We start from the raw sequence: 142363 nt of genomic DNA on the forward strand, positions 1-142363 counted from the left end.
TAGGCCATTTGCACGATGGCGTCATTTTACTACTACGACCAGAATCCTTTTCGTTTTTCGTTTCATATTTAAATTTCGTTATCCCAGTGAGGTTTGAATGACAAAAGCCCTAATTAGCACAAGAAAGCGAAACCCTGAAGGATTCTGGTCGTAGTAGTAAAATGATGTCATAGTGCAAATGGCCTACTTATGAGCTCTTGTTCCATTTTTAACGAGAAAAATCTCCTTTATAGTCTCAACAAATCAATTTTTTTCGTAAAAACGAAGCTGCTGAAAGTACCAATTAAGGCTATGATCACACTATCCCGGACAGCTCTTGCGCCGGGCACGAAAATCATACGAGCTATAGCTTCTGTTCACACATAAGAAATGGTGATTTCGGCGCGATTTCTTAAGCTGTGCTGCGCCTCGCCGATCTCGAAAGTAAAACCTCTCAGATCAGATAGGTTCTGTACCCTCTTTTGGTGCAGTGTGAACAAGTATTCGGACCATAGCGGGAGTAAATAAGTAGGGGCGAGGACGGAATCTACTGACAAGGAAGTAAATCTGATTCAGGATCGGAGTGAGGGTCTAGGATTTAATTCGCCAAACCCTCTCGGCCAATTGCTCCGGCACGATGTTAGATGTACGTGTGTAAACGACTTAAGCTTGTTCCAGCTTTGTGCCATTGCCGTTCATACTATATCGAATCGGCGTTTCGTGTTGGCACGAAAAGCTACCCTGTAACGTGTGAACATAGCCTAAAGGCGAGAACTGTTAATTGGCGCGAAACCCACGCACCTCCGTGGGTTTTGGATTGCACGTATTATTTCCTCACGTGTGGAAAAACATCGTTGGAACCCCTGATTGGCTAGAACTTATTTGCGTCTGAAAGTTTACGCCACAGCTTTTCAGCGAGTTTATATCTCAGTATACGTATATATAATAAAAAAAATAGTTATTAAATTTTGTAATTAAATATGCTGTATTTAAATGACTGGAGGTAAAAAGTGTATGAAGCGGAATCATTCAAAGCAGCTAGGTTTGAGTCAATGAGTCAAACAAAAAGTACTCGAAAATCCGAAATAAAACTAGTAGTCGTCGAAAGGTTGAGAGAAATTTCACTCGAATTTAAAGCTATGCATGCACATCTGGATCGAAATTGGACCGTTTTAAATGAAGGTAGGAGCCCCAAGCTTGCCCAAGGTAAGACTTGCTGCAAACTTGCATTTTTGCGTAAATATGGCTTCACTTCATGTTTAAACTTTGCATTAACCCTGCAGTAGTCCTGATGTCACTAAATTTTGCCAAAATGTATCTGTGTTAAAAAGGACTACAAAAAAATTAATAAGGATAATACGCAGCTCAGTATGATTTTAACTTGAGTTCAATTGAAAACCGAAGATGACGATGATGCCAACTATTAACAGTGTATTAAAGCAGATCACCTTTGAGTTGTTCATCTAGAAAAAGCTTCTGCGTGGAAAATAATTAAATTGAAAAAAGTCGAGCCTGATTGTGTCTGGCTGAGACTGGAAAAGGCTAGAAATAGCTATTCATTAAAACCTTGCCTGAGAGGAACTCCTCTTAATTTCTCAGTAATGCGAGCACAGTACTAAAGAAATTCTTTTTAATGCAAAGTAACCGCAGTACCAAGGTGCATTACATGATGATTGTGATTCATGTGAAGTTCTTCAGGGCCCAGTATTCCTGGTACCGTTGTAAAATACTTCGGTCCTAGGCAAGTAAACACACAGAAGGAGTCTCTTTTCGGGTTTAAATTAACAAAAAAGAAGAATCGTTCGTTTGTTTTGTAGGAGAAAAAAAATGCTTTTCCCTTGTTTTAGGGCCTTTGGAATTCAGTTGTTGAGTTCCTTTATTTATGAAGCCATTTTGTTGAAGAAATAATAAAGACGTTAGTAATGTTTTACCAATGCTTATTCAGTTGTGAAAAGACGGTGAGTCGTAACAACTATCTGAAATCATGTATTTTCTAATATACATCCTTTTATTTTAAAAGCCTACCAACAAACCGAAAGTAGGCTGGCAGTAAAATTAACTGACACAGAGCCAAACGAGTACGTGTTTAAAGAGAATTTTGGAAATTTGTTACTGGGAACGAGGGACTTCTTCGATGATCAAACGAGACACAACACCCCAGCCTGTCACACCAGAGGCAAATCCCCAACCAGGGCAGTTACCACTGTTGATTCCAACGCGAATTTTTCCTTTGTGAATGTTGTTACAGTAACCCTCTAATGAGCCGGGAAGGTGATAATCATAGCCGTGTCGCCTCAACCAAAGCACGGTTTCAATGGACAGAGGTCCGCTGCATTCAGCGCCATTAAAGGTGATGAACCATCGCTTGCAGCAGTTGCTGCAGTACACTTGAAAGTTACCTTGATATAGAACGCGTAGAGCCGTATCACTTTTGTGTTTTATAAACAGGCAGTCCTGCAAAATACCAAGTAACTGTTTTTAGGGGACACTATATTCAGTCCAGTATACGTATGCCTGGTACAGATTTTGGATCCAATGGACTAAAGGTTATCAAATAGGTGATCAATAAAGACATTGAAAAACGCAGGAACCAATCTTTTTCCATGATGCAACACAATCGTACAGTACCCACTGTGCAATTAGCGGACATAAGAGAGTTCTGAAATTTCTCATTCTGTCGAGTACCTGAATGTTTTGGCTACGGCGATATTAAATAACATTTGACCAAGGGAAAAAATTTTCACTTATTAAGCACTTGTTGTAGCTTTGAAACAAAGAAACTCCAGACTTTGTACCATTTTTCCAGACTTTACCCTCTTTTTTCCAGACTTTTTCCAGGTCCAGAAAATTTTTTGCAAATTTCAAGACTTTTTCAGAGAATTGGCCACTACTTCAACTACCACCACCACCACCACCGATCCCAGTGCCAAAAGCAATAGTAATATCAATAATAAATAATATTTTGAATAAGATCAGAACGATTTATTCGAGATTCCAGAAGCGTGGATGTCCACGATCAGACAGCATAACTTGAAGCGTTGTGATGAATTGTTGCCAGGTTATGATTGTTATTACAAAATAGCTTTTCTTACTTACCATCATTAGACCAAATTGCCCGCCCTGCTTCTTAGTCACACACTACTTCCAGTTCCTTTGATCAACAGCAACAAAACTTTGTACGGCTTCCCCTTTTGTCCCTTGGGGACCTGCCACGCCCTTCTCGCCTTTGGCACCATCTCGACCGTCGCGGCCTGGTAACCCGTTATGTCCATTTACACCATTGCGACCGGGAAGACCGGGTGATCCTCGCATGCAGATGTTGGAGGTCTGTATTGTGTCAAGATAACGAATAAGAAGGTTAACTAGCCAGCCACGTACTTTACCAATCCACACACCATTGGGCCTCTCCCGCACTTAAAGATTTAACCCGAAGACAGGAAAAGAGACATCTTTGAATTATTCTTTTTTATCGACTGTAATTAGGCAAATGACCACAAATTTAGCGAAAGCTGAATAATCGATGATACAAAACAGAAGAATCTCAGCCACCCTAATGTATGTTTGCTTGAAGACGTCAGCAGAAGTGCTACACTCGCGATGATTTCGCTAGTATAATGTTATGCTTAGAATCACCGCGTTAAACTTCCAGTTAATGATAGCGGGGCTCCCGAGCGCGCGTGGGACAGAGCCCCATACTCATGGAATATGGTCAGCCTCTTTTCGTTTGGTTGTCACGTGATTGACCGAGCGTACGTACGTACGTACGCGTCTACAGATTGTACGGGTGGGGTAGGGGAGACTATCAAAAGGAAGGGAGGGGTGTCTCAGGCTTGTCTTGGCAAGTTCAAATCTTTAATATAGGACATTAACAATATGGTCAATTGACAGCTGTCAAAACAGGATAGCCACTGACCAGTATCCCATGACCATATCGCAGGCTCATGTGTCAACTCATCGAGGTGACGTGATTTATTTGGAAGCTGTCCGCTGACCAGTTAATTGTTTTACTAGATCGCGAACAACGTTCAATCTCATACTTTTACTAGTTTGGGAGAACAGGAAAACTGATAATGCACACATATTGGACATCAATGTTTCGATCAATTGACAGCTGTCAAAACAGGGTACCCGCTGACCAGTATCACTTGACCGTATCGCGGGCTCATGTGTCGACCCATCGAGGTCAAGTATTTTTTTGAAGTTATCCGCTGACAAGTAAACAGGTTTTCAAGTGATCGCAGGCTCAAGTTCAATTTTTTTCTAAATTCATATGAAATATGTTGTGTTTATGTGCTGCACAATTAAAATTTTGATTGCAAACTGACCTCGGACGCGAAAATTCAGCCAGCTGTTACAGGCAGGGAAGACAGTTGCTTTTGACTTTTCTCACCATGGTCATGCGTTGGTCACGCTCTACGTCCAATTTTTATGCTCTGATTGGTCAAAATTTGACAGGTGAGTTCATGCAGAAAATTTATGCAGCATCTTGAATCTTGTTCACTTTGACAGCTGAGGCTGACAGAGTTTTGTGTCAACTTGTGATGTTTTTAACTCTCTTTATCCACTGGATGTACAAAATGAAATTCAGCTGCTATCAGAAGTCTTCTGTTATTCATGGCTAGTTTGTTTTTATTGGGTTTTTGGTTGAGAAATACGTCGCTTGTCAAAGTCGGAAATCCGATTTCGGATGGCATCGTTTTCGTTTTCAACTTGCTTGATGCGTAAGAGGGTTGCAAAGTCTGAAGCGATACTGACTTTACTTGATACCGTTCAGGAGCTGCATTTCAATTGGTAAGCCAGAGAAATTATTGTATTTGATGTTTGTTTTTTGTATCTATTTTAATGAAGTCGAGCGTAGTTTATGCAGGTATTTAGTTTATGCACGTTTGCAAGATTTGAGCGGTCTGACCGAGTATCAGGTTTGATATAATCTAACAGAACTTTAAAAAGCCTTTAGATAGTTTCTCACCGCAAATAGAAACAAAACGTTCCAAAGAATATTTAGTTATAATTCTGGCCGGAAAAGAAAGCTTTGAGCGATTTCCCTACCTCGAGTTCGTCTTTGAAAAAAGCAAACACCGGGAAGCCGGCTTAAAACATAAACTTAAGCTTGAAGCTTGAAGACTCAGGATATTTAGGGACACTTTATTAATACTTGTCTTCCTGAATAAAAATTGTTGTCTCTGTATATGTTTCACCGAATTATATTTCTTTTATTGATTGTTAGTAGTCTCTCTTGTAATTTTAATTGCTGTGCCGATTGTTTTCAGTCGTTCAGTGAACATCGTTTGCAGGAGTACTCAAAATGCCGCGCGTTAGACCATTAAATAAAAAATAAACATAATATTCTAGTACGAACGGATATGACGAGATTAACAACTGCGAGGCCATTGTTACTTACTGATCACTTTACCTTAACCTCAGACGACGCATTTTTGGCATTATGAACCGCAGCATAGTCTGATGGCGCTAAGTAAAAAATTAAAATCAGAATCGTGGAGATGGCTTCTTTGACTTCTTTCATGACGAGGGCCCGAATGACTTGTGGGGTAAATGAATTTCTTACGGGATGTTCACGCCGGCAGGATAATCGATCTTTTGACTTGATTGCAGTAGGATGTAAAATTTAAGATAAGCTTTAGAAGGATGGTGAGCTGTGTGCGGGATATTTCTTGTTGTCAAAGACACAAAGACGGATACTGGTCGTACGCCACGTCAACCGACTTAGAGGAACACGATGTCTGATAGAGGAACTTCTCATTGTAAATTGAAAGTTTGCTCAGTTGAGAATACGCTACTTCCTTGTCTTGACACAAAGGCAAAGCAAGAAAATCATGAATTGACGTCCAACTCAGTGTTGTTGCTGAAAAATTCACAAAATTTCTATTAAAGAACTTATTTCCTAACAGAGATCGTCGATAATCGTGAAAAAAATTATCAGGTTAGTGGAAATACCTTGGTGAATCAAGTCCCTCAGAAAGCTGGAATTTTAAATAAGTTCAAAATACTACGCGTCTTGAATGCATGCATATTTTTTTTCAATAACCATGTCAACGGGTCCGGTTGACATTAAAATTTCTAGTTTGCTCGTATATAATTTCCTTTTTTTGTGTGTTATTTGCCCGTAAAAATAATTGGCTGCTAATTACGTTTTTAAGAGCTACCCATTTTCCGAATTCCAAAGTCACTCTAACTTTTGATCTTTGTCATGATCAAAGGTGTGGGGAAACCTTGCAAAAAGAGTTCTGAGGTTTCGCTACACCTTATCTTTAATCGAAGACTAAATCGTGTTGTAGAACTCGACGTTTGTAATACCATTTAAGTCGTCAAGAATATTAACCAACAACAATAAAAAAATAGCAACATGAACATTTGAATTTAATTTTTACGGATATGAATGACTTCTGCGAAACGAATGAATTTTACTTCGAAAGATTTAAATGTACTAAAAATGGGTCATCCTTTTCGCGAATGCTCTTTATTTTAAAACTACTCATACCAGTACGGCTTACAGAAACCATAAGATAAAATTTTAAGTCTCAAAAGCTATCGCTGGATGTAAAACTGGGGTCTTTGTCAAAGAACTTCCGTGTATTACATTTCCAATATTCATATGATACATTCAGTGTACAAGAAAGAAACGTGATTGTGGTGTTATTAATTTTATTAATTTCAGCGACCTTCTTATATTATGAACATGGGTCAAAATTATGGGAAGAAACCTGAAGATTGAATGACACCGCAGCATAAAAAGGACATCACAACAAATTTATGACTCAAGAGTACTCGGTGCAGGAAATCTTCATTTTGCCATTACTTCCGTGTTCTTTGTAGAGCCTATCAAATATAACATAAATTCCTGCTTTCTATTCCTTTTGCTCGACTTATTTGAATTCCGATAAATAAATCTTCTTGTATACTTACCACAGCGGAGAGTTCAATAGCACAGACAGTTCCTCTGGCTTTTCTTCGATTGTAAAATGAATCATTGAACCGTCGCGACTTCAGGTCGACGCTGTGGCCTGACGAGAGAGGATAAAGTAATACTTTCGTGTTTTAATTCCATGACGTCTTTTAGAAAAACTCGTGAAGTCTTGCTTGATTGATACCTTAACGATCTTTTATTGGAAGAAAAATTTGTGCTACCGGCTATCACTCCAGTTTCTCTAAGAAAAGCCAAATTTCTTCGAGGGAAACTTGAGGGTATGATCGGAGTTCAGGTTATCAGCTATTTGTTGCCAGACTTTTCCCCTTTCCGTTGTTCTTGCTATAAAACGATATAGGTGGTTATGTTATGAGAACTTCACATGCTAAGGCGAGATTTTGATCTTCAGACCACTAAAACGCTGAACTGAAAATGAACAAAATAAAATCATAAAAGTTAATAAACGAACCATGACGACTTGTTCAAGATCTCAATTTTCTCCGACATGTTCAAGTTTATTACAAGCCTAGATTTTTGTTTTCAATAATTTTTATTTTTCTCGTCTCTTAAATTTTTAAAATACTATCCTAAAGCGATAACGTTGTCCCTTTAAAAATAAGCAGTTATAGTATTACATTTGTGTCGAAAGACTCTGCCCTTTCATTCTCAGTTAAGTTGCCACCAAAGCACTGAACCCAAAAGGCTTGATAGCAAAAAATAAGAGTCAATCTTGAGAGAACGCCACACTAAAAACACTTAAATGTGTCTCTTGAAGTAAAATGGATCGAAAATCCTGTACGAAAAGCAATTTCTGCACCGAAAACAAGAAAACCAACTCACCGTTTAACGAGGCGGCCAAACTTCTAGTTTTCACCGTCGCCACTTCAGGTCGATTCTATGGCATTATCCTAATTATTCCGAGAATTGAACTTTTCAGTTCCGGTTGACGTCCTCCTCGGCCGCGTCCAGAGTATCTTAAGGTCCCTATTTCCTTGGAATACAACATGGAGAGCTGTATCGTCTTTAAGTTTAGTAAATTGGCAATCCTGAAAACACAGCATTAAATTATTGTTAGCAAGTAGAGCCACAAAGAACACCATGAAATGTGATTCACATTGTTATTCAAATCGTAATGTTTGGTTACTAGCAATGTTATGACTTAGTTCAGAGAGTTAATCACAGTCTTAGAGCCACCGATATAACGCAAAGAGCGATGTGTATATTGATTTTGGCACACATATAACCGGCCAAAAATGTCACTGAAAGTAAATGACTGAGGAATCCCTTGAGTCATCTGCCCTATGATTATTTCCGTACCTCATACACCAAATCATTCATAGATTTCTAATGCCACATTTATATCGTGCGCCACGTACCCGAGAAAGCCTTACCCAACTCTCGGCTAGCCAACTGACTTCACTTCATTGTGAAAAAAATTTAGCCGACAACAGTTTATGGCGATCAAGCATGTTGTCTAATAGAGGGCGGGGGGGGGGGGGAGGGGGAGTGTAGAAGGGAACTCCAGGTGTAACCCTCGATCAGGCGGTCCTTCTTACCTTGCAGGCCCCTTTGCCTGTGTGACGAAGAAGAAAAAGAAGAAGAAGAAGAATGAGGAGGAGGAGAAGGAGGAAGCTAGGAGAAGGAAGTGCAGTGCAATCCCTGGCTACGCTTTACCCCACAGTAAGGCTTAACCTTTAAAGACAGGTCCTGAAAAATATCCACTCCAGGGTGTGGACCCCCTGTCCTACCTGATCTGTACTCCACCCAGGAGGGCCACCTTTCCTGGTTCCTATTAGTTCCTAGTGACTGGGGGATATGGGCCTCACCCCCAGAGACTATCAGGACTCGTATCCAGGGTTGCTATCCCCGGTACCATTCGATCTTGTCTCCCCCCAGAAGGGCTTCTCTCCTGATCCCCTTACCCCTAGAGTCTAAGCGCGTCCCTGCCACCAGAATTTTGCCCATTACTTTTGTGTGTTTTCTGTGTATATCTGGCATGCAGAACCTTTATGCGTAACCACCGCCAATTGGAAAGTTTATTAATTTTAGATCCTGAAAACACAGCATCATATTGTCAGCGATCAGAACTACCGTATACAGCGTAAGTGAAATGTGACTTATATTGTTATTTAAATCGTGATGTATGTCCAGTTGCAATTTTACGACTGTGTTGAGAGTGTAGATAACGGTCCCAGAATAGACACTTATCGGATGAGGTGTTTGGTGTTACCCAGAATAAGTAAGGTAGAGGTATGTGTTTCGACCGAAGCTGATATCCTTTGCCGAGTTTTAGTAAGTATGATTAATTTACCATATTCTCAAGAATACGCGAATTACAATATGTTTTATTACTAATAAAAGTACAAATAACTAAAGTTTACAAGAAAGAAGCTGGGACTGGTATACAATCGTTAAACATGTCTAAAGTTACAAAAATGTAAGCATTATAAGACCTGTAATGACCTGCAAGTTCCAACGCTAAAACCTTTCGATAAGAAAACGTTCAGTCCTCCTAAATTCGAAAAGATTTTGAGAATTCGAGTTTATTCCTGATGTCACAAAAACTTCATCCAACAATTGTTTGTTTGAAGACCGAAGTCATATAATTACAACTGTTTTATTGTGCATTATTTTGAAGAAAATAACGACAAACACACCATCACACGCAACACAGTTTGAGGTTGCTCTTGGAAGTCATGCTCTGCCCGCGCAACCTACAGATTTTATCAACGTCCACCCCACGGGTCCCTTTTGTCATGCCCGACTCCCCGTGGCTGATCAAAAGGATCGCGGCCTCTCGAAACCACATTGGTCAGATATCTGCTAGCAGATACAGATAATTAAATGACTAATCTGTAAGTTGCTCTGATTTCCAAAATTAACTGTAGGCTCTTAGCCAATGAGATAGTGAGTACAATGCAAAGCAATCACCGATATCACGCAGGGAGCGTTGTGTGTATTCATTTACAGACACACGTGTAACTGGCTAAAAAAATGCCACTAAAAGAAAAAGAAGAGTCTGTAGAGTCCTTCACTTATATCGGAATTGCAAGCTGCAGGAAATTTCTCTCCCTGCCTCATTCACCCGCCATCATTTTAAGGGGCTGTCTATATGGAGGGAGGAAGATCCTAGCAGCAGGAAAATCCTACAAGGCGGATCGTCCTAGCCCCACATGTTTTCTGTATTTAGTTTACATGCAAAGGGTTGTGCTTGTTCCTAGCGCTAGGATCTTCCTAGCACTATGAAGATCCTTACACCACGTTAAATGCTTTTGCTAAGAAGGTACTAGGACTAGGGATAAACCAGACAAAAATGGCGGCGGGCCGTTCAGTGGATAGCTATGGCAAGAAAGCGCACAATTTCTTTTGGCGTTACTAGTTGTAAAGAACTGTCTGCCATCTGCAGCTGGTGAAAAGTAGTTATTAACGCTGCCTAGTAAAGAAAGCAAAAGGGCCCTAAATGACATGTTTGTTATTATCGCCCGCCAATTCTTTCTCTACTTTTTATTCACGCGGACTAAAATTTCTGCATGTAAACCCAACGCAAAGTTATTCCGCCTTCTGGGATCTTCCTCCCTCCATATAAACAGCTGTTGAGTATTCTAAGGCCCCATTCATATGGTCTAGAGTACTCAAAACACCTCTTTCTCAGAGTGGCTCTCGGCCAGCCAAGAGACTTCACTTTATCGTTGAACAATTCAACCGACAGTTTCACTCATATGACGATCGTGATCTTGTCTTGTGGGGAGGGGAAAGGGAAGGTGAGGGTAATATACCCGGGGTCGGCAGCATATTAATTTTTTTCAAACCACCATTTTGTTCGGGTTACCTGAGACATCTGACGGTAAGCTGTGTGCTACGTAAAGCCAAGGTTATGGTTTAAAAACTGAATTTTGTATTAGACGAGTTTAGTTCAAGTTTCTGATACCCACAACTAGTGATTTTATGAAGGAGCGAAACTTAGATATAAGGTGTAACACGACTGCGTTCGGAGTTATGAAAGATTCAAGTAGGGTAAATTTTGAATTTCCTACTATGTCCGTTACAAATTAAGTTTAAAACAAACAGCCAACTAAGTCACTGAGTAAAGAAGTGAAGTCTTATTTCAAAGACCCTATTAAGACGAATTAGACCGTTCATATTCCCCCTATTTTTTCGTGAGATCGTCGAGATATAGCGCGTCTCACCGTTAATGGCGGCCATCTTGATTTTCCAATATACCGAGGGGGCGGGCGGCGGGCGGCGGGGATTATGGCTCTAGGGGGCCCCGTCCCGCCTCCGCCTCCGCCTCCTAAGTAGTTTTGAAACTCATGCAAGATGGCAGCTCGTAACGCAAAGCGCTCGATCTCGACAATCTTGCGGAAAAATAAAGGACTGTGAACAGTCTAAAGACGAACTAAAGACAAGGATATCTGGACAAATATGGACTAGGACATTTGACAAAAGTTTGCGAATTGCTATAATTAGGTCCAGTACAACCGACTCTGAATAAAGAATTGTCTCCCGCTCACCTGAATAAAGCCAACATCACGGCCGTCAGCCTTTTTCCACGCGCACTGCTTTCAGTTCCTTTCTTCATCAGCGATCTTTCCCGCTTGTCCTTTTATACCACGTGGTCCATGTGGAGCTGCCACTTCTTTTTCACCCTTAGCACCGCCTCGACCATCCTCGCCGGGTAATCCATTATGCCCATTTCGTTCCGAAATACCAGGTGATCCTTGCGCGCACATACTGGGGTCAGGTCTGTGCAAAAAATATATATTTGGTTAGATCAAACACAAGCAAAACAGCCTACAAATTAATAATATCTATAAATAAATAAATAAACAAATACGAACAAGAAGATGCGGAACGGCTGGGATGACGGCACTAAGACCACTGTGGTATGTAAAATCCACGCGTGGAATAAAGAAATAAATCTTTCTTGTTTCGGAAGACTCAGTTTAAGCTCGGTGAGTCGTTAATTAATAAACCTTGTGGAAATCTTCCAAGTCTTGATCACCTTTCAAATGTAATAATTTATCGTATTTCACTTCATCCTACGTTGGCTGGGGCGACTGTGCTGGCGCTTCGGATGTAAACGATCAGACAAAACAGCAGCACCAACTTTATTAAAGCCACACCGCCGATTGTTCCAATCATTTTGTTGTTGGTTTCGGATACTTGCAGACCAACCGATAAGAGTTCAAAATGAAACCTTCGTTTAACCGTGTCTGGTGAGCTAAACTCAAGAAACATCCATGACGTTACCTTTTTAACCCTCGAGAATGACAAAAATATAATGACCCTTCAAAGCAAAATATTTTTCCTTACAAGGAAATATCCATGAAAAATAATTTGGGATCGCAAAAAACTTGTCAGGGTCAGGCTGAGACCGTACACGCTGAGGTATCTTTTTACAACACCCCGCAGTACTTAAGATACAACTTGATAAAGAGTAAATGCCTCCACCTGGCCCAGTTAAAGCTACAATACGAACGAGGTGTCGAATGCTCTTAAGAAAATAATCAGAAAGGCGGACGCTCTGGCAAGCCTCAACCCCGCTTTTAGCAGTCTGACTTTACAGGTTTATTTAGAAAACGGAAAAGACCCATTGGAGACCCTCAAATAGATCTCGCTTTAGCCCAGAATCGAACTTACAAGGTAAGCAAGCAAAAGGGGCACCGTGCTGCGAAACAGACATCGTTGGCTGCAAAGACTCGCTGCACTTAGTAAAGAGAAAAAAGTAAAAATAAAAAAAAAGTGAGCATGTAGTTTGATTATAAATATTTTAATGAAAGAGTTAAACAAAGGCTCTCAGTTGCGTGTCGATTAAATTTATGCCTAACATTTTTTTTATCAATTTTCAACGCCCAACATGACTCTACAAGCACTTAGCTATTGTAGAATGTTGTTGAGATGGGATGGATTCGTTACTGCTGGGAGCCAGGAACTTCTTCGATAATCAAACGAGACACTGACATCCATCCCGTGTTACCATCAGAGTTTCCATAACCGGGACAGTTTCCAATGTTGATGCCAACGCGGATATTCCCTTTTCTGATGTTTTCACAGTAGCCCTCTATTGCTCCAGGTCTATAGTCCTCTGTGTTTCTATTTTTGATCCACAGAGCTGCGTCAATAGGCAGAGGTCCGCTACACTCGGCGCCGTTGAAAGTGATGAACCATCGCTTGCAGCAGCTACCGCAATTTTCCAGATGGATATTTCCTTGGAATACAACATGAAGAGTTGTATTGTCTTTAATTTTAGTAAACTGGCAATCCTGAAAACACAGCATTATATATTGTTAGCGACCACTGCCACACAGAACACCGTGAAATATGATTCACGTTATTGTTCAAATTCTAACGTCTGTTCTGTTGCAATTTTGTGACTATGTTCAGAGAGTTAATTAAGGTCTTAGAGCCACCGATATAACGCAAAGAGCGATGCGTATTTTTACTTTGGCAAAACATATAACCGCCCCCAAAAAATTTCACTGAAAGTAAACGACTGATGATTGCCTTAAGTCCTCTGCTCTACGATTTTTTCCTTAGCTCATACACCACATCATTTCTAAATTTTCAAATGGTACATTTATATCGGTCGGGAACCCGAGACAGCCCTACCGAACTCTCGGCTAGCCAAATGACTTCAGGTCATGGTAGTTTATCATTACTGCATACCGATATAACGAAAAGAGCGACGCGTATATTTATCTTGGCACACATATAACAGGCAAGAAAAATTACCCTGAAAGTTAGTGAAAGAAGAATCCTGTTGAGTCGTCTGCTCTACGATTCCTTCCTTACTTATCAACACTGCCGTATTCTAAGGCCACATTTATATGGTCTCGGAAACCCCAGCCACCCCTACCTCAGATTGACCCGCGGCTATGCAACTGAATTCACCTCATCGTTAAAAAATTCAGCCGACTGCAGCTTATATGACAGTCGCAATCTTGGCTAGTGGGGGAAGGGATCAGGGAGCTTGAGGGAGGGGGTACGTGGAGAAGGCAAGACGAGGCAACCTGAGGTGTAACCTGCGATCAGGCGGCCTTTCTTCCTTTCTTCCTTCTGCACTCCCCGCAAACAACTCCTGGTCCCAGGTGTCTCGAGGTGGGGTTGTCTAGTCTCAGCAAAAGGCGCAACTATTTTTTCTCACTAAACATTTTGTTCACGCTACCTAGACTACCTAGGACAACTCGCGGTCAGCTGTGTGCTCCCTATAGCAAAGTTCATGGCTTACAAAAAGGGATTTTCTATCAGATGAGTTCATTTTAGGTATCTGAGGCCCACAACTAGTGATCGAATGAACAACCGAAATTCCAATAACATTAGATTGTAAGAGGTTGCGTTCGAAGTTATGAAGGGTAAACTTTGAATTTCCCTTTATTTTCGCGTTAAGGTTAGTTGAAAAAGAGTCAAACGCAACATTATGAACTAACTAAAGAAAGTTTTATTTAAAAAAAAGACTCTATTTAATCGAGTAAAAGAATAAGAATAACCAAGGAAAGGAAACTAAGGGCTGGAACATTTGAGAAGTGTTTCTAAATCTCTCTTAGGTTGAAGAATCATGGCCTTATCTATCAAATGTGACTCCCTCGCCTCAATTTTTATTGCCCTCAATTTTTTATCGACTCTAAAAAAGAAATTTTGTAATTTTTCTCCCATGCAGTCACCTTAGAGGGTGCGAATGGGGTTAACAGTTAACTGATATATGGCCAAAAAACAGTAGTTAACTGATAATTGGCCAAAAAATTAGTAGCTAACTGATAAATGAAAAGTTAACAGTTAAGTGATATTATGTTAATGTTAATGAAAGCAACAAAGTTTTGCAAACAGAAATGCTATTTTCTGACAATTTTCGGTCCCGCTGATGACCAGGTGGCACATTAACTGATATTACTATGTGCGAAAGGCACAGCCACCAGGGCAGTACCTGACAAACAGAAAGCGTAAGTCAAAGAGCTGGTTATACACAACTCGACGAATAATTCGTCTTCTGATATTAACAAGATTTCCGGGTTCGGAAAAGGAAAATACTGTTTTTACGGGCCCAAAAGATCGTCAAGTTAAATATTACCCAAATAAAAAAGCTGTAACTCTTAACCTTGGTTCTGGCTAAAAAGAATTTTCTGAGGGTTCAAAGAAATCAGCAGTCTTTATTCCAAGTACATGGAATTTGTACTTACGAGAAATCTTTTTTGTAACTGATGTTGGAGTTCTAACTATTGAGACCCTTTTAATAGAAAGAAAAGCTCGTGTTAAAACCGGTCTTGCCGAAACGCATGTTTCGGCAGTTTCATTTCTTATAACCCTTGGATACCTTTATGAGGCTTTTGAAATACGCGAATAAGGTACGTCTGCGAAAAAGGTAACATTACGGAAGAGGATGTCGACAAAATCTGTATCGATGTAAAAAATCTTCTGCCAACGCAGGTGGAAAACCTACATGCGGTTTCTCACTTCAACACAAAACATTTAGTGCTTTGAACTACGCCCAAGACCTTAGAACCACAGTAAAGGAATCGCTTAAAAGAACTACGAGTTCGAAGAAGGCTACACTCACGAAATTAAAGTCGAATTGTCCCGTGTCAAATACTTTCATGCCTTTGTCAGCACTCTCAACTATGTCTCTCCCATTGGTGCAAACAGTGATTGAATTCACCAATCGAATTCCAAAAATAATGGTCCATTTTTGTCATTTAAGACTATATATTGGCATTGATCAGTAATGTTTCTCGTCGTCTGTTGCAATGGATTGCAAGGATTAAATGAATGGATTGAAACTTAGGCCAAAAACAAGATACAGGACATACAGCAACCATATAAGTACAAGCCTGAAAGTGCCGAGGAAGGTGAATTTGAAGTAGTTTACAGCAGGACATGCATGATCATGTCGGGAAGATCAGCACGAGATCATGACTGGTGCGTCTGGATCTACGAGGCTGGTGTCATATTGATGGTTATACGACTTATATTTTCAGTTACTAATAAATTGTACTAGTGGCAGAGTTCATGTAAATTTATTCCTTGATTTTATTAGGGCCTACCCCCAAAAGTGATAGACTTGCTGAAAGAGGGAAAATTCGGTTATGACGGAATAATATTCCCTGTAGGAAAGTGAAAGTTAATAGCCAACCAAAATTAGTAGTTAACTGAGAATTGGCCAAAAAATAGTAGTTGACTGATATTTGGCCGAAAAAATAGTAGTGAACTGAGATTTGGGTACTCCCATTAGCACCCTCACCTTAATAAGGCCAATATCTTTGTTTTCTTGCTTTTTCCACGCACATTGTTTCCAGTTTCTTTGTTCAGCAGCGACCTTTCCAACTGGTCCCGCTTCTCCTTTAATACCACGTGGTCCAGGTGGACCAGGCACACCCTTCTCACCCGCTTCTCCTTTAAAACTACGTGGCCCAGGTGGCCCTGCCACACCCTTCTCACCCGCTTCTCCTTTAACAGCACGTGGTCCAGGTGGCCCTGCCACACCCTTCTCACCCGCTTCTCCTTTAAAACCACGTGGTCCAGATTGACCTGGCAAGCCTTTCTCACCCTTTGCACCATCTCGACCGTCACGGCCTGGTAACCCATTATGTCCATTCACACCATTTCGTCCGGGAAGTCCAGTTGCTCTTTGCGCGCACAAACTGGGATTCTGTGAAATAGATAATTTGTAAGACCAAACGAAAGCAAAACACAGCCTAGATATTGCGTGGCACTCGAAATATGAGGGTGTGTTAAATAAAAAAGTATGGTTATCTAATCTAAAATAACTGATTGACGCACATATATTGAATAAAAATCACGCAACTCCTTCTAGTTTGGATGTTCATTGCGCCTTTTCCAGGATGGCCCTTTAAGGAATTGTATATAAAATGCCCAGCCAGCAGTGAAAAAAAAGTGTCGCAAAAGTTGTTTTTAGATTAAAAAAAAAAAAAAGTTAGGGGAAACAAGTCGCATCCATCAATAACAAGGGACCGCGGAGCAAGGTGAAAAGTGGGAGGGCTGACAATTGAATATAATTTTTTCATATTCAAAATCGAAAAAAGGAATAAAATCATAGTATTTGATTTGCAAAAAGCAGTGGCGGGGGCCCAAAAAGTGGTGGGGCCGCGGCCCTACCAACCCCTCCCCCTCCGCGGTCCCTGATAACCAAGAAAACAAATTAAAAGTTTAAAAGTTTAAGTCAGTGGTTGACCTTGTTTTAAAGGATGCGGAAAAAGAGTCACAATCCGAAATGGAAAAAGTCTCGCTTTTTCCTAAGTTAGGTAAAAATAAAATAATGAATAAATGAATAAAACGAAATTTAAGAAGATACTGAAGGTCAACGATGACACCACTCAGACCACATACGCAAAATCCACGCCCTAAGTAAACAAAGAAAGTCTTCCTCGTTAATTAATAAATAAAGTGGAAATCTTCCAAGAATTCGTAGGTGGTTGCCCTTTTATCGTATTAAGCATTTTTTAATAAATATGTCAGGAAGCTTCCGTTGTCCGCGATGCGTCGTGGAGAGTACTGTGAGAAGTAAGAAGGAACACTGTGATGACATAACTTAAAGCCATGTTATAGCTGGTAATCGAAAGTTTTTTCCCCAGAAGAAACAAAGATTGTCTTAATCATATTTCAAATGTAATAATTTATCGTATTTTAATCCTACCTTGGCTGGGGCGACTGTGCTGACGCTTCGGATGTAAAAGAAGAGACAAAACAGCAACACCAACTTCATTACAGCCACTCCGCCGGTTGTTCCAAACATTTTGGTCTTGGTTTCAGGCAAATGAAGACCAACGGAAGAGCTCAAATGAAACAACCGTTTAATCGTGTCTGTTGAGCGTGAATGGCAAACAACTCTCGAAACATCGATGACTCCACCTTTTTAATCCCCTCGAGAATGACAAGAATGGAATGATTCTACAAAGCAAAATGTTTTTCCTTATAGGGAAATGTTCATGAGAGTAATTTGAGACCGCAATAACATTTCACAGGCAGGCTGAAGCCATAGGCATTGAGGTACCTATTCACTATGCCCCTCAGTGAAGTGCAAATGCCTCCACCTGGCCCAGTAAAGCTCTTATACCAACAAGTGGACGAATGACTGTTTTAGTCAGTTATCAACCTCGTCCGATCCCCTTGGGTCCCTTTTGTCATACCCGAATCCCCGTCGAAGACCAAAAGGATGGCGGCCTCTATAAACGAGATTGGTCAGTTATTAGTTATCTGATACCAGATAAAGATAAATTACTAATCCGTATGTTGCAACTGAGAGTTGCTCTCATTTCCAAAACTGTAGGGAAAAATAAATAGGGGACTGTGAACAGTCTAGACAAGAATATTTGAACAACTATGGACCAGGACATTTAAGAAACGTTTTGGAATTGCTATAATTAGGTCCAGTACAACCGACTCTGAATAAAGAATAGTCCCCCGGGAGGGGGGTACTCCCTTATATAAGCCATATAGGTATGTGCCGCCCCGTCGGGTAGGAGTTTTGCGCCGTTTTGGTCTGAAAACGGGTATACAATTTGCCCATATTAGTCTGGAATCGGGTATTGTTTTCGAGGGAACTACGGAGTGTATGAACGTATTTATCCTTTCAATTCCAAATGAGTAAGCAGGAAAGAGAAATATGCGAATTCCAAATGGGTTTGAATAATTTTTGTTTGCGCTCTAACGGCTAAGTAATGATAACATAATTTCTCCCATTATGGCTCTTGTTTCTGCCTAAAGGCCAGGTCTGAAAACGAGGTACGGAATTTTGAGGTCTAGTCTGAAAACGGGCGTGGAAAATTACATTTTTTGGTGTGAAATCGGGTAAGGATTTGAGGAACTGCGCAGCACACCCCCACCAAGAATTCCCAGGAGTACCCCCCTCCCCAGGGAATTGTCTCCTGCTCACCTTAATAAGGCCACCAAAACGACCGTCAGTCTTTTTCGACGCGCACTGCTTCCAGTTCCTTTCTTCAGCAGCGACCTTTCCCGCTTGTAGTTATACCACGTGGTCCAGATGGAGCTGCCACGCCTTTTTTAACCTTAGTACCGTCTCGACCATCCCGGCGGGGTATCCATTATGCCCATTTCGTCCCGGAATACCAGGTGATCCTTGGGCGCACATACTGAGGTTCTGAGCAAAAAATATATATTTGGTTAGATCAAACACAAGCAAAACAGCCTACAAATTAATAATATCTACTAGTAATAGTTGACACTACAGCTGCCCCCGTTCTGTATATTGTCGGTCAATAGTATTCTTGCTGGTTGTGTAGCTCTTTGAAATGTACCGATTCTAAAGGAAGATTTTCACACATATTCCATACAATAGGTGAGATAAATACAGGAAACGCAAGGTTCCATGCACAGTTTCAGGTCAATTTACATAGCTTTGATCAAAACATTCTCAGTTTCGAGAGTGTCTTCGAGAGTAGTTTATTCTAAACCATAAGAAAAGATTTATTTAGAAGTTGAATTTTTCGCTATTTCTCTTTCACTTTTTACATTCAGTTCATATTATTTGCCGGAAAGAGAGCCTTAGAAATTAAAAAATTCACACCCAGTCGCGCATTCTAGTCTTATTTTAAGCTTCATAGCGGAAGGACGTCTGTGAGCGGGGAATAAGTCAGCACAGAGTTTGATTGTCGGCGAATTTCTTTAATCGTCCATCTTTCTGCTAGTGAGAAGCTAGCCGTTGTTCACTCGTCTTGCTTGTTTGGGGCTAAGTCTTATTCCGGTCAAAGAGAGAGAAAGAGTGTCTGGCAAGGTTTTCAATGAAAGATTTGTGAACTCGTGTCTGGCAAACTCTCCAAGTGTTTATATATACACAGTTATACGCACCTTGTAACTTCTTCTGCGCTTAACGAGTGTTGTTAACACTTTGTCCATAACTTTCACTGAAACAACTGCTCCACAGAATGTCACTGATAACACGTAACGCAAAAGTGTGTCGAAGTATGACTGCACAATAAATGTCACAAAATCTACCTAAGCGGTCCCTTGGGGATGTTCTGTCTTTACATCATCCTAACTACAGTCGAACCCCGCTATTTCGAAGTCCCAAGAGAAATGAAAAAAAGTTCGAAATAGCGGGGCTTCGAAATAACCGGGGAAGCGTAAAGAGGAAGGGTAAATCCGAGGGCATTCGATCTTCCTTCGAAATAGCGGGGACTTCGAATTAACCGAGTTCGAAATAGCGAGGTTCGACTGTATTTCGTACTTGCGGGCGCAAACAATAGAAACGTCATCATTACCTGCCGATTCCTCGCGGCCCCTGTTTAAGCAAATCGAGATTTTTTCTATATTGACTGTATGATTGTATATTTCAACTGTAAGTGCTTTCCTTAATATACGCGCGAGTTACTAAAGTGCCTCCTCGGGATTTCAACTTCTGGGCGAAATCCCTGCGGGGGCAATAAATAATGAATAAACAAATACAGAACGAGAAGAAGAACGAGAAAAAACGGAACAGCTGCGATGATACCACTAAGACTCCTGTGGTATGTAAAATCCAGGCGCGGAACAAACAAATAAATCTTCCTTGTTTGAAAAGACTAAAACCTTGTGGAAATCTCCCAAGTCTTAATCACATTTCAAATGTAATAATTTATCGTATTTTACTTTCTACCTTAGCTGGGGCGACTGTGCTGGCGTTTCGGATGTAAACGAAGAGACGAAACAGAAAAACAGCAGTACCAACTTCATTTAAGCCACACCGCCGATTATTGTTGGTTTCTGATACTTGCAGACCAACCGGTAAGCGCTCAAAATGAAACCTTCGTTTAACCGTGTGTGGTGAGTGTGAAAGATAAGCTCAAGAAACATCAATGACTTTACTTTTTTAACCCTCGAGAATGACAAGAATAGAATGACTCTTCAAAGCAAAATATTTTTACTTACAAGGAAATATCCATGAAAAATAATTTGGGATCGCAAAAAACTTGTTTGGGTCAGGCTGAGACCGTACACGCTGAGGTATCTTTTTACAACACCCCGCAGTACTTAAAAGTAACACTTGAAGAAGAGTAAATGCCCGCTCCACCTTGCCCTGTTATAGCTAAAATACCAACGGGGTGTCAAATGCTTTTCGGAAAATAATAGGATCAATGTAAGCTTCCGGGAAACAGTCCACCTACCCCTCCCCAGCATTTTGCCCTAAGTGAGAAGTAAGTGATAATGTTGGCTTAGGGGAGGGGTAGGTGGGCAGTGTCCGAGAAACCTAAATTGATCTTAATAATCAGAAAGGCGGACGCTCTGGCAAGACTCAACCAAGACTCAACCCCGCTTTTAAGAGTCTAACTTTGGAGGCGTATTTATAGAAAACGGTAAGGACCTATTTGGGACCTTGAAGTAGATCTCGTTTTAGCCCAGGATAAGGTCTTGTTCTTGGTTTCGGACACTTGCAGACCAACAGGTAAGCGGTCAAAATTGAACCACCGCTTAACAGTGTCTGGTGAGCGTGAAAGCTAAACTCAAGAAACATTAATAACTCTACCTTTTTAACCCTCGAGAATGACAAGAATAGAATGACTCTTCACAGCAAAATATTTTTCTAAGGAAATATCCATGAAAAATATCCGGCACCGCAAAAAAACTTGTCAGTGTCAGACTGACACCGTACACACGTTGAGATAACTTTTTACAAAGCCCCGCAATACTTAAGGCACCACTTAATAAAGAGTAAATGCCCGCTCTACCTGGCCCAGTTAAAGCTACAATGCGCACGGGGTGTCCGATACTTTTTTGGAACCAATCAGGAAGGCGGACGCTCTGGCAAGAATGAACCCCGCTTTTTGCAGTCTGAATTTGGACGTTTATTTACAAAATAACTAAAAGGACCTATTGGGGACTTTAATAGCTCTCGGGCAAGCTCAGGACCGAACTTTCGTAGCGCAGCGCGCAACCACTCTGAAGGGGTAACGTGCTGCAAAACAGGCATCGTATGCTGAAAAGACTTGATGCACTTAGTAAAAAGAAAAAAGAAAAAAAAAATCAGCATGCAATTTGATGATGAATATTTTAATGCAAGTGTTAAACAGAGGCTTTCAGTTGCATGATGATTAAATTTATGCCTAAAATATTTCTTTTGTCCATTTTTGACACCTAACATGACTCTACAAGCACTCAGCTATTGGAGAATGTTGTTGAGATGCGATGGATAGTCACTACTGGGAGCGAGAAACTTCTTCGATAATCAAACGAGACACTGACATCCATCCCGTGTTACCATTGGAGTTTCCATAAGCGGGACAGTTTCCAATGTTGATGCCAACGCGGATATTCCCTTTTCTAATGTTGTCACAGTAGCCCTCTATTGCTCCATGTCTGAAGTCATCTGTGTTTCCATTTCTGATCCATAGAGCTGCGTCAATAGGCAGAGGTCCGCTACACTCGGCGCCGTTGAAAGTGATAAACCATCGCTTGCAGCAGCTCCCGCAACCTCCCAGATGGATATTTCCTTGGAATACAACACGAAGAGTTGTATTGTCTTTAATTTTAGTAAACTGGCAATCCTGAAAACGTAGCATTATATTGTTAGCGATCAGTGCCAGACAGAACACCGTGAACCACGTTATTATTCAAGTCGTAATGTATGTTCTGTTGAAAGAGCGGTAATTACGGTCTTAGAGCCACCGATATAAGGCAAAGAAAGATGTGTATATTTATTTTGTCACACTTATAACCGGCCAAAAAAATTACACTGAAAGTGAGAGGCAGTAGAATTCCTTGAGTCGTCTGCCCTACGATGAGCACTGCGGTTGTCTAAGGCCACATTTATATGGTCTATCCGTGATACCCAAGACACCCCTACCTCAGATTGCCTCTCGGATTGATTCACTTCCCTGGAACTTTTGAGAAGCGCTTCTATAGCTATTAATAATTACGTATAAACTGCATCCCATGCACTCACCTTAATAAGGCCAATAGCTGTGCCGTCACTGTTTTTCCACGCGCACTGCTTCCAGTTTCTTTGTTCAGCAGCGACCTTTCTAACTCGTCCCGCTTCTCCTTTGAAACCACGTGGTCCACGGGGACCTGCCTTGCCTTTCTCACCTTTGGCACCATCTCGACCGTTGCGGCCTGGTAACCCATTATGCCCATTTACCCCATTTCGTCCGGGAAGTCCAGGCGATCCTTGTGCACACAAACTGGGATTCTGTGAAATAAATGATTTGTAAGACCAAACGAAAGTAAAACATCCTAGTTGCTAAGCCACAGTCGAAACATAAGGTCGTGAGAAAAAATTATTGCACGGTTACCTAATCTAAAATTATTAACGACTATTGAATAAAACTCGCGTAATTTCCTGTAGTTCTATATTATTCCTTGCGTCTCGACAAAAAAACGTGAAACGTTGCGTGAATGCTTTCACAACATGAGACAAAGCTTCTATTAAGTTTCTTTTGCTGTTCAAAGCTGATTTTAATTTGATGGTTCGTTTATTTATTTATGGTTGAGGAAAGTATCGCGCGAACGGAATTCATAGATGGCTGCGTTTTTGAAAATTCATGTAGGCACAGGCTTTTACAACAAAGTGCGCTTCTGATGACCTAATTTACTGCCTTCCAGGTGAGCTCATTGTTTATTGTTTTTTTTTGTCTTTGTTTTTAATCTCGGGCGTAATTATTTCCTGTCGCCTAATACGATGCACGTTTTCAAGATTTGAGACGAGCGATGAATGGCCTGTTATCAGGTTAAAAATACACATGGGTAAGCTTACTAAACATTTTTTCTGTCTGCTAATGAAAAGAAAAAAAACCTAGTGAATACTCAATTGTCGTCTCAGCTGTGAAAAGAAAGCTTGAAGCGAAAGTCTTGCTTCGAGGTACTTTTATCTAGTATTCGCCATTCCGAACGAACGAAGCCCGCTGAAAAGAACGCATACACAAGAAAAACGTTACGAAGGAATTTTTAGACAAGGTTTAGACACACTTCTCGCCTTTCTTGAATAAAACTGAAGTGTTGTTGTCGTACATATTCTATTGATTTGGTATTCGTGTTTTCAATCATTACTTGCATTGCCAGTCAAGAATTTTTCAGTGTGTTACTTCCCCCCCCCCCCCCCCCCATATTTCGTACCCTGAATACCGCTTGAAAGAAGTTTGATGCGTCTGTTTACAGTTTTTTCTTGGCCAAAAAAGCTCGTCTAATAATTGAGTTCTCGTTTCTTCTACCGACAGACTCGTCGCTTTCAGAGCCCTAGTTTGCCTTTAACTTTTGAAAAAAGTTGTTGCAACCTTTAAAGGTCACATTCCTCAGTGAGTACACTACACAGCACCTGAACAGGTACTGCACTATTTGTGTTTAAAGAATTACAGTTATTAGAAGTGAAAAAGGTTAAATACGATAATTACTTGCTGTCCTAGGTCTGTTCCCCCTCCCCCCGCCCCCCCAAAAACAGTACCTTATAGCAAAATCTTCTATCAGATGTTGGAGTGTATAATTACAAGGAACTGTTCCCCAGGGTCCGATAAGAAGACATAAGCTTAATATAATAAGTTTACGGCGAACACAAAAGTCGGGCCGATCTTCCTTTCAGGTCTTTCCTTTAGACAGAAATATTAACCTTAGAAATCGTAACCTGTAAATTGGCTGCTACCGAAGGTAACATTACATTCACGGACTGACCTATAACTTCGCAAAGGGGAAAAATTATTTTCCAAGCCTTAACCACTGTGATCGAACGTGATGCACATTGATTTCTTTGACATACACTTTTACCTTGATGGGAAAGTTTTTCCTTAATCACCAAGCCCCTTCCTCAAAAGGTTCTTAGGGCAACGTAGGGATTATAGGATTTCTTTTGAGTGGCTGAGAGTTATATTAAGTTGATTGCTTTTATTTTAAGTATATAAACGGAGGCTTCTCTTTTATCCCTGGCTTAATCTATATATTATAAATGAGCAACGGCGAGCGAACGGTAGCAAGCAAACATGCCTGTTCAAATCTGTACCGTTATTTCCAATGAGGTGCCAGCTTTAAGGCAGTGGTTAAACTTGTTTCAAAATGTACATGATAATAATAATGATGATGATGATGATAATGACGACGACGATGATGGTTAAACTCTGTGGAGATCTTCCAAGCATGTATAAGTGGTTGCCCTCCTCTCGTACCAAGAATTTTTTTATTAAGTATGTCATCAAGGGGTCCAGCAACCTTCAGTTGTAACTGGTGGAGAATATTGTGATAACTACGAAGGAACACGTTAATGACCTGAAATCAAAGCTATCGTAAGTGCCGGTTATCGAAAGTCTCCAAGAGGAAATTAACATTGTCTAAAGGACATTTTAATGGAATAAATCTTTCGTTTTTTATCCGTACCTTAGCTGGAGCTACTTTGCTGGCGCTTCGAATGCAACAGAAGAGACAGGACAGCAACACCAACTTTATTAAAGCCACACCGCCGATTGTTCCAAACATTTCGTTCTTGGTTTAAGACACTTGTCGACCAACGTAAGCGCTCAAGAAGAAACCAATGTTTAACCGTGTCTGGTGAGCGTGAAAGCCAAACTCTAGAAACATCAATGACTTTACCTTTTTAACCCCCCGAGAATGACAAGAATAGAATGACTCTTCAAAGCAAAATATTTTTCCTTAGAAGGAAAAGTCCATGAAAATAATTTGGGACCGCAAAAAAATCACAGACGATGAGGTATCTTTTTACAAAGCCCCGCGGTACTTAAGCTATCACTTGATGAAGTGTAAATCCCTCCACCTGGCCCAAACGCTCCGGTACGACAAAACCGTCGAATGCGCTTTTTGGCAAGAGAACATAGGCTTATATGTCACTCTATTGTTTGGTAAATAACGAGAAGAGCGAACGCTCTGGTAAGACTGAACCCAGCTTTCAGCAGTCTTATTTTGGAGGTTTATTTACAAAATAGAAACTTATATACAATCTGTTCCATTCGTATCATAACATTAGTTATACACACAATAAATATACATGAGCAAAATTCATTGCTAGGCTTCTCTGTTCACTGGTTAGCCGGCCAAATAGAAACCCAATGCAAAGAAGTGCTAAGAGATTTTAAAAATGTTTTCATCATTGGTCAGAGGTTGCGGCGAGACTGGCTTGTCTCGAATTGCATTATGGGATAGTTTTAAAGGATGAAATTTGACCTAGTTTCCTTCGCTCACTCTTTACGCTCACTCTTTGTGTTCAAGTCCCGAAAAAGCACCTGTTCTCTAGGACTTGCAACTTTTGCTTACTACCGCGAAAGGTCTTTTTCGCACAATAAGGGTGGTTTCTCCACAGGCTACCTTTCTCTCAATGGTTACCCTGAATAATTTTAAAGCTGCCGACGACGCGAATACTACACGGATTCGTATTCCTTCTGCCAGTCCTTATATTTATCCTTGAGCTGTCGTGCGGACGGCTTGGTGTGTTTCAACGCTGCTTCTACATCTTCTGTGCTCACGGGCTCAATTTCTAGTCTGGGCAGGGGAGTCGCTCGTCCGTCCTCGTCCACTTAAATAAACGGGATAAAATTATTTTTAAAAACATTTTATCAACAGCCAAACCCTTTTCTCAAAGTAACATTATCCACCCGTAATTGCTGTTCCAACAATGCAAAACTACACAAAGAAAAAAAAATTAACCAAAAAAAAAAAAAGAATTCAGACTGAAAAACAAAACAACTAAGAGAGGATCCTCTCTCGCAAACAATTTTATGCCCACCTGCTTGGTGACTTTCCAACAGATCAAATATTTTTCTCACTTTTCTCATGGCCGCTTCTTTACAAAGAAGTCTTATGTCTGACCCAGAGTATCCATCGGTGCGCTAAAAATAAGAGAGGTATTTGGAATTACGTTTATGGCAAAGGTTACATTCAGGTTCTAATTTTCTAAAATTAGAAAATGAGCTGATAAAAAATGCTCAAAATCGTTCTTATGGATGAACCTGGCATTACACTTCTTATTTTGTTTAGAAATAATGAATGTTCTGGTGACTTGGTGCAAATTGACATTCATAAATTGATTCTGAATTTCTCTAATAAGCAATGCACAAACAAACAAGGTCACAGAAAGTTTAACTTATGCCAAAACATCCCTTTTACCTTTCAGCAGATGCCACTTAGACAAAATCGTGTTTTTTTTCCCCGGACAATCGACGTGAACAAAGTGTGATTGCTAGGTAGTGTTTCGCAGGTTTTTGTTTTGTTTGTTTGTTTTTTCTCTTCTTAGTAGTCTACAAATGACCACCGAGAGCAGTTTTGCAGCTGACTCAGTTTGGCACCACTTAGCTAGATGAGCGGCTGAAAAAATTCGCGACGCGTTTTCGACCACTCAGAAAAGACACCAAAACCACGCTGATCCATTGCGAATAATAGCTATTCCGCGCTTCGCGCCAGGCATGTTTATTATGTGTACTCCAGCACTGATTGAGTCATAACAATACGTTTCTCCCAATAGGCCATTTCTAAGAGTCCCAAAAACTCTCACTTTTAAAAAGAGGCTACATGCAAAACCTTTCGCTGAAAATGAGTTTATTTGCATGAGAATAAACAATAATTCTTAAATCAGTGGCTTCACACTTAGCCTCGCTTTGAAATAGAGGCTTGGGCAACTCGGAAAAGGTCTATTTGTGGCATAACCAGAATAAAAGCTAAGAGTGAATCATACCGTTGCCAGTTGTTCATAATCGATCTCGGTTTTTATCTCAACACTTCCCTCCACTGAGTGTATCAGAGGCGGAAGGTACTGTTTCAACATGGCTTCCCTGGCTTCCGGGTTAGGAAGATCAACCAGAATTCGTTTTTCTAGTCGACGTAGCATGGCGTGGTCCAGTTCCCTGAAATATAAAAAAAATAATAATTTCAACTCTCTTCACGACTTTCACTGGGCATTTTGACAAAAATAATGGTACCTCAATATGACACACGAAGTTTGAGGAGGGGAGTCTTTTCATGTACAGTTAGGGAGGAAAGAGCACAATTGTCTCGGATCAATTATAATGAACAACTGGGGAGTTTTAAGTTCTGAATAACTCAAAAAGACTGAGTATTCGGACAACGTTTATGCAGTACTTTTCCTTGGTACTATTTTTACACTCCGTAAGGTTTGACAGTGGAATTTTTTTTAATTATTATTATTTCTATATCTATTTAACATAAAAAGGTTAGGAAACTGGAAATAAATCATTGATACTTTACCAAGGTAAGTTGGAGGCAGCCAAAAGAAACACTAGATCATCTGATCGCGCTAATCCATCCATCTGTACTAACAGCTCTGTTTTCATGCGTTTGCTTCCCTCGTGCTCACTCCTTCAAGGTAATCAAATTACAATGCACACAGCAGCTTTTTATTCAGTCCCTACCTTACCCATGAGTGAGTTTCTGGAGTTATTTAAGTGTACGTACACGAATTACATTAATCTCCAACCCAGATCTTCCATCGAGAGAAAGAGTGAGACCTGGGTACGAATTTAATGCTCTCCTCGTTCTCGGGAGGAAGAGAACCCTGGAAACAAGGTTTCATTTTACGCGGCGGACTGTTCACAGTCCTCTATTTTTTTATTATTTTGTGATAGTTTCCAGCGTGGACCTTGTAATTTCTAAAATAAGAAGACATGGAGTGGCAGCCTACCCTCCTCCACCTGTTCCTCTCTGACTCATCAAGGACTCCAGTTCGTCAAGGAATATTGTGGAGGGCGCGTGGAAGCGGGCAAGCTCAAATAAAACCTGCAAAGTACACAGGTGGAAACTAATGTTGGCTGTATATTGGACATTGTCTTGCATGATCAAAAGCATGATAATAATCATCGTCGTCGTCGTTATCAGTGTCCACATAATCATCACCAGTACAACTGCTAAAAAACGAGAAGTCCAAAGACTATTGCAAACCTGATCACAAACAACGTGTATTGCTTTTTCGTAACAATATTTCGGCTGGCCCTACTAGCCTTTTACAGGTTTGCAAATGTTACTGAAATCATGATGGGAATTACAATATTATATAGATGGAGAAAGTCGCAATAAAAATGGAGGCGAGGGAGTCACATTTGATAGGCAAGGCCATGACTCTTGAATCTAATGGCCTAAACCACCGTGATGAATTATTGTAATCCATATCCCTGTTAGTTTTTCTTTTCTTTTTTATGTTGAACGTCATAAACAATTTTTATTGCGACATTATCCATCGATATAATAATGTTTACAATTCCTATCATAAATCCAGTAACATCTGGTAAACCTGAAGAAGGCTGGTAGGCCAGCCGAAATATTGTTATGAAAAAGCAATATACGTTGTTATGATCGGCTTTGAAGTAGTCTTTGGACTTCTGGTTTTTAGTTCTTAATATTTTAGCTGATTAGATCTCTTTTCTGGAGATCCAACGTTCACGACCCGCAGGATCTTCTTCCACGGTTTTTGCAGTTAATTTCTTTACCATTGCTAACATCAAGATCTTCATTCTCATCTTCCTCATCCACCTTCACCTCGTCATCATTACCATCATCGTCATCTTTACTCTTGTCATAATTGTCGATATCCACCTTCTTCACCATCTTCATTTTCATCTTTCTCTTTCTCCTTCACAACACTACTATCACCAACATCATTGTTATTATCGTCAAAAACAACACTATCTTCCTCTTCGTTTTCCTCCACCACCTCCTCAACCTCCTCTTTACTTAACCACCACCACCATCACCACAATCATTATCATCGTCATCATCATCATTATCATTATCATCATCGCCATCAACATTATCACCATCATCGTCACCTTCAACATTTTCATCTTCCACCGCCTCATCACCATATCCCCCGCCACCTCCCCCCTTCTCCGCCTCCGCCTCCTTTCCCTTTTCTTCATCATCATATTTTTCATCTTCTGCTTCCACTTTCATGTCTTCATCACAATCGTCATCTTCGTCCTCATCCTCGTGATTGACGCTCCTGATCATCATCATTATCGCAACCAGCAGGAGCCGAGCCCATAAGTATGGGCTCCTGTCACCAATTAATGCTATCGTCATCAATAGTAGCCGCAACATTGCAGCCTGCGACACAGACGAGACCAAACTATGGTTTAGTCAGTCTGCGAAACAGTGCCAAAATCCTTGGTCTGGGTCCCCACCCGAGTACAAGGATTTGAGTACGTGCCATGATTGGCCTGTTAAAAAAGCCATTGTCGATTTGCCAATCAGGTTGAAGGGAAATTTGAAACACACTTCCTGTAATTCGTTGAGTCCGTTGCGGGCCCAGAACAAGCATTTCGGCGCTGCTTCGCAGACGTTACTAATCGGGGTTTAATTACGTCCGCGATGCAGGCTACAACGTTGCGGACAACGATGTATTAATATTGATACAATGTGCTTAATACACAGTACAAGCAATATATACATACCCTGACAAGTTTCTCTGAGTCCCCTCTCCATTTGCTGACAATAGAAGACGCCGAAATGTTGAAGAAGGTTGTCTTGCATTCGGTAGCCACTGCTTTAGCCAATAATGTCTTTCCAGTGCCTTTGATAAATGGCATCAAGGCATGCATAGTGAGAAAATAGTCTCCAAAAACGTTGGAAGGAACAAGAACGTATGCAATGGGCTGAAATTAGGTTTGATGCAAGACTGATCGAAAACCAAATTAAATTTTTTTTTCTTTATTTGGCATCTTTTGAGGCGTAATTCAACGTTAAATGTGCAGTTGTTTAGAATTAAACAGTTGTTGTGGTACCTGGTCCCAACTTGAATAGGCCCAATGACCGGCATTTTTTATTAGCTTCAACTTTAATAGATTATGTCACAGGAAACCGATTGGAAAATGGTACTTGTGGCTTTAAATTGCCAGGAGTTAGTCAAAATGCAGATTTCCTGGTTGGGTGGGAAATTAGTTGTGAACCTGTTGACGTAACTTGAGAGAAGTCACACCTTACCTGGAGGTCCATACAGTAAAAGACCCTTCCATGGAGACAAAATACCGGTGAATAGTTGAGGATACTGAAAAGCAAAGACAAAGATTACAACATAAATCTCGACAACCCCAAAAAGCAAAAACCTCATTCACTACGTCCGAAGTTAATACGGCAATTAAAAAATGCCGCTTAATGAAATTATTGGGTCCCGAAACGTCGCGTTACAAATCTTTCATTTTCTCGTTAATAAAATTTAGGCTAAATTAAACTAAACACATGGCTGGCCAGCTGTCTCTTATCAGAGATAATTATACGAATGCGCCCTCATCGCGCTGCAGGATCTCACGGGTTTTTACAGCCTTTCTCTTTGGGCCAGGCCCCGTTGCCTGTCGTGACTCGTATTTTCTTTTCTTCTCCCTACCCTCCCCCCGCTTCGGTATGCAGATGATAAGGGTTGTCAAGGTTACGCATTGCACTCGGCTGCAGTTAGGGGATCCACCAGGCCTCACGGGCACCTTGCCCACGCTCATTTCTGTTGATGCGTTTAACTGACCGAAGACTCAGTATAGATGTAGCATAAAAGACGCACCTTTATAGGGTAAACGACTGCTTCCTTTACAAGCCTTTTCGCGGCATCCAAACCGATGATGTCATCCCATCTAACGTCAGGGTTATGAAGGTAAATATCCTGATAAACAACAGTCAGTTAAAGAAGACACTAGTACTGGGTCACCCTTTTTATCTACCTGCGTAAATAGAATCTTAGAACAATTTCTAGGACTTCAACTGTACGCAATGATCAAAGAACTGTCAAAATATGACCAATCTTGTGTAAAACACAAACAAACAAACAAAACAAAAAATAGCAAAAGATCTTTCTTTTGGGTTTTTGCAGAGGACAGTATGTGGGGAAAAAATCTTCGTGCAATTATTAATTGCATTATTAGTGACAGGCACACATATATTCAGTGTTGCAGTGTACTGTTAAAGAAAAGGCCTTTTCTAATAGACCAGTTTTGAATGTTCAAAATTCATACTTAGTTCCGAGGCTAAGAGGGAATAAAATAGAGGAAGCGAAACATGAATCCCTCCATCTTCAAGCCATTTTTTTTATTGTGTCACTATAATGCTCAGCCTCAAAAACAAGCAAGAATTTCAATGAATTATTCGAAACTGGCCTGTTTCAAACTGCATCAATTCTTTTAAAGTATGCTTTAATTGAGGAAGAGATCAAAGTACCCTACTGATGACAGCTGCTAAATCTCTCCACTCCCCAGTCAGCCCAGCAAATCCACCAAGAGGCTTTAGAAGCCGCTCCTGATACAGACAGCAGAAATAATATGAAATTAGTGCATTGGCAGTTTTCAATGGGTATTAAAATTACACGTAGTTTTGCAGTTTGAAGTTCATATAGCCCTCTGATTGGCTAGAATAACTTTCACCTTTCTCTACCAATCAGAATACTTGAGACCCATCATGACTATTACCCGTGCTGCTGCATGTGTTTAATAAATAATTATTTGAGTCCTGATTGGTTCATTTACTTCCTTTGGGCACCAGGAGCCAATAAACAGAAGTGAGTAACCTCCATGAATTCATGTTGTGCTATTTTCAAAGACTGGTATATTTTTAGAATGCTTTTGCTGCCAGTTAAGGCAATTGGGTGAGTTCCACAGTGAGCAAAAAAAATGAGCTAAAAATGGTACAATGTACATTTGGACGTTTTATGGACAAAGATAATGTTACATAATCATAAATGACAGAAAGCTCACTCACTTGGAGTGGAGCTTCCATTATTTTATTTTTACAGGGAAATTTAAAGTGCTTTAAAATGTGGTCTGGTCTGTAAAAGGTTTGTGACATGTACAGTGTACATGTAGGCCAATGTATGAGAGTTGATTAGCTTCTAGCAAAAGCTTTGGTATTGTGATATTTTATGAGGTTCCTATTCTAAATCTTTATTCATTTGGTGATTGACCAAGCATTCTTCGGCTGCACTAGCTTTGATTCGGGGGGAGGGGAGGCAGTCAAGGAAAATTTGGGTGGAGGTGTTCTGTTGACACCTTCAAACCCTGACCGTTTTTAAGACAAAAATTGTTCATTTCCTACCTAGTTTAAGACCAGAGACCTTATTAATTTTGATCAGGTACTTATCTACTTACTGATGGGTCTGTTTCTGCATTATAGTCTCCTTTAATTGCATTGTTGAGCATGGCTCTCATGTCAATTATGACATTCTAAAAAACACAACCAAACTAAACGTCAGTCAGAGCCTAAAGTAGGTTTATTGATACTGGAAATAAACTGTCCACACTACCAGAGAGGCCACCAGGACACACAGTTTAAGACAGTTTGAGCACAATTTGAATTAGTCATAGATTAGACTAAAAGATCAAAATAACCAGTAAATATTGTAGGGTTTGGTAGCATGTCCCAGGCTTTCAAGGCCGACAGTGGGTCATTTAGATCTAGTGCTCAATGGAGGGCACAGCTCAGTCCCCACTTCCTCAACATAATAACCCGCGAACTACATGTATATATCATCAATATATTGTATTTAAGGTACATGTACATTGTTAACAGCTGATAAAATATTGAACTTTAACTTGAATTTAAACATATTACTTGGATAACATGTACATTGTACCTTTCCATGTGTGACTTGGTTGCTGGGGTGATTTTTAGCTGTAGTGTTTGTTATTGAAGTGCCTGCCAGGTTCAGATCAGATGATGCCACTGTTGGACTGCTTCTTTCAGGAGGTGAGCTGTTCTTCTATAAATTAACACAACAAAGAAAAAAACTGTGAAAGGTTTGAACCCAGGAGTTATTTCAGACGATGTAAGTAGGTTGAGTATGATTGTTCAAATGAATGTAGTCCTGAATAGGACTGTTGTTGACAGTGACTGACGTTTGGACAACCTGTGGGGTAGTCATCTTCCAAGTCAAAGTGAGTTGTATCACATCAGTTGATGGTATCAAACTCTGGTTATTGACCTGATTGGTAAGTTAAGTCACGATGTTATGGTTGACTGTCAATGAAGTCGTGATGTTATTGGCTATGAACACTTGATGACTATGATGACTACAGTGTATGATGACTTGATGACTATGACTCTTAAAGAGAAACTCACTCACTCTATTTATCTTCTGTTTTGAGCTTGCAGTTGTTTTTCTTTTGCCATCACTGCTTGGTCTCTTGGATGAACTTGATGACATTAAGTTCTCTGATCCTGATTGGCCATTGATACTTGGTAAAGATACTGAGCTATTTCGTGAGCTAATGAAAAGGACAGTAAAGTATTTGTAAAGTGTACTTATTGCCCAGATTTTTTTCTGGGGTTCTTGTTCTTAATTCTGTTCTGTGGGATTTTTTCGTTTTGGAACAATATATGATGATAAAAACAAAAAATAAAAAATAAAATGATTTGCTGACAAATAATGCATTGTACTACCTTGACAAGGACTTTGGTTTCGGAGGCAATGCCCTGGATGAATCAGCTGAAATGAAAGTAAAAAAAAAAAATGTACATTTTTGGTTTATTAGCAAAAAGGAAAGGCAAAATAGTAAAAACAATAATCTGTTAGTGAGTTTGTTGATCATACCACTCAATGGCTGTTCACCACTAACATGGAATACACCTGCTACTGTTTAATTTCTTACAGTTATTTCTTAAAAAAATAGATTGCATACTGTACTAACACCAAAAACCACACAAACCAACCATAATGTATGCATCTTACAATTTTACTACTTGAATACACAGTGACTTGTAGCAGTATTTTGTGAGTTGCTTAATTTCCAAACAAAAACGGAAAAACTGACACATGCAACAATAATCAGTTAATAATGTAAAATACTAATAAGGAATCTAGAAGCTAACTTTTTCCAAGGTTTCACACTACACATGATATTAATTTAAATTTGTGGTAATTATTTAACTTACCACTAGTCATCTTCTTTTTGATAATTTTTGGTGGACGATTGAACTTAACAAAATGGTAGGACTCAAATTCCTGGGAAACAAGAGTAACATACAGTTATAACAATGACATTACACATGCTGAAGATATATCTAATCACTGTTCAGGTTTAACCAGTATTCAACCAAGAATGATCAACATTTCCTTTGTTTTTCTTCCTGGTTTTCACAGTAAAATAAAAGGCATCATGTACATGTAGTAATAATAATAATAATAAAAATAATAATAATAATAATAGTAATAATAATAATAATAACAATAACAATAATCGTCATCATCATCATTATCATTACATAAATTATTTAGTTTTCCTAAGAAAACGTAATAATAAATTAAAGGCAAATGTACATCTGCCAAGGTCATTAAAGGCTTCTGAAAAAATGGGTGAAAAAACAAACAAACAGACAATAAAATTCTGCATTTCTAGGAGGGCAAATTGTTAAGCAAAGAAAATAAAAAAAAATCTTTGTACATGTACCTGTAAAATAGTGGGTAAGTCAACATTGTCACACACTTCAAATTTAGTTAAACTGGTTCCTCCTTCTTTTTCTAAAGCATGTGCTGAATCGATGTATCTACAAATTAAAAAAAGAAAAAAGACAGAACTGACAAATTAGACTAGCATTACACAGGTAGATATAACAATGAAAAATGATGAATCAAAGCACACCAATGGTACCCTCATAAAACTGCTGCTTAAAAGCACATCCCCCCCCCAAATATTTGTGTCAACTTTACAGCCACCTGTTGACACTATCCAGCGGCCACTTTCCTCTTTTCCCAGGGCTGAAAATAACTGGTCATTTTGACCGGTCATTTTTGGATGCGAACATTTTATAATATTTTTCATATAGCTGTCGCTTAATGCGTTTTGCTCTATAACGCTGTAATGATTTGTTTTTTCTTTGGCTTTTTTTGCTGCTTTGCACTAAACCCTTTATAGAAAAGGAATGCCCCAATAAATTTCATTTAAAATCATCATGTTGTAATGAAACGCAACAAAGCGAAACAACAAAGAACTTAGTTGTGGAGTAACGCAACGATGCAGCAGGTCGTACTGTACATTCTGCTCTGCTGTGATCAGTAATGTGACCTTCTTTGGGAAAATATACACCAACGATAATCCATTATTTGTTAGAAAACTAAAGGATAGCTAACAGTTTTTGTCCATCAAACGTTTCACATCTACTTGTAAGAGGATTGTGAAAATCACCTTCGACGGAATTCGAGCAAATCGATCGCTCGTCCTGTACTGTTTCTCCGGAAATAAAATTCAGTGCATCAATTAATTATAATACTTTCTTTATGTTGCACATGAATCTCGTTTGCGGACTCGATTCCAGAATTGTCTGATAAAACTAATTAATATAAGCGAATCGAGGACGAATGTCCCCTATCTCGGCACTTAAAATCCTCCTTCTTGTAAACAGCTTTATGCAAATAAAGCTCTGCTGTATATTTATTGACTTCTGATGATAAATACGCTGTTTGTGGAACAAATTTCTCGCCAAATCAACTTCTTTGCTGGAAATATTTAGCGACGTTTCTTCTTTATGGAGGAGACTTTTGATCACGTGCCGGCCAACAAAAAAGATCAAGTTTCACTGATATAGAGATATAGGACAAACCTTGGAGACTTCAGACACCGCCATACTGATGATACTCAAGGTATACATAAACGGACATGAAAAGGGGCGAAAATTGCAGAAAGCAAATTAACTCAACAACGCGTGAATGAATTTTTCACCAACTTGCCGCCAAAAACCTGAAAGCCAGTGCAGTACAACGATCTATTGCAAGCGTAATTCGATAATCCGTAGGTAAAAAAAAAAATTATAGTATTCATTATTTGACCGGCCAAAATCGGGGTTTCTCCCAGCTAAAAAATATTTGGCCGGTCATCATGACCGCGACCTGCTGTCCGTTATTTTGAGCCCTGTTTTCCTAATACCTAATGTACAATTTATTTCCTAGAAAATGTTGAAATGCTAAAAAAACACCAAAAAATTGTATAGTACAACACATAGCAGAAAAACAAAGATCTAGAATGAGGTAGACTGTACTGAAAATAATGAAAATTCAAAACTTTATGGAACAAACTATTCTTTTGATGCGCCAAATCCTTCTACAAAGAGGTCCAAATTCGGGGGCCTGGCAACTTGAATAATTATACCCAACCATAATCCACCTTATTGTACCATTAAAAAATGCATCCGCTAACTGGAGGTTGGGTGCCTGGAGTGTCCAGGGGCTTCCAACCTTGTTTGAACTAATGCCCCCATAGCTGGCACAACAGTGCAATGCCAGTCATGAACACCCACACAAAAGAAAATAAACAGGCACCCATCACACTGAAAAATATCAGTGAAGAAAAACCATAGAAAGAGGAGGGGGGAGGAGAAAATGGGTGAAAGAACCTCGTGGGATAAACAACACAGCATAAGGGAAAAGTCTATGTGCCTCTGAATTACATAATCAATGTAGCAAGCTACTGGGCATGCACATGCCAAAAGAGTGCTAACCTCTAGCACTGTACTAAAGATGCTCTTGTAGTTGTTAACTCCTTTAAATTGCATTTAAATGCAGTTAAACAAAGCCACCCATGGTGGAATTCAGAGGTAACCTTACCAACTGTTAGTCGTACAAATCCCAGCAGGGGGGGGGGGAGGGGGGCAGGGGAACTCGACCAATATTTGGGTATAGTTGAGCTGCTGAGGGTTTGAAATCTTGACCCTCTTTAGGACAAAAAAATTCTATAGTACATAACCTGCTTAGGACATCCCCTTAATTTTATTACCCTGTTTAGGAAAAAAGACAAAATGCAAGAAGTCTTGTTTAAAAGCCTATTGGCAATTGCAATGGAGCAAATTCACATTACAGTCATTGTTTCTGTATACTAACTTGGAGTACAAATTGAGCAAATAAAATCAATCGTGCAGGCAATACTCGGTTTATAATTAGGACAGACTCGCCCAAAACCATTTACCCTGTTTAGGACAGAGGGCACAAAACCGATACCCCATCCTGCTGCACATCCCCGTATAGGCCATGTAAGGGAGCACAACCAGGGTGGATAGCATCAATTGAGGAATCAGTATTTGTATCTGATGTTACTGTGGCCTGGTTGGCTGGCGAAACAAAAAGAAGGATTTCCCTAATTTGAAAACTTAACACTCATTTTCATACAAATTTTGCAAAAAAAAAAACTGCATTGTTTTTGTCAACCCAGCTGCAGCCTGTGCGTCTTGTCACGTGGTGGCAAACCAAAATTAAAAGTGTATTGCAATGCCGAAGTGCAAAAGGTAAAGAAATGACATAATATTTACGCTATAAATAGTCTATACGTACCCTTCTTCTCTTAAGTAATCGAGGATAAGTATCAATAGAGTCCTTTTACGCTGCTCCAATCTTTGCTCCTCCTTAATTGGATGAACACAAGAAACAACGATATTAAAACAATCTGGATGTCAACATTTTGCCCAGTGAAAAGAAATAAAGACCATTTCAGTAAACTTTACCGCTTCACGTGCATCATTGGCAGTCTTAAGCTGCATGTAGCTAAGTTCTTGTGTCATCTAACCCAAGATAACTCCAATAGGGGAGTCAGTACTTTAAATGCAATTCATGTTTTAGGAAAATGGTTGCTTTGGACGCCATTTTGAAAATGCCTGGAGATAATGAGCCCGCTGTACTGTAGCAATGCGGCTTTCCTGCATTACGCTTGCGCGTTTGTGGAATGTTTTGGGGAGCATGGCGTCCTTTGAAAACATTCGAAGGTCGTGCATTTATTGACAAATTCATTTGCAATATTGCTCATCTAAAAGACGAGTCTAGATAGCATTCAATATGTGGGAGACTTCATAATTGTATATAATGTTACGAAAGAGGTCTAGGAGAGGGGAAAGAACCATGGAAAGTCCAGCAACTGCGCGTCTGAGAGAGGCGGTTGCTAGTGGCAATGTAAAACTCGTTCGTGAACTGATCAGAGAAGGAGCTTCTGTAAATCATATGGATCCAAACGGATGGACTTTGTTGCACCTTGCGGCGAGTAGAGGCAAAGAGCGCACGTTAAGGGTCTTGCTGGAAAAAGGAGGTGACGCATTTGCGCGAGATTTCGTTGGAGGTTTTACGGCCCTCCATTACGCGGCAATGCACGGTCGAACTAGAATCGCGAAGTTGTTATTAGATTTTAAAGGCTTGGACAAGGAAAAACTTGTCGATGCCAGGAGCGAAGATGGCTGGACACCCTTACACGTGGCAGCGCATTATGGCAGGGACTCGTTTGTCGAGCTTCTATTAGAATCAAAGGGTTACGTGGACGCTTTGAGCGACAAAGGCACTACAGCTCTTCAACTAGCAATAATACGAGAAAGAACAAGCTCGATTAAGGTTTTACTGAACTGGGGAGCTAACATAGACGTTCAATTTGGATTCCCTCTTCGATACGCGGTTATAAAAAGTAACATAAATTGTGTTCGAATGCTGGTAGAACATGGGGCTCTCACGAGCATAAAGAGGCCGGAAGATGGACAAACTCCTTTACATTTAGCGGCGCTGAGGAATAGCGAACCCTTGGCGCGTTTGCTGTTTAAGTTTGGTGCTGATGTAAATGTTTTCAACGATGAAGGACTTACCCCTTTAGCTATATCAAGAATGATGTACAATGTAAACACTGCAGACAAAGGCTGCTTGGAGTTTCTTATAAGTGTATCAAGTAAGTATTTACAATACCAAAAAGTGATGGATAAAAATAAAACACAATAAAACAAATACTCTATCTAAGAGGTAATAAAATACAATGGAAATAAAGCAATATGTCAGCGTAGTGTAGTGCTTTGTTGATTGCAAAATTATTTCACCATGTACAATACGTGTACATGTACCCATTTTTGGGGAATATTGTAATTAGATTCCCAAAAAAGGTACATTTGGGTAAATGTATTATTTTCTTGTTTCTGCACTCATTAAGTTTTAGGACTTGGTGGCTGATGTAATAAGAGAATATTAAGAGTAATAAACACCTTTTCCCGATTTCCCATGAGTGTGTTCTCATGAACTTCATTGGTACAATAACTCAATCGACAGATTTTTTTCTAAGTTTTTGAATACTGAAATATAGGGAAACTGGGAAAAAGAAACAAACCCTCTACATATCAAACAACAGTCAGGCATCTTAAGTTGTATAACCACTGTACTAACAAACAAAGAGATTCATGGCAAGCGACATGTATAAGGCCATTTAGTCAGTTTTTTGTGATACAGCCAAGATGATCTACTGTATGTCAAAAGTGTCATATGTACATGTAGAGAAAAAGGAACATCATATTGCGAGAGGATCAGTTTAAGAAATGGAGATAGTACAATAATTATTATTATGCAATTGAATTTACAGCTTTTCAATCTAGAAATATTGTATTGTTTTCCATTGTTCCTTTTCTAGAAAATCCAAGAAGTCTGCAAGATTCATGCCGGTTTGTCATTCGAGATGCTCTTGGTGCCAGACGTTTAGCAGAGATTGCAAAGCTACCAGTATCAAATATAATGAAAGATTTCCTTCTTTACAAGTATGAGTAGACTTCTTTTACGACTGTGGAATCGCGCTAATACGTCACCAATAGGCAAAAAAAAAACATTGGCCATATTAACAAGGGTTTTTTACAAACAAAATGTATGGCCATTTCGCCGATGGGCTAAAAAAACGTGGCTGTAATAACGAGGCGACCTTATTTCCAAGGTGGCTGTAAGGCAGGGTTTCACTGTACATGTATTTAAACAGTCTGCAAGTAGGCATAATAATAATATTACAGTTGACTCTCTCTTTGCCGACACTTTTATAAGATGGACATCTCTCTAAGACAGACACTAGGTGCTAGTCCAAGGTGCTTGTCTTAGAGAGAGTGGATTGTAGTATAATAATTATTTCAAATTGCCCATTATACTCTTATAGTTCCTGGCAACAATAAATCTTATTAAAACACTAAGTAGATAAAATTTTGAGACAGCACCTGAGTACATCCTTAAAGTACATAAAATTTCCTAAACACTAACTAACTTAGATCACTTGTTACAAGCCTCCAGGTCATTTTCTAGCATGGTCATGTTTAAAGTCAAGTGAATTGTACCAAAGGCTGTTTTAGGGAGCATTGGCCAGCATTATTATTGTGTCGTGAACTAATATTCAGTTTTTGCTTACAAAAAAAGTGTGCTATACATTATTTGTGTAAGCATTTGCCTTTGTTTCGTGGTTCTCAAAATAATACCGTCAGCATGTCAGCAACATAGACACCATCAGTATCTGCAATATCTTTTCAATAACAATATACATCATGCAGGAATACAAACGGACTATATTTGACACCAGTGAGGCCTTTTTGGGGAAAAATATTGTGAAAAATTGCATTTAAATAATGCTGTAAGGCAGGCAAATTGAAAATGTTGGTGGATGGAAACTGCAATGCACAGAATACAACCACAGAATTACAGTCAAACCAGGAAAATCGCGAACACTGGAAATATTTTTGGAATATTATTGTGTTGCATGAAAAAAGCCAATCAGGCCTGAGAAACTAAAACACAAGCAAGAACATTGATTAGTTTGTGGTTTTGTGGCTAATCGGTAGTAACATAATAAGTGTTCCTGAAGCACTGTAGAACCCTGGTAACTTTAAATCTGAAGGGAAACTAAAAACAGTTCAAATTAGTGGGGATTCGAGTTATCGGGGTTGATTGTGAAATTCAATTTTCCATGTTAAGAACTGATAGTTACTGATTTTTCAGCATTTCAGTGTATGGTACAGTACAAATTTAACTTATTTCATCAGAAACAGGAACATGATTAGTCATTTTTTGACGATAAAACGTGATCTGTTCATTTCACTGATTAAAATTGGATTGCTTTAGCATTTATCAGTGTTACTTTTAGTGTTTTACTCGTATACAACAAGAAGAGCTAATGGGATGGCATTCAAGTGGAGTGAAAACAACCAGAATTCAAGTTATCGGGGTAAATTTCAGTGACTTTTTTATCAAGAGCAAGGAAATTAGTTCGAGTTTGCTGGGAATTTGAGTTATTGGAGTTCAAGTTTACTATTAAAGTAAAAATGACTGGAAAGTGGGGTAAAAATCCAAGGGAAATTGGACTTAGTTGGAGTTATTGAAGTTGTACTGTGTTTTAACTGTTCATGGTTTTTGCCGGTTTGACTGTAATTCAATGTTGTGAAATGCCAATAAACATGAAGTGCTGATTAGAGTAATGTGCATTCCCAAAAAGGGCCTCTCTGGTAGGTGATTAGGCAATCCTGGGCCAAGGTATTTGTCCTAGGGTGATTAACGCAAATTCAGGTGCAGTTACCATGACAACTGAAGTGCCCTGTTTATAGTTAGTCTAAGATTAGGCATAAACAGGCTTTCGTCAGCTTTCTGAACCTTACATCAGTTCTGGCACTCAATGTACTGAACAGATCTTGAATCAACTTCCAAGAAAAGCTTGTGCACGTTCAAGAAGACGGTATTTATTGCAGAAAGATGATTTTAAAGTTTTCTTTTCTTTTAAATTGAAAAAGATTTGTTGTTTTTGCGGCAAATTGCATAATATGATTTTTAATTTTATAATTTAATCAGTAATCTATAATTTTTCACAGTTTTCAGGGTTTTTCAAAGCAAAAAATCAATGCATTTTTATCTTTTCTTAGTTGGTTTATCTAGTAATAATAATTCCTTTTCCCCTAGCTCTCTGGTCATTATTGTTTTGTCAGGTACAGTCTTAAAGAAATAAAGCTTCTTCTTGGGAGCAGTACATTTCTTTCATGCAGGCACTAAAACTTACCTTTTTTAATGATAGTTTCATAGTGAAATCTGGGAAGGGTTTTTTTTTTAGTGTTATAGCATGGTTGGGTTTCTCCAATGAACACATAATGTTGTCTCTTGTTTTTGCTTTTTAACAGCAAGAAAACTATTTTAATTCTAAAAGTTGTACATGTCTACCTCATGTGACCTGTGATTTATGCTTGACAAGAGAATTTGAATAAACACGCGGAAAAAACGTTTCGGGCTGAAGGGAGTTTATCTTGATATCAACTCTAACTTTAATTTACACAACCAAAGATGAGAAAAGCTCCTATTGTCACTTGAAAGCTTAAGCCCCTTGCAAACAGACGCAACATTGATGGCAAATAACTTCCAAAATTGTTGGGAGTTGGTGCATCCGTTTGCACGTAGCTAAAAGTTTGACCGCTTTCAACAACTCCCAACAACATGCAACAGGGTGTGCAAACGGATGCAACATGTAGCATCCAACAATGTTGGGAGCTGTTGGCCAACATTGTGGAGCTGTTGGCCAACAACGTTGTGACCGTTTGCCAAGGGCTTTACAGTCAAGCTACCTGTGACACAGCTTAAATATCGCCTCATGTAAGGTAATCAAAGGCAGTCATAGATTGTGGATTCCTTTTCAGTGGAACTGGGATTCCGGATTCCAATCATTAGCGGGATTTCAGATTGCTTGAGGTTAATTCCAGATTCCCAGGATTCCGGATTCCAGATTACACAAGCAAAAATTTCCCGGTTTCAGAATCCAGATTGCCTTGCATGAGGTGATTAAAGAATTTAGTTTCTTTCATGTACAAGTCCAGGATTACAAATGTGCATGTTGTAAAGACAATCACCTTTCAGAAAACATAACTTTTCGCTTTCAAAAACAGTCATATCAAAGAAAATACACGATGTGGTGTTTTTATGTATCAGTTATCAAAGGTGGTACAAAATTGTTACTTTTTCAGTTTCTAGGCCCTGTGTTAAAAATTTTAATTTTACTACTGAACGCGATAATCGTAGCATTTCCAGTCTACTTTTATTTTGGTGATTGATCAAGTTATTTAATAAATATTTCGTCCTTAAGCTATTGTACTGTGTAGTATGGGTATAATTCTTCTTACAAGTCTTGTAGGCATAGTTATTTGTGTCTGGGAATTTAAAAAAAATAATAGAAGTGCCATGAAATGACAATGCAACAAAGAGTGTTTTGTGTCATTTGTTTTGTCTACACTGTATTGCTGTATTGAACCGATTTCTGCTAGAGACAGTGACAATGTAGTGAAGTGTGACGTCACGTTACCATGGTAGCAAATTTCTGGATCACAACAATTGGGAGCTTAGGCAACGACGCCGGCGACGGCAAAGGGAACCGGAAAAAAGCAAGTGGTTTATATCAGAAAAACAACTACTGGGTACGAGCATCAGCCTTTTTTGTACTTTTTTAAGCCGTCGTTGCACGACGTGAAACTTCCAAATTTCACGCACCCACTTTACAGAGTACGCGAGCACAACACAAAAATTTCCTTTTTCTTGTTCTTAACTAGATACGGTCCTTTCTGATTTAACCGCAGAAATTTTCGCCGTCATTTGACAAATTATATGAAATTGAATAAGATCCTCGAAGTTTGAAACAGTGCGAATTCGCTTTTTATCAATTTCAAGTGATGTTTTCGGTTTGTTGTCATCCAAAAATTTTGCTACCATGGCAACGTGACGTAACGACTTCTCCTCTCTTTTACCAACTTAACTGACGCAGCAACTCAAAACATTGTTGGCCCAACAATGTTGGGAGTTGTTTGCCAACAATGTTGCGCCCAGTTTGCATGGGGCTTTACTCATTGTGTTCATTTTGTTCGAAGAGGAGAAAAGAAGGCTCTTCCTGAACCGCGTCAAGTCTTTGAAATCACCACGGCAAGAACTTTCGACCGATCAAAACGAACGTAAAAAACAAGGCTCTGCTCGAAGGTCCTAGCCGTGGTGATTTCTAAGACTTGACACAGTTCAGGAAGAGCCTCCTTTCGACCGCACCCATCAGGGTAGCTAACTGGTTAGGTTGAGACGAAAAACGGCCACCTTAATTAACAAATCGACAGTTATTTTCTATGGTGTGTACTCTTATCAAAGATAAAAATGACGTCAAAATGTTCAAAACTAAAGGGACAACACCGGCCTCAGGCGAGTGGTTTCACTGCAAATTCCCCTTAAACATCCAAACAGATAAATAGTGTTGGGGCAGCTCTAATGAACCTAACAGCATAGAAAAACTATTTGAAACAGTTCTGACGTATTTGGAAACATTTGGCCGTTCAAGGCCCTGACCACCGTATGCGTGTTGTTAAAAAGCTCCTTCAAAAAACTCTCACTTTTCATAAAATCTCTAGTAGATCGCGCTAAAATAGTTGCAGCAACAATACTTTTCTTTCTTGCTTTCTTTCTAAGTCAAAAAAGAGCCTGATCTCCGACTTTGTGGAGCGCGACAAAAATCGCCCGTACATTGAAAACAGTCCGAGAACATCCTGGAACGAGTTAGCACTCTTGCCGCAAAGGTTTATGGTCATGGCATGTCGCTTAGCAACCCAGACTTTAGTAAATAGTGAAACTTTCGTAGGAGGACGAAAGTGAACAGTGTACTTGAAAAAAGTTCGTCTCTTTTGCCGATTTCCTCGTTTAAATGCACTTGCTTTAGGGGTGATTCGGCAAAATTCTTTCTGAAGGTATCTCAAAGGTAATTCTGACTGAATTAACATTTGCATTTAAGGATAACTTTCCAACCGCTTGTGGCAGCCTTGTGGTCATGGCTGCATGCAGTGCATGATTTTTGTGGTGAGCTTATTGAAATACGTAAACTTACAGGTAATCTAGAGAAAGAGTTACCCATTGATCATCGACCTGGAAAAGGCACTTAAAGGAAGGTAATATAAATAATTTGAAATTTTGTTACTAGTTTATTTAACGTGGTTTCTTACTTTTCTTCCAACAAGTGTATAAACTGTGTTCCGGTACCTTAGAATTTACCTTATCTTCTACCTTTTGGCTGGTATTAATTATTCTCGGCAATTTCGATATCTTAGAAATCGTTTTTCTCGGCAGGTATATTTTTTACCTTAATAATTTGCTGTATTCGGATGGAAGTCTACTAAACAAAGCAAAAATAAATGAAATAATCAATATGAATGATGATTTTACAGATTAAAATAAGCAGAAACGGTTAAGTTTATCACTGACAGAAAGTTTCCCCCCGACGTTTTACCGACTTCCGGTGATCGTGGAAACTCTGTAAATATTTTACTTGGGAGGTGATCATGATTATTAAAAGAATCTTGAAAGAATCACTTTCGGTGAAAATCCGGCCGTGCGCACGTTTTATCAGAAGTTGTCCGCTTGGCCACCGACTCTAACCTCCGACACTATAAATGTATTACAATTTCCTCACTAAGCTGTGGAAACAGTATGGCTCCAGAGAAATACAAGTAACTTAATTTACGAGTGACCAGTTATTTTGTTATCATACAGTTACATAGAACAACAAAGACATAGTAAGCCGGATCCACTATAAAACCAAAAAGCGGTCAAAAAAGGCGTGCAACTGTGAACTGTTGTTGACCTAAAAGAAGGAAATGAGATAGCGTGGTTTAGGGGAACTAGAGCCATAATAATAACAATTTCAAAGCGCCGTCTCTTTCCGAACAAGACAAAATCAGCAGTTGAATATTCGGGTCTTGTTTCGCTTGCTAAGAAAACAACAACGAGGAATATTTTTCTTGATAAATATTTTATCATTAGCTCCACTACAGAAACAACTAATATTTACAATACTGCTCTGCTTTACTGGGACAACATCTTTTTCAAAATAACTTAAAATGCACTAGAGCTAGTTCGATCAACTCATGGAATTATATAATTATGTACAACTGCATCAAGTGTTTAAGGGAAAGTATGGTAAAATATATATTATTTATACCGATCTCGAGTGAGCAAATTTCTTGAACGTATCAATAGACAGTGTTTAATAATCTATTTCTGAACGATATTGTTCTATCGTTGTCAACGCTGGCGAGTGTGGAGTACAAATGTATAATCTAGCCTTCCACTCACAATATATTCTAGAGGCAATGGTTACTGTACGGATCGTTTTCACATAGATCTCATCGCGGCCATATTTGTGTACACAACAATGCGGAAACGGTGTACCAAAAAAGTCCCTTGGGGATTGAACTCTTTTCTTTTGTAAAACTTTCCTTTGCTGCCAAAAAAAAGTCACAGCTGTTGACCACGTGTGAAAACGATCTGTTGAAACCTTATAAAATGTATAAATGTTTCCTTTCTTTAACCCTTTAAACCCTAACATCAAAATTCAAATTCTCATTTGTTATCTCCGTACGTTTTCAATGGAAGTAGTGGGGAGAATTTGTTGAAGTATCAATTAGATTCATCTTGTGTGATCATGTCCTTATATAATTCTCATTCTCTGTTTTATAAAGCAGTGATATTACAAGGAGAAATTTGACACTGATCACTCTTATTAAGCGAATTTGATAAATGACCTAGAAACACACTTTCCTCTCTTTCGGCTGCAAATGTTTCAGGGAACAGTCTTTGACAGACCGTCTTTCATCAGCAAACCAAAACGTTTCCTTTTCTGGTAGAGATCTCTCGCAAAAAAAAATGTACGCTTGCTTGTTCTGTGGTTTATTTCACTGGCATACAGTCAAAGATATAGGCATAACCATCAGCGAGTGTATATGTGGGGTTCATCTTGCTTCCATGGAACCAGAGGTTCGTTCTTGTACATATCACTTACAATATAAGCCACTTGTCAATTTATGGCGAATGTTCTGCTTGATATAGTGGTCGTGTGACAACAACGAATGGCTGATATTAAATCTAGTCGAATAACTTCTTATCGCACGATATAAACCAACGTACTTGCTGACCGAATTCCACCAAATTTTATAGATATAAAACATCATACTTTTGTTGGTACGGTGTTGTGATTGACATTAGAGTGAACGTTTGGTTCGGAGGAGGTAGTGGAAGAGTGATGTCTAGTGAAATTGTTGAATTTATTGCACCCCAGCAGTTTTCTGAATTCTTTCGAGAACTGTTCACTGAGGCACCAGTAAATTATCGGATTTACACAACTGTTGAAGAAGTTCATAATCTGCGTAAAGCTGAGTAACGTAAAGAAGTATGAAGGTGTATTCCCTGCAAAAACCAAATACAAACAAACAAGGATGAGAATTATGTTTTACGTCAGTAAAAAAAAATATCCAATGCAAATCATACAATGTAAACGGTGAAACTGTTTCTTTGTCGTTACTCTGCCGCCGATACACTGAAACTGTAAGTGGTATTTTTCTTACATTATGGGAAACGTGAGTAGTAGCGTTTTTTAAAAGTTAGGAATAGTTTCGTGCCAAATTGAAAAAAAAATGCTCAAATTCGCAGAACGTCTTCTTGATAACGCAAAACAATGCTGTGGTTTGAGCAAAGACTGGTTTTAAGATTTAAACAGCGACTGTGAATAATTTAGCTGAAATAATTATTGTATTTAAATTGAATTTTAAACGCTTGACGTTTGGGCTCACGAATCCTTCATGGATTTTAACTTCAATTACACAAGCCTTCCATTCTACCTACCAACGTTCCTCCCTTCCTTCCCTCCCTCCCTCACTTCTTCCTCCCTCCCTCCCTCCCTCCCTCACTTCTTCCTTCCCCCTCATTCCTTCCTTTCTTCCTTCCTCCCTCCCTCCCACCCTCCTCCTTCCTTCCTTTCTTCCTTCCTTCCTTCCTCCCTCCCTCACTCCTCCCTTCCTCCCTCCCTCACTTCTTCCTTCCCCTTCATTCCTTCCTTCCTTCCTTCCTTCCTTCCTTCCTTCCTTCCTTCCTTCCTTCCTTCCTCCCTCCCTCCCTCCCTCCCTCCCTCCCTCCCTCCCTCCCTCCTCCTTCCTTCCTTTCTTTCTTCCTTCCTTCCTCCCTCCTCTCCCTCCCTTAATTTTTTCCCTTGTCGCTCACGGATGACTCACTCACCCCTTCTCTCCCTACCTCCTCATTCCTCCGCCCTTAATTGTTACTCACCCTCTTCCTGTCTCAGTAACTCACTCATTCACCTTTTTCCTCCTTCCTTTTCTCCCTCCCTCCTTCCCTTTTCTCCTTCCCTCCCTTCCTCCTTTCCTCCCTCCCGTCCTTCCTGTCTTCCTTCCTTCCTTCTTTCTCTCCCTCCCTCTCTGCCTTCTTCCTTCGCCTTCTTCTCCCTCATTCTTCGCCTTACTACTCTTTCTCTTCCCCTCCTTTCCTTTTTTGCCAACTTCTTCGTTCCTTCCTCCTCTTACCAATAACTCATCCTCGTTTTCCTATCTCAGTCCCCCTGATCACCCTTCTGATCTCTCTTTCCTCTCACTCCCTCCTTCACTCCCAAGTCCCCTTATTCCCTTCTCTCTCACTCAACAATCATCCTCAGTTCCTTCATCCGCCAGGCTTCCCCACCTCACTCAGTCATCCACTCGCTCCCTAGCTCTGTAGCTCGGTCTCCAAACAAACTCGCTCCTTGATACCGATCACTTAAATTTTAAAGACAGCAATTATATTAGCTACCTGTTAAACCGAAGTCAAGCCATAGGAATAGCGCGTAAGTGGGCAGCATACAGATGGCGTAGCACACAACAACGCTAACCATCATTTTCAGCACGTTCCGTTTTCTCTTATGGCTTTTGGGATCTTCTGTCACGCCACCACTTGGAAAGTCGTCACGGTCATGCCATAGTCTTAAGATCATTCTCGTGTAAGCTGGGGCGATGAACAACAACGGAAGCAAATAACATGCCAGAAAGAGGAGCAACGAATACGCTTTTCTCAGTTGTACAGACGGGAATTGCTCTATGCAACCGAAGGGTTGTCCAAGCTTGTAGGCCCCCACCTCTGGAAGGGCCACCAAAAACGAGGCCATAGAAACAATTGCTATGATAAGCTTGGCTTGGAATTTTGATAGCGGTGGTGTGAAAGGAAGGCAGATGGCCCGGTAACGCTCAATAGTGATGGCTACTAAGGAACCGGTGGATGCGCTGAGATTCATCACCTGCAAAGCTAAACAGAAAATACGGCGTAGTGTCAGACAAAAAGTGCGGAAATTGTGATCTTTTCACAAGAGTCAGAGACGCAGGGGTATATAACTTTGCTTATGGGGAAGTGGAAAAGACGATTGGAAAGTCAAAATTGCTCGCGCCAATCCGTTTGGAAAGCTATAGAGCGTTCTCACTCCCGAGGTTAGCATCTATGCAAATTTATTGGAAGCCAGAAAAGAAAGCGTTTACATAGGAAAAGCGTTTAACTCTTGCAGGATTGATTTTTGGCACACCAACTACGGCCGCCGTCTCATTGTTTTGGAACACCAATATGGCCGCCGTGACGTAAATTTGAAAACGTTCCACAGAGAATATTGACTCCCATTTGTAGCGACGTATTTTTCCACCCTGTCTTCGGCATATGTGGCTGCACTTTATAGCTGCAGTGCTCTCTTCCATAAGGTCTAATTTCATGTTCAATACATTCTACCGACACTAGATTCTCAACTATATGGCTCAGTGTGTAAATGGTGACCACGCTCGGTTTGCCTGGCAGACTGATCCCTCAAACTCTGCACTTTACAACAAGGCGTTCCGTTTTTGTTTAATTACGTATGTCGTACGTATTGCAGAGTGAAAGTCTAGTGCCCCTTTCATCTAATTTTAGTAAATTGCACGCCTTAGATAAAAATAGCTAAAGATATCTTCTGCCATCCGGCTGCTTCGTGGTACATCCATGAGCCGATAGCCATCTACATATACACGTAGCAGTTCAATACATTAGTCAAATTGTCATCACAGGAGCAAAAGGATGTTTTTAGATTAAACAAATAAATATTATGAACACTAATGGATGTTTACTTACTCGGCATCGTCTTGCACCAGAACAATCCAAACGGCCAAGATTTGAGATGATTGTAAATCAATGTGAAAGGAATGTTGAACAAGCAAACGAGGATGTCCCATACTGCTAAATTTACCAAAAATAAGTTCATAGCTGTTTGCATTCTTTGGTTTTTAAACACAACAGCACAAACCATAACGTTGCCAACTGATCCTGTTGAAATTATAACAAAAAAAAAAGCATAAAGAAAAAGAGAGATGAAAGTAAGGCTGGTTAATTTGATTAAAGCAGATGGATGGTGCTGATGAGTCTATGGAAAACGCTCACGCAGAGAAAACAGACTTAGTCTTTTATATTCGGCACCTTTGTCGTCAGTTTACCCTGCGGTGAGGTTCTCTTGAGGTTGCAGCGAGAAATTTTTTAAACTAAACTCATATGTAAGCTAGCCTCAAATTCTCTGAGTTAAGGGTCTTTCCCTTATTAAGCCTGAGTTGGTGGCCTTATGCCCTGTTAACACCAACAAAACGTATTTAATTAAACAAAGTTAAACACAGAAAACTGAATGACTTGAAGATTCAGGCGATCTTTTAACGCTTTCACTCCCGGAAATGCTTTAAGTCCGCGGTAAAATTCCAAAAAAAAAAATGCAAACTTCATTTTTGAAAGTGCTTGAAAACAAATAGCGTCATGTGAAAGAACTGCCAAAAAGGTTCCATTTGAATTTCTCGCATCACAGAACAATTTTGTTCACAGACTCAAAAGTAGTGAGAATTGATTTGCGACACTACTTCATCATTCATTCTCTCTAATTAGAGAGTGAGAGGGCTTAACATGTGTTCCCATTTGTTTGTAGTCAACAAAAATATGTAACACTTTCAGGAACTCACAATAAAACCTGTTTAACTAAACTTCTTTTAAACGTGTTTAATCCTTGGGGTGATTGGGGCTGACTAGTCGTATCAAAAAACCATTTTGTTGTCGTAGTGTTATTAAGGAAGAAAGAAAACTAATCACTCCTATTAAGTTACGGAAGTGCACAGAGAGAAGGAAGGGACCTGCTGAAATGGACTGGTAGATTTACATCCCAAGGTTTACAAACGTTATTAATTGCAAAGATTATTGTCATTGTGTTTGACTTACAACGGATTTGTTTATTTTATGAGAAATTTAATGTCTTTCTTTGTTGCTACTAACAATTTTAAGTATTCTCCTGTCGAGTTAACTTTCTTTTGAAAGATCATGCCTTCCTGATCATACCTGCCTTGCTGGTGATTCATTTCCACCCATTTTCGAGATGGGTTTTTTGATAACAAAATATTTTAAGTACCTTATTAGAAACGAATTGAACAGAAAAGACGTGCCGTTCTTCAAACACCTAAACAAAGACAAATCTGTTTTCGTAGGATATGAAACATTTCTGTCCCTTTCACAAATCGATTTCACAGATCGGTAAAATCTAAACTGGTGCACAAGGTGGTACTAAATATAATTTGATCTAAGTGTTTGCCAAAATGTAAATCAGCTACATGATTCAGGCAAAATGTAGAGTTTGCGAACTGTTACGAAGTCATGCAAATCACTAAACATAAAGGCAGTGAGGTGGTACTCAGTTTTGATAACGCACTACACAGGAATTGTTCCTGAGGAGAATGCTTTTCTTGGCACTGAACAGTTAACTTGAGATGTGAGTGTTCAATCTTGATATAGCTTTGATAAAAGAGTATTGTAAAACCTTATCAGTTGTATTCAAGGTTAATCAAGCTACAACAGTTAGGTCTAATGTGTCTAATGTCTTTATGACCCTAGATTATTTTTTAGCCATTTCTTTGTGTTCACAATGAATTACGGGGTCCAGCCCTCGTGTGTGTGGTCAACTGACTATGCCGCACTTAATTATTTCAACGCACTTAGCACCCAATTATCACATTTTACAAAATTGACATTGAAGAGGTATGCTTGGAATGCCACTTTGGCGAAAATAAATTTTGCACAGAAATTTTGTCCCTGTTGAACAAACCTCACCTGAACGCTATAGCAAGAGTATTGAACGAGCGATTGCTAAAACTCAAGGAATTTTATTTCCGTGATTACAAGTTTCATGTGTATTTATCTAATTCGTGGGTGTTGAACAATTAGAAGGGAACATTGTTTATTACGCTGTCAAATTATTCAATTCTGTTGACCGACAATCGCTTTGTTTCATAACATCATGCTGAGCAGGGAAATAGTATTCAACTCATGTCTACGGAAGAATCGTGCTGGTCGACAGGAAAGAAAAACCACTAACGCAATATGGCCTTCAGAACTAAGAGCTCTACGTTTTCAGTATAATATTTGATAAAAGTTTACAACAAGAACTTTGACTACAAAACCGGCGGAAAACGCAGTTTATAGGTTTTTAATCAAACCTCATACAGACACAAATTTGGACCATATTAGCTGTCAAAACATTAAGTTCCCATTATTTTCTCATTTGGCGAAACATGGGGTCTTGTTCTTAGTCCTCTTTCTTCAGCCTCGCCTGGTTTAGTCAAAAGGCTTAATTTGCTTATAGAGAAGCGATTACTTAATCTGATCAACTCAACAGCTAAACACTTAAGACTAAATAAAATCACACAGCCAGAAAAAGCCGGGCTGATCGTATCGATCGTTTCAGACTCGGGCATTTCCATTCAGAAACAGGAAATAATTTGTCATGAGTATCCCTCTAATCCATGAAAAACCCTCAGAATTCGAATTCGAACCTCAGTGTTGCAAGTTTAGAAACTCAAATATTCAATGTTTGCTTTTAATTACTCTAAGTTAAACAAAGATTTACATTTTTTGTAATGCTTAGTCTGCGTCAACGAAAAAGTAACATTGGTAAAATGGCGGAGTGTAGATCTTGAAAAAAGATTAGGAGACAGAGAGCAGTTTATTGAGCAAAAAAGGAGGTTTGCTTGATTTAAGGCTTCGAAGTTATTGACGACTTTCGTACAGCGAGGCGAAAAGAAAGAAAATTATGAATATGCTCTTACCTACGATAATAATAATGCCTCCAATAACCCAGCGTAGTATTGCAGCCCAAAGTGGATCGTGCACCAGCTCCCCCGGCTCAGTTGCTGAAGGTGTTGCTGTTACATTACTGTAGTTTGAAATCGTTGAGGGATCCATCTTAAAATCAGTGAGTTCTGCACGAGTACGAAAAAGAAGGACAAATTAACAAGTGATCCGAACAAGAGTGTTCTTCGACGTCCTATAGTGATCATTGGAACGTGACCTAGGATGAACAAGTAGCTATGGAGGCTTACAAAATACTTATGGCACTCCAGAAGTCCAAGGCCAGCTTATTGTCTCCCCATACTTTACCAAGACAGTTATGCCACGCAGGGCAGAAAACGTCATATGCAAATAACTGCCCAATTAATAACTGTAGTCACAAAAGTTCGGACAAACTTTGCGTGTACCGAGATGCACGATCTATTCTTCAGTCTTCCGTCAACAATTCGCATACGACTTTTTTTTGCCATTCAATCACGAACCCAGCCAAACAGTTCGATGACATTTGATTGACTGGAGACTACATACCAAAACATTCCTTGTAGACAACGGATGTTATTGTCAAAAACCACACTATCCCCCTAAAAAGGTACAACGGGCAACAAAGGCCAAACGCCAAGTTGCAAAATGAGCTCTTTATGTACCTTGGTTAAGAAGTTGGACATCAAAAGAAGCGTCGTTTGCGCAATTCAAAGACGAACATGCAGAGTTCTTTTAACAGTGCATTGAGTCCTAATTGTAAAGCGCTGTCTTGCTCTGTCACCTTGAGGTGTCCTTACCTTGAAAAGAGCTAGGCAAAGTGACGTCATATAGCAGGAGGGCAAATTGTTGACTTCTTTGTAGCGCTTTTTTTATTGCTAAATGCCAGTCACAGTGGGGAAACTGAAAAGCCTAGTTTCATCAACGTGCTTTTTATGTTCACGCGATCACTCAATTTTACTCCTTCGTACTGTACATAGTTCCATAGAATCAAAACAATAAGGCGAGTGTGCTTGACCAAAATTATAACTTGCCTTTCAAGTGGTTTTATTCAACGTTATATTGACCAAGAAACCAAAATTTGCATCTGACTGCCCAGTAGAATACACTGACAATAGCGATAATCTGTGCAGAGAACAAAGCTTTTTCGCGAATAGAAACAAGTTTTTTGCGTAATATTTTCACTAAGAGGAGAAATGATTAGCTGGTCAGTTAATTGAGCAGTGCCAGTTTTTTGTAGTTTGCGGATGTTAAGCAAAAACTAGTCGTGTTAAGAATCCTCTTGAATTAATCGTTCGTTTAACGTTACATCTATGGCCTCTTCAACGACGTTTATTTACAAGTACCATAAACAAAAGAAGCGATTTTCTTCGTTAGCTGCTAAATACGATAACATAAAGGCTCTTCGTTTTTCTACTCTTTTCATAATTTCAACTTCATGTACCTTTTATTCCTGGCTGTTACAGTTCCTTTTCTTTCTCATGTACTCCTTACTGTATTCTTAACCAATGTTGCTGGAATGCGGTATCCTTGATATCCGGAGTAATCGACTTACGTTTTTATGGTGTACCACTTGACGAAGCTCGCTAATCCTAAATACTCCCCATACATTAAATAGTAATCATTGAGCGGCGGTCATACCATCAGTATTACGTCTGTGACCTTCGAAGATAAATAGTGCTACTACGTCGTTGAAAAAAGCCAAGCGCACTTAAAAAAATTTCGACCAGCTTTTCTATGTGGGGACAAACACGTTCAAGATATCGAACCTGCTGAAATGGAGTATTTTACGTCATATTAACGCGTCACGGGATTAGTTTCAAGTGCTCAGCTTAAAAGCTTTCCTACAGTTCCCGAAGTGAAATTTAAGTAACTTCCCAACAGCAGGGAAGTATATGACTTGGAGCGCACGAAGAAGAACTGCTGCGATTGCAGTCATTTGTTTATGTTTTTTTTTCTTTTTCATGCTAACATACTCAGTTCCATTTACATAGCTGTACGTGCCTCTTAAGGGTTTTTTAAGGACCAACTTTTAAAAGAACATTGGCCAAGTCTTAATCACTTTATATAATGCAACGTCCCTCTGTGCGTGATGAATGGGGGCGAATCCCAAGAACACGATGGGGCTGATAGTTTACGTGCCTTGATTTGTTTTAGTTTGCATCTAGAAAGCTATCGAAAATAAACCTGCCTCCAAAACCTCCTGTTTTAGGAAGGACAACATGACCCAGAAAATATCATTTCCGGGTATTAACGGAAACATATTTTGTTTATAAAAGAACCTGCCTGATGTGTCTATATATTATGGTTAAAACTCGGAATCCACGAATGCCATGGTCGATAATAGATTAACTAAATTTTATTAATCAGGTCGCATAACCAGTCACTAGAATAGCCTTAGTTTTTCGATTTGTTAGCAGTTTTGTTCTGGGCGAAACGTAAAACGTGCCGAGGGAAAATAGTCTTGTAAGCTTCATAAAACTCGGGCTGACAATGTAGCCCTTCGTGAATTGTCTAACTTGCTCTCTTTTTCCATTTATTGGCTCCGGTGCTGGCAACAGGATATTGTGTCTTGGTCAAGTTAAGAGAGAGTTCATTGGGTTAATTGCATTTGTTTTGACTTAGACAAACGTGATTGTTTCTTTTTTAGCTCATTAGGGTAGCACTCGGGATAATGCACAATAGCTATGACAGTAAGGAGTTGAGTGAAGTTTTGTGCCTGCAGCATGCGGTTCTTTTCAAGCAAGACCTTATCGAAGGATTTAGATGCTAAAACCAATGGCGCGACTCCTGATCTTACATTTGAGATATAGCATTAAGATAACTCTACATCAAAAGCAACTCTCTGAAGGGTTATCGTGGTTGCATATGTGTACTTAAAAGACATTCCTAAAGTTTTGACCATTACCTGTGTTCATTTTGTCTACGCTTGAAACGAAAGAGCTTGCTAAGTTTATTGGTGACTTTAAGTAAACAGCGTAACAATAAACTTTGACATCTGTTATCTTTTTGGTGATAACCTTGAGTGTAATTAAAGTAAAGCGAGCCCCCCTAGCTTTTGAACGATAGCACGCGAAAATTTGCTTTTCATTTGAACAAACTCCAGAAATATGCTACGCAACATTACTGACAAACTTCCTTTCATTTCTGCCACTGGGCAAAAATCACTTCTTGCTCATATGAGATCAATTTGCACTAAACAATGAACCATTGAGTTTTTTATTGATTTTTGTTTTTCACATTCCTACTTTTTCTTACCAAAAAAAAGCAAGGTCACTCGACACTTGTCTTTGTGGTCTCCTAGTTATCAAGACTGTAAGAAAGTGGGGCGTGGTGAAGAACAAAGCCGAGGGCTTTCAATTCATTGTACACTAAAATGCCAATTCTGCTGTATTCTCGTGATTCAGTCTTAAACTGGTGAAAATGGTGGAAACTGGTGAAAGGAAACCAAATCACGTTCGACTGACTAAAAATGTGCTTCGGTTTACTTTTAAGGGATCTGAGTACTTTCGTGGGAGTAGTCGGTCACTGAAGCGTGCTGTTCACACGAGCAAAACAACGGCTTACTGTCAATTCTCACTTTAAGTTATACTTAAAAATAGACACATGCACTTTAAAAGTCTTAAAATATATGAAATGTATATTAGTAGAGAAGCTCGGCGGTAATCGGAAGACGTCTGCACACAGCGTGGGCAGGTACATGAAACTCGGAGCACGAAATGCTCAAAATGCCCAGTTACTGCCAGATTTGATTTGTACAGGAAATTGGTTAAAGCTAGCCACATTTCGGTGATCAAACGATAAGATGCAAAAATGTTCAGGCTACTAGCATGATTTGCTCATGAAAAAACATTGCCTTGTTGGCACTTGTAAAGCATGACTTTCAACAGTGTTAAATAGACGCAATCACCAGAGCTCACAATTTTTCTATCTACAATGCCATATTTAAAAAACCATTTTGTATAAATTACGTATATTCATCGATAATGAGTAGTATCATGACAGCCCAATTTGAGAGCCTAGGCACCGCTTTACACGGTTTGATTACTATCTACCCTTTTTGGCAGACTCTCAAAACGGAACAGGCAAAGAGGCGGCCTTGCATGCACTCAGCTCGTCCAAAAAAATTTACCATGGCCTGGCCATAGCCATATAGATTTCTTAACATTCCTTAGTATAGGATTAAGGTTGCATAAAGATATATTAGAAAATAAAGGTGTCAAAGAATATTTTGCAATTTATAAGGCCATTTTATAATATACGAAATTTCCGTTGATTAAATTCGTCTACATGTAAGGAAGACGCGATTAAGCGATTAATGAGCGTTCGCCGTTTTTTCGGCGACTTTTTGAAAAGCTAGAAGCACGCCATTTTAGATTTCTCTCAGAGAAACCCAAAACGTAGACTAGTGTATTATAATTACACGAAGAATGAAAGTGAATATAAGGCGAAAATTCAATTCAAAAATTCTCTTATTACTCTTCATACTTTTAAAATAACTGTTATCCCATAATGTATGTACACGTATTGGATAAAAACTCGCGTGTAGCGCAACTATGGCTCGCTGCCTTGTATGTGAAAGTTTCTTCTAGTACTATGCCACTGTTATCGAATATGGAACAAAATACCAACTATACTTTCGTTTATTATCGATTTTTGTAATACAGTCAACTCTCGCCTTGCGGATACCTCACTATAATAGACACTCCGATAACACGGATAGCAGCTAAATCCCAGGCAAAAATAAACTACAGACGTTCAACCGAAATAAACTCCTGCTATTACGGACACTCGCTAATGAGGACACCAACTGGAGGTCCCACAGTGTCCACTATAAAGGGAGTTGACAGTGTTATTGACAGCATGTTTCTGAGATGAACGATTTTAGTGGTAGATCAATTTAAAATTCTTTTAGTGAAAACAATGAGTTCAGCAGGTCACTATTAACACTACCTCTATGTAAACAAGGAATATTTATCATTGATCATTAACGTTCACTTTTCTGTTTAATTAGAAATCAAACGGTAAATTTCCTTCAAGGCAGATGTCATACCATTGTTTGTGAAATTGTTCTGAATTCTCTGGAGATACGATGAGTTTGCTTTGATTGCTTCACAAAAATGCCGGTGGACGATTAAGACCTTTTTGCAACGATATAAGAACCCATCATTTAGAAACGGTGAGGCCCGGTGGTGCTCACTAAATTTTTTTTTTGTACACCTCAAATTGACAACACTTGCAGCTTCTGATTAGCAGCGAAATGAAACGCTAGTCTAAAGTTTTCGTAACTGTCATCAAAGCACCAAGGAACATGCACTTTTACCTGAAAATGATCCAGGATATATCCTTGAACGGCCCTCCAAAAGTTAATTGAATTCTGTGTAAACGACCACCGCGAACTTGCCGTGGTGCTAATTGGTCCTTTCGGTTCACTCTGGCACGCTACAGAATCAGTCACGAAACGAGTCACTATCACACAAAGTATTCCCCCTGTTATTAATTAATGAAATTGTCATGGTATGGGTGGCAGTTTTCCACTCCAACTGTGCGACTTTCATTCACCGTCTGCCTTAAATTTGACGTGGCTTTGGGCCAGCTGTTTTACAGAAACTCTATCAGAAGAGCGATATGTAGAAATCCAGAGGACCAGAATGTGTTTAACCTTGCTGAACTATCGTTTTGTTTCAGTATAGCAACCAAAAAGCCTCGGTGGTGCCCTTCAGGACTCACAGAATACCACAATACTGAGGCAAAAAACTCGTGTGACCTTTACAGCCTAAGCCTTTTTCACCGCTTTAACCTGTCGGTTTACTTTTCTTTGAGCTGACTGATAAATGAGAACTGACAAAGATTTTCTGTTTTTGTGTTCAAAAAACCTTGCATCGTTATTTTAAAACCTTTTCTACGTTGTACTTGTCTTTTCAACACCATTAGAATTTAAACGCAACATACACAGTAACAGTACAGTTCGGTTATCAGAATTCTGGAATCTTCCAGCAAAACGTGCACGCATTCTGGATACACGTGTAGGGCTACGGAATAGCCTATCACCTTCAGATCCATAGAAGTGTGCCTTGGTACGTTGTGAATGGATGCAAACTTCTTTTTGCCTTGACAATGTATTTCAATAGCCAGAGCAGACGGCCAGAAACTAGACTTTTGACCTTTATTCTCGAAGATCTCACTCGTGTATTTCATTGATAAGGAAAGGCTAATAAGTTATCTTCCTATAGGATTGTACAGCTCTCAGTCAGTTGTCCACATTTTTGTAATTCACGTTACTGCAATTTTGCCTTGTTTTTCAACACGTAAAAACAAATAAATAAGAACATTGCCTTGCTCATGAATTGAGAAATTGTGCTAGATATGCTGCACCTGACACAAACTTTCCCAAAGCCTGTTTCTCACTGTTTGGTACATCCCAACAAAGATCACGTAAAGTACTATTGTCATCTATGTATGTTGAGCTGCATAACGTTGAAGGTTTTCGCTAGACTGTCAAGGTTGGGCATAGCTCCCTCTGATCATTCTTAAAATATGCCAATTCTGGAAAAACTGAATATGTTGATTAAACACCTGGCCCCAAGAAAACGTTCATCTGTTTGGTGGCCAAAAGCTATTTTAGTACAAATAAAAAATCATGTTTAACTGGCCTAGGACCCTTGAATACTCGTTCACAAACACACCGTTCGCCAGGCCAACTTGATTAAACACCTGGCCATGGCCCCAAGAAAATGTTGCGACTAATAGTTATGTTTTTGGTGACCAAAAGCTATTTTAGTAAAAACAAAAAATCATGTTTAATTAGCCAAGGACCCTTGAATACTCGTCTAACAAACACCACGTTCGCCAGGCCAACTTGATTAAACACCTGGCCGCAAGAAAACGTTGGGACTAATTGTTCATGTTTTTGGTGGCCAAAAGCTATTTTAGTAAAAATAAAAAATCATGTTTAATTAGCCAAGAACCCTTGAATACTCGTCAGCTCTGAATACTCGTCTAACAAACACCAAGTCCGCCAGGCCAACTTCAGGAATACGTAAAGGGGGGCAATAAAGGGAGAATGTGTTCAGTTGAAAAAAAATACGGTACCTGGATCCAGGACTTCTTACTTCAAAGTTGGTAGTTTCTTGCTGCTAATAAATGTACGAAATTCTGAAGTCTTGACTGTGTCACGCGGCCAACACAAGTGTGGCAGACAAGTGATAAATGTATTCTATAAAAAGCGGATTTGTAAGGACCTTATCAGAGGTCTGTCACGGTGATACATTGGGAAACAAAATTGGATTTACTCGGTTTAAGACCATTTTATGTACTGTCTTTTCAACAAAGAACCGGAAGTTTTTAGCCATATAATTACCTATCAACTTAGCTTCCAGCCTAGTCATTGCATTCACTTTCATCTGATGAAATTTCCAACGGCTTAAAAAGCAAGTTACAGAGAGGCGTTTCCTGTGTGCACTGCTTTTTGTTATTTTGCGACAATGTTCAGCGCCCACGGAATCTTCAATCTCTCTAACCGTAAAATAGTGGATTTGTTCACGATTATGTCATAAATGTTCTTTTCTTCCTTCACCGTAGCGACACAAATTGGGCATCTCCAACTCTCTTTCCCTTTCTTGAATTACTCGGAGATTTCATGTTACATGTCCTCTAAATTCATCAACATGACATTTATTCATGATACAAGTCTATTAACTACAAAAATCTTTCAAAGTGGACAGCCCATAAGCAAGATAACCCTCAGTGATGGCTTTGTGCAGTACTTGTCTCTCTCCCTCTCTTTGAAATTTTCTATAATTTTTAAAGGCTTAATAAAGCGACGTAGACACCTAGTACCTAGCTTCCTCTAGCTATCACTTCCTTCGATGACCTACAAGAGATTAATTCAAACGATGGGAGAATCATCTCACAGGGTGGTTTCACGCCTTTAAGACACAAAACGATTACAAGAGAAATTATCAATACCTTTTTGAAGAGTAATTGCACGCCTTCTTTATAATCGCAAGTTAAGTGCCAGCCCGTGTAGTAAAACTGCCTGTATTTACCACAGTGACATAAAACTTTTCTATCCCATGGATTGAAGGGTAAAAGGGGCAATAAATTCCACGAGAAAATTATCCTGCGTGAATACTGTTACGATCGATTGATAAGAGCGGAAGGAGAGGAATCCCATCGTTGTCCGATTTTTTTTTCTGTACGACGCACGCGATTAATTAAACATTTAATTGAACATATAAAATTGTTTAAAACTATACTTAACCAGTAAGCACGAAAACACAATGACACTGCATTAAGGCTTGCTAGCTTTTGTAGTGTACGATATTTGTCATTGCTGTTGCCGAATAGATTCATCTTCCTTCCTATGTCTCGAGAGTGAACTACAACACCTGGTTGATCCTGCTTCTGGCGCTCACAGTTGATCGGATCAAATGCTGTGGGAACGGATGCATGCTTATAGTCTTATACGCATAAAAACAATTTATAGGATTGTGTTGGATGAAGTCAAATGCAAGCGAGATGTTTAGCTCTTTACTTAGAACTTGGATAAGTAACTCTTATCACCACTGTATCACTATGTCATATCTGTAAGGAAATCTTACAAAATGAAAATTTAGTAAGTTTAAAAGGCTTCGTTGATTTTCCCCGGCGTCTGCTGCTTTTTTCTCGCCAATACCACTCCCCTCATAATGGGTCTCCGAGGGTTGCATATCCGGTAAAGAGACAGGTAACCTTTTTCAAAAATACCTCTCCTAAGATCAGGGTAATGACCAGTAGAATTGTGATAAGAATGCCTGATCATCATGACTAAGATTTCACTGTTGTCTTGACAAACGTCTGAGGCGTTTCCTGTTCTGTTTGGTTGTATTTCATTGGAAACAAGGGCAGGAATGTATGAAATAATCGGTTAATAAAATTTAATTACCTTCGCATGTCTCAAAATGTCGAGCTTCTTTTAGCTGAAGAAGCGCTTCGCGCCCACGGAAAATTTTGTTGACAAATTTCGAGAGCAACACCCTCTTTCGGTTTTCAAACACGGAACATTTAAAGCAAACTTTCAAAACGTTAAAAGTATTAATAGCTTGGTAATCAGGTATAAAACTTTCAGCAGTGAACGTAAAAACCCGATTAGCTTTGAAATAGTTTGTTTGGCTTTTGCAACTGAATTTCTCTTGCTTGACCGTGGTGAAGACTGAAACGTTCTTACCCGGCATTTATTCCATGCATGCAGCAACATACGAGTAGCGAAGTGACCTCATGTCGTGGCAGAGGAATGGCTGTTTTTGTCAATGTTTTTTTTTAACGAAAATGTTGATTCATAATCAGGAGCCTACTACTACTTTAATACCGTAAAGTATGTTCTCATATCAGTAACGCCGAATTATTTCGATAAATTGATAGGTAGAATGAAAAGCAGGGTTTAACTTGTGACTCAGCAGTCTGGAATTGGAAATATTATATAGCTGGATATTGTTTCCCAACAGCGCGCACACTCAATGGTTACGTTACTTCGAGGTCACATGACATCTAACAATGAAACTGTTTTGATCTACGAGCTGGCAACATTGCAAAATCTATGACGTCAGAGGGAACCAGTGAACTGTTACCAGCGAATGTTGATCGACGACCGCCGTTACAGCGAGGTTTTATAATGAATTTCCAGCTTCAAATTTCCTTCGGGAAACAGTTAATTTTGTTTCCCTCGAATCTCAATGTTTCCCTCGGTACCACTCACTAAGTGTTTATTATTAAACTGGGAATTTACATCACAAAATTTGCTTGTCTCCCCCCCTTTACGGTGAGACAACATTCAATATAAAACTTAATCTGGTCCCTGTTTTTAGGAAGGCAGATATTTTGAACCAGTCCTTAATATCAACAAGGCGCTTTCACTGTTAGTCCACTGAATATAGCATTGGTCAGGCTTCAAGCTATGCCGTGAGACTTAGAAACTCGAACATTGACTGCAACTAAAAAGAACGTTTACCAATCTCTTTAAACTTGTGGTAACAATGAAAAGTAAAAGTCACGATAGGGAATCATACTTGGCAAAGGCACTCTTGGGTGAAAATTTCACCGAACTGAAAATTCATCGGGCAGTCTTTAAATAACTGTTAGACAGTAATGAATTTTTAGTTCACATTTCCAATTGTATGTGTAATGTATAATACTTAGATATCGTCCGCCATACGACTAAAATGTTTCATAACCATAACCATATCGCTGTTGTTTATATTCAATTCGCGAAGGCTTCAATACAGACCGACAGACAGACATTATAGATCTGAAATTTGGTCATCAGGTAAGGTTTTAAAGATAGAAGATCGAGGATGACATGTTCGAAAATTACAAAGGAACAAAAAATGCAAATTTGCGACTATTCGATACATTGCTAATAAGTCTAAATATTTCCATATCGTTTTCTAACCGACTTCAACTCTTATCAGGATTCAGATTCATTAAATCACAGACTTCCCGCTGATTAGCATGAGAAATTTAGCAAAAACTCAGGTGAAAGAGATAGGTTGTGTCGAAAAGTTCATTATCGTTTAAAAATATAAATCTGAAGGATATTCTTGAAAGTTTTAATTCTATTTTTGAAAGCAAATATGCTGTCATTTTGACTGAATATGACACCAAAATGTCAAACACTTCTCAATGTACTTTTAGGCCGCTGTATTATCACAGGCTAACCTTAAATGAATTTGAATTCATTAAGAAAAGAAAGTTAAAAAAGGAAACACGATGTTATATCGGTAACTGACGTTGCAAGTTTTAGTTTAATTGAATAAAAAAAAACAATTTCTTCCTTAGTCACGGATTAAAGTTTTCTCAAGAAACCCTTCTTCTTGCCATCAATCTCATCGACAGCATCGAGAGCTAAATTGTGAAAGAAATGTTATCGGTACTGATACTTATAGTGTGCGTCTACGAAAGTTAATCGCACGTAATGTGAGCTCTGAGAACGTTTGGTAATGTCGGTGATTTCTCATTTTAGGTGCCAACAAAATGTTTGTATACCGATTTCCTTTCTCCTGATTTTTTCACAGCGAAGGACCTGATCTCGGTATATTGAATTATTTCGTTCGGTGAAAAGGTCTCCTTTAGTGAAAAGTTCCTTTACAACGTTAAAACTTGCAAGGTTATTCTTGACGGAACACGCATGAAAGTACTTGACAATACAGTATTTAACATACATTTGGAAGGCCGAAGGGTAGATAAAGCGTGAGAAAGGAAAAAAAGGAACGATGAGAAGCAGTACAAAAAGGAATGAAAAAATAAGGAATGCAAGACACACACCTTTTAGTAGACAATTCCTGTTATCTTCACTATAGCTAGCTCAAGTCAGTATGGCTTTCGCTGACGCTCTGTCTTAATTTAACTCCGTCGTGCCTATCATTCAAATCTAGCCTGTAACCAAAGACAATAGAAGCCAAACCCCATTAAAACAAAAGGAGTAAAATAGAGGGAGGGGTTAGATAATAAGCACAGCATGAGTCCAGGCTGTCGGAACAAATCAAATCCAATGATATAGCAAGTGTATCAAGTGTAGCAGCTGCTACGTTAGAATCGTGACTTCAGGCTCTTATCTCTTCAATGAAAATCTCGCAAATGAAAGGTACATCAGGTTACAGGCCAATTCATCTCCGGGGGGATGTACTTCCTTATAAGAGGCTAATGGGGATGAGCCGCTGGATGGGGTCGCATTTTCACGACTGGATTGACTATAATGGAGTCGCATTTCCAATAGAGTTACTAGAATGGGGTCGAACCTTTTTTAATTTGGGGGTAAGACAGCTCTTCATATTTACGGTTAGAAAACGTACCAAAATGTTTGTAATGTGGGTGAAAAGCAAAGTGTTCTTCATTCAATATATCGTAGATACATAAATAGAAAGTGACTAAGTTGGGATGGCGAAAATTATGTATTTGCCCAAAAGTGACTAAGATGGCGTCTATAACTTGGCCACAGAATAGACTATAAATGGGGTAGGGGCTCTGAGAGTCCAGCGGGCACATACCCAGCAAAAAATAAGCCAAGTACTCCCCCCCCCCCCCGGGAATTCATCATGCAATGTAATAACTATTTCGAGTGAGCGCACTACTAGGGTGTCTCGTAACAAGGCCACGCTTCAAACGTGTCTTGAGTCATTTAAATAGGTACGTGATTGAATTAACTTGAAGATTCGTTTAGCAGATCTCTTAGAACATACATGCCGGGCGATACATATATTAATATATTTGGCCAGGGTTCACAAGTCGGTTTTTGTTTTACCTCTTCATTTAGAACTGAGAATGTTTTTAATTTACTTTTAATTCATAATGCTGAAAATTTGGCTTTAATTTTCCATGACTTGAGGGCTAGCTCAGATTGATATTCGGTTTAATTTAACAAAAACAAAAAACTCACCCAGGAAACTTATTATCTACTGTGAAAAAATCATATACTTTCAACCCTAAAGAGAAAACTCTTTGGCCTTAAAAGAGATACGAGATTAAGAATTAAGCCACATATTAAGTACTTATATAGTAATCTAGTGTACAACGGATTTACAAATGTTGTAATAAATCGGAAAGCTAATTGGTTCTTGAATGTATCACTAAAAATGCAAGGTCGTAACTTTTTGAAAGTTTTCGCCACAAAAAAAAAGAAGAAAAAGAATAACTGTGATTGATTTATATACAAAAAACTTAATATTCATTCGATGTAAAATATTATCAGCTTCTGGGCGCAGATCATGCGGACGCTAGAAGACATAACGTGACTAAACACACTTTTTGCATGTATTTATTTATCTTTTTCGGCATTGTCATGGTCAGTGAAATCTGTAATCTTACAAGGGTGATATTGCCTTTCATATATCGCTTGTCTATAACCTACAGTGACTTGGCAATTTGTGTTATGTAGTTGTATTTAATGGAAAACAGACAGCACCTATTAAATGAGTACTACTTTCGAGATTAGAACTCTTTTCTGACAGAAATGCTAAAATGTGAAAAAATAGATTTTAAACCTTTCACAACTAAGTGACGTCATATATACTAATTTGTTCTCTGATTGCTCCTTTCCAAGTCAATACTTTCCCTAAGCTTGTAACATTTTTTCCTGGCGGGCACCTGTTTAACTGTATCAGTATGTGGTTTAATCCAACGTTTAAGCCTTAAAGATTTAGCGACTTACAAAACAGAATAGTGACGATGGCCATTATACAAGCTGAATTACGCAGTTAAAGGATTTATGAAAATGTACGTGTCAGTTTTTGCATGTAATATGTATGACTTTAAATCATTTTCACTTGAGTTAACGCACGAACTGAGTTTCATACATACAGGGTAAGATGATTGTATTTCATCTCTTTGTGATGTACATTTAGTATTCACTTCAATTTAAGTCAAAATTACTTTTAAAGATTTCTTTCTCCATAAAGTTACACACCCTTTTGCAAATTTTTAGTCAGTAAAACCATTCTAACAGTGATCAAAAATCTTTGTTAATAAAAGATTAATTAGTGGGTATTCATTTACGATTTATTTCATTTATTGCCGATTGTTCTAATCGTTTGTTCCATGTTACAGGTCTTGATATCTAAAGTGGCCGTTTTATAACGGATGACTTCCGCGTAGGACATGAACATGAACAATTAATCTAGATGCAAATTTATCACATGATACTCTCACACCAACACATCGGTGGTCGTTTTTGTTATTCGCACGACTTGGTAAAACTCAGCACCGGCTGTTGTTTAAACCCAGTTTGGTTTCTTTCCACAGGCAAAAACATATCCTAAATTTTATTAAAGTGAGTCTAGAAGTAGGAGATAGCTAGATGAATTAACAAAAGCAAAAAAGTTATCTCGAGTTTGTAGTTCAGAAAATTTGAACGAATTCCTGTGACGTTTTTGAGTATTCTAATGTTAGTGAAGGTTTGTCAAAGAATGACGAAGAAATTTAAATAGAGGCGATTTAAGTTTTAGAAGAGTACGAGAATAGACAATTAGATTTCAAACCTCCAGCTGGAAAAGGTAACAACCGATTATCGTAGCCTGCTTTTCGTGGTCATCACCACAGTCAACGTCTTGGTTCTCTTCAAGGGAGTCTAAAAAATCGTGTGTGACTCCTACATTTATATAGATAGCCAAATATTCATTCAGCTTGATCTGCCGCCGGATTTATTTTTTATTTTTCCCTTTTACATTCGTCATAAATACTTGCATTTTATACGCGTGAGAACACATCCAGTTTCTTTTTCTCATTAGTTTAATGAGTCTGGCCATTTGCTGGGAGTCCTTGAAAACTGGCCATGCCGCAAATGATTAATTGCCAGGCGTATACGCGTAAATTATAAACACTTGAGATATGTGATTGTATCTAGTGTATGTTGCGATATCTCCTGCAGAGTTCATGTTAAAGGGGCTGGATCACGCTTTTCTTTAAGTTCATTTTGTTAATATTGCCTGTTACGATTCATTATGCGCTATGGAACTTAACGTTAACGAAGAGTTACTTAGTGTAAACGACAAAATAACAGGTTCTTGTCCAACAGATATACTTCGCTCCCAAGCATTAAATCAATCGGTTACAAATAATAAAAATAAACTTTGAAAAACTGTTAGGCTAAAAAGTTTTCACAATCCCACAATTTCAATTCGCCGTAATCTTTTTCAAGTCTCTCCATCCGTGCTTACTTTTATATTTGCTGTGTTATTAATACCTTCTTTTAATGTTTTGAGCGGTTATTTTTATGTTTTACTCAATTTGATGGCAGTTCTTTGTTAAAAATTTTAATAAAATTGGTGACGCAGCCTTTTTTTATTTAACCATGGAATATTTTTGCCAGATGCAGGTCAAATGTTCCTTATTATCGCTCAATTCTGTCGTGAACATTTGTCGCCGACACAGTTCATAAACTACAGTATATTATCGCCGACGCTCTGAGTAATATATATCACTGACGTGTTTCAATGGAAGTGACGAACACCCGATCGTACTTTAATGACTTAATTTAAGATATAGAGTAAGCATAAGCGGCCAAGTGGAACACGACATTTAATAGCATTCCAAAGCAGCTTTTATTTTTTAAACTCTACATACCAGTCTCATTAGAGTTATAACGGCTTCCGAGGTCTCTTGATGAGTTAATCTTACTAAAATCCTTGATTTTCAGTCTTTTTGCAAGTATCGTTCTCAATTCGCCCATCACGAGTTAGTAAAGAGGTTTAATTTGTGTTTAAATCACCAGAAAAATTATACTAAGAAAGCTGACACACATAGTATAGTATACCTTAGAACCTTATACCGTAGTATCTGATGTATTGTCACTTTATTTATTGATTTTATAGCTTCAGGAATGTAACTTTTTTGTCTTATAATTGTTCAACACCGCTGCTGGCAGTGACATTTTTCCTGATATTTAGTTTCCCGATATGCTAAAAATGCGACAAGATGTAAGCACTGAAAAATAATTTAAAGCAAAACCACGTGGCACTCCAATTACACCGAGTAAATTTGCTGGCAGAATAGTCGTTTCTTATTTGCATATTTCTCAGTCATTAGTTTTAATAGAGTTTTGGATTTGTGTACTAGTTCGCATCAAAATTATAGAATATCATGAAAACGAGAAGAATGGCAAAATTATGAAATTAACATTTCTAATAACTATGACAAAAGAGATGAAAAAGGGGTAAGAATTCAATCTTTACTATGTTGAATTGGAGTCTTTGCATTCAATCTGCTCAACTATGAGTCATTTCGCGTCTTTAACTTGTGTTAAAATGCACTTAGATCTTCCACTGAGTCGTTCAAATAACCATCTGAACATTTCACTGAGTGAATGCGGGGTTGGGCTGACGTTCTTGATTCTACACAATAGTTGCTACTACCTTTTTAAGTTCTTAGGGAACTCTTCTTTGATGGGCCGGAGTTAACAAAATTATTGAACAACATTGTCGAGAGGAAGGACGGGATAAGTCAAAATTAACAAGGTCAACTTAAGCGTAATGAATTACAGTTGTGTGCTCAGTGCCCTGTCCTTAGAAAAAAAGCGAGGCTGGAACCATAAGCTAGAAGCTATAGTCGGGTACATTTCCAGGGCAGTCGCCTTCTATGGGTTGTCGTCATTTCCGTTTGTGTTGCAAAGAAATCATACATTATTATAATCAATAAAGTCGTGCTTGTTAGAAAACACGACACAAATTGTATCAAAATATGAGAGTAACAACAAGAGAATACACCCAGTTAGAATGCATTATAAGCACTTCCTGCCGCGTCAGTCACCGGTGCTATATCAATCAGCCACCGTAAGTCAGAAAGAGACTTCCTATAATAATCCGTCAACTATCGCAAGTTAAGAAAGTAAGATAGAAATGTATACTACACAATGTTTTTGAGAAACCACGCTAGACGCTTTGAAAATGTATTCAGTAGTCTCTCAATTCAATGCGTAGTTTCATATGAACTGGGCATGCGCAATACACTTTATAATACAAAATGAGGTACCGCAAGGTCGAGGCTGATGTTAGCTTTCCCGACAAGAACAATACAATCACTCCAGTAGGGCAGAAATAAGTCATTATTAACCATATCAGTTTTGGAGGAAGCAATAACTGACCCCCTTGTCTTATCGTGGAGGTAAACTGGTCTATCTTAGAGTATTGTCAAATATAGTAAATTATTCATCATCTTAAAGAGCTTTTATGGGGTCCTCACTGCTGCCACTTCACAACTGAGCAGAATTGGCAAAATAAAGATGCAACCGTTTCTTTTTTCTTTTCCCGTTCTTACTGTCGTATTTTCGGCTTTACACATGAACTGTAAATTATTTCGAATATTGTTTAACATAGACCGAATTTTTAAATTATGTGGTTTCTCAATCTAATATTGAGGTACGCGGGATAGTCCTGCCATTTTCGAATTAAACACACTCATATAATTAAGAGAGCAAATTAACGTCGTTTGAGTGTTACCACACTTATCATAAGACAGCAAATTAATCCGTTTAATTATGGTTAAATTGGTGTGGCAAAGGCAGTCGCACCTGTGACGGGATATTTAGTGGCGAAATCAATGAAAAGTCTTCAAGAATACTTGAAGAAACAATACGTCCTTGCTCTTCTCAACTGGTTCCAAATGGCCAGACTGGCAATTCAAATTCTTCTGGAACTAGTTGAGAAAGAATGAATGCTTGAGGTCTCTCCTAACCATGCAAACCAGAAGCTGGTCGGTAAATATTAATATTTTGTTGCGGCGTTGAAACAAATATATTCCTAAGAGAACAAATTCATTTTTCAACGGCCTCCAAACAACCTTAAAACTGGTATCAGTGGCCGAGTTTATTGACGTTTTGCAACTTCTTAAAGCGCAAAAAGAATGGATCTGACATCCTTTCCTTGAAAAAAGTGATATTCAGTAAATTGAGCCACCATTATATTCAAAAATAGATTTAATTGCCAATTAAGACAGTTCGATCATTAGTGACCATTTCGTTTAGTTCATTTCTTTTATGATAAGGCCTTAAAAAAAATCACAGTTGTCTATGATAATAGTTGAGATCATTTTATGATCATATTTTCCATTTGACGAGACGTGTGGCATCTTTTTGGTTCTGATAAAAACCCCCTCCCTCCCACCCGCCAGTGCTCATCATGCAGCAACAATGGTCTAGTTTTTAAAGGCAAATACTAGATTAGTATAGGTTGTACGGGAAGACGTGCAAGAATCCGGAAAGAATCTTCCAAACCAAACTTTTCGGTTTCGAAGCCTCAAACCCTCAGACAAAATCTCTCCCTCGTTTAGCGTAAGCTGAGAACGGTCTTTTAGCCGGAAACTACTATAAACAACATTAACAGTCACTCAAATTATGCTAAGCGATGTTTTTTAAAACTAAACAGTTATCAGTGATCATAGCGATTAAAGGCAAGGACTAAGTGGAAATATATTGGTAAAATTTAACAAACATCATTTATTTCTAATCTGCGACATGCATGTGTTTGGCTTGTTCGTACGTGAGGTCATTTTTTAAATGTATCAATCCATTGTAATTTCTTGTGATTCACTTGTGACTGAGTATTGCAAAAACAACGTGCAGCCCTAAAGGAGTAGCATAATTATTTACAATCAAACTTTTAGAAATTTCCTAGAGTCCAGGAGGTTTGCTTTTGGATATCGATTGCCATCTCAGGTGCATCGAGGGGCCAACTGAACTGGAAAAGACAGCTTCACTCAAATAACAAAGAAAAAAATTATCGAATCGATAATTAAAGCACGCTAACCTTATCTGAAATATTGGTACATTTTTTTTTGCGATTCAGCTTCTTTTGCCCTCGGTTACTGACGTTTCTGAGCGGCAGAAAACCAGTCTACTATTAATTCTGCATGAAACACTGATCTGAAAACTGGTCGTTCATAAGTGTAACAGAATGCAATGAATGAACACGTACATTCTCTCGAAGAGGCATCCGCAACGAACCTTAGCGTAGATCGATGCAGATATAATTTAAGACTCAGAGAAATATATCATTCGGGGTCATCAAGGTATTCTGCATCGGAAACAGAACAGACAAGAAACAATGACGCAAAAATTGATGTGAGTATTTGTCTGAATATAACCTCCCGGTTCGACATGATCTGATAAATTAATTAAAAGAAGTGTGCTTTTACAGTGCCTGTTAGCTGATCAGCGATGAAGCTTACATCGAAATATGTAGACCTATATATAATATAACAGGCTTGTGACTTGTCAGTCATTTGTATCGGCGATACCCATTGTTAGTGCAATTGAGCTATAACTGCGCTCACTTAGCTCCTTCTGACTCTATAGAGAAGTTTCCATCTCTGTGGCTATTGTGACGGCTGTCCTTTGCACGTATATTTTAACGCTTATAAGAATTGTTTGAGTGGGAAAATTTGGTGCTATTTCGTGCTTTTTTCTTTGGCCTTTATAAAAACGAACATACAAAGGGACACATAAATTTCTCTTCTCAGTTCAGCCTCAAAGCCCGGGCCCCAAATGGACACATACAACATGAACATGGCGATTTCTTTTAAACATGTTTTTCGGAAGCGTAACTAAAATAGTGCTAAGCCGAGTTAGTGCTAAACATTGGATGATTCAGTCTTGCTTGGAAAGCATAAAATAGCCGTCGCAACGAAAAGTAAAAAGTAAATTAAGATTTTCTTTTATGTATGAAACTGAGCTGTCAACTACTAGCAGATTGACCGACCTACCGTAAATCACTTGACCGCTTGCTCTGTTCCTTAGCTGTTTTTGGACTTTATAGTCAATTTGCGCCGTCGGTCGTCCCTTCTTGTAAGACGGCTGGTTTAAATTCTGCGGAGCAACAAAAATTTATAAGATTCCGTCAGACTAACTTACAGTACAACTGCAGTAATTTTTCCACGCCGAGACAGATGGTCAACTTTTCATGTTCAGGCATACTACAGTGAAAGTTTCACTATCCGTGAAATTTTCTTGAAGCTTCATTTCTATTGATTACGCATTGAGGATTTCAATAGTATAACTGCTAATTTGACGCAATAAACGCAGAACAGGTGTTTTGACTGACTGCTTAAACAGACGACGATCAGACTAGCCTGTGAGTACCGTACTCGGGCAGTAACTCACAAAATTGAGCAACGTAAAACCCAGAACATTTCAAAAGACACAAGATCAGTTTTATTTGTTTAACCTTTCCTTTTTTCAGCTTGTCTATTTCGCTGCAAAGCAAAACGAAAATATAATCAAGACTTGGAGCTTGGAACAGGTTTGGCTAAATGTAGATAGTACAACACATCTTCGGCCACGAGCTGTTTTGTTTGGTTGTTTGTTTTTTCAAAAGTTCAGTGCATGCGTCTTTCTTGACGGAGTACCATGATTTTGTTATTGTTTACGAATGACGTAGAAACGAATGCTGTTGTTGTTTGTTTGTTTGTTTTTATTTAAATTTGCCGTCTTTTATACTAGATACGTTTAAGCCAGATTATGGCACCGGCTTTGAAATGTAGTTAAACAAAGACCATTTTCTACTTCGGTAGGCAGAGCCTGTCGGTGTAGACCTGTTTTTCTGATGGAGCTGCTTCTTCATACACTGGCAAAACTGAATGCGAGGCTATAAGCATTATAGCAGCGGTTTAATATATATACAGTCGTCAAAGCCCGTTAATAAGGACCCTGAGGTCGGACCAAAGAAAGTGTCCGTATTAACCGGGTGTCCGTATTGAGCGGTTTGAACTTAGAGAAATTGTGGGGGCTTACTTTCCCCAAGTATCAGGAAAACTGAGATCATTTTACGTTTCTGTGAAACTGCCCACCTACTCCTCCCCTGAGCCAACATTTTGACCAAAGTAAGAACTAAGTGTTAATGTTGGTTTAGGAGAGGGGTAGGTGGGCAGTTTCCCAGAAACGTAAAATGATCCGAAAATTGTCCGTAATAACGGGGTGTCCGTAAAGCGGGGTTCGACTGTAACAACATTAGTCTTCTCCAGGGCCACTCTCCGTTAGGTCACTTGCTATGCAACAATTTTCATGGTCGTTCTGACTACAGCCAGTCGGTTGGCAAAATTAGCTAAGCGACAAGAGCCCAGGCATTCTGAACGATTACGTCTTGTCTTGGAGAACTCTAGTGCGTGTCTGGTATTACGATTAGCCAAGAACACAGTTTTTATCTACTCGTGGCTCAGTATACCTAGGGTTCACTTGTGCGAGTTCGGGGAAAATTTTTGCGGCGGGGAATCTGCCGCCGCCGAAAGAAAAAAAAAACACTAAACAACAACAACAAAGAAAGAAACAGCTTTCTTGGTCGTTCTGACAACAGCCAGTCAGTTGGCCAAAACAGCCAAGCGACAAGAGCGATTACTTCTTGTCTTGGAGAACTCTAGTCTGTCTGGTGTCCCCGTAAGCCTAGAACATAGTTTTTATCCTGTCGTGTGGCTCAGTATACCAATCTCTGCTCATCTTTCAGTCACGCTAGGACTAAAGAGGTCGGTGACACAGTTTCTAATGACAACACGACCAGATGATGACCCAAGTCACGTATTGACGGAATGTTCACACTCCTATTTATTCCTGCTGATCACGCGACAGCTCAACGTTTAGCTCCTGAGCATTGCGAGAACCGTAGCCTATCACTACAAGCGTTGGACAGCTGGGAGGTGTAATTATATCACCTCCAAAGCTGACTTTTGAGTGCTCTTACCTGGATCGAGTTATTTCACAAGATCAAGAATTAAACGGACTAAAGCCAGAGCCCAATAACAACGTCAAGCTTGGTTGAAAGCCAAACCGTTGTTTGGCAAGTTTTGTGAACAGCTGCAAGTTTATTCTGGAGACTAGACTAGACAAGACTGCATAATCAAGAGAAAAAAATGAAAGACCATCATAACAAGCCCTTTAAGGTGATCGTTTTTGGGGAATCAGGAGTCGGAAAATCGGGTAAGTTCAAAGAAGTCATGATCAGAATGATTTAATAACGACAGACCTAGTGATCAACTATCCCCAATCACATCATTGTTTGGTATGCTGTATAACTTATATTGCATACGGCAGATGAGTGATAAAATGTATTACAGCATTTTGAATTCCCGTTAAATATCATGATGCATATCACAAGTTGACATCCCAAGCCATTTATAGCATAGAGTATTTACCGAGCTATAGATTGCGTGTGTGCCAAAACCCTTAACTACTCCGCACGAAGGCGAAATTCAATGACGTGACACGATTTCGGTACGAAGCAAATGCTCTGTTAAAGTAATTCTTTTGAAAAAATGTCGTCTAGGAGTCTCAGTTCAGAATATGCATTTTAAAAAGTCATCAATATTCTACAGGATAAAAAATATCCCTCCCTTAATCAGGTTCAATATCCAATTGTCTACCTTGATATCCCTCATTGACATTACAGTTTCCTAGAAAAAATATTAAATTAACATAATTCTATGATGTTGATTATTTTTGCCCGAAGAAATAACAACTCAGGCCATTATTGCATGCGATTTTACGCCAAAATTGATTCAAACGTATTCCATGCAGAGCGATGACTTACCAAATTCAAAATGATTGAAGTTTGAACTGTAGACGGTTTTAATTTTCAATTAAAATTGCTCATGTGAACAATGTAGGCTGAACAACAGTGAAACATGTATCACAAGTCACGGACAAGCGAACGTACGATACTAACCTCAGTGACGACGATGGAACAGCTGATGTCACGTGATTTAACACCCTACAATTACGTTGATTGTTCCTCGTTGTTTTGGGTTTGAAGCACTATCCTAAAAAATTTTAAAAAATGGTTTGTTGAGTCGTTAGATGGTTATTATTGGTATTTCATTATTGTTACCAGCTGATGACGAAATGTGCAGCGAGGATTTGAGAATGTAAAACTAAATTAAATCTTTAATGTTAGGGCTTCTGATTTTCTCCGTCCATTCAGATATAGAATTCAAATTGAGGACTGTCTACTATCGACTATGGACTGTGTATGAAATTTTACGGGGGTCTAGTCATTAAAGACTCGGCAATCTGAGTAATAAGAAGTTATCACAATGCACTATGACAGGAGAACCCAACGTCCACGTCAGAAATGTCTCAAATGATTTTCTCTCGGCTTTGTTTAATCTGGACCTGCCTTTCAACCTATTTATCGCTTTGGATGTCTTATAGGGGAACTTTGGACGTCTCGAAAATTTTAGGTGGCCGTTTTTCGTCTCATGTGAAACTTTTAGCTACCCTGATGGGACCGGTCGAAAGTTCAAGGACATGGAATAGCCGTACAATTCTAGGGGACATTCTGTCTTTATTCCGAAATTTTCAAGCGACCTTTTTTTAACATCTATCGCAATATCTTGGTAGTAAAATGTGAAAAACACAACCTCCGAAAATTTGTAATTAAGTTAGCACGAGAAAAACTTCGAATAATCTTAAAAGAATGAAACGGTTATCCAGAATTTTTAGCCTTTCTTTAGAAAACTTCAGAATTTCTCTAGTGGGTAATATTTCCTTCTTCAAACAGTTATTTTACAGAAAAAAGGTCGTTAGGTTTCCGTGGACTAAGGATGCCACACTGGCAGTGTTCTTTTATTCCAAAGTTCATTTTTCTATTAACTCTCCTGAGCCTTGCTGCTTTGTTTATCGAAGTGAATTTTGTCCGTAATGAACATCACGTGCTTAAGATGGTGTGTACGTGTGTCGAGATGTTTGCTAGATGGCTCTGAACCTGTCCAAAGGTTCATGAGTAAGCAAGAGTGATTTCTTTGGGTAACCCAAACAATTCACTTGGGGGTCTGAGTCCTTTTGTCAGAGCCGCGCAGACAAACGCACTAAAATTACACTATCTGCAGGCCATCATTATTGATTTCCCGAGGGAGCATGTAACGTGCGAGGGAGCGAGCGAGGCATACGCACACGTTAAATGCTTGCCCACGCGACAATCCTGAGAGAATGCTAGTATTCTACGCTAAAAGCACTGAGTCCTTTACCCTTTTTTGTAAATCTTTCACAGAATGGGGTAACAAGCCCCCGGTTTTGTTGGTCCAGTAATAGCCATCTATTACTTTACCCCAGGCTGTTTATGTTTGGGTTGTGTGTATTATCTTTATTTACATGGAAAATTTCCCACCCAGTGTTTCGTTTACCGAGTGGAAATTTAACTTCAGTTGTTTTGTTGTTTTGTTGTTTCTGAGTTTGTTTTCTTTCGTGTTCTTTAATTTCTTTTCATTTTTCAGTTATCTTCCTTCCTTTGTGGCAGTTTGTTATGTCAGTTTCGCCGTCTCTTTAGTTTGCCTTACCGCATATTTTTCAAAAATAAACAAGTGAACAAATAAATAATTAAAATAAATAAACATAAATAAATACCTAAATACATAAAACAGCTTAGCAAAGGAAGAAATACACTTTTGTCCCCTAATATGCAACTCATGATCCTCTTGGTCGGTAAAACTCTTTCTTAAGCGGTAGCGTAACTGCTAAATTGCTTATGTTCGACGTCTGATACAATCAGTGATATATCGTCAATTATAATTTCTCACGCGTTCAGAGACCTCCTATTATAATTTGTGATTCTAATACTAATTTGTACAATAAGTACTTTACCTTGTGGTGTTTCAAGGATTTTAGGTGTTTCTTTTTTCATGTGAAATGACCTGGCTCAGGAAAGGTTGTTTGACTTTGTTTTTCCCGTTTCTCTCTGTCACATTGCACGAATGAATATCTCGCTCTCCAATTAACCGTCGCTATCAGTAGGACAATTTCCGTGTCCTATAGTTGCTTGGTCAACCGCAACTTTAAGCCAAAGGAGCCGTACAGGTATATCACAGTTGATAGACTATTGATTTGTTTTGTGAACTACACGCAAGATTACTGGCTGACATATTCTGCGGTAAACTGAACTAGATACTAATCGTAAAACCTGAGAAGATCACCGAGAAATTTAAATTCTCACCAAATGTCCCATTTTTTTTAATATTGAGTAGTTTCGCGCTATTTTTAAATATAATTGATATTCCATCAATTTTTAATAAGACGAAATGAAAGCATTCCGTAATCAGATTTACCACATCGTCAAGAAACTAACAAGAGCTTTGTAAAGCTCTCGATATTGCTGTTATTTTGGGAAGACTTCTTCCGTGATTTGTTCAAAATGTGAAACAAATAAACATCTCCACAGGCAAATAAATTTTAACAACAGCCATACGTTTAATGATTTATTCACAGAGATAATTTACACCGTTATTTCAATACTGATTCATTCCTCATGCCATAATTTGGCCCTTTCCTTGCTGCAAAAAATTTTTACTCTACTTCGTTTACAAGGGAGTTTTTCGCGGTTTTATCAGATTTTATTGTACTTCTAGAAATACGAATTTTCACAGCAAGATGTGTATATAACATGAATTCTATGTTTTCACCTCCCTTCCTGTAAGTTAAAAACATGACCTGCTAGCACAGTCGGGGAACCTCTTCTTTTCATACCTTAATAGATTGGCTTAATCCGTTCTGGCATCTAAATAATGCCATGATTTAAAACTACTTTTTAATTAGCATCTTCATCCCAAAAACACTCACGTTTTTAAACGGTGATAACAGAAAAACGAGACTCTTGAAAGATAATAAGAGGATGTACTTAGCAGGCCACTGGCACTTTAACGTGTTAACTGAATTCAGTACCAGTGTCCTATGTACGGCTTTTCTGGAAGACGACCATATCCTTTGGGGCCGCAATGTTTAAATTTAAAAAAACTCAGGTTTTGTTTGGCTCGAAAGTTTGTATTATAACGACATAAGTTCGATTCTGGACAAGCCTGCGCGACCGCTCTTTAAGGTTTGACTTAAAACATTGGTAACAGAACGTGACTTTTGGCAAACGGGCCCCTAAATTACAACACTTATTCCTTAGATAAAGCCAGTATGAAAAATGTGGTTTCAGGGGATGGGGGAGGGTGGGAGGGTTGGTATGTCCTTGTAAAGTCGTGAAGTATCTTTTTCATTGTTAAAATCATCTTAAAGATTTGCAGTGTTCTAAGGAGAATGGGTATCATAGTGATATGCAAGAAGTCGTTGATGAAAACTTCATATAGATATCCACGATTGTTGGGAGCATATTACTAGCATAGTGCCCTGACATGAGATCGATGTTGTTTCTCCTAATCAAATATGCCGTTTTGTAGAAGTCAGCTTGTGACGAGAATGAAGGAAGGGGTTCTAAATCACTTGTGACAAGTATTTCCCTGACGGTGGTTACAACAAAGCTTTTTCCTTCTTTCTTCTTCCTCTTTTAATCACGTTTCATAGGCCAAGGTTGCTCTAAGAGTGAAAAATTTCACCGAGAAGGATTTAAATACACTTGCTTTTTATATGATGCTGATAAGCTGTACAAGTCGTACATGTGGCTCCCGGACTATAATTGTATTTTAAAAACGCCTGAATTCTCAGTGTGCTCTCCTCTCGCAGGTATCTGAACCCGAGCAAAGAACAAAGCAGCGAAGATAATCACCATGCGCCGCTTGCTGCAACTATAGTCAAAGTTTACTTCTATCCACTTACCTTAAAAAAATTTGTAAATCAGTTTGTCAGCCACAAGAACTTTTGCTACCCCTCAAGTTCTAAAGAGAGAGAGAGAGAATTTAAAAAAAAAATTGCTGGCTATGACTGTTAACCACGTCGTCATGCCAGCATTTCAATTACTACTGCTTAATAACTGTCATTTTAAGCACATGTACTTATCCTAGCCGTACCTGACTCAGTGGGTGTTGGTAATAACTTGTGCGATAAGATTATACCTATTCATGACTGAACGTGTCAAACAATGCCATGATACCACACTTATTTCGCCAAAGGCAGAAGAGGGGAAAATATCTCGTGGTTTGAAGGATTACTCAAACTTCATTCATAAACTTGACGTCGTAGCTAATCTCAGCCCGCAAATCACGTACCAGCAAACAGATTTTTCTTCTAAAGTGTCGGTTTAATTGCTTTCCACAGTGTCTCCTGCTTTTCAACTTTCTATGGCAGGTCTTACAAAACTTATTTTCTCTTTTATGGTCCATTACCGAAGTGCTTTCTCAAGTCTGTTTTTAGTAGTAGACACCTTTTTAAATTTTCGTTCATGATTTTGCTTTTAATGCCTTATTTTCTCACTATCTTAGAGATTCCGATCGTTTTTTCACAAATTTTTGTTAAAACTCCACTCGAAGTAGAAACAGAACGAAAAGTTCTCGTCTGAGGTGGATCTAAACGAGTCTTTTATTGATGACCTCTTGCTCCACTATCGTTCAAATATATGTTTCTTATCTGACTTATCTTTCTTAGTTGTTTACCGCCGCTTCCGCTGATTTTTGTTCGGAAATATAAACAAGTTTTAAAGACTATTCAAAACTTGTAGTTTATAAGTTTTTCGAGTTTCTCGTTTCCCAGGTTGACTATCACAAGCTGCGTTATAAACAACTTCAGTGTTTTCCAGATGAAAAAAATTTTTCCGGTTGTTTTGTGTCTTTCTTAGTTACATCAAAATTCCATTTGGTAATCGAAACATGGATTAAATCATGCATTAAAAAAATACAGTCATGTTTATCTCACTGGGGAGTCCCTCTTGCCTCTCATAACCTAAATTTTTCCATTTAACTAAAAAAAAAACGAAGGAAGCCAGGTTTTATTCGGTCGTTCTTGTGTCCCATATACTTGTTTATCGAGTCATTAAACGCTTTACTGCTACCTCAGACACATTGATCGATGGATCAACACTTAATGACAATTGAGTTCAAGTGTTAAAATGTTGTTCCTACTAATTAAGTGTACGTAAGCTACCTTATAATCCTCTGATTATTCTGATAACGTGTTTGTCTTTCCCTACAGCGCTAAGTATACGATACGTGTGTCAGGAGTTCTCGATCACCTATGACCCGACGATAGGTAAGCTATAAAGTTGATAGTATTATTGTAGTGGCAGGCCGAAGCAAAAATGACACTTTTTGATTGATGGTTACGGTTTCAAGCTTCAATCCTGTTTAATTAACAAGTGATATTAGTTGCGTTCAGTTTAATTTGTCAGTTTCTATCGTCTGGTTTCACGATTATATACTTCGCCTAAGCCTTGATTTGATTACATTTCCATTATACCCAAGGATAATTTTGGAGACGAGACTTAGAGTTCTTACCTTCAAAGTTATGATGTGGCCAACTAAATTAACATCTCCAACATCCATGTTTTCTCTGTGAAGGATCTGACAAAATCAGGTGACAAAATGAAATTTTGAAGTTCACTTGAATTTTACTTTAATCTCTACCTGAAGGATGGGGGGGGGGGGGGGGGGGGAGGGGGGTAACTTGTCTGTATTAACACGAGGATTCCGGTGCGATGTTTGTTTGTTTGTTTTTTTTTCTTTTAACACCCTGTATGGTAAAGGAATTTCGTTTTCTGGAGGTGACACAAATTTTTATTTATTTTTACAAATTAACTGACACTGACAGATACAAATTTCACTAACAAAACAAAAATACAACTACTGTAGCTGCCTCGTTATTATTATAGGAGAGACCCCTCCGGGAGCAGGAGCGGGGGCGGGGTCAGAGGCGTTGACGGGGGAGGTTAAAGGGAAGGCCGGTGTTAAAGTCTAGGAATTGCCTATAACGTCACTTTACTTCAAGTGAAATTATTCCAGCCAGGAAAATTGTTTATTTCAAAACCAAGATCTGATTCACCCTTTTGGTGAGCAATGATTACATGGCGCTGAGGTCTAGTACGCTCTCCTCTCTAAATTGTGTTGTATTTGTCGCAGCCCATTTTAGTAATTTATTCTTGTAATCTGTTAACATTTCAGAAGAGATTGTTTTCAGTAGTGGTCATTTTAGAAACAATGTTCACTCTTTTGGATTAATTGAAACTGTTCTGCGTTGTTTTCAGTTTTGTCATGCGACCTCAATGTCGATGTGCCTCCACGCGTTCTCTTTAAAAATCGTGACAACTTGAAAATGATCATTTAGCATTGATTTTGCAACGATGTAACTAGATTGTACGTGCACAGCTGTTATTCTGCTTGATCAATCGTAATCCGCATGATGTTTCCGTGGCATCACCATCGTGGTTGTTCGCACTCTTCTTACAGTTCAATGCAAATAATGCAAGTTAACACTCTTCCCAAAACACAGTTTTCTTTTTCGAATTAAGAATACCAAAAGGGAATTCATTCAAGATGCAGACAGCCATCATACCATTAAAATCCCGCTACATTCCAACCATGATTGATACATCATCATGAATAAATAAAGACCGTTCTCTCGTTAGTAATCAGAGTTAGGGTCGATTTCCATTGTCGCGTAATTTATCCGCGCGTACGCACGTAAACTTTATGCTCATAAATAAAGTAGACGCAATGTATAAAAGACCGCACGTAAACGGTAAAAGTTGAGCGAGGTTCAACGTGTACGCTCAAGCATTGCCTCTACCTGTATTCTATTTATGCGCGTAAAATTTGCGTGCAAACGCACGTAAAAACTACTCGAAAGAGGAAATCCACCCTAAGAGATACCGACCACGGTAAGATTTCCGTATTACCCCCCACCCATTTATTATGCACACAGAAATTTCGAACTTTTCCCACAAATATTTTAATATGAATAGAGTCGAAACACGAATGCATAATTAATGAATGGGGTTATACAGAGATCTTGCCGCGACCAGGTCCTAAAAGCTCAAATGGAGAAGGGAAAAACCAAGGTTTTCATGGGCCAAAGCACGTATGTACGGTACGGACAGTACACATACTTGCTTGAAGCCGCGGGCAGATATCCCCTGAAAGGCATGCCATGGCTGGAAATCACGCCCGCATAACTACACCCGCTTTCTCATACACTACCTCAACAGCAATGTAAGGGAATCCGGGAAATTTTTGCCTGTGCAATCCTGAACCCAGAAAAAAATTGCTGAGGAATCCGGAATCTTGGACTTTGAAATCCGGAATCCCACTAATGATTGGAATGCAGAATCCAAGTTCCACTGACAAAAAATCCGGAATCCAGTATCAGGAGTCCGGAACCTATGTCTTAGAACGGTCTTGGATTACCTTACTCAGGGCGATCAACAAACACGGCGATATGTTCATACTAGAAGACATGTGTGCAGCGTAAAATTATATTAGAGAAATAAGGATACAAAAACTTTTCGCGTACCTGTAACCTGCAAGGTCGGAAACCAGTTGTGGAACCAGCAGTATTCCTTAGTAAGAATATCATATCTATCTCCGCAAATTTTCGGTTACTTTAACGACAACTTTTTGGAGCCATTCATGCGGTAAATTCCTGCTGTCGCAGTCTCTGCAGCCTCTCACCTCAGCCGGCCCGGTTTCAACCGAATGTTTGATTTTACGACGTTTATTCCTGTAAGTCAACATCGCTTCTTACAAACTCAGCGTGTTTCAGAGAGATCGGAAACGATTATAAACGCCGTATATACGTAAACTTTGGCGATAAAAATCATAGTGTCCAGGTACAAGGAGGCCATTTCCACTTCAAAGTGACCGAAGTTTGCTCTCTCCCGACTCGAACTCGTGCAATGCTAGTGACTCGATAGTGAAATTTGGGTCACATGTGTGACTCATTTCTGATCAGCGGCGTTTATTTGGGGGTAAATACGTTGTGTCTTACACCTTTATTTATCCTCTAGACCTGCGCTTGAAACCTGAGCCTGAGAGCTCCACTTGACAAAAGCTTACACGTAATAACATGGCTTACCGGTGGGAGCCGCACAATGTTTTCCGGTGGATTATCAGAGGAAACATGTCCTCCATTTCTGGCCATGACAGATATTAGCCACATCGCCATACACTAGAGAGCTCAAGCAACAACAACGGCGACGACTACGAAAACGTCAGATAATTAAAAAGTGAATTCACGCTGCTTCAAACTTTATCGCGCTTATTCTATCTCGTTCGATCCGTCAAATGTTGGTAATTTTTCTGGAGTTGAATTCTTTAAGACTGTATCGAAGTTCAGGAAAAGAAAAAGAAAGTCCTTGTCGTGCCGGTCACGTCCTCCACAAAACATGAAATTAGGCATTTTCACGTCCCTAGCTACTCGTGCAGTGACGGCAAAGAAATGTACAAAAAAGCGTTATGCAACACCTGATGCACGTGCAGAGCTGTTATTGTTTTTCCAATCTAAACCTACTGCTTTTTTGCCGATCTTTTAGCTCGCTGACACCGCCGTCGTCGTTGCTTAAAATCGCTACTAACTTGACATGCCGGGCCTCCGAGTTTTGCGCTAGGACACTTGTAAAATATCAGACATGATTTGACTTAGGGCACTTTCCATTTAATCAAAATTTCCGGAATTTTCGGTTCGGTGGTAAATGGAGCACGTTTCGTCGGTTCATCCCACTGGAAAATTCCCAGAAAAAGTGGAAAATCTGAAAAGGTGGGCCCGTTTTCCCGGTTGGAATTTCCGAACGGAATGTCGTGTTCCATTTCCGGCGTTTCTCGTAGTTTGTACCAGTTCCAGGTTCACCGTCGGACATCGCGACGTACCGGGGTTTACGACCAAATGGAACAACTTTTTACCAATCGGAAATTCCACTTTTACTCCCACCGAAATTTCCGGGTTTTTTTCCTAAATGGAAAGCGCCCTTAGAGCTAACTTTGATTTTGCCTTGTCTGCGAGCAAGCTCTCGGGTACGTAAGGGGGCTCGTTCGCAGCAAATTTTGCCTTTAGTAGGAAAACAAGACGCAACGCGTCAAGTCACAGTTTAAGCAAGGAAATTGTTGTTGTTGTTTTTCTATTTCTTTCTACATATATCTTTATTTACTTTATTTTTGTTCAGAGGACAGCTACCAAACTGACATCAAAATTGACGATGAATCAATCAAGGCTGAAGTGATCGACACAGCGGGAAACGTAAGTAGAGCGTCCTGCTATTCGATGACGGTATTTCCGACAAGTTGTAAGTTATGGCACTCAGTGGATCCTTAGCCTGCTAGCAAGCTCTCCATGGCGAGCTAAGCGAGATAACGCGCGAGCGTGTTGCTCTCGCGTGACTTCTCACGACTCCCCCAAAATGGAGAGCTTGTTCGCAGTCTAGTTGATCCTCAGTTTAGCTATAATATCTTAAAGTAAAGTAAATATCCCGGGGGGGTTACGTCTCAGTAACAGGCTAATAAGGATCGCGAAAATTACATTTTCCCAAAAGTGACTAAGTTCAGGGGTCTTTTAAAAGTAATTAGCCTGTTCAAGGCTCCATTCGCTCGTCTACACTGACTGACTGATTGGAAAATGAAGGATATATTATAAACTGTGTTGAAAATTTGAAAATCGTTCACCCTCGTTCTTACGAGGCAATTTGCCTTCTGTGATTACCATTATCATTTTCTAATTTCCTCTGTGATGATTTACTCTTTCTTTAGGACGTGTTCCGACGCATGAGAGATCAATATATTAAAAGCGGTGATGGCTTCCTGTTGGTTTATTCGGTCACTGATCGCTGGAGCTTCCATGCTGTCACTGCCTTCCGTGAGCAAATCCTAGCAGTCAAGGGTCAAAAACACAAGATTCTCCCGGACATCCCTTTAATTTTGGTTGGCAACAAAGTAAGAGTAAATAAACTCAAACGATATGTTGCTTAATTCTATTTTATATATAACGTTTGTGTCCACGTCGGTGGTATAAAGGGGCCGGTTGGTCAACAATACCTTTAAGATTGAGACTTTTCAATCCAAAAACTGATTTGGCTTTTTTATACTAAAGTACAGTCAAACCTCTTTAATACTGATCATCGCAGTAAATTTTCCAATTAAAGCAATTGGAAAGAAGAAGCCTAAAAAAAAAAATCAGGGCTTCAACGGGATTCGAACCCGTGACCTCAGCGTTACCGGTGCGTTGCTCTACCAACTGAGCTATGAAGCCACAAATTGGGAGCGAGGTCAATTTACTAAAGTAAGCCAGGGAATATGTAAGCTGATGGTACTGAACTAAGGATACCACGAGTGGTACCGAGTGTCCGAGTGTTTCATTAGATCATTTCTGTTTCGAATTTTTAGATCTAATTAGCTATTTTTAGATTTAATTAGTTAAACGATCCATTACAAACTTTGGATTTTCTCTTGATTTTTTGTAACGAATTTAATTCTGTCAGCCATTCAATATGCGATTTAGAATCTTAAACTAACTTGGATGCTAACAAAGAAACGCCATAGCCGACTGACTTCGCAACAAAACAGAGCAATTCTGTGCCTTGTTATTCAATGAGATTCCTTCCTTAATTTCAGTGCGACTTAGAAGAAGAGCGAGTAGTTTCCTATCAAGATGCGAAGAAAATGGCTGAGAATTTTTCTTGCCCACTTTTTGAGACATCAGCCAAGAATGACACCTGTGTGGACGAAGTCTTTTCCTGTCTTGCTCGACAAATGAAAGCATCAAGGGCTGTATCCACAAGAAAAGCCTTCAAGCGAGATCAGCAGCGATCCTCATTAAGACACTTACCGTTTGGAGGAAAAAAGTGCAAGGGAAGGCTTGACACGTTGAGGCAAAGTGAGTCGTCACCCTCCAGTGTGCCAACAAGGAGACGGGCTGGCTCCTTTCGAGGTTTTATTTGTGGAGCAAGGACGCTTGGTACAACTTAGAGCAAAACGCTTCTGTCTTTAAACGTGTCGTTTGGTAAAATTTACCCATTTTATTCTCAGAGCGAAACCTGGAAACACTTTATGGGATCCAGCCTTTTGACTACATCGGATCCTGTGGGGCAAACATAGCAATGACATTTGTAGGAAAAAGTTTGACACGAATTGCCCGTAAGGACCTCTTTTATGTCGTTTCTTCATTTATGATTTTTCATAGCTCCTTTTATAGAACCACGCCCTGATAATAATGGGTATGCATGCATGTATGCAGCTCACAAACAATTTCAAAAGGAATGGCAATCTTTGCGACTTCGTGAGCAGAATGTCAACTTTGTTTCCTTGTGAGTTCTGAGTCGCCTTATTGGAATTATAAGATCGTTCTAGTCGGAAGATCGCCGTCCAATAAAATAAGAAGGCAAATACAAGACATAAGACAGCTCTTGATAATACAAGGTATTAAAAAAAAATTGGTTTTCAAGTTATGACAAATGAATTTGTTAGGAAAAACACTCGTGATCCCATGAGTTCGTTGCAACTCGTAGCGTTAACCTTTAAGTCCCACTAGTGACCAACATCAGTTTTCTCCCAACGTTATCAATGCATTATAAAGAGAAAGAGGAGTGAGAATTAATAAAATGATCACCAAAGGAAAAATGCTTTGATCTTTAATCAAATTCTTTTAACTAATTCTTTAAGGAAATGTATGGAGATCAGTCGGGAGAATTTGTATGTTGATATTGGGACTTAAAGTGTTAAGTATAAATGCTTGCCAAACGTCATGGTGCACGTTACCAAGTATAAGGCGGTTTTCAGGTACTGCTTTTTACCATGTTTTTGTTTACAAGTTAAAAATTGCTTTTGTTTTCATAAAAAAACACTTTTATTCTTATATATAGACCCTGTAGACTATGATGTAGATGTAAAAAATATATGTACAAAAGAACAGTTCCAGTTAATATAATTGGTGGAAGAAATAAATGCTTTCTATTTATTCTATGTCCATGGTAATAAAGCAAAAACAAAAAACGTTGTCACGTTTTACATTTCAAACATTTACCTTTTACGTGGAGCTACACTGATAACTTTTTGTTAGGCCCGGTTTAGGCGCCAGAACTTTTTGCAGGAAGTTTAACTTACACAGCATTTTTCTCCTTTTGAATTTATAATTAGTTCAGCTGGAATTAAGATCGGCGTCTAGATCAATTGAGCCTGTCTAAATTATTCAGGTCAGCCCTAATTCGAATAGACCTTTTCACAGATACGGCGGCCATATTGAATTCATTAGATTTAAGGAGTATTATGGGATGCCTAGGGGGCACGAGCACGATCCGATATACTCGCTCAGTATTTACTCGCGCTTTCGGGCCAATTTTTTTACGTTTTCCTAGAAAAAACATTGTAATGGCAAAAAAAAGATCGTTGTGCCGTGTTTGGATGTAATAATGATCGCCCTTTTCCCGAGAAATATATATTGAAGTTCTCTTTTTGCCCAGAAAAGCGCGCGTAAATACTGAGCGAGCCCCCCCCCCCCCCCCCCCCTCGCCCTCCCCCCCGAGGCATTCCATAATACTCCTTAAACCTAACAAATTCAATATGGCCGTCGCGTCGGTAAAAAAGGTCTACTAGGTTCGGCTCATGAAAAGTTCGGCGTCTCAACCCCGTTATTGTTATTGATGATCACCGTTTTTATGTCTTTTAACCCGCTTAATCTGTATGAACCTGGCCTTTATTAAGAATCTACAAATCTTAGTAAACTTTTAGCGCGCAACGCCTCTTTTCTCGTTGACAAAAAAAAAATTGATGGCGAGCCATTAGTTCCAAGGTGAAGTTTAAGAGATTTATTGTGATCTAAACATACCATATTTACAAATATCAAGCCTAACAATAGCAAACGACTTAAAGAACGGTTTTCACTTTCACTGATGCCAACAAGCATGCGCAAATTTTATATCACGTCAAGTACAATCGGCAAAAAGCCACTACTTCAGTGCTACTTGCTTGAACCTGCATGGCTGGCGCGACTCATCGCTCGCGACTGCTTCATTTCAAGGGTACCTCCCGAGAGTTTTCTTCTATTCCACAGGAGCTTCTGTTGTCCTTTGCCTTGCTGTATGGCCGCGAGAAGAATGGGAAGAGCGCACCCAGCCCACTAAGTGGAGCTACGCAGTCCAGCTTAAAACACTTGTGAATAATGATAGCATAGACTACAGTGCTTCTATTTAAACATGTGGTTACACTTTTTTAGTAATCTCTCTTTTCTCTAGCCAGTGCGCCTGCGTCCTTCCCTATATCCATTAACCAAGCTCTCCAGATCATGCGCGTACGAGCCTCCCAAACTTTTACGTGGACGTCGCCTTGAAATCCATGGTTTGTTTCGGGTCTTTCACACCCAACGATCTCTATAGCGATGCATTTCCCTGTACATCAACTGCGGCAGCGCTTTGATTTCTTTCCTTCTCTTTCTTCCCTGAATGTAGGTAGCGGTCAGAATAACAATTCCCACAAGAACAATAGACAGCATAATCCAGCCTCCTATCTGTGAAAAAAAAAAAAGAAAAAAAAAACTGTTTTATTCTCATTTTTACGAAAAGTTTCTCATTAGAATGAGTGTGGCGAGAACAAAACTTTCACGTAGCTAACTACGTCACGGTTTAGTGGTGTACGAGTTTGTGTAAATTTCTTTCATAATTATTTAGGTAAGACGCTATGATCAAGCCAGGACGTTACGCCCCCAATTTAGCCTGCGATAGCAATATACATGAAACTCAAATTGTTTGTGAAAATAAAAATTGCCGGTAATCATCCCTAACGGTAGGGGAACTGCACTTTAATTAACAATCAATATAAGCGATCCATCTGGTGACGTGTTCTTTCTTTTAAGTTATTCGCTGACTAGTTATTGGTTTTAACTAATCGCAGGCTCAGGTCCATAATAAAAAGGCCATATAATGAATAACTTATTAAACTCGTCCTTTCGGTCATTACAAGGAAATCTCCGACCTCGGCCTTGACGTATTGACCGAGCGATAAGTGGCATATAAAGACTATGGTCATCCGTTAACAAATATATAAGCTGGATGTTGTAATTATACTCTGACTATTATAGAGTTGCATACTAAATAATGTCGTCTTTCGCTTCCTTTGATAGATATGCGAACAAAAATAAAGATTCTGTGATCAGTTTCCTTTACAAACAGTTGGCGTTTTTGAAGATTTATGGACTGCGTACAGTAGCCTTAAAACGTTTTTAGTTTATTATTCTAGAGGGGCTTTGCTTTATTACAAACTGCTGTTTACTCAGTGATAGACCTTCAACTGTGCCAGGATCGATGTAGACTATTTCACCATAACTGGTGAATCAGTCCATGTGTAGATACCATAATTATATATCTAGCCGATTTGTTTGAAAACCAACCTAACGAAATTTGTAGATTTGAGTGAAAAGGCGTCGGAAGGAAGACTTTTTGGGCCCGATATATAAGCTCCAAGATCACACTAGCCAAGGAAAAAGAAAGAGGAAAAAGAAAGGGGAAAAAGAAAGAGCGAAAAGCAGGAAAGGAGGTGAAGAGAAAAAACAATGGTAACGTTGCACTCTTAGTTTTTATAATGGCTACTTTGTAGATTGTTTTTGGCCGAAAAAAACTGTTGGACGCAAAAGGTAAATATAATTATTTGGCGGTGACGTTTTCAAAAATCCGGCTAGAGATATAGACTACGAAGAACAGGTCTCATGCGTCTTAATGAAAATAAAAAGCCACTACCGAGTAAAGACTCACTGAGTGATTTTATGTTCGTCTAATAACTAATAACGCTACAACATTTTTAAAAATAGTTGTCAGTCTAGCAGTGTTATTATTATATTGTTCGTAAGCTTTCTGGACCTGTTAAGCCGTCGGCGAAGAATTAAATATGTACATTATAAGGATCTATATTCTTCTTGTCGACTTCACAACCTGCAATTCTAATTCAAGGTAGCTAAAAGAGAAATTCATGATTAGTGGCCGGAAAATGCAAAATTGGTGAGCATTATATTTGTTGATGTTGTAAATCCATCATAAAAAAATAACCTCTTTTTACTTACGTTTAGGTAAAAATCCACCCAGCGAGTGACATATGTATCACAACCGTCTGAATCACATTCGTCATTAACATCAGTCTGTCCGCCCACAGGCGGCCCAGACGTAGTATGTGTCACTGAATGAATATATTAATATCCACATGTACAAATTAATGCGATGAGTCGTCGAAACTCCCATGGACTAAAATAGTCTAAAAGTCAAAATATAACAAAACAAAGCTAAGATACCTTCAACTGAACGTATCCTTGTCTTTCCTGGCCGGTTTAAGTGGCATTTTGTTGAGTTTTGAAATTGTAGGTACTATCCACTAAAGAAGAATTAAAGGCTGGCTACAAAACAAACAGACCATCTCCACGCGCCTTCACACGAAGCGCTATAAATTCGAGAATAATCGACGAATCCGCTCCAAATAACTATCGGCTAATCTGCAGGTAACGTGTGCTCCGGTTCCTTGCTCGCTTACTCCACAAAACCCATCGCAACTGCACAATAATCGCTCGCTCATCAACAAACACTGTTGGCCTTTACGCTTCGATATGACCGCGAACGACCAGGTTTAATACGCGACGTGAATATTCAAGCTTAGCGACCGCGTCCGCGCAACAATGCAACACTTGCAATGGGAGGGATGGTACTATTGCTTCTAGGTCAATCAACACTGAGCGAGGGTCCGCTGCGTTAGTTTTGACCAGAAAACAAAAGGCGATCGCGCGAACGTCCGACAATATGTTGTCCAAAGTGGCGAGGGAGGACAACAATTTGCCGCCTCGGAAAAAGCCAAAATCCAGCCTAGGCTATGCAGCTGAATGGAAACTATGGTAAGGAATAAAGTTATGTGCGCGATATTTTTTTGGGGTTATGATTATTATTCTTTTCAAAACCCAAGGGCCTTCAAGGACGATTTCTTCCTAAATGCCTTAAAAACACTTTTAAGGCAGCCCAGAGTAATTAAGGTCTGTAAAAATGCATTCTATGTGGCGCTAATGTATAGATAATATCTATGGTTTGTTCATACTAAATATAAAATCGTGTAATGTTAAGCGGCGAAGGCAACCAGAACTGTGAAATACAACAATGGGTCTAATTGCATGCAGCACGCTTTTTTGTACATTTCCTTGACGTTGCTTTGCATGGCTACTTCGTGAAACGTCCAGAAACTTCCTGGTTTTCACGTTTTAGGGAGGAAATGTCGTACATGTTCTTGTTCACTTTTTCCACTGCCGCTCATTCTTTTTAGCTCCGCTATAAAATTCGTACCTGTTCGGTCATCCTAGGGCAAACTGAGTCTTTTTGAAAACTACAAGGGCTTCAATATTTACATTTTGCCGAAAATTTTAGATGCAATTTAAAGCTTTAGGAAAGTAAGAATATTTCTGATTCCTCTCTCTATCACTTTTTTGATTCCGAAAACTTAAGGTTTTCTTTTTCTACGAAAAATAGCTTAACCTGGGATGCGAAAAATTAAACTTAATAAAATCAGAGGGAATTTATAAGATAAGCTTCGAAAATTGTGCATGAATGAAAGCTACCAAAAACAGTCGTTTGGTGCCACTGTAATCTGGCTCGGGCGGTTTATGTCATATTAACGTCCCAAATCTTTGGGCCCCTCAATGAGTGATCTTTCTGGCGCATCAGAGATTTTTTAAACACCGTTTCAATATTTATTTTAGGGTGCTGGCCAATTATACTTATGAACTCGGTGCTGTAACACCAGTCGGAGATATTATAGAGCATGCAGCGCAAGCCGCCAATGAAAACACCGCTGGATGTGCTCTAAGTTCAACCTCTTTAGGTTTTATTGTGAAGGATTCGTGGGGAGATGCCGTTATTCGAGCTCGGAGAGGTCCTAGGAAGCAACAGCAAAGCGTTTACTTGAATGTGAAGAAAAAAGATCCAACCCACCATAGTGGCGATGTGGATGGCCTCATTCCTCTTTCTCAGGCACTTGCTGATCTTTCGGTTCCTGACGATTGGAAAGTTGTACGAGACAAGCCACACTATTGGTGTTTAGTTCGTGTAGAGGCATGGGAGGTCAATAACGCAAGAGTATCCACCGAAATTGTGATTGAACAGGACGGGAAGACAGGACTCTCATTCGTCAGCGTAAAGGCACACGGATGTCAGAGTGATCTGAGCAACATTCCGGGGTTTGCCGCAATGTCGTTACTGGGCAGAGTTAATTTGGCACTGGACTATGTTCAGAAATCCTCGTTTTGCAAGGGAATATCCCTCTCAGATGGAGATTCTATACAAGATTATTTGGTTCCTTATGTTACAGGGTCTTTTAAAGACCTGTCGAAAGAAAAGCAGGAAAGATCAACAGTCGCTTTCTCCTCAAAGTGTAAAATATTCTCTGTACAAGGATTGCCCTGTTCAGAGTGTAACCATTTGTTGAAATTACACAATTTAAAAAAGATGCGACGGGAAAGACGTAGCGGGGTACATCGCAATTGCAACAAAAGATACATGAGGAAAGAAGACGTCGTGTTGCAACTAAACCAGCAAAAGAAGCAACGATTCAATGCAGAAAGAAGGGAAACATACTGGAGGGAAAAATTTGAAAGTGAATCCCTGCAGTTAGAGAAAGAGGATCACAGGGATCTGTCCACAATCTTACACAACATAGACAAGTCTAAAGTTCCACATGAAATGGAATGCCTTTGGACCCAACAGAAAAGTATCATGGCCACCAAAAGTAAGCGGGGTTACAGATGGCACCCAAAGTAAGTTGTTTTCCGCAGGTGTATCTGTAAAATAGGTGTTACATAAGTACTTAAACGACAAGGTAGAAAGTAAAATGAAACTACAGTAAATGGCAGGAAAAAAAATACGCTTATTAGGTTACCCTAACCATCAGGCCTCGGGCGAAGCGGTCGTTTGTGCACCTAGTATGTTAAAAGTTTGAATGTTTTAATATGCTCCCCCACGAGTTCCCCCTCAGCTATGCTGACCAGTGCATAGCAGTCAGTGTTAGCTTGTGCCTACGTAATTTCATTCTTTGACAATATTATTTTACAGGATCATCAGATTGTGCATTGACCTGTATTGTAAGAACCCCCACGTCCTTGACCCCCTTAGGAAATTTATCATTCTTCCAAGCAACCGCACTATCAGGTAACCTTGTTTTTGGCATATCATTCGACACGACCACACTTGACCTTTTACATTTAAAGATGATCTCATAATGAAAACGTTGAACATGTTTACCTTCTAATTTAGAAAAATCAAATTAAATGACAAGCCATGTTCATTAATTTCACAGACTCTATAAGAACAAAGTAGAAGAAAAACCTGGCTGGAACGATCAAGTGCTAAAATGGTGCCTGGAGACTGCACAAGAGAAAAATCTCAGGGAGGAGGATTACTGGGGAGGCTTTGTGATAGACGAAATGAAAATTCAGGTTCGTATCGGAAAAAAAACTTATCTGCTATAATGCTAAATCGGTATGTTGGATCGCTCACACAGCTATAAGGATTTTGACCTACAGGTTACATGGCCTGGGCTAGCCTGTATATATGAAATACTTCTTTCAAGTGCATTATTCACAGTGAGTCATTCACTTTCAGCTTGTTATTTCCGTCTGTAAGCAACATAATCTTAATTTTAGAACAAAGAGTCATTGCTTGCTAAAACCAACATTTGAGAAAAAAACAAACACAGGAATTCCAACACGACCTTTTGCGTATTAGTAAGTAATATTAAACAATTTTTTTGCTTTGATATTACAATTAGGAAAGCCTAGAAATGGTAGTAAAGCATGGAAAGCACAGGCTAGTTGGATTTGTTGACCTTGGAGAGGGCCACGATCTAATGACAAGCCTGTCTGGTATGTTGTATTTTTAAACTATTTTGGAAACTGATTAAAACTTTACCTGGTATCAAAACCTAATTTCATTATTACTTTGGCTATGTGTTTTTACAGGTAAAACTGAACCTCAGTTGGCCACTCATGTCTTGCAATTCATTTTCATAAGTGACAGTGGATTTCGCTTTCCTGTTGCACAGTTCCCATCTGGTGAATGCTCCCCGAGCGATCTGTATTTTAACTTCTGGAAAGGCGTCAGGAAAATGCTGGAGTTTGGTTTCGTGTAAGCTGCGGACTTGTGATGTTTCTTGACATATATGCATACCTCTACTTTAGCATCCTAGAACAACATAACAGTACATTAAATTATCATTTTTTACAACGACATGCATTAATAGGATAGTGAAAGATTGATGTCAATTTTAAAACAACAAATGGGGTTGAGTAATCCAACCAATTCATGTAATTGATGACAGCCAATTTGAATTACTTTGGAGCACTCTAAAATCTTTACCCACTTATAAGAAAAGATCCTAGCCACATCATATCAGAATCAAAACTGAACTTACCACTTTCTTTCCCTGAGTTTAATGTCCTTATCTGGTGATTCCGGAATCGATGGAACCAATATATGAAAATAATTATAATAGCAACAGGCATTCAGAAAAAAAAGTCAAGTGAAGGCATGTAAGTGAATTCCAGGATGCTCAACTTATGATTTTTTGTTTTTTTTGGATTACATTAGCACCATCTGAATCAACATGCTCTACATTTTTTATGAATCATAGCAGGGCACTCTTCTTGGAATTACATCTTGAAAATGCTTTCCAAGGTGCTAATGTCAAAGATAGTGAAAATATATTATTTTTCATTGAATTTGGGCAAATTACCCACAACCAAAACATTCACTAACTATAAAACACAGCTATGATAACAAATTAGATTTCAACTCCAATATAAAAAATTGTCTTTCTAATTCTTTCTGTCCACTTCAGGATATATTGGAGTATTATGGATGGAGCAGACTGTAACAGACAGTTTATCAGAATGCACTTTAGAGGAAGGGATCCTGTGAAGGATAAGTTTATAACTTCAAACATCCACACTGGAACACCAATGGTTTTTGTCATGGATCCAAAGGTAGATTTAGGCACAAAATTTATTCCTCTCCAAAGATATAGCAACAATCTATACTTTACTATTTTTCAAAGTCAATTTCAACCAGAAAGAATCAACCTAGGCTATGTGTATAGTAAAACTAAATGGCTACAAAGTGAATAACATTTTGAAACTAGGTTCTTAATGTGTTACATTTTCCCTCACTTGGGAAAAGTATGTCGTTTGGAGGGCTTATTTATAAAGAGGTTTGTTACAATGAGGTTGAACTTTTAAAATGACATTGACATGTACTGTGGTCCTTATACATATTAATTTATTTTTTTCTCTCAGCACAACATAAAGAAGATCAGGAACAATATAGAAAAGAGCAATGCAAGTGGTAAACCCCGATGTCTAATGATAAAGGGCAGGAATGTGACCTGGCAGTATTTCAAAGATGCCTTCAACTGGGATCAGAAGTCCTTCAGTCTTCCTCTGCATGAAAAGTTAACTGACCAACATTTCAATCTTGACCCAGCCTCAAAAATGAGAAATCATTTAGCCGAAGATGTACTTGACGATAAGATGCTATTTTTAATGCAGGTGAAAGACAGTTCAAACCTTAACTTTGATTTAAGTGCCGTTATTAGGTGAGATTTGCAGAGCAGTTTCCTATTGGAAATACTGAAATTGCTACAAGCTGTTGAAGTGACTGACGGTGCGTAGTTTGTCAAGACATGACATTGAAATGAACCCTCTCGGAAAGAAATAACCCACAATAAATGAAAAAACTATATCAATTAAAAAACTATAATCAGCAAAATCAGGATGAAATTTCTTACGAAGTTAAAATATTGTTGTATCAATGTTTTGAATTAATAAAAATTTGAAGGTTTCCTTTTGTATGATGATTATTTCAACAGAAATACCAAGAGAACATGATGGGACAAGGAAAAGACAGCTCTCACCTCGACAGCACAATATCATTGTTGGTTCATACATCCAAACTGGTTAATCTTTTTAATGACAGACTAGTGATCAGATCAAATGCAGATCCTCGCCTTGGACAACTTAATCAATTTCACAAATTTATGAATGATTGGAGAAGTGAAAGCTCAGAAAACAACAACCAGTTTGTTTCTTCTAAACTATGGTTTGACTTGCAATCTATGTGCCTGGGTTTTGGTTCCATGGTTGCAGTGAAACAAGCACAATTTCCACAATCCATAATTAAACCTGCAATAATCAACCAGGATGGTGTAGAAAATCACTTTTGTCAAGTAAGATCATGTAATGGTCAAAATAACAATCCAACCTATCTGCAACAGGAATCAACACAGAACTCCATTCGTTTTGGCCAAACGACCATCAGCCCCAAAAGCAATGTTGGAGCAGCTAATGAACATTCTTCTTCAGCTTGTTCAATGCCAACCGGAAAAAGGCGCAAAACCGCTAAAACTGAGTAGAATGTAATTTATTTGCCTCGATTGAATGTTCCAATGGAGCTACCTGCTATCCTGAACCGCATGCGCAGTCCACCATGTTCTTCATCATGCACTGTCTCTACGACCTGGAACTCCCTGTCATCCACTGGAGCAGTAAACGGTATTGATCTTGTCCCCTTTAAGGCTTCAATGAGAGTTTTAGCCAATTCTATCTTGGTATCACGCCGTCTGACAGGGACCTCATAGGCCTCACAAAGCAACAGTAATTGGGCTCTTGTATAAACACGGGCAAAGACACTTGCGTCATCATTGTACTTGCCAATAAAATGTATCAGCCGCGCATGCGAAGAAACCTTCTGTTCTGACCGGTCCTTGAGAATATCCTGTCAATAAAATATACATGTGCATTCGGTAAATGTTGTGGTTCAATTTGCTACTTTTTCCATACTTTATACTTACTGTACAACCACATACATTTACTTTGCAAGCAGCAATTTCATCATTAAACATTGCATTTCACACAAATAGTTGTTATGAATGGAGGCATAAAATGTATCCATAATAAGTGTATGGGGCTGTCCGGACATCTAACCTTTTATTTCCCTTTGTGTTTAGGAATAAAAATACATAATAAATAGAGGATATTACATGGCCGATTCATAATGAAGATTTTCACACATTCTCTATACAATAGGTGAAAGTTAGAACCGGAAACGAAAGGTTCCATGCACAGTTTCAGTTCAATTTACACAGGTTTGATCTGAAAACATTCTCAGTGTGGAGAATTATTAAATTTATTCTAAAGCATAAGAAAAGAATTAATTAGAAGTTGGAATTTTTGCCTAGTATTTCTCTTTCTCATTTTACAAACGGTTCATTTGAAAGTCCTCGAATTTCTGTAATCGCGGACCTTCGTTCTGCAAGTGATAATCTAGCCGTTGATTCACTAGTCTTGCTTGTTTCAGTTGTTTGGGACTGAGTCTTATTTCCGCAAAGAGATCGAGGAAGAGTGCCTGGCAAATTCTTTCCAATCAAAGATTTGTGACTCGTGTCCCTCCAAGTGTTTATACACACCTTATAACTTCATCTGCGTTTAACGAGTGTCTTTAATTTTGGTCCATCACTTTCAAAACAGCTGCTCCACAGAATGTCACTGATAACCACTGTGATACTACCGTATGTTTTACGTCATCCTTAAACCATCTCTTACTTGCGGGCGCGAACAATAGAAAACGTCATCATTAACCTACTATAGCGATTCCTCGCGGCCCCTCTGAAAGTACTGTAAGTGCTTTCCTTAATTTGCGCGCGAGCTACTAGAGTGCTTCCTCGGGAGTTCGCCTTCTGAGCGAAATCCCTGCGGGAGCAATAACGTGTTTATTGTCACCGGAGTCACTAATAGCCTCCAAAATATAGCTTTTAAAGTCGAAGTCATATCCAAGACGCGAGTTAATTCTCAATGCCCAATTACCGAATACTCTCAGTGAGAACCCCTTCATGTAAAGGTACACTAAATGGAATCCCACTTTCACTTGCGAGACAAGGTGGGTGCTCTAAAATTACAGTACACTTATTTTACCTCGAATGATACGCTGTCTGACTTCTCTTGATTCTTTTTCTGTCGCTGAAGGACTCGCTTTCTCAATTCTGAGCTCTTTTTAAGTTGGAAGCTTCTTCGATAGTCCCGCAAATACTGCGCTGTTCCCATGTGCAAATAGCGTTCAATGACAGATTCTAAAATATTCCGTATTAAATCCTAAAAAAGGAACATGAATGAGTTACAATAAGTGAAAGAAAATTAAAGATAACAAAATTCCAAGTGGATTGATTGTTTTACGATTATCTGCACCTTCTTTTCCTTCACATCCTCGCTCTTGAAACACTGTTGCCATTTCAAACTTATTTCGTCGTCTTGGATCAGCTTTCGGTGGGCCTCTTCGACCATATTTGCTCCCTCTCTGCGCAACATATGATCGTTTAACAAATGAACTCGTTGTTTCTCTAGGTACATGAAGAATTTATAGACAGCATCCTCTATATGTATCAGTCCCCTTTCTCTATATTGCCGTGCCTCTGTCACCTGCAGGGTGTCTTTGTGCTGGCTCTCCTCCTCCAACACTGCCACAGATCCAACAAGGGATTCTTCAATAAGTTCGCAGATACTGTGGTGTCGCCGCACCGATGCCATTGTTTCGGAATTTTCAGAGGAGATATTGACCCGTACGTACCTTCTTGATTTCTCAAGAACTTTTCGAACGGCCCAGCCACCAACATGACGAACTTTTGCCCTACCAGCTGCTGACATGTCGTCTACGTTAAACGCAACCACTTCTTGTTGGTATTCCTTTCTTGAAAGTTGTACAAGGTGCTCTAGGAATTTGAAGTACACTGCCATCCCTAGATCTACACCGATAGACCTCTGGGCTGTTATAAAAGGGGAAACGTTAAATAAACTCGATACATGTCGAGAAAATTCTTCCGAGTTAAATACTTGATGCAACTTGCCTGTAGCAGTTGTGAAATCGCCCCTTGTCACTTTGATGTCTAGATCGTCGGGATTTTCGATTATGTGGTTCTCTATGGCTACGAATGAATGGAACCACATAATGTCTATAAACGTCTTCACATTTTCGGTGAAGCGTTCTTCCAACAACAAGTCCACGTTCTCGTTGATGGCTCGGCTGAATTCGGAAAAGGGCGTGTTCACTTTCAATTTTATCAACAGGGGTGTTGCGTCCAAACCTTCCGAAGGCGGGTGTGATAGTTCTGACTCGTGTTTTTCCATCTGTTCAAAAAGCTGAGCGACACTTACCTCGAGATCAGTGTCCTCACGCTCGAAATAAGATTGCACCTTTCCATCTGATACCTCTATGGGAAACTCGTAACAATCTTCAGCATCCGCTAAATCCCCAACCGCAAATCTATAGCGATCTTGGACATCAAAAAAGCTTTCGTCCCTGGTGACCTTTCGTCGGCAACACCTCAAATCAGCACTGTGTTCACCGGTAACTCGAGAACACTGCATTATAACTTCGTGGTCTGCTGGTATTACTTGAGTTCTATTGAACCCTATGACTTGCAGCGTGGTAGCTGATCTCACACGAGACATGGAAACGTAAACTAGACCAGGGACAAATTCTTTCGAGCAATGCACTACTACGGCCGGGAGTTCTAGCCCTTGCGATTTGTGGCATGTAACCGCGTATCCTGGTGTGAGTGGAAACTGATGAACAGCGCCAATGGTTTCTCCCTGATGGTTCCTTTGAAACCACGTTACACGTTCAATAGCAACAATCCCAACTTTCTCAAAATAAACCAGCAACTTGTTGCCCTCTGCCATTTTCTTGAAAGTTCCCATACTCCCATTTTTGAGGTCTTCTGACTTGTTCCAAAGTAGCATCACTTTACATTCTTTTTTCAAAAAAAGTGATCTCTCGCCTGGCCAGTTCACCTTCTCACCGTCCCCTTCGTATGTTGCGTCGAAACGCATTAAATCTCCCTCAAGTTCGTCCATTTTCATCCGATGGAACAACATTACCGCATTCTTTTTAAAAAAGATATGCGTGGCGGCGATTTTCAGTTGCGGACTCAATTCCCTCGATAACTTTTCAATAAACACAGCCGTTTCGTTCGAGCATACGCCGAGTCTGACGTCAGATAAAGCGTCCAAGAACGACTTGTTGCTTTCAGATTGGCGCATTACTTTTGTCAGCTGAAAACGATGTGGGACGGCGAATTGAAATACTGCAGATTTAAACATAAAATCCCCGGAATCGAAGGTACTCGGCACTGGCCGCAGCTGTAGGAATTCTCCTACGATTATGAATTGTTTCCCTCCAAAGGGTAACTCATAATTTTCTTGGTCGGCTAAATTGTGATGTAAAGCGTTAACAAGTTCAAGCATCCTCGAACTGGACATGCTCGCCTCGTCCCAAATTATAACGTCCACATCATGTACTCTCTCGCACATCCTGCCATCACTTGATGCGCGAGTAATCAGTAGCTCGGCCGGCAGATCTGCAGCACCAAGACCGTAAAAAGAATGGACTGTCGAAGCGACGCCTGCATCATACACCTGACAAGCAATTCCACTCGAACAAATCACGGATACTCGCAGACCACGCTGTTGACAATCATCGCGAATTGCGGCAACCACTCTTGACTTTCCTGTTCCAGCTTGACCGGTGACGAGGAGGTTGTGCCCACTCTTGGCAAACTGAAAAACTTCAGTTTGCTCAAGAGTAAGATTTTCGCTCATTTCGTTAACAACGTGAAAACCACGAAGTTTCTGGACGTTTCACGTAGTCATGCAAAACAACGGCCAGGAAATGTACGAAAGCGTGCTGCAATTAGACCTATTGTTGTATTTCACAGTTCTGGTTGCCTTCGCCGCTTAACATTACACGATTTTATATTTAGTATGAACAGACTATAAATATGATCTATGTATTAGCGCCACTTAGAATGCATTTTTAGAGATCTTAGTTACCCCGGACAGCGTTAAAAGTGTTTTAAATGCATTTAGGAGGAAATCGTCGTTGGAGGCCCCTGAGTTTTCAAAATAATAATAAAAATAACCATTAAAAAAAAATATCGCGCACAAAACTTTTTTCCTTACCAGCTGCATAGCCGAGGCTATATTTTGCCTTTTTGCTAGGCGGCAAATTGTCGTCCCCCCTCGTCACTTTGGACAACATATTGACGGTGTTCTGGAAATAACTGTTTATTTCATTACGGACGTTCGCGCGATCGCCTTTTGTTTTCTGGTCAAAACTAACGCAGCGGACCCTCGCTCAGTGTTGATTGACCTAGAAGCAATAGTACCATCCCTCCCATTGCAAGTGTTGCATTGTTGCGCGGACGCGGTCGCTAAGCTTGAATATTCACGTCGCGTATTAAACCTGGTCGTTCGCGGTCATATCGAAGCGTAAAGGCCAACAGTGTTTGTTGATGAGCGAGCGATTATTGTGCAGTTGCGATGGGTTTTGTGGAGTAAGCGAGCAAGGAACCGGAGCACACGTTACCTGCCGATTAGCCGATGGTTATTTGGGGCGGATTCGTCGATTATTCTCGAATTTATAGCGCTTCGTGTGAAGGCGCGTGGAGATGGTCTGTTTGTTTTGTAGCCAGCCTTTAATTCTTCTTTAGTGGATAGTACCTACAATTTCAAAACTCAACAAAATGCCACTTAAACCGGCCAGGAAAGACAAGGATACGTTCAGTTGAAGGTATCTTAGCTTTGTTTTGTTATATTTTGACTTTTAGACTATTTTAGTCCATGGGAGTTTCGACGACTCATCGCATTAATTTGTCCATGTGGATATTAATATATTCATTCAGTGACACATACTACGTCTGGGCCGCCTGTGGTCCGCCATGTGAATTTTTCGTTGAATTAAGAGTCGAGTTGCTTAACCGGTACACTGAAGTTAGAACCGCTGAAGATGACTCAATCATGCTCGCGGGGAGTTTATAACCACCAACATGTCCTGCGGAAACTGTAGTAGAAGTAGAAAACTCAGGCGTGGGTGAAGAGCGGATACTCAAAGTGGTAGTTTGGACACTTCTAGCAATAAAAGCCACTCTTTGCGTCGCCCATGGTGCACTTAAATCTTTTGATGTGGCAGTTGTCATTTCAAAATGTTGTGTTTGCTCAGGTGATATTCTTAACTTGATCACAGAAATCGCGTCAGTGGCAAAGATAGCTCCTTTTAAGCCATCAAACTGCCTGAGATCAGAACTGTTAATAATTGTACTTGTAGCCCGTGCTAATGACGATGTTATTACCACAGACGATGTACTTAGGGCTTCTTTTGCTCCAGCCTTCATGAAACCCGCAAATAACAATAACAAATGAATGAAATTCATTGCAAAAAAACACAGTTTTTGCAACGATGACTGATAGCAATATTTAACAGCGTTTAAAGTCTTTCTGATCCTTTTGTATAATGGACGGTGCAATTTTGGGGGAATCAGACGATAAAATCGCTGATCTACCGATCAAAGTGCACTAAGACGAAAAAGCTTATCTTCATATTTAATATACACGAGAGTTTCATTTGCATTTTGAAAATGAATTTTTGAACTCCTAAGTAAACACCGCGTTGATATCTTGTTGTGCGTTTTTGTTTTCTAGGTACAATTATGCTCATCTCCAAAACATTAATAAGTCATTAAGGCATTATGACGAAGCATTCTGTCGGCCTCTTTTCTGGTAGTTGTGGCAACGAACACGTATGGTGCGGATGGGTTTTTTAAAACTAGTAAATTATTCACATCAAAATATACTTTGCTCAGGATACAGGCTGAAATTCGTATTCTGATATCTTACTGTGGATATTAGGTTATAATTATGCAACAGAACCCCGTGACAATAATTTTGCTATCTTTGCGTTGAAGTAAATATTTTCATTCGAACACTAAAAACAATAATCATTATGAAGATTTTCAGTTCACGTGCTTACGTGGGGTATTTAAATAATTGGTCCCAAGTCGAATAGTTATAGCGTACGAAGTTGGAGTTAAATAACCTTTCCTCTCACTGAGTTGAAGTGAAATAGTCATTATGGAGGGGCTTATTTTCGGAATTTTCGGTATTTATATACTCAATTTTAACGTGCAAGAGAGGTAATTTTAAAATGGTCTTAATGCGGTCCAGAGAATGCAGATAGCCAACATCTTTTAACAAACAAAAAAGAGAAAAAAACCAGATTAACTGTCCCGATTTCTGATTTTCAAAGGCAAAAATGATTAAAAATTCTTCAGCTTCTTCTTCATCCTGAAATGCGGAAGATCGCCTTGAGTTTATGAATTGTAGTGCATTTGTTGGCCGTCAAACCGACCCAGGAGAGATACGCCCTATAATGCCATATACGGAGAGGTTGTACCCGAAAGAGTACGTTTTTCAGGCTATATGAAAGGGTAGGAATTTTCATCATCTTTTTGGTCTGTAAAAAGGACTCACAGAGGATTGCTGTAAAAAAGTCAAGAAGAACGTTCTTATTCGAGGTGTATTCATACCTTAAAGAGATTGCATTTACAGCAGTTAAAAAGGATGCAGAGCTATAAACAAGGTAAGTGAAAGGGGTACCATTTTTCAGTAGAAGGTATAAGAAAGGGGTACCTTATCTGCCAAAAACAGTGAATAAAAGTGTAAGGGGTTGGACCTCGAAGCGGATCCTCCCCGTATAAAACTTTGTTGAGTACCCCTAAAAACGGCTGTGTAGCAGACTACCAGTATGCTACCTGCAAATACTAGCATAATGAACCATGAGAAATATTTTTAATATCTGTTGATTAGCACTGAACTTGTTCGTGCATAAAAATTATAGAAATATTTTTAATATCTGTTGATTAGTACTGAACTTGTTAGTGCATAAAAATTAGAGGAATTCAGGGAACTGGGTAAAACGTCTTGATCAAATGCACGCCCATAAGTTCGGGACCGAAAATTACGCGTTTACTTTCTGGTGTTTCAAACTAGATTTTAAGAGAGCCGCAAATCTATTTTTATAAAGCCATTTGAATATTGCACTTGTTTTTATTTCATGACTGATAGACAAGGGGCTATTCAAACGAGACTGCATCTTATTTTGTGATGGAGTTAGACTTGATTTCCGCCGCTGTCTCGGGTCTGGGGCCCGTTTCTCGAAAGTCCCGTTAACTTTACGTGCCCGAAATCAAATATTCAAATCGAAATAAAAAGAATAAGAGCACGGGTCCTGGCTAGAAAACAACTCCATTTTGTTTCATTAACTGACAGTTTTATCATGTTAGATGCAAAACTATTGAAACCTCGATCTTTGATGTAAACGGAGACAGCTTACCGGGCCCGTTAATTATCGGGACTTTCGAGAAACGGGCTCCTGGTCTTGTTCCTCGGTGGGCTCAAATTCCCGGACAGCGGATGGATGTCGTGCCTAGAAGGGGATTGGCAAAAGAGACTACCAGTCTTTCCGTGAGGTGTTAGGACCCGTCCATAATAACTCCATCAATTCCTTTAAGACTTCGTGCCAGTTGGCTTGTAATTGTTTCAAAGTGCCGTTTCTCTTTGAGTGCATTTCTATTAATTACATTTAGAGTAAAAAAAAATTCAATTGACGATCCGATTTTTCAATCTTTTATAAATATCTGTAGAAAGGTTGGTTAGTTTGCATGTTTCGAGAGTGATCTTTGTTTATCCCAAATACATTTTTGAATTATCTTCGCACAGGAATGAGGTATTATAATAATTAAAGCAAATATTCCTGTTCTAAGTGGTCACACGTTCATGCTTAGCTTGTGTTCAATTCTATAGGAAATTAATCTCTTTTTGCTACCTGCAAATATTTTGATTTCGAACCACTGGACATTTTTGTAATATCCGTGGATTCGCACTGACTTTGACGATTTACGCCGAGATATAAACGAGAAGAGTGGAATGAAGAAGACTTGTATTTCTCGAATCCTCAACTTGACTCATGTTTGGCAATGCAGGTGAAAAGAACAAGCGAAGACCATTTATGTCATTAAAGATTAATCGTTGACAGTTGTTCTAAAAAACGCATGCCTTTATTTGATTTTCAAGGAACTAACGAATTAGTTTATCGACCAAAAAGCGCGGAGTGCGGTTCAATCTGAAAGACAAACTGATAATGTTTCTGATTCCAACGGGCTTGATTACGCTAAATCCTTTATGAAAACATAAATTGACAACCAAGAAACCATGAAATGTGGACACTTTTTTAAGCCCATTAGTTATCATGGCGATTCATTTAAGGACGCTGTTTTGGAGTCTTATTATTGCCACTGCGATTTGCATTGTTTTTTATGGAAAGGAAAGATTTTTCTCCACACCATCCTGCCCCAAGGCAAATGGCAAGTAAGTAATAATAATTTATCACAGGCAATAGTAAATTTCATCGAGAGAGGTGCTTCGAAGCCCATTATACGATCGAGAAGCTGAATTTGATTTTAAACACGAAAGCTTTAAGAACAACTCTTAGGGCTCATTTATCCAGTATATATAATAATTTGTCTTTTTCAACCTCGATCAACATTATCCACACAGTGTCTAACATTTGTTGGATTGGATATCGCATCCAACAATGACTTGATCAATAAAACTGGATCAACATGTTGAATATCGAATCGTTAAACTAAACGGGCGTTTACTAAGCAAATTCCAGGTCTATATTGTACTAAGCTTCTAGCAGATTTAGCCCCTAAGCGCAATTTGAGGGCTATTAGATGAGTCAACGTTAATTAGATATTTTAGTTTATGCATGGCTGGTTAATTCGGGCAAGGAGAAACACAAGCAAGCCATTCATCTACAGTAGATTACTGATCTCCTAATTAGTACTACCCAGGGTACTACCCAGGGTCTTAGTTTTCTTCCCCGTTCCAGGGGAGGAAAGAGAAGAGACCCTGGAAACCAGGTAGGATGAAATTTTAAAAAAAATCAATGCGGCGTGCCCGTTAATTACTCTTCATATAGATGATCTTTTATACTTCATCGTTTCTCCTCATCAATTCAGTCTACTAAACAATGCTTCGTTGCTCTTTCACATTGACTTCCTCTAGCAACAACGACCTCCTTTACTGTCAACAACAGCATGCATTGACTGCTTCTTGTTTAGACTGCCTTAATGTAACAAATAAACTTGTAAATGATGGATAAATGGGTTATTACTGCATAAGACCACAACAACAACAACAACAACATATAAACAAATAAAAACCAAGTATCGAGTTCTGAATGTATCGTGTTTTAACACATTTGAAAATGCAGGATACATATTTCGTGACAAAAAGACCATTTTCGAGTGGCCCAAACCTTGTTTTAGAAACGAGGGCGATTGTGATTTCTTTCATTGCATGAAATTTTTGAAGTTGTTTTGGCCTCCTTTTCACAGTGAGTGTTTGGAAAATTCGAAAATATCCAGAGCTCTCTATTACATACACCACAGTTTTTAAAACTGACATGGCGAAGACGCATGATATGTGACATGTGCACGTATCGCCCCATGTAAGACAATCCAAGTCAAATTTGGATTATGAATTCCATGCTGTGGACTCTGGATTCCAGGTATTGGATTCCGGATTTAGTGGAACTTGGATTCCGCATTCCAACTGTTAGCGGGATTCCGGATTCCTTGAGCTGGTTTCCGGATTTCAAAGCCCAGGGTTCTAGATTCCTCAAGAAAGTTTTTTCCAGATCGCGGAATCCGGATTTACTTACATTAGGCGACATGTGGATTTCTGGAATCAATCCAACCAGTTCGACAATAAGTTCTGCTTATTATAATAACATTGTAACTATACTGAAATACAGAAGAGCCAGTTAGTAAGGCAAGGGTTTAGACCAAGTTGCTTGTAACATCTATAGATAGCATACGATTTATTTGTTTATTTATTTCATTCATTTTTTGTTTGTCTTCTAAACAGAATTCTGATGGCACGAGATTCGATAATCCATTCAGCGCAATCAATGCCAATAGAATCAAAGGGTTTTCTAGTGGAAACAAAAACTAATGCCGCCTTAAAACCTGAACAATCCAACAAATTCAAGAAGTCAAAATATCCAAGACGTAGAAGCTACAAGTCATGTTCACCGATTGATCAAATTCTATTCCTTAAAACACACAAAACGGGCGGTAGTACAATAACAAACATTCTTAATCGATACGGCGACTCCAATAACCTAACGTTTGTGCTGCCGAAACAGAAGCAGCTATTCACGTTCATGTGGCCTGCAAGATTTCGGCTTTCCTACACCGCACCCTTGTACAACTTTGGAGCAAACATAATGTGCAATCACGCGAGGTTCAACAAGCGACCAATGAACCATTTATTTCCCAAAAAACAAAGTCGCTACATAACGATTTTAAGGGATCCGGCAGCACAGTACGAATCAGTGTTCAACTTTATGCATCTTGCCAACCCGTTGGGGTTTAAAGACGAAGATGATCCACTGGGAACGTTTTTGAAGTTTCCGCCACCTTTCCAAGAGATTAGACCCCTAATGAAGAAAACCTTGGCGCTTCATTTGGTTCGAAATCCAATGCTTTTTGACCTGGGCTTAGATTTTCGATACTTCCAAAACGTTACCGCCGTGGAACGTTACCTGGACTTTATAGAACAGGAATTTGACCTTGTAATGATTTTGGAGTACTTTGACGAGTCTCTACTGCTTCTTAAGCGCCTCCTATGCTGGAAAATGAAAGACATTCTATACTTCAAGCTTAATGAACGGCAGGATAAGCAAAAGCGAAAATTCATGAGCTCTGAAGTTAAAGAAGACATAAAGAGCTGGAACAAAGCTGACTTCATGCTCTACCAGCATTTCAATAGAACGTTTTGGAGGAAAGTGAGGGCAGAGGGACCTAGTTTTCAGAGAGAACTCAAACGGTTTAGACGCCAAAATAGAGCCCTGACAAGAGCTTGTCTTCAGCAGGGTGACTTCTTGGACGAGGCCTATACAGGTGTTTATGTAAAAGGCTTTTCTCTCAAGAAAAACGTTCCTGAGAAAAAGAAACTACTGTGCGAAAGCATGATGAAAAATGAAATATCGTATGTAACGTATTTTAGAGAGAGGATGAAAACACGAATCGTGAGTACCGAAGAACCAGATGAGTACCTTGATGATCCTTTGAATGACTGGGAGGTAGCCAGTGATCTCGAACATGATCCTATTTTATCAGGGGCAGATTCATCTGGCTCTGGTGAAAGTCTCACAATGGAGCGGCCCTCCAGCAGCAAGGGAGAACATACGAATCCGTAGGAAGAATTCTTCTTGAAAGATTGCTCACTAACGATAGCGTTTGGGTGCCGGTCTAATGACACTATCAATATCCCTTATAAAGCTATTCGAAGGACAATAGTACCCGTTAGAAACGATATAACGAGAAGTAGATTCTTTCAGTAACAGCTTGAAGGATGGCCTGTTAAACTAATTTGCACTACAGACTATTTTTGGCCAAGCGTTGCAGTCTCTTCGCTGAATTATTAACATTTGCATGTAAACAGTTATTAAAAAAAAAAAAAAAGAAAACAAAAATTATGTCTATGTGTTACAAATTTTCATCTTCACAAGCTTATTCAATTCAAATAATAAATTGTGCCCGATTGACACAATTAGTTTTCGGAAGAGTATATGTTAAAATCAAGAGAACTTGGCGTCCATGAGATTGACGTCGAAGGAAACTTCGAGACTGTTCTCAAAATCTCTAGAGCAGATTGACACGACCACCTTGATGCACTTTTTGTAGTCATTTGGGCAGCTCGGCGAATTACACTTGTATTTCAGAGTATTATACTACTATATGAGAAATTTCTGCAATTTGATTGGCTTAGAGCAGTGGTATTTCAGCTTAATTTGAAATAGCTACATGTGAAAATTACAAAACCTTTGCGGATAGTAGTATAAACAAATAATATAATAGCATGATTTGTACGTGATTTTTGGCATAAATACCACTCGTGACATTTTAAAATTGTATCCAATTTCGAGAGCCTAGCGGCTCGTGAAATTACGTATAACAATTTTTAAATATCACTCGTTGTATTTATGCCAAATATCACTACAAATCATGCTATTACCTATACAAACCATTGGGAGGTTTACGTGAAATTTGGCAAGTGGCTTAAACAGGAGAGACATTTTGGTGGGAATTTAACGCTGCACCAGACTCGGAAGAATCGTTGAGGACTGGGTACCATTCGTTTTTGCCTAAGTGCTGAGATGGCAGCCGCTGACCCGTCCTTTGTGGACTCAACCTGTGGGGTGTGATGGGATCAGGGAGAAGGTGAAGGACAATTCCCATTACACGTCGCACATAATATTCAGCAGAGCGTCCGAGTCGACTGTGATCGAGTCAGTGGCAGCCGTCGTGCGAACAAAAGACGGTAAGCGTTTTCACGTTCGTTTTTGAAACCCTTGGTCAATAAACTGGGCCAGAATCTACCTTTAGAATAAATCACATCTTTAGAGGAATTGTTAGCTTTAGCCAAACAAAAAAAATACAGTCAACTGGAGTTGGACATACATACAAACGTTGACGCATAAGTAAGATGCAAAAATAAATATAGAGTCATGGTTCTTGTTTCTACAAATTTGACTGAATTTAAAAACAATCCAGGATTGAAGTATTTAAATGATCGATGAAGCAACAACAGCCGACCCTTTTTTTAGTGGGGAGGGGTTAGATATTTTTTTGTGCAATCATTTTTCTCCAAGATTACAATGATCAATGTTTTTTTTTGGTGCAAATGCATGTATACAGCTTTAACTCTATGCGAGATTTTTTCGTTCCCAGAAATTTTCTTTTTGAAATTTCTTAATACATTCCCCGTGCCCAAAAGTAAAAGTTCTAGATCTCAGAAGGAGACAGGATGAAGCTAAGAGAAACCTTGGAACGAAGCAGATACGTAGCATCCCACAAAGAAGTTCCTTTCACTCTTAAAGCAGACTTGCATGAATTATAATCAGCAATGAGCAGCCGTCAGTCGTTTCCTTGTCAGATAGAAAATGGTGTCTAGAGAACAGTGAATAAATTTTGTAACTTAAGTGTCCCTTTGGGCTCAGATGATATTTTAATCAGTGCCTTCTTACTCCCAAGCTAAAAAGGAACAATTAATCAAAACATCTGTGTCAACATACCTCCCCATTTGACAATGAATTGACAAGAACGTAATTAACATTCCAAGTTGCAAATTTCAAAATTCGTTCTTGTTTGACCATTCTCTCTCTCAAGAATAACAACTTTCATTTATATTGTCGACTTGATTACGAGGATACAATGCAATGAGCATTCTTTGGCACCATTAAGAGAAACGGCTTAACGTTAAAGTTCCTCAGACTGAAAAGGTAATTATATCCACCGTGCCGTAGTACAAGCTTGCGTGGAAGGCGTTCGAAAGCCAGGGGAAGGGGATATAAGAGACTTGGGGCCTGAATTCGTCCTACCCCTTTGAAGGTCTACCACGCAGGCTGCAGTAGCACCTATGAAATGAACGTGTGAATTGTGCCCTTACCAAAACGTACTTCAACGCCCCCCTTTCACCATCTTTGATTTTACATTTTCCTTTTAAAGAGAGGCTACGTTTTGACTTTTAATTAAATGACCTGTGGCCTAGAGTGTGACGATATCGCAAAAGAGCTATCCCCTAATAACAAGATTATCCTGATCTTCTTTAAAATGCCAGGCAATTATAACTAGACAATACTACTGGTTTCCATTGATTTTTAGCCATTCTCTTTGTTTTTATTTTATAACCTGTCGACAATTGATACAAATTCTAGCTCTTTTTCATTCTTATATTTAATTAATTTTAGTTTTTTTATACCTCAGCACGCTTTGTAACTAGCATTTAGGGCATTTCTGGGTGTTTCGTCTGTTTATAAAACAGCACCATTGCTGAGCTTAAGATACGGTACTTTACTTCCTGGCCAGTGACTGAGTTGCGATCAGTTTACATTTGCCAAAGAGCTATGAATCATTTTCGGACATGACAACTAAAAGATTCGGCGTTATAGTCCTTGCATTGTACGAGAAAGTGTAGGGTTAATAATAAAATAGATTAAGTGATGTCTGCATGATTTTCAAACAAAGCATAAAGAAACCGACATATCTAGAAAATTAAATGTACTGTATAAAGAACCCAGAATATCAAGGCTAAAAAGGAAAATAAAAGGAAAACTACAGACTTTATTTTCAAAATGTAAAAATTAGGCATAATTGTTCATTTGATAAAAGAGAAAGTGGAAGGTTAAGATTAATTATATTCATAATTGTCAATGAAAGTGCAGGAGGAAAATCCCTCACGATATCTGAGGATTCGAAATACCGCTAATCGGTACCAGGGAGTTTCTCTGAGAAAGTAGTGGGAGTTAGGCAGTCACGATAATGTATTTCATAACCGTGTTAGCATAATTTCAAAGCACAAAAAACATAAAAGCAGCGCCATTTCAAGTATTCAGAATACGCGCGTCGTAAATTCTGATCGTTTGGACTTCGTATTTTCTTGATGCGTTTGTTTATTATAATTCCATTCTGTAAAATTGCTAAGAAATTTGTTTTCCGCACATAAAAGATATTCATTCACAGTTAAAAGAAAAAACATCGAGCCAGGTTTGAGAAGGGAAGTAAGAAAAATAGCCGAACTTTCTTTCTTACGAATTTTTATTTTTTAAGAAACAATAATTACAAAGATACCACCGAGAAAAATTGCATTCCTTGGCAACGGTTTTCTCAGGCAATTAATAAAATATACGCACGTTATTCTAAAAAGCCAACTGATGTTTAAGGGACCTATAAAATATTAAGCACTTATTTCGCTTTAATGTCAGACCTTTACATTGTCGTCAACGCACCATCACTAGCGGGATATGGGACAGAGGTACTTATAAAATGATTTTTTTTTTTTTAAGACTAGCAAAAATCTCTCGGGCGATCTTACCTTCTCTATATTCAATTTTAGAGACTTGTTCTTGGGCCATTATATAGTTTGATCAAAAATAAAATACAAACAGCAGTGATAAACATTGTGAGCTCTCGCTTTTTTACATGCTGTTCAACATACACTTTCAATTTTTTGCATGGAATATATCAATCAGATTTCCAAACTCTCATTAAACAATAATTTCTTTCGTTAAAAATTGAAATTAAAAACTCGTTAAAAGCTCGTGCGTTTTAGGTGTTCCGTTCATACAAAAACGCCTTAACCGTACAAACATTAAGACGTCTTGCCGCTCAAAGTTCCATTTGAACAGAACAAAAATGTTGAACGGTTCCCTCTGAACGAAGTGGCCTGTCAAATTTTTCGGGCGGCCAAAAATTCGTCTTTTGAACGCAGCCTGAAATGGAATCCAATCAGACCCGCTACGCGCATTACTAGATTTATAATCAGTATTTACCAAATCAGTTGAAAGCAATTTTTGCGTGTTTTAATTGGCTCCTTTGCTCGAAATATCCATGGCTATTCACCTTCCCCCAGATAGCTGTATATATATATATTAATATATAGATTTAGCCAGGGCTAAAAGGGAAGCTCTCGATAAGATTAAATATTTATAGTTTGCTCAAACAATACGCTCTTCTCACGTATGGTAATATGCCAGTCTAACCTCGTTTACGGGTAAAAATTCTTTTGAAATTCAAATACGAAAACGTCGTCTGATTAGCATTTCAAAGGATTTTTTACTCAAAAACGAGGTTTGACGGGCATATTACCATACGTGAGAAGAGCGTATCGCGAAATGCTACAGGGGCGGATCTAGGAGGAGGGTGCAGGGGGTGCGCATCCCCCCCCCCCCCCCCTCTGAGATGACCTGCGGTTTTCTAATACAACTGGTATTCTGCAAAAAAAAAAACTATGTGGTTTATTGGTGTTGAAGTAGAGCATGAGACGAGTGCACCCCCTCCTAAAAAAAATCCTGAATCCGCCCCTGTGCTTGAGCGGCGAAGGCAGCGAGAACGGTGAAAAAACAACAATATGTCTAATTAGCAAAAAAGCAACTTTGCACGTGCAGCGCACTTTTTTTGTACATTTCTTTACACTTGTTTTGCACGACTCCAACGAGAAACGTCCAGAAACGTCCTGGTTACACGTTTTATGGAGGAAATGTACGTACGTGTTCTTGTTCACTTTTTTTCTACTGTCGCTCATTTTCACCCAGGTGGCCGCTAGCATTTCTTATTTTCTCACCGCCGCTACAAAATTTCATGTTGTTCCTCCAACAAAAAACGATTATCAATGGTAGGTCTATAATCATAGGAGTGTTTTCATTCGTACGACTTAATTATGCACAGGAAAACCTAGAATAACAAAAATGTCAGTGTCAAATTAGCTAGCTATGCCTCACGTTTAACGAAATGTTAAAAAGCAATGATTTTGCGGGAATGAAGACTGAGTAGACGACAAAGAGGTCTCAATGATAAATTACGTTATTTCTTTCTCACAAAAACCTTCTGTCACATTTTTAAACACAGTGTACCGAAACTAAAGGAATACTTCACAAAATCATGATAAAAATTCAAAACGACAGAGCAAAAAATTTGCTAACGGTTCGTAAGTACTAGAGAAAGTATTTGCGTCCGATCTGCAATTTATGGAGAGGGAAAAGGCGAGCCATTGTTAACACTTTTACTTGTGAAATAAAACAATGAAAAAGATCTGTATTTATAGTTGACGAATGCTTATTAGGTGAACAAGTGTTTCTATGAATTAGTATTGGGTTCTACAGAGGTGTTTTTCTATACCGATTTGTCATAACATTCATGAATAATTACTGAATTTTACAAGGTGTAGTTTGCAAGAATCAGTTAGCAAAAGATCTAACTGTAGTATTACCTCTGGCTGAGTTGATCATGAGCTGTTCAATGGGCTGAATCGCAAAAGAGAAGGAAAAAGGTAATTCACTCATTCCTTTTCCAACCTAAGTAAGGTTATTTAACGGAGGAAAGGGGTAAAGGCATGCTATATAGAAAGAAATTATCTTGAAAAGTGTGTAGCTGTTTGCGTCCCAGTTGGCAATAGGTTCAAGCGTTATGCAGGAAACCCGAAAGTTTTGGTGCCGCCCAAGTTCACGTTATTTTACGTTTAGAAGAAGTATGCACGAATCCTCTGCTTCGACAATTGTCTTAAAAAGGGATTATAGCGGTAGAACTGAACCGATGTATAGACCACTCTGGTCATGCTCTTCGTCCTTAGCAATTTCATCACACTGTCATGGACCCGTAAATTGCGCAGATATTTGTATAATAATACTTCTTCACCTATGGGCCTACGTGTTGTTATCTTTTTAACGTAGGAGTGTTGACATGAATGTGAGGCCTAAGATATATTATTCGAATATTAGCGCCATTAACACCAAGGTTCTTTAGGGCGCTAAGAAAATGGCAGAGGTAAAAAGAACAATTTATGTTGCGCATTCGACGATCGAGTCTTGTTTTTTAAATGACCTGGTTTTGCACTCAGAATAATGAGGATGTATACAATACCATATAGCGTGTCTTAATTTGGCATTCGTTAACTTCACGATTCTAAAATCCGAATTATGCAGCAGATTACATTAAGTTTACGCAGAGAAAACGAAAAGATAAATGAAAAAAAATGCCAAAAAATAATTAATTAAGCATTAAACTTTTAATTTTAAAAAATACTAGGGAATTTTTCCCCTGCAGGGCTAATTGGCGATTAAAAGTTGAAACTTTGACGCTGAAATTGGAGTTCCGAACACAGTGTATTCCCCTTTTGTTTTTCCTGTGGCAATGCAACGCTATTACAATATGGTGCACGGGAGAAAATCTCAAGGATGTTAAGGCATGGCTCAATTTTTGCTCTTGACCAACCCCCGAAGATAAAGCTGTTTTTCTTCTACGGCCACGCATTTTCAAAAAACTTTCGGGAAACTTTCTTTCGAGGCGTTGAATTAATTTGGGTTGAAGTGATGTAGTCACGTGAAACGTGACGTCATAATGATATTCAAAAAGAAATTCAAAATGGGGTAGGAATGGTTGATTACAACTAAGTTTGAACCATGTGTAAATGTTTTTTTTACCGTACGAATTTTTTCCGTGGCCGGAACTGAGAGAATTTTTAATTTCTTAAAAAGATATTAACAGGTGAAAAGTGACACGTGACCTATTTTGCTTAATTACTAATTAAATAAAAACGTGAGTCAACCATTCCGGCCAGATTCAAGCGAGAAATGATGATACAATAACAAAAATACTGTATTTAATATATACTGCGTGACATCTCGCCACCCCATTTTTAGTTTTCTTTCCTTTCCTAGAATCGACAATAAGTGGTCACATGACACAGATATCTGATTTCTTACGTTACAGGAAAATTAAAGTTACCGATTTTTCCGAGACTGCCAAATTTTGGAAGGTTCTGATAAATTTTCACAAAGTTATGACCGTTATAAGATTTTATGCAAATTAGCGTCAGGCCATGCCTTAAGAACAGTTGTCTGTAAGATTCGAGCTATATTAAAAAGGCGCTGCCACACTATGTCACCGAATTGGCTAAAAATTGGCATGTAGACTTGATTTGAGGTCTTTAATAAGGAATAGGTAACTTTAGGTTCTAATTCCTCCTACTTCGGAAATTATCGACATGGCCGGTTTTTGGGTGCCTCGGACCGGCGCCATATTGGTTAATAGAAGCTGCTTTTGAGCCTTCGACTACAACCCTGTCTTCAAAGCTAATCTTCCTTTGCCAATACAGATTGAAAGAACAATCCCTCTTTATTGTATTTTTAGAAACTACTTCGAAATTGATAACGTTTTCGCAACGATCGATTAAACTTTTGGTGGGTATACTTTTTGAATTTTTTACACCCGCAAAATTAACAGAATTTTAAAGGCGTATATCTCTTTTGCCACATCGCATTGAAGCTTGCCAATCTGCCTGAATACTCACTGTTTGTAGTTAAATCGATTTCATTAATAAAAAAATTGGGCAAATTTAACGGAGCAGAAACAAAAGTAATGAATGGAAGACTGTTCTAGCGACTTTGTCAATAATCTGTACACCGAATACTCGCCAGGTGTTGCCAAAATTACAATCGATAATAGAGTTTCTGTCATTAAATCTGAGTGATCTGTGTAATAAAATTAGCCTCTGTAATATAATCGATAACTCTGCTGCGAAAAACAGTATAAAAAAGGCAGATTGTATAAGGAAAAGGAAAATGAATTTGTTATGTCTATGCTATGACGCGTAAACAAAATCCAACCATCACAGTCGAACAGGAATTTTCCTGATTTTCCTCCAGTTCCTTTACCGAAACCAGTGCTTTTAAAATTAACCATAGTAATGAAAATTGAGATGTATTACCTTACTCGACGACAAAGTTGCCAGTTTCCACCTTGATCGAAAAAAAGTAATATTTTCCCACGCATATCGCGGGTCGTCACGTTCCTTGCCTGGCGTTACAACTCACGTGAAGCCGCCTGGTTTCAAACAACTGAACTGAAGAATCCGTGAAAATCTTAGCCAGGCAATAAATAATGGAAGTTGATATAAGTTATCATTATTAGTGAGCGAGGATCGATGCGATGATAGTTCCAGCTACATGTATTTACAGCGTTTGAAGATTCACTCAAAACCCATGAGATATGAGCCCTTGAAATAAACATCATTACTTCCGGTTTTAAAAATTGGGCGTTGGCAAAGTAATGAATAGACTCATTCTACCTTGTACACCGTTAACAACGGTTCCGTGTACAATTTTCAGGTATTTTGTCTCAATCACGAAGCCCGTTTTGAGGAGATTCTTGATAAACAGAAAAATTGGTTTGGAAGGGGTTAAGAAGAATGAGGGATGAGCCCGGGACAACAAAAACCACAGTCACCCCACCGAAGGGCTTTAAAACTGTGCGCAAATGCCTCACCCTAGGGACAATTCCAGATTTTTGTTTCCTTGAAAGAGCTTAAAATCGCTAGACAATGCATGGACAACTCAAGACAGTCCTAATTCAAAATAAAGTAAACAGCAAAGAAAATTCAGTTAGAGACCAGAGTGTTTATCCGATATCGCGAACAATAAGGAGTGATTGAAGATGTGTCTGCAGTTTAAGGTAAAATCATTTACCATGCTCACGGACCTTTCGACAACATAAGTGTACCGATTGACGTAATATCAGTGGTAAAAAACGAACGCTTTTTGCTGTAGGACGATGACGTCATCATACAAAAGGCGTCTTCACTCTGGCATCCAGAATTTCAAACAGTCAAAACCTAATTTTCTCTGCTCGTCAACTGAAAAACGGCTCTGAGGGCAAGTAGTGGTAATGTGCTTGTTAGTAAGACGTCCAACATAAGGAGACATTCATAATCAACTCGGTTAATGCATTGATAAAGGGAAACTTTCTCCTTTACCCTTAGGGACAGAGTTCAAAGGCGCAAAAGATTTTTAGTTCAGCTCTAGCATGTGTTGTCTAGCGATTTGCCTTGAGCTTCTCTAAATTTTCCAGATCAAACAAGCTGTGCCCATCGTACATAATCTTGTCTGGGCTCCCTTGAAAAATTGCACTTCATCAGATGCCTTCAAGTTCATCCTCCGCCGCGACAATTTCGCGATCTATTTTAATGGGTGGTTTTCTGGAACTATCCTATGGCTTGTCCTTTCTGGTCGTCACTATATTAGCGAACGTGTTTCAATTTCTCTCCAGCAAAAGTCTCTATCAGGAGCTTAGCCAGGACTTTCCAGGTGTGCGGAAAATTTCCAAAACTTACCCTAACATCTTACTCAGTTCTCTCGCAACGTTTCCCCACTACATTTGCTAATTCTGTTAACTAGGTGAGGTTATGCGTGGATGAAATGGCACTTGCAATCGGTGAGAAAATTAGGTTAGACACTTTACCCTCAAGGACGACTCTCACGTTTTGCTGACACTTTCTATCTTAGAAGAGATAAGTGAAGCTTTGCCTTCCCCACTCCGTGTAAAAAAATGTCGTTCGGCTGTTCAAACTACTTTTAGAAAACAACAAACTTCCCAACTTTAATTTTTAATAAAGGTATAAGGGTAGGAATCCAAATTGTTTTGGAGTATTTCACTGATTTTAACACGATGATTGTAAAGTAGTGTCTAGTGAGTACGGGGGCTAATGCCCCATCGTTAAAATCTGAAATTGAAAACAAATACACAATTTTAGTTATTTTATTGAGTTGTGAAAAATCACAAATTTGTTTCTTCTTGAATGTGTTATACTCTCATCCATTCAGTCTTTCCGATATGCCCGTCGGATAGCGGAAGTTAACGTAAATGATCGATTACCTGAAAAGAAGCTGCCATCCTAACTTTCCACATTCGGGTCTTTTCCCTAGCCATAATTTTTTTCCCTCAAGGAATTTTTCTCTGTTTTACATAATAATTGGTCTTGCATTCAGCTTATCGATTTTGAGAGCCTAGTCCTATGCCGTATTCTGATGCGATCTACTTTATGTAGCTTTCCCCCCATCTAACAGCTCCTTACTGAACAAAAACGGCTTTAATTGAGTCTATTCAAAGAACTAGCCAATATTTTTCCAGCGGTAAGCAAAATGTTCCTAATTCCCCCTAGTCCCCTTCTTAGACGCTTTCATGTGCATCAGGTGTTAAATTTTCTTTTCATAAGCTACAATGCTCATAATCGCGCATTCTGATGTCATTTATGCTTAAAAAATTAAAAATTAGTTTATCGAAGAAAGAGTGAATTAAAGGTGTCATGAGGCGTTTGTGATTTCATGAACTATTTGACGCGGTCCTTTTCTTACGGCTTATGTCCGTTGGTGAAATCGCTACTTGGGTTTTCTTGGATTGAAAAGGGCGGGCTCTTTCTAAACGTGGCTTTGTTTATGGGACCTTAGTATTCAGAACAGAATCAGTCGATGACAAACAACGAAAAGGCTTTTATGTGGTAAGTTACAGTGATGAACCTTGCCTCGAGATGGTCATATTTTTGTACATACCTTCATGCAATTCAGTGTTGGTCTGAAAACTTTTTGTTATGGATGGGGGAAGGGTGGGGGGGGGGGGGAGAGATCAGAACATGTACCTCGTGTTGTTTACGATACATTAAAGTAATGAAAACTGTTAAACAGTCTTCTACGAATCAAAATAGTTGCAAATGCTTACGGGAGGCCCTAACTATATGATGATTAGAAGGGCTATATTTGGAAAGGTGCATGGTCGTGGAGTTAAGGAGATTTGACTAATCAACCAATTTCCCGCTAAACATAAGGGCGTGGCCAGTGGCCCCAAAATTGTGTTCGCTCGCCCCGGGCTGGCTCGACTTTTGGGATACGGTTATGGGGTTATAAACAATGAGTTCATCATCTATATAGCCTACTCGCCCCAAAGTGACTGCATTTAGCTTTTCAGAGACCCATCAGTTACTGTATGACCCTCTCCGATCAGATTTTATGTCCGTGGTACTGGTGGTGAGGTCAGTCTACAAGCAGAGTCGTGAAAAACACCGCCACTTGAGCCTTTACGTTCAAAACATTCCTGGCTATCGGGAAAAAAAGAAGGAGCTTTTAAAAATACTAAATGAAATGTCATTTCAAATTTCACTTTGTCACCGTTCGAAAAATTATTGTGAATTAGACCGAATGAAAGTTCACTCAAAGAGGGGGAGGGGGGAGGGGGGTTGGTAGTTCTTAACAGTTCCAGTTAGCTAGAAAATTAAAAGTTACGAAAAAATAGTGGGCGAACTGCAGAATACATGCAAGAATGAGAAAGAAAATAGAAAACAACCTCCTGTTCAAATTCGGGTGAAACGTTTAATAGCGTCAAGAAGACTGAACTTGATTGAGGTTGTTCATTTCAGTTCCGTTCCAGCGTGCAGTTCCCTGTCCTCCTAAAAATAGCTTCGTCTCCCACCGATCATTCCATGTCATATTTTGCGGACTTATTATTCAGTAATGACGGTACGATCAGGTAATTTGACTTGATGAGTTCTTTAATTTCATTTCATGTACTAGTCAGTTTATATCTTACGCTGGAAAGATCTGCCAAACAGTGTACATTAGCAAAGGTAGGTTCCTGTTTACACGTGTAATTATCGAATACCATACAATTTGCATAAAGCTACAGTGCACGGTTGGTTTTTCTAGCCTTTTGATTGAAATTGACGACGTTTGCGTTATCTTTGCCTAAGAAAATATGTAATTTGTAGCTGTATACAGCGAAATACTACAGAGAAAATTGTAACTGTGCAGTACACGAGCGGCTCCCGATTGGTCTGGGAAATCGAAGAGCGAACTTGAGCTAGTACCGTGTGTAACAAAGTTTATAATTTTCATTTTAGCGCATATTTCAAGCTCTTCGCAAGATCAGAATCAAAAGATCATCTGTTTACATTACAAGGGAGGGTTTTTTAAGCGATAGATAGGGTTTAAGAGGCACGATAAATTTTTAAAGAATTTTCTTTTCAAATATTCACCGAATTTTGTTTTGAAGTTTTAGCGGCCAAGTGGCTGAACCACTGCGCATTCATGCAATCATATTTCTGTTCCGTTGCATTTGCCCAATTATTTTATTCAACAATCTAACTTAGCTATAAACAACCTATGTTTAGTTAAAATGGCTTAGTCTAAATCGATGTGGCATGGGTGATATTGGCCTTCCAATTTCTACCAAATTTGTGTACCTTTTAAGTACCGAAAAAGTGCTGTGAGAAGTTATAGCCGTTCGTAGCTCAGGCTTAACCATTTTCAGATAAGAGTAGGTAAATGAAAGGAGGAAGGATAGTTCTTTGCAACTGTATGAGTCACGATTAAGTTATTTTAATGATAAGGCTAGAATTAATTACTGTAAATCTCCTTCAGTTCACCAACATGGCGGCCACTCGAGGCCTCGTCAAAACTGTCATTCCTGTATCTTTGAAACCAACGAGAATTCGAACCTTAGAATATGCATTCAGTATTTAGGACACCATTCTAAGACTAAATGCCAAAAATCAGCCAAATCGATGAGGTACCGTGTCAGGCCGAAGTTCGAATTTTACAGAAAATCACTCTTAATATGCTTAAAGTTTAAAGCAAAGAGAGAAACATTGGACGTCTCATTTGAAGATAACTTTGTATCAAAAGACGGATGAGCTTTCAAGTCCGTCATCCCGGCGCAAAATTTTGCGCAATCCCGTACAACCGATGGGTATTTATGACATCTCACCTCGCGTGTATACTCTTAACCCCGAATCTCGCCCCGATTTTGCTTTAGTCTTTGCTTTAAAATCCCAAATCTCGAGCTTCAAACAAGGGAAATCCAGGATCCCGCGATAAACCTTCTGGGGACCCTCCCTTGAAGCTGCCAGATTTTTTTGTACATTGATCCACTTTATGTATGCGTTTATTGAATCTCAATACGCTCTTCTCACGTATGGTAATATGCCCGTCTAACCTCGTTTTTGAGTAAAAAGTCCTTTGAAATGCTAATCAGACGACGTTTTCGTATTTGAATTTCAAAAGAATTTTTACCCGTAAACGAGGTTAGACGGGCATATTACCATATGTGAGAAGAGCGTATAGGCCATTTGCACTAAGAGGCCGTGTGACATTGTTTTATGAAAATGAAAGTTATATGATTTAGCCTTCGAAAAACGATTAGTGGGTTATATCTTAAACAAAATAATAGTGATTTCGTTTTTCAAACCCGCACCATTTTCTTAAAATGAGTAAGTTCCTAGCTGGTAACGTGACAAAAATGTGGTTTTTTAAAATTCTGAATTACCTCTTTTTCAACACAAATTTTGCACTTAAACTTTAAGGAAAATGTTGAAAAGATGATGTGATAACGTTTACAGCACATTTGGGTGTAACTATCAAACGTTTAACAAGATATAAGCAAAAAGTAGTATTGGCCGCCATGTTGGAGGGCAAGACTATGCCCTCCAACATGGCGGCCAATACAAATCATACTACTTTCTTGAAAAATCAAAGTGCCATAAAATATCTCCCTTAAATGCGTTTGCTCTCAAATTTCGGGTGTAAGATAATTTTTATGTGCTCTGTCAATTTTTGGCATCAGCAAGATTCCAACTCATTGTTTAAAGGAAGCATTAGTCACGTGACCTCCTAGTGCAAGTGGCCTATAGTTCTCCTATAAAACGCATCCAACAGGTTATTTTATCACACAAGTCAGATAAATAAAGCAAGGAAGGTGTCAAAAAAAATCGACTAGGGCTGTTGTTGCTGTCGCCATCATCATCATCATCATATCATTATTATGTTCTTCGAATATATAAGCATTCCGAGCATTTGTTACATTTTGCATGCAGCTTGGCTTTTATTAGCGGCCCTGAAGCAAACAATATTTTACGTAAATCCTTTACAAAAAGCTTTCACTTCAATTTGCTTTTTTTGTTAAGCAGAACCCGGATGAAAATTAAGCAAAACAACAGATTGTTATAATACATTGCTAACGTGCAGGCGTTAATTAAATCGACAAATGTCAGATTTGAGCATTTAATTCACGTTGTTGGTAGGAAAGAGGTACCTCAATTATTCTTTATACTGAATCAGTTCACTTGGTCTTTAATTTACCCTCAAATTAAAAAAGTATTTTAAAATTGTTCAGAAAGACCTAAAAAAAGAGGGAACTTTGCCCCTCTTAGAGGACGATAAGGTTATATCAATAGAAACCCCACTAGTTTTGTCGCTGCTGATGTGGCCGTCGCATTCACTCGGTGTATGAGTGAGTCTGTTGATCACAGGATGAGGTCGACATCCCGTCTTGTAAGAAGACTATAGCGTTAAGAAAAGCATTTTTAAACAGGGCGCGCAGCACGCAGAAACTAACGTTATCGCCACTGGACTAGGCTAGCTACAAAATCCCTAGCACTATATCGCGGGTGGTGGTGGGGGTTGTACGCAACAAAGAGGCGAGCCCATCAAGACATATGCTGATGACTCGACGTTACAATCAGTTCCAGGAATTTTGTCTGAGAAAATAGTTGGGGTGATTCGCTGCAGTTTGCGGATGCGTTTAATCATCTAGTAGATTTCAGTCAGTAATAGAACGAGAAATTTACTTTACACTTAAAGTACCCTAACCGTCGACAATGAAAGTTACAGTCGTATAAACACCAATGTCGACCGCTAATGAATCAGATAACAACAAGGTTTGATAAGGATATGGCTAAGAAAAATGGTTGAAAGATCTGTTCTTTCATTCATTAAAAAATGAAAGCGATAACCGCAACGATGCCAACTAGGATAAGCACATTTCCTTGGCAACAGTTTCTTCAGGCAGTATTAAAACACCGCCTAAATTCACACATATTATTTTTCAAAAAGGGACTTTGATTAAAATAGAGCACTGCTTGAGACAAACATTGAAAAAATCAGTTACTTTGTACTTTAATTTAGGTCCCTTGTATTTCGTTGGTATTTGTATCTCGCTTGTATTACGTTTGTATGCGCTTGTTTTAGGATATGTGATGTCTACACTTCACCGTATAGCTCTTACGCCGCCACCAAAACCATATAGATCGTTTTCAGTCACGTAGTCTACAGCTTTGCAAATTGCTTGGAATAAAAGAAAGCTTTCACAAATAAGAATACCAGAAATTACTCCCCTAATATTTGTTAACAAATAAGAGCAATAAACACAACGATGCCTACTAGTAAAATTATATTTCCCTGACAACGGGTTTTTTTTCACGTGATTATTAAAACACACGGAACCGCATTTAGCTTGCTTTAATATCAGCTATGGTTGAGCGACATCATCACTGTTACGTTTGTTTGCAAGGATTGATCGAAATTAATTATTTTCTGTTACTTATAACTTAGTTGCCTTGGAGGAAATAGCCGACTCTTTTTTACTATTCTACCTTGGTCACATTTTGCTCCAAAATAAGGTAAGCTTTTCACACCTTGCATTTATATTCATTTTATGTCGCTTGGGGAGCCTCTCCCCCCTTCAAAATGTAACTCAACTGGTGGTCAGAAATACGCCTTGCGATGGAGGCTATTATGATATACTTTTAAGACTTAAAGGTTAGACTTCCAACAAATGCTAAGCTACAATTGTTCAAGAAAGCCTTTACCACACCTTGACATGACGGCCAGTTCTTGCGGCGCCTTTCTGACGGATCTAGTATCGCCAACAAGTTAGAAAGATTAAAGGAAAGAGCTGATTTAAAGGCGGTTTATAAAGAAAAACGTGCAAGGAGCCTTCAGTTTAACAACTGCAGTGAGAGCAAAGTTGACCACGTTAGGGCGCTTACAGGGCAAAAAATTATGCATCCTTTTAAAATAAAACTTGAAACACAATTTAAGCCCTACGAATATTCGTGATAACTTCAGGAACATAACATCCAAATACAATACGGAAAACACATTCGTCAGGTTCCTTAGGCCCCCAAAAGGCGGAAAGGGATCTGCTAATTCGCTTGCAGTATTTAAAAATTAGAACTAAATACGCCGTAAGCGTCATATAAATATACTGTGGGGATGTGTTCGAGCAACTCGCTCGCTACACGATGAGGTACCAGGAATATAATTTACATCTTGGCCTTTATTCTTCTTTGACTTCTGCTAACAATCTTAATCTTCCTACTCTTCCCACTCTTTTCTACTTTTCTACTCTTCTCTACTTACTAGTTCAAGTATAGTAGCGGTTTCTATAGCCAAAGCTGGACATGTTTGGGTTAGCTGATCGGGAGAGTTTCTGTTGTATATCTTATCGCTAACATTGCAACAGGTTTGCCATTGTTAGAGAATAGATTAGCAACGCACAGTCGCAACTGACAAGTACCAAAGAACCAAGGTCAGCTCTCTAACACCACAAACACGACTGCATTGTAAAAAACTAACATCTGAAAATGCCAAGCGAATAATATTCCTAATATGGCAATAAGTAAATTATAAGTAAAAACAAAAGATCAAAACTGGAAAACAGTACGTGGGCAAAAACAAGACTAAATGAAACAAAAACTAAACTTAAAAGACAAGATAGATCCGTCTTAAAAATAACTTTCAAAATACTTCAAAACTGACAATACTTTAAGACGAAGGCTGCTGTGAGGGGCTGTGTCCTTTTTGAATAACTTCTAATCAAAGTTCTCCAACTATCAGGGGCACCCAGCGACTTTTTTCTGTAAAATGACTCTTCGAATGAGCAAATGTTGCTTAGAAATTTCTAAAGCTTAAGAAAAGCTAAAAATTTCTGTATAACCGTTCCATTCGTCTCAAATATTCGGAGGTTTTCTAATAGCTTAACTACGATTTTCGAAGGTTGTGTAAGTCACATTTTAATACCAAGATATTGCGATTATTGTTAAAAAAAGGTCTCCTCAAACTTTCGGTATAAAGACAAAACGTCCCCTAAAATTTTCTTATGACAGCAAGGTTACTTCATGTTCTCGAACTTTCGACCGGACCCATAAGGGTAGCTACAATTTCGAATGAGACGAAACTAGACCCACCTAAAACCTTTCGAGACGAACAGAGTTCCCCTAAGACATCCGAACAGATAAATAGTTTTTAGGGCAACTCCAAATTGACCAAACGGGTACAGAGAAAACCATCTGACACACTTCCGGCGTACTTGGACACATTTGGTCGTTGGGCTCCCCTGAATTATTTCTTGAGCATCGATTAAATTAGTTAACTTTGTATAACCGAACTGTGCAAAGTACATTTTTCTAGTTTTTTGAATAGTTGATTTTTTAAATTATATTTTACTGTATGTGCATGACTGCGCGATGGGGTAGTTATGTCAGCCCACAATTGACCTGCTCATCACTAAGTTCTTAGTAGCTCAGTGGTTAAAGTACTAGTGTACGGAGGGTCGTCGGTTCAATTATTACCCATCTGGAATTCAGAAATTTTTTTCTGTGTTCTTCTCCCCACACACATCATTTCCTTTCGTATTATTTTATTGTTTCCCCAAAATAGTGTGGGTCTTGTTTTCCAATCTGTTTCAGTAGTTTCTCGGTAACGCCAAATACACCCTGCCAGCACAGCCTCCTAGCTTTTGTCTTCTTCTTGATTGAGGGTAAGATAAAAAATTAAGGAGGTTCTGCATGAATCGTGTCATGCCTATGAAGTCGCCGCAGCCCGAACTTCTGGACTGGTCAGTCCTGTTTTTCTCTCGTCAAACTGGTTTTTCAAGTGCGCCAGCATTCGTTAATTGTTAAACTGATGCTTGTAACTGAACCCTTTGTACCAAGCACAATGACCTGAGTTCGAAACTGTATCCTAGCAAAATGCAGCGCATGCTCAATAAAGATCTTACTGGATTCATTTCTCGAAAACGCCATAATCGAGCAAGCGAAAGCTAAGGAAGGCTCTAACAGTTTGGCAATAGAAAAGACTACAAGTAATGACAGGAAAACCCTTAACAGGAACTAATTTCCTCTGCTGGAAGGGTGCGTCAGGTGATATCCATTCCGTGCGAAACGCTCACTGGCTCTTGCTAAGAACCAAGAGACAAAACTTAGCAAATGCTCAGGACAAATTTTCTTTCTTTTTTCCTTGTCTTTTCATTTCTTTTCCTGTTTTGTTTTGATTTTTTTTTTTTTGCCTTTTAAGTGTTATGTCATGGTTCGCTAAATCATGTTACTGCTGCCGCCGGGCGATCCTGACGATCCTTATAGATCGTAGCAGCCACCTATTTACAATAGAGGGTCAGGCAGGGTAATAGAAATTTCAGACGAGCACAAGCTTGATTATCGGACATAAACAGCATAAAATATATAATTACGGAAAGCGCCGACAAATTTCCTGAATACAAAGGATACAGCCGATCGCTTCATTTCGCCTTGATGAATACTTTCATACTTGCAATAGCTGTTATTTCTACACAATATTCTACATATATTTTGTTTTTTTTCTTTGGCAAACTATTAACGCAAGTTACTTTGCTGCATATCGATACATATAAATTTATTTGCACTTCTTAATTGTCAGCCATCTCTTCTAGTTCCAAAGCCAGCAATCATGCACTTCTACCTTAAAATTTAGAGTTACACGAGCTACAAAAAGCGTGTATATGCCATGACAATTCTTGATAATATCCCCAAGGGAGAGGAATTGGACATTTTCTTATATTATTAAGGCCCGGTCCACAAGAAATCCGGACATTTTCGAAACCGTATATTCTTTTTTACCCGGATTCGTGTGCACATAGTCCGGCTACACAGCCGTTATTAGTGTCGTCACACAATGCTCCTCGTGGGAAGTAGCGTTGCGTGACAATAAAAACCACTAGTGTTGCAGATTACAGTGTGGACGCGAGCGATTTCAAAAATATCCGGATTCGTGTGGACAGGGCCTGATACGCCAGGGTTATGAATATAGCCAGTAGACACTCGAGAAGTTACATCGCAAAGAGTGACAGAGACAAGAAGAAAGGTATAAAAACAAAAACTTCAAAAACTTGTTTTCCAGATGGCTTGCGCATTTGTGTTAAGTCCTAAAATTGTGCATAATCCATCTAATTACTGGTTTGTCTTTGAGTTTCATTTGTTTGGTTTCAGTCTGTTTACTCAAACCAATTAAACTAAATCGGTGTTTACTTTTCAGTCAGACGGGGTTTGTCTGTCACACGCCATGACTCCATTGCGTTAAAGAAAGATAGTCTCATCAATCCATAAGATAAATTGCTTCACTAAATTCTTTTATATAAGATGAGTTAGAGCTCAGCAAATTGAACGGTGTTTGTTTATGCCATTCTGTGTCGACACTTAAGAGTCACGGACGGCCGCCTTTGACAGGTTATTTAAGCTCTTTCGCTACAGGTCGTTTTATAAATAACCAATAGCTTACTACATAAATACGGTATTGTGTAACCAAACGATAAACAACTCACTTGTTTCCCAATGAAAATTCTTCTCTTCCAGTTCACTTTACATATCATGTTCCGTCGTTCATCGTAGTTATGAGACGAAGGGGAAGTTTCAAGGCACAGTTAGGATTCGGGGTTTTCGTTGCCCTGCTTTTTGCCTTTTACACTTGGAAAACTCATGATCTGACCCAGGATGTCTCAAGAAAATCTTCCTCACTTTCAGAAAAACTTTCAGGTATGTTTATCTTTTGAATTAAGAAACTGTGAAAATACTAAATACAAAACAAATTTATTGCGTTCTTACATACAACAGTAAACCGCAACACGTTATTCCTCGTTAGCTTTTCAAGTCCATCTTTGGGCAAAACGTTCCAGTGTTTTTGGATGCTGGTATGTAAAATTATGCCTGCCACCTTAAGGAGAAAAAAATCATTTTGGACCTGACACCAAATAAGTGGGATAAAGTGACATTTTCAAAAAAAATGAATAAAGTTTTGTGGAGGAAATATAACTTGGGGTCCAGGCGGGGGCGGGAACGAATTACCTGTATAACCTGCCTGGTCATAAACTAACTTCTCCTTCTTGTCGTAAGTTTCCAAAGCAACTAATCTCCAAACGGTTCTAGCATTAGCAGGAGAACCTTTTATTCCCAAAAAATCAAAAAATCACTTGACAGATGAAATTAATCTTTTGATTCATGTTCAAACATTTTAAGGTTACTGTCCTAATTGCTAGAATTACTAAAGAGAAACGTCGTTCTCCAGTTTGATTAAGAGAATTGTCATTATTTTTTAGTCATGTTTATCTCAGTCAGAGAACTTTAGCTAAAATTTAAATGGATAAAAAGATCATAATTTTGAAAATTAAAGCAAAGAAAACTAATTTATTTTCGAGCAACTGTTGCACCTGAACGTGTAAGTAACCTGCTGATTGGCTGGTTTTAAAAGTGCCGCCGCAACAGTCCAATCTACTTATCAATTTCCGGGTATAAGAGGTTGAGGTAAACCGTAGATGCATTAAATCTCAGTTGCACGCATAATTTCATAATTAGGAGAAAGATGTCTTTTGGTCAAAGACAAGGGTGCGTCTTAAGAAAACATCCGAGTTCTACCAATAGGAGAACGAACCTAGTATATACTGCTAGTTATTAGCCCAGATGCTCTACCACTGAGCCACAGGAGACTCGTGAGAGCTATTAAGATCTATTAAAGGCTACTTTATTATATATCTCAATAGCTGTTTTCTCATCGGTTAGACCCTACAGCTAATTTTGGAAATCAGCGCAACCCATAGATTAGTTAGTTATCTGCTCAGCAGATAACTTTCTAATCTGTAGGTTACGCGCGCAATGTATGACTCTATAGCAATATCAATTCAGGTTACTTGCGATGGTGTGTATGTCGTTATTTTCTTCAAAACAAAGCATAACAAAACAATTATTAGATTCGGTTTTTGTGATATCCTAAATAATCAAGGTCTCGGTAAGTGTTATCAGCCGAGCCGTAGGCCGAGGCTGATAACACTTACAGATAACGCAAGGATTTATCCAAAAATCCAAAATTTGCTGTAAAAGATCTCACAAGCTACTGATTTCTGGCCAATGCAGTAGGCCTCTTCATATACTCTTGTTCTTGAAAAGTATATATAGAGTGCACATCAACGTATGCTTGTAAGCAAGATATATGTTAGAGAAACAGTTTGAGGAAGTCTACCAAAATTATAAATTCTTGAGCGAATATTGTAAGCAGCCTACTCAGTAAAGCAAGTAGATTGTAGTTTAGGCTTGTATTAGGCATATACTGAATTTACAAATTAAAGTGACTGTTGTTTTCACCTTCTTTTCGTTTTCTAGACGGCTCTTTCACAACACGGCATCTATTTGCTCACAAGACTAAAAAAATCAAAAATTGCACTCCACCATCAATCGAAGAATTCCCTAATGATTTCTTTAATCAATATCAAAGACAGCATGGTGCTGTCATTGTGAACTTTGCAGTGGCTTTCTATATGTTCTGGGCCATAGCCATCGTATGCGATGATTACTTCGTACCGTGTCTTGAGATCATCTGTGATAAGATGGGGCTTCAATCCGATGTAGCAGGAGCTACTTTTATGGCGCTAGGAAGTTCTGCACCTGAATTATTTGCCTCTGTGATTGGTAAGTACTTGAAGTACAAGACTGTGTAAAACGGGTTCGCTTGGAAATCAAAACCAGAGTAGCTTTTCTCGCCATTCAACGGTTGCAGACAAAGTGGTGATCCAGTCAAAAACTGATCTCAGTAGCTAATCAGAGGGAGGAATTCCATAAAAATGCTTCTACAACTGACTCGATAAATGAAAAAGCCCAGTGGCTCTTCCGGCCCGATTCTATAGTAAACTTCATTTCTTGAACTGCTCCCTGTCCTTCGTGAAAATGGCGTCTACTCTGGGCCTCCGCGATCAGAGAATAACGAGTATTACTTGTTAGGAAAAAAAATAATACAAGAATTCACCTACAAATTTCCTTCCTTTTGACGCAGGTGTCTTCATCACCAAAGGTGACATAGGAGTCGGGACTATTTTGGGGTCAGCAGTATTCAACGTACTTTTCGTCATCGGTGTCTGCGGGATTGGAGCCGGGACGGTACGCTCTTTCTTATTTTTATCTAATAGAGAATGTAGAGATCTGCCCGATAAAATCTTAACCAATAGAGGACAATGTTTTTAAAGCAATTAAATACATGAACTTGGAGCTAAGTGGCGTAGATTAGTACCCTGGCAGTCTGTGACTTACGATGTCACTGTCTACCCACCAACCAACATGCTAGTTTTGCTGACCAAAAAATGTTCGTAAAAGACATTCCAGTAAAGACACGGCCAACGCAAATCGATAGTGTTCACTGATTTTTAGTCTGAACTTTGTCTTGCCTCTACATATTATCGCTCACAGAAACGCTTGCTCAGCAAATTAATGGACCTTATCTGGTTTATTGCATGGTACAGACGCAAGGAAAGTCCCTATGCTCACTTGCTTAGCTCCCGGCCAGTTCAGTTTATACTTTTCTCATCCCTAGAAACCGGGGGGAAGGGTAACTCCGGCCCTATAATGGCCTATACGAGACTGCTCCGCCCGAAAGAGGTACCTTTTTCAGGCTTCAGGTATATGGAAGGGTAGGGATTTTACTTGTTGAAGTATATGACTGTCTGTGAAAGGGCCCAAAGGGCCGAACAGATGAATTTTAGATGGCTTCATAAAGTCGGGAAAACTTTCTATTTTTGTGATTGATTCCTATTTAAATGACAATGCATTTACAGCAGTTAAAAGGGATGCAAAGTTCTAAACAAGGTATGTGAAGGGGCTACCATTTGTTAATAGAAGGTATACGAAAGGGCTACCTTTTTCGTGAAAAATGGTATATAAAAAGGTAATGGGGTTGGACCTCAGGGCGGAGCCTCCCGGTACAATAATTTGTTGAGTACCCCCCACCTCGCTCCGGGCTCTAGAAAAAGTTACGTCTGTTAAGTAACTAATTCATACATTTAATAGCGCTCAATTTCGATCCGTATATTTTAATACCTTCCTCTCAGGTTCTGTACTTGGCTTGGTGGCCTCTTGTCAGAGATAGTTTGTTTTACCTGTTTAGCCTTGTAATACTCATGCTGGTGCTCATGGATAACGTGGTAATTTGGTAAGAATGTCGTTTTTTTTTTTTTTTTGTTTTTTTTTTAATTATTACTCACTTGCCCAAAGTAAGGAAACCCGAATGCTGGAATCCGGGAAATTTTAGCTTATCAGTGAAATCCAGAATCCTGGCTTTGCAATCCAGAATACAACTCCAGGAATCCGGAATCCCGCATACAATTGGAATCCGGAATTCCAAGTTCCACTGACGAGGAATTCAGAATCCAATACCTAGAATCAGGCATTCACAGCGTGTAGTCCAGAATCCAAGACTGTACTTCGATTAGCTGACATGGGACGAACTCACAGCAAAATGGACTAATATAAAATACGCTGCGTAGCTAGCTAGGGGCGGTATTGTTTTTGGATTACCCCTGCACAAATAACGTGGCCAATTTTGCTAAAACCTCAGTAGATCTAACCGAACGATGTCAAGGAGGCAGGTAAAAGGGACCGTCACCTTATTGGTCACACTTTCTACGTCCCCACCAATCCATCTATGGCAACCGCCTTAAAAAAAAGTAAGGACAGCGACTCAGACAAGCACGAAATTTAGCCCCACAAATACGCCTGCTTAGAGTGTCCTGACAGTTCCAGAACCATTCCTTGGTCATAAATCGAAATTCTTCCGATCCCTTACTCCCAGGCATATTATGTTATTATGTTGCCGTCTTGACCATGGCCGATTCACTGCGAATTTCTTTAAATTTGAATGAATGTTTTCTATAAGATAATCCTATTTGTGCCCATTATTTAGGTCAGAAGCCACAGCCATGGTTTGCTTTTATTCCATATATCTCCTCATCATGTACTTCAATCCTCGCATAGAGGCGTGGCTTTACAAAGTAACCAAGACAAAAAGCCCCGAATACAAATCCGAGCTTCACGCCTCAAACGGCAAGGGTCAAGCTTATTCGCAACTTCCTGAAGACGAAGAGCATGAACAAGATCAGGGAAAAGATGAAGAAAAAAACGTTGAAAAAGAGACGCCTGACAAAGAAAAAGAAAGTGAGGTTAAACCGAAAGAAGACAAAGATGAATCTAAAGATGTTAAAGGATATTCTGGTAAATTTTTGTCAGCTTAGCGGTGTCAAGTATCCAAATTTGCGTTTTCTCTACCAACTACTTCTCAGTGGCGGATCCAGGGGAGGGGTCCGGGGGCCAAGTCCCCCTTATTTTTAGACTAAACTGAGACCCAAAGGGAGAGAGAGACCGCCCCCCCTTATCCCAGGGTTTGGATGACCGGGGCTCCCCCTTATCTGAAGAACTGAATACGCCACTGCTACCTACTGTCCAAACGTTACTATTTCTTGTGTCTAATGGGCAACACGTAGGACAATAGAGCTGAAAGACTGTTGACAAGTACTAAGACATTTCGCAATGCAACCTCTCCGTCGCGTCCTGCCCAGCGTAGGTGAATAAGTGGATAACCAAACATCAAGTTTTTTTGAACGAGGGAGTTGGTTCCTCTTAAGAAACTTTGATTGGGTGTATTTAACTTTTTTCAAAAACTATTTAGGAAGAAAAAGAAGGGAGGTGAGTCAAAAAAGGAGAAAAAAATAGCGCTGCAGATAATTAAAAATGACAACAAATAAGAAATATGGTGCTAAAAGATATTTATTTTCTCTTCAGATGGCTGACAGAAAAACAACGAATTGAGTAATCCTTCTTTAATTTTCAGACAGCGGTGAGCATCTCGCTCACCATCACGAATATGATCAACACAGGCCGCATGAGGTCCCGGATCTGACGCTAGGAACTCCGTGGAGCCCGCCCGAGGGGATCTGGGCACGAACCTGCTGGTTCCTTGGTCTCCCAATCAACATTTCGTTTTATTTCACCATCCCGGATGTAAAGAAAGAATCTTGTCAGAAGTACGTCTACTTTTCCTTCGTGATTTGTATCGTGTGGATCGGGGTCACTTCGTACATCCTTGTTTGGATGGTCACCATTATCGGGTACACGTTCATGATCCCCGATACAGTTATGGGTCTTTCTCTGGTGGCGTTCGGAAGCAGCGTGCCAGACTGTTTATCAAGTCTCTTCGTAGCACAGAAAGGTAAGACCAGCTTTGCTACAAGTTGACTGAAACTGCTGCACGGAATTACCTTAAGTTTTGAAATTATATTTGTATACGTCCAACCTGATAGTTAATTCCTGCTTTAAAAAAATGATCAGGGCAAATGCACCTTAAAAGTATAGAAACAGTATGGAAAGAACGTGATATGAATTGCCCAATTGTGCGAAGCGCATAATTCTGTGCAGGAACATTAGATGGAACGGCGCGCGCGCGTCCCCTTTACACAAAAACAAAATACAGCCTCAGGAAAAAAGTAATGAATCAGAATAGAAGGGAGAAAAAGAAGAGAGTTAGGAAGGAAGGGAAAACTGGATGCAAACATCCTTTATCGTGATCGTCCTCTTTCCGCAACAAAAGAAATACACTCTACAGAATTTAGAACCGGGTGAATTTAAATATTAAATATTCTAAATTTCTGTTATTTACTTTTGGAACTGAGTGAGTGCTATAAATGAGAAGAATGCTAAAGTTTAGTAGAAAGAAGAGAAGATGGGTGCCGGGATGAGACGCTAGGTATACGGGAAGAAAAGAAGAAAGAAGGAATAGATTTTTTTTGGGGGGGGGGGGGGGGCTGGGGTGGGAGGCTGAAAATGAAAAAAACAGCCGACATTTCGCGACGCCATCCGCCTGGTTTTCCCGCGAAATTTCGTCCGAGGAACGAGCGCAGAATTTTCATGTTGATGGTGACATGTCACTACCCAGATCCGCTTCTGATTGGATGAAGGAAAATTTCAACCAACGACCAATCAGAAGTACTACCCAGTTCTGGGTAGTGATACGTCATTAATGTGGAATTTCTGTGTTTGTTCTTCAGACGCTATTTCGCGGGAAAACCAGTGGTGGCGTCGCGGAATGTCGGCTTTTTTCTCAGGTTAATGAAAAAAGTGCCCGTTTGACTATCAACCGTTTTCTTTCCAGGTGACGGGGACATGGCAGTATCTCACACAGTCGGTAGCAACGTATTCGATATCCTATTGTGCCTTGGTATTCCATGGCTTGTCAAGACAACTGTATGGGACTATGACTCGGCTGTGGTAATTAACAGCCACGGACTTTTCGTGTCTTGTTTCTTCATCCTAGGCTCCATAGCCGTCACACTTCTAATAATTTACTACTACAAGTGGGTTTTAAATCCCAAAGTCGGCTGTATTTACCTTATATTTTACTTCATTTTCTTGGGAATATCCATCTACGTGGAAATGAATGCATTTGGAAAGTATAACCCTCCTATGTGTATTGTAGACGTTTGAACTATGAACGCCGGATTTTGCGACTGTTTTAGCTGGAAAAAAAAATAGCCAGATAACGACAGCTATTTTCAAATTTACCTTTTCTGCAACGTTGGGGATCATAGCTATGCGTCCCGGGATTTTCAAATCATTGTGGGGCCAGTGTAACGAAATGGAGCTCAACAAAGACAATGAAGGCGAGGAACCTAGCCGAAGGTGTATAAACAGAAATATCTACTGGGAACCTATATAGTATTGGAGCCTACAACATATCTGGTGCAACCCGCTCCTTTCATTATATTTTTTTCTGAAAAAATTGGGAAAGATACGACATATATGCTGCTCCACTTACCGGCAGGATTGAAGTGTAAGCTTCAAGATGAAAATTAGAGCGCTAGTCTCTTAGGGCCTGTTTTCAAGGAGAGAGTGTTACCCCTGTGCTAGGGTTACCCTAGCAAGCGGGTCAAAGTTAGCTCTGGTTTACAAGCACATTTCACAGGTAGGGTTACCCTATCACCCGCTTCAACCTTACCAGCTTTGCTGATATGTTTCGTCATGCGTGACATTCTTGGCAAAGTCCAAGATTTGAATTAAAACTTGAAGTTCTCTATGGAAAACACGTTAAATTCACGAAAAAACGGGAAAATATTATCATCGTATGCAGAAAATACCTTATATTGTTCAGGGCCCAGTTGTTCGAAGGCCGATTAGGGTTTAACCCGGGTTTATTTTTCTTGTGTTCAAAAGCATTTTCTCGGATAATTTTCTCTTATTTTTAGAGCTTCCAATCATCAACTTGTAGACAAAAAGAATTCAAGCTGAAACGCTTTTTAAGCTTTCAAATATGAATTCAAATCTCGCATTAACCCTGGGTTGTATTAACCCAGCTTTGAACAACTCGGCCCAGATGTTTATAATTTAGCTCAGAAATTGGATAATTCCGTTCAATTTGTCAAGATTACTGTTTACGCATATGAGGAGGAATGTTGTCCCGGGTAGGCGAGTTATCCCTTGCAGAGCGTCCACGAGCCAGGTAGGGTAACCCTCCTGCTAGGGTAACTCTAGCACTCAGGTAGGGTTACCCTAGCGCTAGGGTAATCCTACCTACCTTGTAAACACGTTTTGTAAAAAAGAAGAAATGTGCGAGTGCTAGAGTAACCCTTTTGCTGGGGTAACCCTAGCACTAGGGTTATCCTCCCTCCTTGTAAACACGGCCTTAGCTAAAAAATGTTTCTGAAAACATTAAAGTGTTTTCTTTTTTGTCACTGCATGGTGTCTCAACAAAATTAAAGGGAAATAACCAGTTTCTTAGTAGGACGAGATACCTCGTCCGAGATTATGAACGTTACATTGATCAGATTACTTTACCCATTTTCAGATTTGAAGGGTATTCAGCAGAAATCCTTTTGAAACTTAACTCTGATTTTTGTCGCACAATGAAAATGCGCAATGAAGGGTTGACACTTTTATGGTTAATCCGCCGAACTTTCAAAGTTTACAGGATGATATTAAAAAGAAAAGTATTTTTCCAAAAGATTTTCACAAAAAATAGATTAAGTACACTATAAGGAAATGTTGGTTTCCTTTTGTCCAAAAGAGATGGATATATTAGATACATTGTATCTTCAAACATGAAGAAAAAGTCTTCCAAGGATTCACTCGACACGTCTATATCGCAAAATACATCTTTGTTTCAGTCTACCTTCATTTTTCGTGGCAAACTTCAAGAACAAATCTGTAGAGGCCTTAAAACACAAACAGTTTAAAATAAAGTAATATCCTTTATTACATCCACTTTGAAATCACTGGCTATCCGTGCAATCTGATTGGCTCTCAGCGGTGTGATTTATTCCTAGATCGCACCATTTTTTGCTCTAAATCGCATCTGTTCCAAATCGCGTCATTCATGTTCTAAATCGCATCATTTCTGTTTTAAATCGCACCATTTTTGTTCTATATCGCATCATTTCTGTTTCGAATACAAAATGAGATGTAAAAGCCTTTTTGTTTCGGCTTTTTAACAAACCCGCTACTTGATCGATAAAATATTAGTACTGACTAAATTCTGCGATTTCAAAATGGAAGTAATAAAGTGGTAATTGAACTTCGTGTGGTGCAATTGTGGTCTGAAATCATACTTCACGCGTATGATTTCAGACCAAATTGTACTCAGTTCAATTGCCATTCAAAAAAGAAGCCAGAGAGTAGTGTTCTATATAGTTATGTCCAATAGAAGCGATAAAATTTTTTTATTGCAATTTGTATTATGCGATTTTACATTAAAATATGTACTAATTAGAGGTCATGATTTAAAAAAGTAAATAAATTTGGCATGGTGGTTTGTTTGTACTGTAAAGCATATATTGGTCGTGTCCTTCAACCCAGAAAACGACCGGACAACTTTATGCGGCCGTACAACTTTGGCTTAAGCGGGTAAGAGGAAGATCGATAAAGGAGAAAGAAAAGTAAGGACGAGAGAACAGTTCTTGCGAAACACGATCTAGACTGTCAGGTTTTCTTTGCCTGAAGTAGACTTTAGTGAGGGGAGTGCGCGAGCGTCGAGTGGCGCCTCGCGTGGTCATTTGCGTGTCTCGCGCGTTTTGCTCGATGGACCAAGAAAAAAGAGAGACTGCTCGTAGTCTACGTCTTTGGAAGTTACATCACAGCTTATAAGACAAAACCCACGTTTGTACCGTTACACTGACTTAAACTAGAGTTTTCTTTTGTGCCAAGATTCGTAAATTGATCTAACTTGAAATCAGATGGAAAGCAACAGAGCATAGGCTCATTTAGAACAACAAGCCTGTTAAAGTTACGTGGCATCTTGTTCCCACGCGCTGGATTATCGTCCTCCTTGAGGTGTTTCGATGTAGTTTTTCAGAGGCCATACCGATATTTTTCAATCGCTTTAAAAGTGATTTTATTATTGTCTGATCGCTATAACAATTTCACCAATGATTGACTATAGATTGAAATTTGTCAAAATGTAGGTTTTAGTAAAATCGATATTACTATGACAACAATAAATAAAAAAACTTTGAAAATTGATAAACGACAAATTTTGCGCGATCTAGACCAGCTACTGAAAATTCAACACTAGGAACTTAAAGTTTGGTGTTTAGCAAATACCCTTCGTAAGAAATAAAAAATTCTGTGTGTTTTCCTAGTGTTGGATTTTCAGTAGCTGGTCTAGATCAGAAAAAATTTGGCTTTTACCAATTTTAAAGTTTTTTGTTTATTGTTGTCATAGTAATATCGATTTGACTTAAAACTACATTGTCACAAATTTCAATCCTTAGCCAATTACTGGTGAAAATTTAATAGCGATCGGACAAGGAAAAAAACACTTTTAACTGGAAGGCGATCGAGAAATATCAGTATGGCCTCTGAAAAAACTATATCGAAACACCATCAGTCTGAAGGTCATGTTGTCAAAAAGTGGAAAACCACTTTTGAATTTTTGAACAGTTTTTGTCAAGAATGTTTATTGCACATTATCTGTGGTGGTTTTTCTTTGATTGTTTCTTTCTGTATGGTATTCTTCCTCGGTTTTTGTGCTTATGTCCTTCTCTAGGTCTATAAAAAATATATATATTTTTATTAAAAAAACCTTGGACGAATAAACATTACAGGAAAAGGTGTAATGTCAAAAATAGTTCTCAGTCGGTGGGCCCAAGCCAACACCTGCCTGCAGTACTAACGCAAAAGGCTTGTCGCTCAATCTGACAAGTGGATTTTCATTTCAGTGATGAAAATTGTTATTTCTGCATAGATACTGTATAGATGAAATGCAATAGAACCCGATGATAGGCCTGTGGCGGATTACTTTATCTTCATGTCACTAATACCTTTATATCTCGGCATTTTTATAAAGCACAGTAGACAACCTTATTTTTGGCACCCACGGTTACGCTCAATATGTATTAACACACAAATCGTTTTCTAGTACAGCGGAAACTCGATATCACAAGGTTCTTTCCATGTATTTCACTTTCGTTCTTCATACCTGGGTCTTTGCTTTATACAGGTTACGTTGTTATATCGAGCTTCAACTGCGGCAAATACAAGTTCCGTTATTTTTTATGTTCTATAGTTAATGTTTATACAGTTTCAAATTTACAAACTAACAAAGCATAAAATCTACATTAATGAGGGCCAATTATCCTACCTATGACGCTGACTATTTTCTGATTGACTGACAGACGCGCTTCATTGTAATCAATTTCAGAATTGACTTTATTTTCTCCTGCTCTACCAGATGTTAAGCGTATAATCCTAGGCATGGCTTTGAATGAACCTGACCGAGATAAATTAAGGTAAGACATAACAAACACATCAGGTTTAGCCTTTTTAGATTTTTTCTAAGCAAGAGTTCTAGCCAAAACTCACAAACTTAATTTCCGCACAAATTTGAATACAAATTTAACAGCTAACACCTTCTTTGTCTTGCACAAGACGCATATGTTTGAAGGCGGCTAGACTTAACCAAGCGGGAGAACGTTAATATTTGTTTTGCTATATATTGAGAACAAAAACATTGATTATAGTTTATGGGGTAGGTTGTAATGCCGGTTCCTCAATTTCGTGATCACAAGTAAAGCGAATCGAAGAGCATTTCCCTCTCTTTTTTATAAATTATAAATTAATTATCGCTATGAGGATACTCCTGTCGAACTTTGGGGTTTCCATTGGCGAAAATCCTCTCTTTAAAAAAATACTTGAATACTTGGCAAGCTGTTTAATATTTTCATCACGTTATCACTACCAAAATATGCCATGAATAATTCACTGCATCTTTTTTAAACAGCACATGGTAACATCTGGTCTTTCTTTTTTCTTGCTCAGTTCCGGCTAGATCTCAAACGTAAGCTTATTGGTGAAAATCTGTATTTGGTTTGTGCTGAATGAACGTACTACCTTAATCAAGAGCGATTAAAACTTGCTTGAAAATATATTACTGCTTAATAACCTACTGGCAAAACCCTGTCTTATGTTTTATGCTAATAAAAAAAATATGTTGAAACAGTGAATAAAGAGATTTGATATGTGATTAGAGAAAATTATTCATCAACCCACTGAATACATTCACGGGCCAGATTATTATTATTATTATTATTATTATTATTATTATTATTATTATTATTATTATTATTATTATTATTATTATTATTATTATTATTATTATATTAGTCTGTCCGACTTACCAAGTAAGTGTGTTTGTAGTGAGAAGTATACCGTCTGCTATGCTCTGTCATGCAAAAAGGGAGGGCTCGTGGCGCAGAGACACGATGGTGTTCGTAACCTACTTACGTCACTTATTGGTAAGGTTTACACCAACATTGAAGTCGAACCACAACTAAACACTCGTTAATGAGCGATTCAACCTCAAAAGCGCGGTAACAAGTCCGGAGGCAAGACTGGACTTTAAGGCAGGGGGCTTTTGGTCCCGTGGAGTTACAGCATTTTTTGATGTCAGAGTAACACATGTTAACTCCAAGTGTAACCAGGGAAAAGCAACATCCACAATCTTTAAGGAGCAAGAGGAGGAGAAAAAGCGGAAGTACCAACAGATAGTGCTGGACGTTGAAATGGGATCTTTCACTCCCCTAGCAATTTTTGGAACCAACGGTGGGATGGGAGCTGCCTGCAACTGCTCTCGCAAACGCCTAGCCGAGAAGCTCTCAGAAAAGAATGAAGAACCTCAACACGTTACCATTACTTGGATTAGGACATTACTTTCTTTTGAGATTTTAAGGTCGGTTCACACATGCGTAAGAGGTTCCAGGACACCCTTCCACAAAATTCCACAAGGGGATTTCATTTTTAAACCTAAAACCGTGCTGAGAAACAGTAATGTTGTTAGCAAATGAATAATAAAAGTTATTGAATTTTGCTTTCGTATGATATGAAGAATTATGCAGATCTCAGAGGCTGTTACTCACCGAGGTCACTGTGCTCGAGTTCATAAATTATCTACAAAGAGAAACACACTAACTTATAGAAAGCTTTGTTACTAACCGACAATGGAAGGGTTTAACCTTAAGCGAAATACGTATTGAAAGTTATTGTTTTCGCAAAAAGGAATGCAAATGTTTTAACAGCGAGACAGAATATATCATTTTTCGCCGGGTTGCGTATCCTGGAATTGAGTCCAAGAGAGCTGGAGGCTGGGGTAACCTTTGTGAAAGAAACCTCATTGCTTTTCAATCGTAAATCATCTTCTTAGGCTACGAATGACACAAGGTTTCTATCAAAACAAAATCACCGTCAGCCCGCCTTCCACTCAAAGGCTAGGAATGCTCAGCTCACAAAAAAATGGTCGGCGCTCAAGTACACACCACACTCTTTTTTTTCTATAAGAATATATTTTATAAGAATATCGAGGCTGAAATTTGCGAAATCTTAAGAATACTTTAAGAATAAACTCCAGGCTGAGATTTTGAAAAGGATATAATTTCGTGTGGTGAAAATCTGTAAATACAATACAAATATACGTTTTCACCAAGAGACTCTTGGTTTTCAATTTATTCCTTTCTTTAAACGGCAAAACTAGCTAACTACATTTAACAAAACTATAATTGATACTTTAATATATTCTAAAACGGAAATGTCATAAGCTATTATTAAGAATAATACAAGAATATTTACAGCCTAAAATCGGCGGAAAAATAAGAATATTCAGCCTGGCCCGGGAAAACAATATTCTTATATAAAAAAAAGAGTGTATACCGCTCTTCTTTGAGACACAAATTAAATCAATTCCATAATTTACCCATTGTATTTTAACGAAGCGTAGCACTTTTATAGGAAAAACTAATTGTTTGCTATATCGTCTTAACAGATAATTACCAAATGCTACGTTGTTCGTACACAAGTGCCGGAATGTCTCAGACAACTGTCGTTTTAGACGATGCGTTCATCGTTGGGGCTCCGCATTGCTTTGTCTTACCTAAAAGCCTGCTTGTACTCACTGCCTGCTTTCAAATTCACATCAGTAAAATAGACGCAGACAGAAACGGTACATATCTGCGAAGTACGGAGCCTTCACCGTCGCTCAGTCAACACAGCACGGGAGCCGTTCAGAAACATTTACAAGCAACTGCAGAATCACTAAACAACAGTCTTTCACTCAGTCGCT

The 142363-nt window shown here is 39.0% G+C and overlaps 11 protein-coding genes and 1 long non-coding RNA gene across 24 annotated transcripts; 5 read left to right on the forward strand and 7 right to left on the reverse strand.

Annotated features, from left to right (window-relative positions):
• Positions 1–1956: 1956 nt before the first annotated feature.
• Positions 1957–17824, reverse strand: LOC140936904 (uncharacterized). The gene is made up of 6 exons (XM_073386408.1): positions 17550–17824; positions 16137–16544; positions 12820–13167; positions 5393–5581; positions 3076–3306; positions 1957–2433 (listed from the first exon to the last, which is right to left on the reverse strand). The coding sequence occupies exons 1-5, from the start codon at positions 17646–17648 to the stop codon at positions 3118–3120; spliced, it is 1233 nt and encodes a 410-aa protein (XP_073242509.1). The 5' UTR covers positions 17649–17824; the 3' UTR covers positions 1957–2433; positions 3076–3117.
• Positions 2089–3081, reverse strand: LOC140936903 (collagen triple helix repeat-containing protein 1-like). Its single transcript, XM_073386407.1, has 2 exons — positions 3076–3081; positions 2089–2433 (listed from the first exon to the last, which is right to left on the reverse strand). The coding sequence occupies exons 1-2, from the start codon at positions 3079–3081 to the stop codon at positions 2089–2091; spliced, it is 351 nt and encodes a 116-aa protein (XP_073242508.1).
• A 4058-nt stretch (positions 17825–21882) lies between the features above and the next one.
• LOC140938647 (collagen triple helix repeat-containing protein 1-like) lies at positions 21883–25439 on the reverse strand. Its single transcript, XM_073388146.1, has 3 exons — positions 25205–25439; positions 22791–23036; positions 21883–22392 (listed from the first exon to the last, which is right to left on the reverse strand). Exons 1-3 carry the CDS (start codon positions 25301–25303, stop codon positions 22045–22047), a joined length of 693 nt encoding a protein of 230 aa, XP_073244247.1. The 5' UTR covers positions 25304–25439; the 3' UTR covers positions 21883–22044.
• A 638-nt stretch (positions 25440–26077) lies between these two features.
• Positions 26078–38386, reverse strand: LOC140938645 (katanin p60 ATPase-containing subunit A-like 2). Its single transcript, XM_073388145.1, has 17 exons — positions 38246–38386; positions 38076–38146; positions 35206–35302; positions 34691–34760; positions 34199–34244; positions 33882–34023; positions 33393–33518; positions 32908–32982; positions 31985–32062; positions 31335–31433; positions 30767–30830; positions 30238–30356; positions 28473–28567; positions 28040–28150; positions 27510–27678; positions 26565–26667; positions 26078–26354 (listed from the first exon to the last, which is right to left on the reverse strand). Exons 1-17 carry the CDS (start codon positions 38300–38302, stop codon positions 26200–26202), a joined length of 1677 nt encoding a protein of 558 aa, XP_073244246.1. The 5' UTR covers positions 38303–38386; the 3' UTR covers positions 26078–26199.
• An 80-nt stretch (positions 38387–38466) lies between these two features.
• Positions 38467–40693, forward strand: LOC140937117 (ankyrin repeat and SOCS box protein 7-like). Its single transcript, XM_073386649.1, has 2 exons — positions 38467–39441; positions 40168–40693. Exons 1-2 carry the CDS (start codon positions 38601–38603, stop codon positions 40299–40301), a joined length of 975 nt encoding a protein of 324 aa, XP_073242750.1. The 5' UTR covers positions 38467–38600; the 3' UTR covers positions 40302–40693.
• Positions 40694–47075: 6382 nt separating this feature from the next.
• Positions 47076–83484, reverse strand: LOC140936547 (neuropeptide FF receptor 1-like). 13 transcript variants are annotated; one of them, XM_073386039.1, is made up of 7 exons: positions 83119–83484; positions 79498–79556; positions 64764–64874; positions 53462–53614; positions 50466–50657; positions 49134–49622; positions 47076–47744 (listed from the first exon to the last, which is right to left on the reverse strand). In XM_073386039.1, the coding sequence occupies exons 4-7, from the start codon at positions 53595–53597 to the stop codon at positions 47506–47508; spliced, it is 1056 nt and encodes a 351-aa protein (XP_073242140.1). In that variant the 5' UTR covers positions 53598–53614; positions 64764–64874; positions 79498–79556; positions 83119–83484; the 3' UTR covers positions 47076–47505. The 13 variants fall into 13 exon arrangements, with proteins under 13 accessions (XP_073242140.1, XP_073242141.1, XP_073242139.1 ...); XM_073386040.1 differs by lacking the exon at positions 83119–83484 and adding an exon at positions 80758–80776; XM_073386038.1 differs by lacking the exon at positions 83119–83484 and adding an exon at positions 79689–79789.
• LOC140936548 (ras-related protein Rap-2b-like) lies at positions 74502–86735 on the forward strand. Its single transcript, XM_073386052.1, has 5 exons — positions 74502–74889; positions 80806–80862; positions 84764–84837; positions 85344–85526; positions 86205–86735. Exons 1-5 carry the CDS (start codon positions 74823–74825, stop codon positions 86556–86558), a joined length of 735 nt encoding a protein of 244 aa, XP_073242153.1. The 5' UTR covers positions 74502–74822; the 3' UTR covers positions 86559–86735.
• A 1634-nt stretch (positions 86736–88369) lies between these two features.
• LOC140938894 (uncharacterized) lies at positions 88370–91207 on the reverse strand. The gene is made up of 2 exons (XR_012165578.1): positions 90637–91207; positions 88370–89091 (listed from the first exon to the last, which is right to left on the reverse strand). It is a non-coding gene; the product is annotated as an uncharacterized lncRNA (long non-coding RNA).
• Positions 91208–92661: 1454 nt separating this feature from the next.
• Positions 92662–97469, forward strand: LOC140937503 (uncharacterized). Its single transcript, XM_073387062.1, has 8 exons — positions 92662–93357; positions 93653–93748; positions 93897–94035; positions 94368–94461; positions 94558–94723; positions 95436–95580; positions 95890–96141; positions 96462–97469. The coding sequence occupies exons 1-8, from the start codon at positions 92792–92794 to the stop codon at positions 97002–97004; spliced, it is 2001 nt and encodes a 666-aa protein (XP_073243163.1). The 5' UTR covers positions 92662–92791; the 3' UTR covers positions 97005–97469.
• LOC140936905 (uncharacterized) lies at positions 97013–101246 on the reverse strand. The gene is made up of 3 exons (XM_073386409.1): positions 98833–101246; positions 98563–98739; positions 97013–97366 (listed from the first exon to the last, which is right to left on the reverse strand). Exons 1-3 carry the CDS (start codon positions 101239–101241, stop codon positions 97013–97015), a joined length of 2940 nt encoding a protein of 979 aa, XP_073242510.1. The 5' UTR covers positions 101242–101246.
• Positions 101247–105537: 4291 nt separating this feature from the next.
• LOC140937604 (galactosylceramide sulfotransferase-like) lies at positions 105538–109004 on the forward strand. Its single transcript, XM_073387151.1, has 2 exons — positions 105538–105843; positions 107410–109004. The coding sequence occupies exons 1-2, from the start codon at positions 105725–105727 to the stop codon at positions 108743–108745; spliced, it is 1455 nt and encodes a 484-aa protein (XP_073243252.1). The 5' UTR covers positions 105538–105724; the 3' UTR covers positions 108746–109004.
• A 19281-nt stretch (positions 109005–128285) lies between these two features.
• On the forward strand, positions 128286–137015 carry LOC140938537 (sodium/potassium/calcium exchanger 4-like). The gene is made up of 7 exons (XM_073388020.1): positions 128286–128490; positions 130108–130413; positions 130775–130878; positions 131823–131923; positions 132674–132981; positions 133598–133975; positions 134915–137015. The coding sequence occupies exons 1-7, from the start codon at positions 128349–128351 to the stop codon at positions 135244–135246; spliced, it is 1671 nt and encodes a 556-aa protein (XP_073244121.1). The 5' UTR covers positions 128286–128348; the 3' UTR covers positions 135247–137015.
• Positions 137016–142363: the final 5348 nt, after the last annotated feature.

Source organism: Porites lutea, chromosome 5, assembly GCF_958299795.1.
Source record: "Porites lutea chromosome 5, jaPorLute2.1, whole genome shotgun sequence".
Taxonomy (NCBI): domain Eukaryota; kingdom Metazoa; phylum Cnidaria; class Anthozoa; order Scleractinia; family Poritidae; genus Porites; species Porites lutea.

Bases quoted from the DNA above. Each gene is read 5' to 3' on its own strand.
- LOC140936904 (XM_073386408.1), bottom strand. From the start codon at position 17,648: ATGTTTGGAACAACCGGCGGAGTGGCTGTAATGAAGTTGGTGTTGCTG. The intron at 13,168-16,136 runs GTGAGGGTGCTA...CTGTGTTTTCAG, and splicing joins AAGATATTGGCCTTATTAAG to GATTGCCAGTTTACTAAAAT. The intron at 3,307-5,392 runs GTAAAGTGATCA...GACACAATACAG, and splicing joins ATGCGTCGTCTGAGGTTAAG to ACCTCCAACATCTGCATGCG.
- LOC140938647 (XM_073388146.1), bottom strand. From the start codon at position 25,303: ATGTTTGGAACAATCGGCGGTGTGGCTTTAATAAAGTTGGTGTTGCTG. The intron at 23,037-25,204 runs GTACGGATAAAA...TTTATTTCACAG, and splicing joins GCAAAGTAGCTCCAGCTAAG to AATCCCAGTTTGTGTGCACA. The intron at 22,393-22,790 runs GTGAGTGCATGG...CTACGTTTTCAG, and splicing joins CAGCTATTGGCCTTATTAAG to GATTGCCAGTTTACTAAAAT.
- LOC140938645 (XM_073388145.1), bottom strand. From the start codon at position 38,302: ATGACACAAGAACTTAGCTACATGCAGCTTAAGACTGCCAATGATGCA. The intron at 33,519-33,881 runs GTGAGTGAGTTT...GTTAATTTATAG, and splicing joins CAAAACAGAAGATAAATAGA to AAGAACAGCTCACCTCCTGA. The intron at 32,983-33,392 runs GTACAATGTACA...TGTGTTTTTTAG, and splicing joins ACCAAGTCACACATGGAAAG to AATGTCATAATTGACATGAG.
- LOC140937117 (XM_073386649.1), top strand. From the start codon at position 38,601: ATGTTACGAAAGAGGTCTAGGAGAGGGGAAAGAACCATGGAAAGTCCA. The intron at 39,442-40,167 runs GTAAGTATTTAC...TTCCTTTTCTAG, and splicing joins GTTTCTTATAAGTGTATCAA to AAAATCCAAGAAGTCTGCAA.
- LOC140936547 (XM_073386039.1), bottom strand. From the start codon at position 53,597: ATGGATCCCTCAACGATTTCAAACTACAGTAATGTAACAGCAACACCT. The intron at 50,658-53,461 runs GTAAGAGCATAT...TAATTTCAACAG, and splicing joins AGGCATTATTATTATCGTAG to GATCAGTTGGCAACGTTATG. The intron at 47,745-49,133 runs GTAGCTAATATA...TGGTTTTTGCAG, and splicing joins GCTTGACTTCGGTTTAACAG to GGAATACACCTTCATACTTC.
- LOC140936548 (XM_073386052.1), top strand. From the start codon at position 74,823: ATGAAAGACCATCATAACAAGCCCTTTAAGGTGATCGTTTTTGGGGAA. The intron at 74,890-80,805 runs GTAAGTTCAAAG...CTTTCCCTACAG, and splicing joins ATCAGGAGTCGGAAAATCGG to CGCTAAGTATACGATACGTG. The intron at 85,527-86,204 runs GTAAGAGTAAAT...CCTTAATTTCAG, and splicing joins TAATTTTGGTTGGCAACAAA to TGCGACTTAGAAGAAGAGCG.
- LOC140937503 (XM_073387062.1), top strand. From the start codon at position 92,792: ATGTCGTTACTGGGCAGAGTTAATTTGGCACTGGACTATGTTCAGAAA. The intron at 93,749-93,896 runs GTAACCTTGTTT...TTAATTTCACAG, and splicing joins CCAAGCAACCGCACTATCAG to ACTCTATAAGAACAAAGTAG. The intron at 94,462-94,557 runs GTATGTTGTATT...GTGTTTTTACAG, and splicing joins TCTAATGACAAGCCTGTCTG to GTAAAACTGAACCTCAGTTG.
- LOC140936905 (XM_073386409.1), bottom strand. From the start codon at position 101,241: ATGAGCGAAAATCTTACTCTTGAGCAAACTGAAGTTTTTCAGTTTGCC. The intron at 98,740-98,832 runs GTGCAGATAATC...TTCCTTTTTTAG, and splicing joins AGGATGTGAAGGAAAAGAAG to GATTTAATACGGAATATTTT. The intron at 97,367-98,562 runs GTAAAATAAGTG...TTTTATTGACAG, and splicing joins CAGACAGCGTATCATTCGAG to GATATTCTCAAGGACCGGTC.
- LOC140937604 (XM_073387151.1), top strand. From the start codon at position 105,725: ATGGCGATTCATTTAAGGACGCTGTTTTGGAGTCTTATTATTGCCACT. The intron at 105,844-107,409 runs GTAAGTAATAAT...TCTTCTAAACAG, and splicing joins TGCCCCAAGGCAAATGGCAA to AATTCTGATGGCACGAGATT.
- LOC140938537 (XM_073388020.1), top strand. From the start codon at position 128,349: ATGAGACGAAGGGGAAGTTTCAAGGCACAGTTAGGATTCGGGGTTTTC. The intron at 128,491-130,107 runs GTATGTTTATCT...TTCGTTTTCTAG, and splicing joins ACTTTCAGAAAAACTTTCAG to ACGGCTCTTTCACAACACGG. The intron at 130,879-131,822 runs GTACGCTCTTTC...CCTTCCTCTCAG, and splicing joins GCGGGATTGGAGCCGGGACG to GTTCTGTACTTGGCTTGGTG.